Below are 121,760 nucleotides of genomic sequence, written 5' to 3'. Positions count from 1 at the left end.
GCTGTCTGATCTAAAAATCAACCGTGTGGTCAATTTTCCACAACACTACCCACCCCCCTGCAGGTAGGGCAGTGCTGTTATCCCCAGTGTACAGATGGGGAATTGAGGCTAAGTGACTTGACCAAGGTCACCCAGTCTGTGGTGGAGCAGGCATTTGAACCCAGCTCTCCCAAGTGCTAGGGAACAGCCCTAACTGCTGGCCATCCTTCCTCAATGCTATGGATTAGCAAAACGATTAAATACAGGCTTCTTTGACTAATACGGACAATGAGAGATTTTTCCAAAGGCCCACGGCACGTAGCACAGTTGGTATAACATAAAAATCCCCGTCTCCCCCAGGAAGCAGTGTCAGCTCCCTACTTGCAACACCTGCATTCAGGCAGCCTCCCCAATCTCGTTTCTTTAAGCAGCACATGACCTCTCTCCTGGTTTTCCTGCAGGTCTGCGGCAGGGACACTCTGGACAGAAATGAGCCTGCTGATTATTCTGGCAAGTGTGACTGTTTGGGGGAAGGGAGGAGGTTTTCTAGCACTTGGAAGTCAGGAAGGATTTCCACTCTAATGCAAAGTCCTGCCACCTTCCAGCCACAAGGGAACTAGATTTTTCTGTAAAAAAGTTGCATCAAGACCACAGCTCAGGAGAAGAGTCAGCTCATAGGCACTGGCTGTTCGCAACCAGGTAGCAACCTTCAGTTACCCTAATTAGTGCACAATGGAGATCTAGAAAGGAGACTTTTTAAATCACAACTGGTTTGTGTTTCTAGCCTAGCTATTTTTGAGAATCAGCTTTCTCACCTCTCCCCCAGACTATGGATCGCTATCATCTGGCCCCCATCCTCCTGTTTGATTTTTGAAAGGATTCCCACGCCCTCTGCTTGCTTATGAGCCTTTCAAACTGGCTGGCGCACTGGTCCCCAATGTGGTGCCCGCCGTGGCATGTATCTGCGCCCGCGTACTGGCCAGTGGACAAGCATCTGCCAAAATGTCGCTGAAAAGCAGCGTCAAGAGGCATCACTGCCGAAAAGCCGCTGATTTTCGGCAGCATTTCAGTGGTGACGCCTCTTGACATTGCCGCTTCTCAGTGACATTTCGGCAGATGCTTGTCCGCCGGCCACGGTCCTCAGTGGCTCATCGTCTGGCACCTGCCGGATGAAAAAGGTTGGGGACCACTGTGCTGGTGTATGAAATATAGAGCCTTTGAAGAGGCATGAGTTTGGACCTCACAGCATCTCCTCCCCACCAGAGGCAGAGCGGAAGCAGAGTTATTATTGTAGCCCCTAGGAGCCTCAGTCACAGTGAGCCAGGACCCCCATCGCGGTAGGAGCTGTGCAGACTGAACAAATTAGCCCTTGCCCCAAAGAGGTCACAATCTAATTCTGGCTGCCACAGACTCTCTGTGGTCTTGGGCAAGTCATTTTGCCTTGGGCCTCAGTTTGATCTGTAAAATGGGATTACACCTTTCTCCCTTTCACGAGTTTGCACTGTGAATTCTTCGGGACAGGGACTCCCACACCCCATCTATGCAGCGCCTGGCACAACGGAACCCTGATTATTGCAATCTGGACCTCAAGGTGCTTGTGTGATGTAGGCAGCCTCGTAACTCAAAAAGGTATTTTCAACCAGGAATTGTCCAGACTCTTTGGTGGCAAGACTAATCAGCTGGCATCAATGGGCAACACTAAAGCCTAAAGAAAACGTATTTTGGAAGAGATTCAGCTAGCGAGGTGCCATTGAAAGCAAATCAGCAGATTGCTTATTTAAAACTGCTAGCAAGATGTGCAGTGACACAGGTAGAGAGACGCATTTGGTCTGATTTCAGCACCCGTAGCACATGCAGTTAAGTGGCTGCTCTCAGAAACAGCGGGATTATTGAAGAAGAGATTTAATTAGAGCTATAATAAACCTTTTCAGATATGTCCCTTTACCATCTTCATCCAGCACCAAGCCAGCACTCATGGCACGAGTCAGTTTTCAGAACCCATACGAAGACACAGGGAGCACAATAAGTTATTTATATTAAAGGCTGCAGAGAAGCCATTTGCTCTAAGTTTATCAAGCTTGCAAGGGAGCCTAAGAATTGGTATTTCATCACCCACTGCAGAGAGCTGATAAAAAGGGACTCGATTCTGTGAAGTGCCCAGCACTCTGCTCCATCGAGCCCAGGGTGACCTTTGAATTCTCCATGTGCAAAATCAGTTGGGGGGAGAAAGAGAGGGAGGGAGATAGACAAACAAAAACCAACACACACACACAGATCATTTCCCCCTCACTCTCTACCTCAAGGGGGAAAGACCCTGCATTGTAAGTGGAGGATTCTGGCTACTCTCAGCTGAGGATTTAAAGATTTAGCAGAGCCTGCCAGGTGGTCGCTTATCCAGCTTTCCCTACAAGAGTGCAAGCCCCTGGAAGGGTTGTGAGCCTGCTACAGATTCCTACACAGAGCCTTCATGCTAGCAGGTCACAGTACCACCACAGAGCGAGCACTACTAGCGAGGCACTGGCAGACTTTCCCCAGACACAGATCCCAGGAACAGAAGTTTGGGTGATACAGAGCACTGCACAAATCCATCCAGAAATATGATGGGGGGTGGGGGGGAAAAGAGAGAGAGACACAGACTTTACTCTAGTGTCCACGGAGACTGGAAGCAACAGCACCAGTCTGATGGGAAGCCTTCAGGACAAGCAAGGAGGAAAAATTGGGCATAGCCCTATTGGAAGGAGGAAGAGAACAGGATGATTTCTGTTATACACTAACCAGCCTGTTGATCACCCCTGCTCCAAATAGGCACAAAAGGTAAAAGCCTAAAACCTATCGCAAAACCTTATTCCTGAGCAACTGCTTGTGTTATTAATCCACCTCTGCCAGATTCTAAAAGGTCTCATTTTTAGTGCAATGAGGTCATGGCAATTAAGTATTTGAGCAGATTCTGGAAGAGGAGACCAGTGGTTTCCGCTACATCCCAGTAGCCGTCACTCAGGTGAGAGAGCGAGAAAGACATGAGACTAGGACCAGGAGCAAGAGTGGATATGCTACTCCCCAACCCCAGCTCGGCCCCGGAACTTCTGGGTGACCTTGGGCAAGTCACGGCCCCGTTCTGTGCCTCAGTTTCTCCACCATCTGTAAAATGGTGGTACGGATACTGACCTCCACTGTAAAGCGCTTGAAAGCTAGGGATGAAGAGAGCTGGGGATTATTAAAGTTATGAGAAAAGCAAAATGCTGAACACTCCCCCTTTTAATCTAGCGCTGTTCATGTCATTTGTGTTCAGTATCATCCAGGTCACACCAGGGCCTACTGTGCTGGTCCAGAAGCTTTATGAAGATGGGCACTATTCCTTGTACCTCTTGTCACTTATTGTTTAAGTGGAGAAGCCAACACAGAGGGCCAGATTCTTCCCTGAGGTGTGAGCAGTTCCCAGTGAAGTCGCCTGTAGCTGTGCACATACACCGAAGAGGTAAAATTTGCTTCACATAAGGTGACACAGCAAGTTAGGGACAGAACCCAGGAGTCCCTGCTCTAACCATGACACCATCGTTCCCAGTCCAGATCTGGACTGGAAGTGGAGGGTAGTATCCTTTAAATAGTTTGAGAGCCCTCCAGTGGTGCTGTGTGCTATACTTCAGAAGCTATAGAGGCCAGTCAGAGCAGGAGCATGCGAGCAGCTAGGTCGGGCATATTTGGGTATATTCAGTAAGCACAGTTATTTGGGGCCTGTCATACCCATGTGTGTTCTGCAGCTTCTAACATAGAACACAATGGGCACCAGTAGTAGGCTCATGGCTATTTTAAAAGGATAATCACTACAGGAGCCCGGCAGTCCCAATTCATAGTCTCCACTATCTAACATTAGGACTGTATGGGTGGTGGGTAAAGACTTGCGGAAATCTTTCTGCCAGTCACAGTACCAGTCTCAGTGTTTGGTTCATCCTCTGAGTGGAAATTCAGAATTAAGGTTTACAATCCACCCTTAGAATCATAGAATATCAGGGACGTCAGGAAGTCATCTAGTCCAACCCCCTGCTCAAAGCAGGACCTAAATCATCCCAGCCAGGGCTTTGTCAAGCCTGACCTTAAACACCTCTAAGGAAAGAGATTCCACCACCTCCCTAGGTAACCCATTCCAGTGCTTCACCACCCTCCTAGGGAAAAAGTTTTTCCTAATATCCAACCTACACCTACCCCACTGCACTGGTGACCATTACTCCTTGTTCTGTCATCTGCCACCACTGAGAACAGCCTAGATCCATCACAGCAACTGCTGCAACACTAGGTCCCAATTATTGGAGAATTCGTTGATGAATTTTCGTATCATGGCCCCCAAAGTTCCATTGAACCTTTCCACCAGGCCATTGGTTTGATGGTGGTACGGGGTGGCAACCAAGTGATTCACCCCATGAGTTTCCCACAGTTTTTCCATGGTCCCTGCCAGGAAATTAGACCCTGAATCTGTAAGGATGTCAGAGGGCCAACCTACCCTGGCAAAGATGTCTGTTAGGGCCAGGCACACAGTGTTAGCCCTGGTGTTGCCTAGAGCGACTGCTTCTGGCCATCGGGTAGCAAAGTCCACTAAAGTCAGTACGTACTGCTTTCCTCTGGGCGTCTTTTTTGGGAAAGGGCCCAGAATATCCACAGCTACTCGCTGAAATGGGACCTCAATTATGGGGAGTGGCTGGAGAGGGGCCTTGACCTGGTCTTGAGGCTTTCCCACTCTTTGGCATACCTCACAAGACTGGACATACTTGGCAACATCCTTGCCCATCCCCTCCCAGGGGAAGGACTTCCCCAACCGGTCCTTGGTTCTGTTCACCCCAGCATAGCCACTGGGATGATCATGGGCTAAGCTTAAGAGCTTCCCTCGGTACTTAGTTGGAACCACCAACTGTTTTTGCGGCTGCCATTCTTCCCGGTGTCCACCAGAAAGAATTTCCTTGTATAAAAGTCCTTGGTCTATAACAAACCGGGATCGATTAGAAGAGCTGAGAGGCGGTGGGGTGCTCCGTGCCGCCGCCCACGCTTTCTGAAGGCTGTCATCTGCTTCCTGCTCAGTCTGGAACTGTTCCCTTGAGGCTGGGGTCACCAGTTCTTCCTCAGACTGTGGACTTGGGCTTGGTTCCTCTGGAAGCGATGTAGGTGATGGGGTTGTTTCCGTTGCTGGTGAACCGCTCTCCGCTGGTGCACCTGAGGGTATTTCAGGCTCTGGCTGAGCCTTTTGGGTATGGCTGTCTGTTGCTTCTGCCAGTTGTGGCTCGCTGGCGCCCTCTGGCGTTGAGTTTGAAGATGGGGTTGCAATCGCTGGTGCTGGTTGCTGTTCCAGTTCCAGGCCTGGGACTGGAGGTGCTGTGGCTGTTTCAGTGGTTGGCATGGAATCTGGGTCAACTACCTCTGTCTGGGTCTCTGGTAACCCAGACGGGGCGTCTGTGGACGGTTCAGGAACAGGAATGGGTCTGGAAGCTTGCCTGGTTTGGCTACGTGTAACCATTCCCACTCTCTTGGCCCGCCTCACCTGGTTGGCCAAGTCTTCCCCCAGTAGCATGGGGATAGGATAATTGTCATAGACTGCAAAAGTCCACATTCCTGACCAGCCTTTGTACTGGACAGGCAGTTGAGCTGTAGGCAAGTCTACAGCTTGTGACATGAAGGGGTAAATTGTAACTTTGGCCTTTGGTTTGATGAATTTGGGGTCAACGAAGGATTGGTGGATAGCTGACACTTGTGCCCCCGTGTCTCTCCATGCAGTAACCTTCTTTCCGCCCACTCTCAAATTTTCCCTTCGCTCCAAGGGTATTTGAGAGGCATCCGGGCCTGGGGATCTTTGGTGTGATGGTGGTGTAATGAATTGCACTCGCATGGTGTTCTTTGGACAGTTGGCCTTGATATGTCCCAGTTCATTACACTTAAAGCATCTTCCATCTGATGGGTCAGTGGTCCGAGATGAGTTACTAGAGACTGGTGAGGTGGAAGAGTAGGGCGTCTGTGGCTTTACTTGGGTGGTATGTGGGGTCTTTGGCTGTCCTCGGTTGTAGGGTTTATGGTCTGTGTGCCCCCTGGGGTAATCGTTCCCCTTGACAGTAGCTTTCTTGCTTTCTGCCAGTTCCATCCATTTGGCTCCAATCTCCCCCGCCTCAGTGAGATCTTTGGGTTTTCCATCTTGTATGTACCGTGTGATGTCTTCAGGAACACCATCCAAGAACTGCTCCATTTGTATGAGGAGGTGCAGTTCTTCCAAGGTTTGAACGTTGTTTCCTGTTATCCAGGCCTCATAGTTTTTTGCAATGTAGTAGGCGTGTTTGGGAAATGACACCTCTGGTTTCCACTTTTGGGTTCTGAAGCGCCGACGGGCATGATCTGGGGTTATCCCCATTCTGTATCTGGCCTTGGTTTGAAAAAGTTTATAGTCATTCATTTGCTGCTTAGGCATTTCAGCTGCCACCTCTGCTAAAGGTCCACTGAGCTGTGACCTTAATTCTACCATGTACTGGTCTTCGGGGATGCTGTACCCAAGACAGGCTCTTTCAAAATTTTCCAAGAAGGCCTCGGTGTCATCCCCTGCCTTGTAGGTGGGAAATTTCCTGTGCTGTGGAGCAATAATTGGCGCCGGGTTGTTAGGGTTGGCTGGCACATGCAGCCCAGCTTTTGCCAACTCCAGTTCATGTTTTCTCTGTTTTTCCTTCTCTTCATTCTCTTTTTGTTGTTTTTTCCATTTCTTTTTGTTGTTTTTCCATTTCTCGGCGGTGGGCCGCCTCTTCTTCTTCTTGCTTCCTTCTGTGGGCCAACTCTTCTTCTTCTAGTTTTCTTTTGTGTGCTGCCTCTTTGGCTGCCTGTTCTCTTTGGTAGGCTGCCAGTTTGATTTGTTCTTCTCTTTCTTTCATCTCCATCTCTTTTTGTTTTATTTCCAGTTGTCGCCTGTGTTCAGCTTCTTTGAATTGCTCTTCGGCCTCAATTTTTGCCTTAGAAGTCATGATTCCTGTTTTCTTGTGTTGGGGTGCCCTCCGGTGTTTATCTTCTGAACTGCAGGTTCTCTGTTGCCTCCTGAAGTCTGCCTAGCAACAGTGCCTTTAGCTAATCTTCAATGTTAAGTAAACCTGAAAAACCACTTTATTTGCATGTATATAGTGCTGGTATGACTCTCAATGGGAGTGCTATTGTGTGACAAAAGACTCTTAATAGCACCTTAATGGTTTCCTGCTTAAGATGCAAGCTACAAACTGCCAGAGAGAGCAGAAAAAAAAAATTTCTCTCTGGTTCCCTTTTAAAACCAACTGTTTCTCTCTGCTAAAAAGCCCTTAGCAGAGAAAAGAAAAATATAATATTCCTACTGGCTTCTGGATTCTGTCTATATCCCAACCGCTGCTACTCATATCATAACCTTAGTCCCAGATTTGGACCTTAGCGTCCAAAATATGGGGGTTAGCATGAAAACCTCCAAGCTTAGTTACCAGCTTGGACCTGGTACTTGCTGCCACCACCCAAAAAATTAGAGTGTTTTGGGGCACTCTGGCCCCCCTGAAAAACCTTCCCTGGGGACCCCAAGACCCAAATCCCTTGAGTCTCACAACAAAGGGAAATAATCCTCTTTCCCTTCCCCCCTCCAGGTGCTCCTGGAGAGATACACAGACACAAGCTCTGTGAATCCAAACAGAGTGACTCCCCCTCTCCGTTCCCAGTCCTGGAAACAAAAAGCACTTTCCTCTTCACCCAGAGGGAATGCAAAATCAGGCTAGCAAATTCAACACACACAGATTTCCCCCTGATTTCTTCCTCCCACCAATTCCCTGGTGAGTACAGACTCAATTTCCCTGAAATTTCCCAGAAAAGAAAACTCCAACAGGTCTTAAAAGAGCTTTATATAAAAAAGAAAGAAAAAACACATACAAATGGTCTCTCTGTATTAAGGTGACAAAATACAGAGTCAATTGCTTAAAAGAATATTGAATAAACAGCCTTATTCAAAAAGAATACAAATCAAAGCACTCCAGCACTTATATTCATGCAAATACCAAAGAAAAGAAGCCATATAACTTACTATCTGATCTCTTTGTCCTTACACTTAGAAACAGAAGACTAGAAAGCAGAAACTACTTCTCCAAAGCTCAGAGAAAGCAGGCAGACAGAAAACAAAGACCTTAGACACAAAATTCCCTCCACCCAAAGTTGAAAAAATCCGGTTTCCTGATTGGTCCTCTGATCAGGTGCTTCAGGTGAAAGAGACATTAACCCTTAGCTATCTGTTTATGACACCAACCTACACCTCCCCCACTGCACTGGTGACCATTACTCCTTGTTCTGTCATCTGCCACCACTGAGAACAGCCTAGATCCATCCTCTTTGGAACCCCCTTTTCAACTATCTGAAAGCAGCTATCAAATCCCCCCTCATTCTTCTCTTCTGCAGACTAAACAATCCCAGTTCCCTCAGCCTCTCCTCATAAATCATGTGCTCCAGCCCCCTAATCATTTTTGTTGCCCTCCGCTGGACTCTTTCCAAGTTTTCCACATCCTTCTTGTGGTGTGGGGCCCAAAACTGGACACTGTACTCCAGATGAGGCCTCACCAATGTTGAATAGAGGGGAATTATCATGGCCCTTGATCTGCTGGCAATGCCCCTACTTATACAGCCCAAAATGCTGTTAGCCTTCTTGGCAACAAGGGCACACTGTCAGCTCATATCCAGCTTCTCATCCACTGTAACCCCTAGGTCCTTTTCTGCAGAACTGCTGCCTAGCCACTCGGTCCCCAGCCTGTAGCAGTGCATGGGATTCTTCCGTCCTAAATGCAGGACCCTGCACTTATCCTTGTTGAACCTCATCAGATTTCTTTTAGTCCAATCCTCCAATTTGTCCGTATCTAATTTGTCCTTAAATAGGTCCGTATCGTGCCGGGGGTGAGGTGGGGGAGGGAGCGGGGAAACACGGTCTAGTTAAAATATATGCCTGGGGCAGGGAGAGAGGGGACAGGAAATAATCCCCAGTCTATACTCTCATAATCTAACCTGAGGTCTTCAGCATGACATGTACCAGACATTGACCATCACCAGACAACTAGCCCTCTGCAACGTACAGAGAGTGTCAAGATACTGGATCTCTCTACACTCTATGTCCTGAGCTTGTTATCCACACAGTCTGTAGAGCATTGAGATAATGAGATTGATTTTATCCAGGGGAGTTTATCCCTAGCATCTGTAAATATACCCAGATCACAAGCAGATAGCAAACACGCTTAAATCAATCCTATTACTTTCATATTTCCAGGCTAGACGATGCAGAGCATCAACAAGATGCAGAAGTATCTTACCAGTTGGTCCTAGATCATCTTCTCTGAATGCATGGGAGGAAAGACCTTGTAAAGCAGAGGGATACTAAACACCTAGTGAGAGACACCTCTGTGATGGGATGGTGCAGGAGGAAAGACAGTATCAAGGATTCGGAACAGCTGTTTCAAGACTCTCTGACCATCTAGTGACTAGAAGAAGGAACAAAATCTGGCAAAAGCAACTGATATATCAGAAGCAGCAAAGAATCCTGTGGCACCTTATAGACTATAGACAGATCCAGACTAACACGGCTACCCTTCTGATACTTGATCTAAGAGGGAAGCAACAGGAGCCTGGCTGGTCACAGCAAGTAAGAAGTGGTGGGTGGATTTTGTAACAGGAAAAGAACAGATGCTGCAGCACATCAAGGGGGAATGGAGACAGTGAAGTCAGGTCGGAGATAGCCTTGCTCGTAGGTGCCAACCCTAGCCTCAAGATTCAGTCAGACGGAGCATGCATGATGTGCCGATGCATGAAGGAAACAGCAGTTGGTACGGGAGAGGGAGAAGTTGAGATGCATCAGCTGTGCTTACCTATGGGCTGGTCTACACTAGGGGAGGGGATTGATCTAAGATACGCAACTTCAGGTACGTGAATAATGTAGCTGAAGTCGAAGTATCTTAGATCGAGTTACCTACTGTCCTCATGGCGCGGGATCAACATCTGTGGATCCCCCTGTTGACTCCACTACCGCCGTTCGCATTGGTGGAGTTCCGGAGTCGACAGGAGCGCGTTCGGGGATCGATATATCGCGTCTAGATGAGACGCGATATATCGATCCCCGAGAAATCGATTGCTACCCGCCAATATGGCCGGTAGTGAAGACGTACCCTATAACAGCCACTATAAAAAGTACATGCGGTAAGTCCCAGGAAGCAGAAAGGCAATAAAAGTTGGAGCATACCAGATTCCAGGAACTAGTGCCGGGGGAAGCAGAGGTAACATCGCTATTACAGTGTGCAAAAAAACTCTTCAAGCAAAACACACAGCTAGAATGTTAATACTGCCTCCAGCTCGCAACCCCAGAACTCCCTAGCTTGCACCTTGCAACTCCCGTATGTTTGCTGCATACAACCATGTTTAGACAGAGGCAGGGACTAGAGACTTACATAGGTTGTAAGCTTTGGGGAGCAGGGCTTTCTTTGTACAGCACCTAGCACAGTGGGGTCCTGATCCGTGACTGGGGCACCTTAGTGCCCCCTGAATAGAGTTAGTATAGGAGTATGCTGCATCTGAATCACACCATGTCCTAGGTGGACGTGAGAGGAGGTAGGCGAGTCATGGCAAATGTTTAATCTCTCAGGAATTCTTACAGTCCAGCTCAGCTGATAAAGGGGCTTGAGAAACAGCATATCTGGACTCTGCTCCCACACGATAAAGGGGAAGAGCAGTCCTGAGAGAAACCCAGCCCGAACGCTGTCCTGAAGGAGGGATTTGAGTGTGTACAAGATAGTATGCATCAAAATAGAGGGGGGAGGAGAAGAGCGTTGTACCCAGTTACATTAAACTGAGCACTTTGCTCACCCAGCCATGGCCAAGCTCGAGCTTTATGACACAATTTCATCTTAACTCTGCCCTGAAATAGCCTCTCCAGTGTTTGCTGGGTTAGCACAAGCGTTGAGTAATTCTGCAAGGAGGCTAGAACTCGGGACTCCAATCTCTCAGGGTACATCCATGCAGCAGCTCGGAGGGGCCATTCCCAGCTCGGGCAGACATACACACACGCTCTACAGGACCTAGCACACTGAAAATAGCAGCGTGGCGGCAGCTGCCCAGGTGGTGGCTCGGGCTACCTGCCAGACTGCTATCCCGCCCAGCCCCTTGAGTATGTATTCAGGTGGCTAGCCCAAGCCAGTGGCCACACAGCTATATCTAGTGAGAAGAGCTAACACATGTAAGCCCACCTGAGCTGGGAACCACACCTGTCCACTGCTGTATAGACATACCTCCAGCTCCAAGCCCTTGAAGGACCAAAGCCTGTGCCGGATTTCATGCAAGCCATTTCAGTGGTATATCGCAGGGATTAATTTGGCCCACAGAGTTAAGATAAGGACATAGGGACAACACAGGAAAGGCAACTGTAGGCTGCTAATGGGTATACACACACACACACCCCTCACAACCTGGGGCTGTTGAATCGCTGTTTTACTGCTAGAAAGAGGCCAACTTCTGCTCATGGGGTTAGCAACATAATAGTACCACAACCTTTGGTAACAGGTTAACCCAAAAGGGCATTTTGCATCTGGCAGAAAGAGAATGGAAAACTAGTGGACAGCTGCAATATAAAGCCTCTTAATTCAAAAAGGAAATCTAGAGTCTGAACATCTGCAAGACGTGGGAAAATGCACCTAGATGCACAGCTCAATGTTTGTAATTTAGACCTTATGGCTACTGAAGAAACAGCTGTAGTAGGGCCCTAACAAATTCACAACCGTGAAAAACGCATCACAGACCGTGAAATCTGGCCTCCTCCATGAAAGCTGGCTATTGTAGAGAGGTCGTGGTATTGCTGCCCTTACTTCTGCGCTGCCTTCAGAGCTGGGCGGCCGGAGAGTGGTGGCTGCTGGCCAGGCACCCAGCCCAAGAGGCAGTGTCGCTGCCAGCAGTAGCACAGAAGGAAGGATGGCATGGTATGATATTGCCACCCTTACTCCTCCGTGGCTGCTGGCAGCAACACTGCCTTCAGAGCTGGGTTCCTAGCCAGCAGTTGTCACTCTTGAGCTACCCAGTTCTGAAGGCAGCGCAGCAGTAATGGTAGCTATACCATTAAACCACCCCACCCCCCACTACAACTACACCCTGTGACCCTCTTTTGGGTCAGGATCCCCCATGGTTACAACACCGTGAAAGTCAAGATTTTTCAAATGCTATGACTGTGAAATTTACCAAAATGGACCATGAGTTTGGCAGGGCCCTACATATGGGAAATGTTGTTTAAGACAAATCTCAAGTCTTGAAATAGTCTAAGGAATTGGCCAGATAGACCACACCCAGAGTGACATCACTGAGATATGCCCTCCTGTTTTAACTAGCACAATGGAAAAAAAATTACTATTTCCTCCTGTTATCTTCCACAAAGCTTTAATCCATTTCCAGTGTGGGCCCACAAGAATTGCAATCCATTTGAAATTTGCTGTCACATGTTTAGATACTGTCGTCCACATGCATCACGGGAGGCCTGGCCCTATTCCACGCAGCCTTTTGCCAGCGTATCTACCTGCACAGATTGAGCGTGGTGTCAGAAAAGTAGCCACCCTTCATTCCAAAGGTCTGAGTGATCTTAGGGCCACACAAAAGAAACAACCTGCATCACATACCACATTAAAATGTGCAAGGTAGAACACACTGTAGAATCAGGACCCACGGTGACTAGATCTTGTGGCCATTTCTTGACGTTTGCACTGGCCAGGCAGTCAGAACCATGAGACAGTTTTAAAAAAAATAAGTACTCTAAATGAGTCCGCACCCTGCAGCATTCCATTTCCGTCACACAGGATTTGCCTGCAGGTGCTGCACATGGGATGGAATCTCAGGTATACAACCCACTTCACAGCCATTGCACAACTTTTGGCAGTGAAAGGTAAATGATTAAAATGCAAGACACGTATTCCACAGGAATACAAATATGTCCGTTTTCCTTATTGGCAATAGAGAATGTTTTCTCATTGACCAATGCTTATTAAATGTAGAATTATAATAAAAAATGTATGGAGATATACCTATCTCATAGAACTGGAAGGGACCCCAAAAGATCATTGAGTCCAGCCCCCTGCCTTCACTAGCAGGACCACGTACTGATTTTGCCCCAGATCCTTAAGTGGCCCCCTCAAAGTCTGAACTCACAATCCTGGGTTTAGCAGGCCAATGCTCAAACTACTGAGCTATCCCTCCCCACTCCCAAGAGTTTTAAAGGCACTCTCTTGTCTCTTTGTTGAGAAAGAAAAACTATAGCCTCTTTTGGAAGAGTGCCTTGTATTTCACATTCAATGGGTATAGAGGGGACTAGAGAAATTCTACATAGCAGTTTCCTCCTGCTGCACCCATTAATTGTCACAGATTAGAAGACAGATTGCATCCACAGGCCTGGGAGTCAGGATTGATGGCGCTAGAACCCAAGAATTTGCAGGGTGGCCTTGGGCAAGTCATAGAATATCAGGGTTGGAAGGGACCTCAGGAGGTCATCTAGTCCAACCCCCCGCTCAAAGCAGGACCAATTCCCAGCTAAATCATCCCAGCCAGGGCTTTGTCAAGCCTGACCTTAAAAACCTCTAAGTCTCTTTCTCTCTGCATCTCAGGGTAGGTTATTCCGCAATAAAACACCTGTGCCTGGCCCATATCAGCTGACTTGGGCTCAGGCTGTAGGGCTATAAAATTGTAGACCTTGGGGCTTGGACTGAAGCCCAAGTGTCTACACTGCCATTGTACAGCCCAGGCCAGAGTCAGCTGATAGGGGCCACACACAGGTGTTTCACTGCAGTGTAAACATACCCTCAGTGCACCCTCACCCCCAATCTGAGAAAGAGGATACCGCAAACATTAGAACAATGCATTTGAGATCCGCAGGTGAGACTAGATGCAAAAGGAATCTCAAGATGTGCCTACGCATCTAACAACGCAACTCTTTCATCCCACAAGCAAGGAAGAAAAAAAAAGTCCATAGTTAATGATTAACCATCAAGATAATGGAAAACAGTTTCCCCATACCTCTAGTTTCACTCCATATTCCCTACGCGCTGTCCCACAAGCCAGCATAATGCATTTTAATACTTTTACTGTCACTTAATAAATCAGAAGCATCGTTAATGCCACATTAGGCAGGACCAATTCCTACCATTCCAGCAAATGCAGGAGCAGATATAGAAGCAGTTATACAACAGTTTTCACAGTCCAGAAAACATTCTTCTACAGTTGCATTCCCTCTCCTATACAGAAGCCAAGCTAATAAGATGTTTTTGCTACAAACGGTTTTATTTATGCCTATGCATAAGTTATTAAGCAGGTGGGAAAAAGCCTCTGTTATTATGTTAAAGAGGGAAAAAGAAAAGGTTAAGAAGCTTATTGAAATGCTAACCCTTACGAGAGGGGGCAGGGACATAAAACCTCTACCAAAGGAAGCCATAATAGGTACACTCTTTACATTGAAAAAAAAGTTTCCAATGAAGCATGGGCCATAGTTACACTAGTATTTTAGAGTGACATTTGAAAAGGATGACGTGACTTTGAGAAGTCACTGGGACGTGTGTTGTTTCACTTAGAGCTCGTCTACACAGGAACGTTTCATCAGTAGAATCCACCATGTGAACACACTTATTCCAGAAGAGTGGCTTTCCCACCACCAGTTTAGGTTCGAATCCCTTCCCAAATAAACTGACAGGAGACCCTCTTATGCCAGAGTAAGAGTTATGCCAGTATCATTTATTAAGCAATCCCTAATAGGAATTGGAAAAGTCCCTCCCCCACAAAGGAACATAGTGACTAAGACGCTGATAAATTAGGTATCAGTTATAAAAGAGAGGTGCTAAGAAGCTATCACCATTTTAGATTATGGGTTAAATTTTCAAAAGGACCTAGGTGATTTAGGAGCCTAAGGTTATGTCTACATTATGGCTGTTACAGTGGCGGCTATACCACCATAGCGTAGACACTCCCTACACCACTGGAAGGTGTTTTTCCTGTCAGTGCAGTTAATGCTTCTCTCTAAAAGGCGGAAGCTAGGTCAGCAAAAGAATTCTTCTGTTGACCGTGACGCAGCTACACCAGGAGTTAAATTGATCTAACTACAGTGCTCAAGTCACAAAATTTTTCACAGCCCTGAGTGACGTAATTAGGTTGATCTAACTTTTAAGCATAGATCAGGCCTAAGCCCCACCAACTTTCAGTGACACTTCAGAGTCCCAAGACCTACCTACCATTTTGAGAGGGGTGGATTTACTACAGAACTAAGTGACAGTGCTTCTGCAGTATAGACATATCCTAAGTCACTTTTTAAAAATGGGACTCCGGTGCTTTTGAAAATTTTACCCTATGACAGGGTGGGTTGGGAGATTTTTTTATTTTTTATTTTTAAAAATAAAACTGTTTAAAATGAAATCTGAATTTAATACAAAACATATTAAGGCCTAAACTTGTTACAATCTCTTAAAATATGTAAATTAAAAAGATAAAGATGCTGTTTTGTCTCTTTAAATTACAGATACCATCCTTGTGCAGCTTGACCCAAATCATGAGAAAAAGTTAATTTAGTAAATATCATTCACTATTTTCTAACACGTACAAGAATCTGAAAATATTAAGCTATATTATTGCTTATATAAATGTATCTATTTATAGCATATTCTCCTAAACATCAAAAAGTTGTACCAAATCTGGTGTAAAGATACTATTCAGTAGTAAATCAACATATTTTAATGGTTATATCAACCAATATTCTTTAGAAAATAACTGAAGTACAAACAGAAAAGCTGATTAAAGTTTGAGTTAAATCAAACACTTTCCAATTTGAAGTCAATCCACACTGCCTTATACTAGCTGGATTTTAAGAAACCCAATTCAGTAGTCCCCATTTGTTCTTTTTACCTATTTTCTGCATTTCATTCAACCTGGGTAGTGAAGATTGATCCCAAAATATGGAAATAGATTGGTCACTTGCCTGGTGCTGGAGTATCTGAATTGCAAGACAGAGAAAATGCCGAGGGTTTTAAAACCCCATCACGCTTTCCCTATTGATTTAGAGCCTGATCCTGCAGAGACTGTGCATAAAGATAACCACATACATGAGAACAGACCTGGTTTGAGCCCCTGTTCAGCAAAAGCTTTGAAGTTGGTAGGAATCCAATGTCTTTAAGGGCTTTGCTGAAACAGGGCCTGGAGCCATAAGTAGTTAATACTCTAAATAGTCTCTCTTCAGATACTTCCTGCCTAGGTATGCGCAGTTAGAAAGATTAATTCCAACTACCTAGATACATGTGAGATGCCAAATTTTAGAAATAAATATTTAACTTAATAGTAAAATAAAACAAACTGTTACATGAATTGCATCATGTCAAAATTCCCCCCAGATTTCTGTTCGTGTTAACCTTCCATTTGTCAGTTTCAAAACAAATCGTGCTTTTGAAAACAGGTTATTCAGATTCACACAGATCCACCAGTAAATATTTAATGGCGGACATAAATACTGGAGTAAGAAACTGCTCCTCGGAGCATGTAATGAATCTGCACCTGGCTGTTTTTTCCAGTACAGTGCCAAGGTATTTTAGAATACTAGTGTGCATGTCATTAGTTTGGTGTTTGGGGATTTGGCCTTCCTGAAACTTAAACCCTTAGTTTGAGAACAAATGCAGAAGAGTGAGGGAAAGTAGGCAGACCTAGAATCATCTTTAAAATTACATCAGGTAGTTCAATCCCCTCCCCCTCCCTACAAAAAAAGCTTTTCCATAATGCACTTTTTATCATTTCAAGCACTTTTGTTTGGAGTTAGAACGTCGCCCGAAGAGCCGGCAACCCAAAACGAACACGACAGCGTTTGTGCTAAGGCAGTGGTTTTCAACCTGTCATCCACAGACTACATCTCCATTTGAAATTTTTTAGGAGTCCACAAATGAAAAAAAGGTTGAAAACCAGTGTGCTAGTGCATGAGTATGAGAGACTGAAGCTAACACCTGTCCTGTACCATCATTATTCAGACTAAAACATGGGGGAAAGCAAAACCAGATCAACTGTTTTTCTAACACCTTATTAAATTCTTCCAGTCAGTAGTCTAAGGACTTTAAGAATCACATATGGTACCTGCGGGGGATTTTTGCATTTTTTTATAAAACCTGTAGGAATAGCTAAGGAAGACAGATAGATCATGGGTACTATTTACAGAAGTGCTTAAGTGATTTAGAAGCTCAGAGCCCCATTGACTTTCAACAACGTGTTAGGGGCCCAAGTCGCTTAAGCAGTTCTGAGAATTTCAACCTATACCAGTAACATGACACATACCTTGACAGCATCTTGAATGTTTTACTTGTATATTGTTTACCTGCTTGCATATTGAGGGTCATGGTGAGCAGCACTGTAATCCATGAAAAACCCTACGGATGTCAATGGGCTACTCAACACATGAGACTGGCCATACTGGGTCAGACCAATGGTCCATCTAGCCCAGCATCCTCTCTTCCAACAGTGGCCAATGCCACATGCTTCAGAGGAAATGAACAGAACAGAGCAATTATAAAGACTTAGGGATCCATCCCTTGTCGTCCCAATCCCTGCATCAGAGACTTCAGGATACCCAGAGCATGGGGTTGCATTCTTGACCATCTTGGCTAATAGCCATCGATGGACCCATCCTCAATGAATTTAGCTAATGCTCCCAGTTATACTTTTGGCCTTCACAACATCCCCTGGCAATGAGTTCCACAGGTTGACCATGCGTTGGGTGAAAGAGTACTTCCTTTTCTTTGTTATGCAGCCTATTAATTTCATTGCGTGACCCCCGGTTCTTGAGTTACGTAAAGTGGTAACTAACACTTCCTTACTCACTTTCTCCACACTATTCATGATTTGAATAGACTTGTATCATATCTTTCCCTAATTCTAATATATATATTTTGAGATGGGGTGACCAGAACCACACACTGTATTCAAGGTCTGGGCATACCATGGCATGATGATATTTTCGGTTTTATTATCCATCCCTTTCCTAATAGTTCCCAACGTTCTGCTAGTCTTTTCAACTGCTGATGCACGTTGAACAGATGTTTTCAGAAAACTATCCACAATGACTCCAAGTTCTTTTTCTTGAGTGGCAAACAGCTGAGATTATGTTTTCCAGTGTGCATTACCTTGCAATTATCAAGCAAAGGTTTCAGCACCAGGTCGTCAGATTATAAACCCTTTGGCACAATGACTCTCAACCCTATTCTCCAATGCCCTGCACTTTTTAGTCATTCACACCACAGCAAAATACACACATAAATACTACACTTTACAGCCTTTTGATATTCACTTGGCAATATGCAGGGCAGTAGAGAATGCATCTCTCCCTCTTACGGTACACAGCTCCTAGCACCCAAAATGTGCTACCACAATAGGAAGCAACTACATTGCAGTATATTACGATTAAGGGTAAAGTGACCGATACACAGACCAGTTAGTTTTTTCCAAAAAACTAAAAAGACTTGAGGCCCAAGAGAGATCCTGCAAGTAACTCTTTGCCCCCTAATTATCATGTGTTCTCCCAAATGAGATAAGGAATTGTCAACAGGAATAGCCACACAAACAGTCCTTTAATCTTACTAGAACTCTTTAAACAGAAACAGAGCCTATTCAAAACCAGACCAACTGGTTGGGGGAGGAAATGAAGGAAAAGAAATCCCCACAACCAACTTGTTAATGTATTCTAAAACAAAGATTGTTACAGTAGACTAAAGATAAAAAGTTATTCTTGAAGACAGATGCTGAGGGCCAATTATGTAAAAAGGGAAGAAGGGAAGGGAGATGCCAGCTTTGAAATAGCTGCCCAAGTACGAAGCACATCCCAACCAACTTTCAGTACTGCACTTCTGATCAGTCAGTTTGAGGTCTGACTTCAGTAGCGAAACAAGAATGACAACAAGAAGCAGCGCATTTGCTTTCCTCGGAGCTGGAGGGATATGTGAACTGTTGAAACAAACCCAGCAAGTGACTAGGGAATGCAGGACACAGCAGGATTTCATCCCTGGGGGAGTGGGGGGAAGAAACCCAAGTGCGCTGTCCACAGAGAGACTGGACTGAGTTAAAATAGAAAATAAAAATAAACCACCATTGGCTTGGGTAAGAGTTAAAGGTACTTAGCATCTTGAAGGACTGGGTCCCAATCCTCTCTCTGCCTCTTTCTGGCTCTCTGCCTCCCTGGCCAGGATATAATATTGTGGTATTGGATTATGACAACTCCTAGCTCTTATATAGCTCTTGTTGTTAGTAGATCTCAAAAGCGCTTTACAAAGGAGATCAGCAACATTATCCCCACTTTACAGAAGGGAATATGGAGGCACAGGGACAAGAAGTGACTTGCCCAAGGTCACCCAGCAAACCAGTGGCAGAGCCAGGAATCAAACCCATGTCTCCTGCGTGCCAGTACAATGAACTACCCACTAAGCCACACTACCTCCCACGATGCACTACATAATCCCACCCTCAGCCTCTAGATACCAGCAAATGTGATAGGAGACTAGGGAGTATTTTTTTTCTTTTAAAGAGAAACACATTTTAAATATGTTAGTATTATTGTTTTATGATGGTAAAACTTCAAAGTCCCAACAGAGATCAGAACCACAGTGTGCTAGGTGCAGTGCAGCTCTATAGTTAGAGACACTCCGCTCCCCCAAGGAGTTCACTATCAAGACAGAGGAAGCCTTATTATCCCTAGGAGGCTCCTATGCACAAGATTAAGCAACTTGCCCAGCATCACATAGGAAGTCAGTGGCAGAGCATGAACTAAACCCAAAATGTCTTGAGTTCTACCCACTACCTTCATCACTAAGCCATCCATCCCCTCTGCACTTAGAGGTGAAAGATTCCCCAACAACTCATGCCATCAGCCTGGGTTTGTGGCAGTAACAAAACCCTTGACAGGAGTGCTGCTTTATTACACAAACAAATACCATGCTGAAGGGTGCAGTCTAATTAGACAGAACAGGAGTGGCATGATGGAATATTTCATCCTTCAGCACAGTTTCCATCCTTGAGGACAGTTTCTTAACTGAAGGCCCATGACAGAAATGGAACACAAATGAAAAGAGTATAGATTGCTCAGGCTTAAAATCTTGTAGACCATCCACTTGGGAGCGGATAGCAATTCCACAGAAACACTCATTCTGCACCAAAGACACCTATCTGTTTTGTGAATGGATTGTATTTTTAAAGTGCCCTGTCAGGACACCTTTTTACACAGCTACAAAATAAATGTCACAAGATGTGGTATCAGAACAACACCGGCACGGCAACGATTGCTGAACCTAATGTATTAACACAATGGGAAGGAACTGTCTTCAAAAAAGCCTCAAGCCTATAAAGATTACAATGTGAAGACTGTGCTGTGATTCTTTTAATCAGCTGCTGGGTGTAAAAAATCATGACTTGACTATCCTACCTTGACTATCATGTCAAGGTAGGATTATCCCAGCACTTAGTACAGTCAAGGGTTTGGGTTTGATTTTTGGAGGGCGGGGGGGGGAGAAGAAAAGATGAAACGGAAAGATGAAACCAGACAACTCCAGCCTATTCACTTGTCATGGCAGTTACACACAGCTTCTATGTCTAGGTCAGAGGCACTTGGCTCTTAGAGGGAAACTCACTTTGTGAGAACTGAGCGACTAAACACTTAAACATTTACAATACAATAACTGGTGCAAAAAGTTCATTGTCATTAATTACAGAGTTGGCAATCACCCTCCATTAGAGCAGCTAAAACAGCCGTTCTCATTTGCTTTACATGAGAACTGCCATAAATACAGAATTCTTCTGTCCAGTGAGGTATATCAGGCTGAGACACTAAGGGTTTGTTTACACAACAGTTTTCACAAAGCCTAATCTCGTTCCTTCATCTTTAGTGAAAACGGTTAGTTTGGATGTGAAGTATTTCCATCACACACACCACAAGAGACTGGTGAGGGGTGCTCAGAAACAGCAGCATTGTTCTGAATGCATGGGAACCAGAGAGTGAAACTGAGTAGCCAGTTTCAATGTTTACTCTAGTTTCGATCAGCTTGGGGTGGGGAGGACAGGGAGGAAGCATGAACACTAGCAACCTGCATGTGCAATTTTAAGAACCCTTTGGATTTTAATCATTGCAGGTGTTGTCAGCACCACAGGGAAAGGATTCTTGTGCATTCTTAAGGTGTCCCTTTAGAAAGAGTGACCGCAATAGTGTCCAGGTCAGCAACACAAGAGATCAGATTCAATTTAGCAGGAGAAAGAGACACACAAGTCCACAGACCATTTGCTGGTCACCGCTTGGAGAACTCTGGTACCCACAATTAAGCTGAGATTTAACATAGCTACTAGTAACTGGTTAGATTACGTTTTTCTACTGGGCACAAGGCTTTTTGTTCGTTTTAGGTCATGGTGATTTAATGCTGCTCATATCTTTCACCATTACAAACCTGGAGTCCAAAGTCCCCATTTAGCCACTGATCAGAGGCAGGCTGTGTGGAAGTAGCCGGGGCTTCGGCCAGAATCCCTGCCAATGGACCTCCCCAGCAGACAGACCCTCAAGTTCTCAGGCAGCCTCTCTGCTAAGGCTGCTGACACAGAGGCCTGTTATGGCCATCCAGGATGGCAACTTTGCTAAGCGCCTGGCCACTGGGAACTGGATGGAAAGCCAGTCACACAAGGGCTACTGAATGGCCATGGCTTTTAGTCACTTCCAGCCTGGGCTGGATTTGAGCAGGGGGTCTGGAGGTGAAGGGCTCCAGATACTTCCCACTCCCCCAAGCCAGCTAATTCTCACACACCCAATCCCCAGCTGCTGTCACAAGCCTTGTAACACATCAGTGGTGTTTGTTACACACACACATTCTCCAGCAGGACTTTATCTGGGTGGGAAAACCTCAGTGGGAATAATGGGGAGAAATTGGGGCTTGGGACCAGTGAGCAGGGTGTCTCCTCATAGGAACAGTCACTAGAACAGGGACACACCAAGAGGGGTCCTACAGGAGCAGGAGCCCGATATGAGGAGGGAGGACACCGAGTGGGGGGGGGGTCTTAGGGGGCAGGGGAAGGTGCGTGTGTTGAGGGAGGGAGATAATTCTCCTTGATGTGCATGTGCTTAAGGGTTTCCCACAGATGGAACCACCCAGGGAAGAGGGGCTGTTATAGGGGCAGATGCTATAGGAGAGAGATCCCTATAGGAGAAGTCACTATAAGGGGAGTATAGGTCCCCATGGGAAGAGTCCTTATACAGGCAGCGACTACAGAGGGAAGGGGCTCCCTATAGGGGCAGTCATTATGAGGGCAGGCACTATTTGGGGAGAGTACATCCCCAAAAGAGAATCCCTATATAGGGAAGCCCTATAGGACACTGTGTCACTATAGGGAGCCAGCAGGCCCCCAGGGGACAGGGAGACCCTCTAAATTGGTAAGCCCCTATAGGAGCAACAGCTATAGGAGAAGGCAGCGCCCTATAGGGGCAGGGGGGCGAGCCCCAGGCAGCAGAGCCCCCATAGGGGCCATAGCTGGGGGGAGGGAGCCCCCTATAGGGGCAGGGCGAACCCCAGGCAGCAGAGCGCCCATAGGGGCCATAGCTGCGGGGAGGGAGCCCCCTATAGGGGCAGGGCGAGCCCCAGGCAGCAGAGCGCCCATAGGGGCCATAGCTGTGGGCAGGGAGCCCCCTATAGAGGCAGGGCGAGCCCCAGGCAGCAGAGCGCCCATAGGGGCCATAGCTGGGGGGAGGGAGCCCCCTATAGGGGCAGGGCGAGCCCCAGGCAGCAGAGCCCCCATAGGGGCCACAGCTGGGGGGAGGGAGCCCCCTATGGGGCAGGGCGAGACCCAGGCAGCAGAGCCCCCATAGGGGCCATAGCTGCGGGGAGGGAGCCCCCCATAGGGGCAGGGCGAGCCACAGGCAGCAGAGCCCCCATAGGGGCCATAGCTGGGGGGAGGGAGCCCCCCATAGGGGCAGGGCGAGCCCCAGGCAGCAGAGCCCCCATAGGGGCCATAGCTGGGGGGAGGGAGCCCCCTATGGGGCAGGGCGAGCCCCAGGCAGCAGAGCCCCCATAGGGGCCATAGCTGGGGGGAGGGAGCCCCCTATGGGGCAGGGCGAGCCCCAGGCAGCAGAGCCCCCATAGGGGCCATAGCTGGGGGGAGGGAGCCCCCTATGGGGCAGGGCGAGCCCCAGGCAGCAGAGCCCCCATAGGGGCCATAGCTGGGGGGAGGGAGCCCCCTATGGGGCAGGGCGAGCCCCAGGCAGCAGAGCCCCCATAGGGGCCATAGCTGGGGGGAGGGAGCCCCCTATGGGGCAGGGCGAGCCCCAGGCAGCAGAGCCCCCATAGGGGCCATAGCTGGGGGGAGGGAGCCCCCTATGGGGCAGGGCGAGCCCCAGGCAGCAGAGCCCCCATAGGGGCCATAGCTGGGGGGAGGGAGCCCCCTATGGGGCAGGGCGAGCCCCAGGCAGCAGAGCCCCCATAGGGGCCATAGCTGGGGGGAGGGAGCCCCCCATAGGGGCAGGGCGAGCCACAGGCAGCAGAGCCCCCATAGGGGCCATAGCTGCGGAGGAGGAAGCCCCCTATAGAGGCAGGGCAAGCCCCAGGCAGCAGAGCCCCCATAGGGGCCATAGCTGGGGGGAGGGAGCCCCCTATGGGGCAGGGCGAGCCCCAGGCAGCAGAGCCCCCATAGGGGCCATAGCTGGGGGGAGGGAGCCCCCTATGGGGCAGGGCGAGCCCCAGGCAGCAGAGCCCCCATAGGGGCCATAGCTGGGGGGAGGGAGCCCCCTATGGGGCAGGGCGAGCCCCAGGCAGCAGAGCCCCCATAGGGGCCATAGCTGCGGGGAGGGAGCCCCCCATAGGGGCAGGGCGAGCCCCAGGCAGCAGAGCCCCCATAGGGGCCATAGCTGCGGGGAGGGAGCCCCCCATAGGGGCAGGGCGAGCCCCAGGCAGCAGAGCCCCCATAGGGGCCATAGCTGCGGAGGAGGAAGCCCCCTATAGAGGCAGGGCGAGCCCCAGGCAGCAGAGCCCCCATAGGGGCCATAGCTGGGGGGAGGGAGCCCCCTATGGGGCAGGGCGAGCCCCAGGCAGCAGAGCCCCCATAGGGGCCATAGCTGGGGGGAGGGAGCCCCCTATGGGGCAGGGCGAGCCCCAGGCAGCAGAGCCCCCATAGGGGCCATAGCTGGGGGGAGGGAGCCCCCTATAGGAGCAGGGGGGCGAGCCCCAGGCAGCAGAGCCCCCATAGGGGTCATAGCTGGGGGGAGGGAGCCCCCTATGGGGCAGGGCGAGCCCCAGGCAGCAGAGCCCCCATAGGGGCCATAGCTGCGGGCAGGGAGCCCCCTATAGGGGCAGGGCGAGCCCCAGGCAGCAGAGCCCCCATAGGGGCCATAGCTGCGGAGGAGGGAGCCCCCTATAGGGGCAGGGCGAGCCCCAGGCAGCAGAGCGCCCATAGGGGCCATAGCTGGGGGGAGGGAGCCCCCTATAGGGGCAGGGCGAGCCCCAGGCATGGGGCAGGGCGAGCCCCAGGCAGCAGAGCCCCCATAGGGGCCATAGCTGGGGGGAGGGAGCCCCCTATGGGGCAGGGCGAGCCCCAGGCAGCAGAGCCCCCATAGGGGCCATAGCTGGGGGGAGGGAGCCCCCTATGGGGCAGGGCGAGCCCCAGGCAGCAGAGCCCCCATAGGGGCCATAGCTGGGGGGAGGGAGCCCCCTATGGGGCAGGGCGAGCCCCAGGCAGCAGAGCCCCCATAGGGGCCATAGCTGGGGGGAGGGAGCCCCCTATGGGGGCAGGGCGAGCCCCAGGCAGCAGAGCCCCCATAGGGGCCATAGCTGGGGGGAGGGAGCCCCCTATAGGGGCAGGGCGAGCCCCAGGCAGCAGAGCCCCCATAGGGGCCATAGCTGGGGGGAGGGAGCCCCCTATGGGGCAGGGCGAGCCCCAGGCAGCAGAGCCCCCATAGGGGCCATAGCTGGGGGGAGGGAGCCCCCTATAGGGGCAGGGCGAGCCCCAGGCAGCAGAGCGCCCATAGGGGCCATAGCTGGGGGGAGGGAGCCCCCTATGTGGCAGGGCGAGCCCCAGGCAGCAGAGCCCCCATAGGGGCCATAGCTGGGGGGAGGGAGCCCCCTATAGGGGCAGGGCGAGCCCCAGGCAGCAGAGCCCCCATAGGGGCCATAGCTGGGGGGAGGGAGCCCCCTATAGGGGCAGGGCGAGCCCCAGGCAGCAGAGCCCCCATAGGGGCCATAGCTGGGGGGGGAGGGAGCCCCCTATAGGGGCAGGGCGAGCCCCAGGCAGCAGAGCCCCCATAGGGGCCATAGCTGGGGGGAGGGAGCCCCCTATAGGGGCAGGGCGAGCCCCAGGCAGCAGAGCCCCCATAGGGGCCATAGCTGGGGGGGAGGGAGCCCCCTATAGGGGCAGGGCGAGCCCCAGGCAGCACAGCCCCCATAGGGGCCATAGCTGGGGGGAGGGAGCCCCCTATAGGGGCAGGGCGAGCCCCAGGCAGCAGAGCCCCCATAGGGGCCATAGCTGGGGGGAGGGAGCCCCCTATAGGGGCAGGGCGAGCCCCAGGCAGCAGAGCCCCCATAGGGGCCATAGCTGCGCAGGAAGGCAGCGCCCCAGAGGAGCAGGGGGCCCCGCACTCACCGTGCCCAGGCCGCTCCCCGCCGCCAACGCGCCTCACCTCCCCCCCCCACCGCAACCTGTTACCTTCGCCCAGGCCCCGCCCCCGGCCCCGGCCATTGGCCCGGGCTCTGGCCAGACCCCCCCCCCCCCCCGCGGTGAGAAAGCCACGCCCCCGCCGCGCGCCACCCCGCCCCCGTTGGCCCGAGGCCCGCCCAGTGGGCGGGGGCGGGCAGGAGAGGTCATGTGATTCCCCGAGAAGGGAGGGGGCGCGCCGCCATCTTGGCGAGGGTGGGGTTCGAAGGAGACGTTAACAACAAGCCCCGCCCAGCGCAGCCTCCCACCCACCCCGTCTCGCGGGCTCCTCCCGAGCTCGTGCCCCAAGGGCGTGAGCAGCCCCCCCACCCCCCTGTGCTCCTCCCAGTGCCCCCCACCTGGGCAGCCCCCCCTCCCTCAGTGTCCTCCCCCACCCCCCTGTGCTCCTCCCAGTGCCCCCCCGGGCAGCCCCCCCACGCCCTCAGTGCCCCCCCGCCTAGGGAGCTTCCTCACCCCCCTTTGCCCCCCCACCTGGGTAGCACCCCCATTCCCTCAGTGCCCCCCACCTGGGCAACCCCCCACTCCCTCAGTGTCCCCCCCACAGTCCAATCAGCTTCCCCACTCCCCTGTGCTCCTCCCAGTGCCCCCCCCGGGCAGCCCCCCCTCCCTCAGTGCCCCCCCGCCTGGGCAACCCCCTGCTCCCTCAGTGCCCCCCCCACCCGATCAGCCCCCCACCCCCCTGTGCTCCTCCCAGTGCCCCCCACCCTCAGTGTCCCCCCCCAGCCCGATCAGCCTCCCCACCCCCCTGTGCTCCTCCCAGTGCCCCCCCCGGGCAGTGCCTCCTGCCCTCAGTGCCCCCCCGCCTGGGCAACCCCCTGCTCCCTCAGTGTCCCCCCCCAGCCCGATCAGCCTCCCCACTTCCCTGTGCTCCTCCCAGTGCCCCCCCCGGGGAGCCCCCCCACGCCCTCAGTGTCCCCCCCCACCTGGGGAGCTTCCTCACCCCCCTTTGCCCCCCCACCTGGGTAGCACCCCCATTCCCTCTGCCCCCCCCCCGCCTGGGCAACCCCCTGCTCCCTCAGTGTCCCCTCCCCAGCCCGATCAGCCTCCCCACCCTCTGCACTTCCCTCAGTGACCCACTCAGGCCTGGGCAGCTTCCCCCACCTCCCAGTGCCCCCCCAGCCTGGGCAGTCCCCCCACCCCTCTGCTCCCCCACAGTGCATCCTTCAGTTTGAGTGTCTTTCCCATCCCCCTTCTTCTCCCTCCCCAGTGCCCCCCGGCCTGGGTAGCCCCCTCTCACCTGCCTCCCAGGCCTAGGCCTGGATCCACCCCCTAGTGCTCCCCACCCCGTATGCCTAGACAGGGCAGCTCCTCATCCTGCCCCATGTCTTTCTCCACTTCCGATCTGTGTCTAGGCCAGGGGTGGGCAAACTTTTTGGTCTGAGGGCCACATCAGGGTTCCAAAACTGTATGGAGGGCCAGGTAGGGAAGGCTGTGCCTCCCCAAACGGCCTGGCCTCTGCCTCCTATCTGACCCCTCCCACTTCCTTCCCCCTGACTGCCCCCCTCAGAATTCCCCAACCCATCCAGCCTCCCCCTGCTCCTTGTCCCCTGACTGCCCCCTCCTGGGACCCCCCAACCCTAACCAGTCCCCCAGGACCCCACCCCCTATCTAACCTCCCTATCCCCTGACTGTCCTGACCCCTGTCCACCCCCTGACCCCACGGGACTCCCCTGCCTATCCAACCCCTCCGTTCTGCATTCCCTGACCCCGCCGTGTCCCCGAACCTCTGCCCCATCCAACCACCCTCTGTCCCCTGACCTCCCCCTTGGGACCCTCTGCCCCTTATCCAACCCCCCAGCTCCCTTCCCATGCTGCTCAGAGCAGCATGTCTGGCAGCTGCGCCGCCCAGCTGGAGCCTGGGCAATTTCCCCCTGTATCTCTTCTGTCCTTAGGGATGGGAAGCTTCCTCCCACCTCCCTGAAACAATCTCCCCAGTGCCCTCCAGACAGGCCTGGGGAAAAGCAGCTATCCCAGTGCCCCCTCCTCAGTGTCCTTCCCACCTACTCCACCCCCAAGTTTCTTAACACAGGCCCTGGGGCATCCCGGCATCTCTTCTCCCTTTCTGTCTCTCTTTCTTCTGCTGCCCATCTCCCTCCACAGTTCGATGTGAGCAATTTGTGGGCTTCTTCATCTCCAAGGTGCCCAAGGCACTGTTGGTGCTGTGCAAAATATACTGATCCTTTCCCCCCTTCTTTCTCATTGTGACTTAAGGCAGCTGGACTAAATAAATCTGTCTCCTGACTTCTTAGCTTGCTGTACTGCCTTTCAGCTCCCCGAGCTTTATGGCTTTAGCTGCACAGCGCCCCTGAAATGCAGATCCCCCCAGGAGGTGGGCACAATGCCCCACATAACAATGATGCAAGGGGACGTTTTGGCCATGGGTCATTTCTGGACTCTTAAATCACTTCTTTCCTTCATTCCCTCCCACTAGTTTCTCTTTTGTCTCTGCCAAAACTCATGTGTGAGGTAAGAATGTCAGATCTAAGTACTGAAGATCAGGGATAACTGGGTGAAATCTCTTGGCCTGTGTTATACAGGAGGTCAAGATGAGTTTGAATGGGCCTTTCCGGCCTTAGAATCTATGGGGGTCTCTGCTACAAATTTACATCAGTGCCACTGCAGCACATCTGGTGAAGATTCTTTAAACTGACAGGAGAGGCTGCTCCCTGCTGGCTAAATAACCCCACCTCCACCAGAGGTGGTAGCTTTGCCTCCCCCCACCAGAAGCTGGCCTGCCAACATAGAATATCAGGGTTGGAAGGGACCTCAGGAGGTTATCTAGTCCAACCTGCAGCTCAAAGCAGGACCAATCTGCAGACAGATTTTTGTCCTAGGTGGCCTTCCCAAGGATTGAACTCACAACCCTAGGTTTAAGCAGGCCAATGCTCAAACCACTGAGCTATCCCTCCCCCAACATAGCACTGTCTACACTAGGGGTTAAGGTCAGTATAACTATATCATTTAGGGGTGTGGGGTTTTAATACCCCTGTGCAACATAGTGATATGGAAGAAGTAAGTATGTAGTGTAGACCAAGCCTAATGAATCTAAGGCCACGTCTACAGGAGCACTCGTCGCGTTATGCGGATGGGAGAGAGCTCTCCTGTCAACATCACAAAACCAGCTCAATGAGCTGTGCACCCGAGTGCTTGTGCTGGCAAAACATCTGTTGCTCAGGGGGGAGGGTTTTTTTTCACACCCCTGAGCGACAAAAGTTTTGCCAACATAAGTGCTAGTGTAGACATGGCCTAAGATAGATCCAACACCTTTTCACCACCAACGTGGTGACCAGAAGGGTTGCTTTTTAGCTTGGGTTTGTACCTACATGCAGTATTTCAAACTGTGATTTTTATCACAAGTTGCACCATATTTGGAGTGTTTCTTAAAGCCGCAGGTCCTGGCAACATGCAATTAGGTGAGACTCTTCACTTTAATTGAAAAAAAAATCCCCACCAAAGACTAATGTCTAACCCTCAAGACTGCACATAAAAAAGCTTATAAACATGACCTGAGCATGACCCTAAATGCTCAAAAAAATAGAAGGCAACTTGTAAAAAAAAAAAAGTATATATTTTTAAAAGGTGTCCTTATTTTAAAGCTCATGTGATTTTTGTTTTGCTCTGATAACCTGATTCGTGATTTTTAAGCATTTGCCCATGCTGCATGTGTCTAAGCAGCATCCAGGACACTGGTGCAGTGTTCATTGCCCACAGTGCTGGCCATACTCCCACTACAGGGCTGAGGCTCCTGTCCGGCCCTATTTAAGATAAGAAATAATGTTATGGCTCTCAAAGTGCTTTGCACACACTCATTTATAGTATTGCTAATACAGTACTGATAATCCCTAGCTTTTCTATAGCGCTTTCTGACCATAGATCTCAAAGCGCTTTAGGTAGCACTTATACAAATGTTGAGTCATTTACCCTCACACTAAATTAGAAGAAGGAAACAAGTGCAGAGAGATAAAATGACTTGCCCCAAGTCTTGCAGTGAGTCCATGGATAGATTCCAGGTTTCCTGATTCCAACTTTTCTAATCTGACTTTTAAACCACATACCTACTTTGAAGACTGGTAAATAATGTGCCTTTGCCACTTAAAACACCAACTCTTTGTAAGCTGTCAGTCAAAAAATAATGTCAAGTAATAGTGCATAGTTCCTGTGTGATCTCTAAGATTCCTAATTATGCAAAAGGTGGGTCTGTATGAAAAGAGGATAAAGTCGAATATCATATAAATAGGGGTTAGTCATTTTGCTGGAGGTGCTGCTGCCATGATGTGCATGTTGGAAGAACCATATAGAATAGATCCGTTCCTAACGTAAAGGGTTAGGAACGGGGTAGGCACCCTATGGCACGTGTGCTGAAGGCAGCACGCGAGCTGATTTTCAGTGGCACTCACACTGCTCAGGTCCTGGCCACCAGTCCGGAGGGCTCTGCATTTTAATTTAATGTTAAATGAAGCTTCTTAAACATTTTAAAAACCTTATTTACTGAATGAAGACTCGGCACACTACTTCTGAAAGGTTGCCGACCCCTGGGTTAAGAGTAACTCTGTGGCATTCCTCAGGAGGAAAAATTACGCCTGACAATTCACAGTGATTGCAAAACTTCAGCCTAATGCAAACTGAACTGAACCCTGAGGGTAGGGCTAGGAGTGCCCTCAGTTCCCAGATAAGATGGGTGCTAAGGGTACTCAGCATCAGGCCTATGAGTACTTTGCCTTTCTCCCAAGGATTTCTAGGCATCTTGTGAATTCCTTCTAAGTGAGGTTTCTTGAGTGTTACTGAAAGGGGGAGTGAGGCTCAGAGAAGTGAAGTGACTTGCTTAATGCTCCCCATCCCCTCTTCTAACTAACCAAACTCCTTCTCTGCATTGGAGATAAAAGCAGGAGTTTTCTGCTTAACTTCTAGACCACATAATGGATGTGGCACAAAGCTTACAAATCATAAAATGAGATTGTTATATAATGGACTTCTTTTATCCTTTTCTCAGAGTGTGGGCACCGAGTCCACTATTGCATCAACAGATCCTGCTAGACAGTTTGATTAAAAAAAAACAAAACCCAACCTAAATTCCGTTTACTAAGGCTGGGTATGTCTACACTTAAAACACTAAAGTGGCACTGCTGCAGCCGTGCTTGTGTATCGCTTCAGTGTAGACCCTCAATACCCCCATCCCTGTAGTTAATCCACCTCCCGGAGAGGCGGTAGCTAAATCAACAGAAGAATTCTTCTGTCAACCTAGCGCTGTCTACACCAGGGGCTGTGTTCTACAAAAGCGTATAGCAATCAATTCACTCTGGAAACAGGCTCCTAAAGCATTGTGTTGCTTGGATCTTGGGCCCCAGAATTGGACATGGATGCAACAGGGAAGCAACTCCAAAGCGGACACATCTTACTGCCCCTCATTGTCAAAGTGGTTCCTCAAAGCCTCTCTGATGTTCATAGCAGCCCTCTGGGCTCCTCGGACAGCCCTAGCATCTGGCTGTGCAAACTGTGCAGCCAAGCGCTCTGCCTCAGTGCTCCACACGTGAGCAAAACATTGGAATGTGTGTGCCATCAATTGCCCCACCACAGTTAGGGAAACCTAGCTCTGCAAAGCCATCCACTATTTCATGCACATGTCCCAGAGTCACGGTCCTACGCAGCAAGATGCGATGTATTGCCCTGCACACTTGGAGTAATACAGCCCCAACAGTGGACTTTCCTACCCCAAATTGATTTGCAACTGACTGGTAGCAGTTTGAATTCACCAGCTTCTACGTGGCGATGGCAACACGTTTCTCTACCAGAAGGGCAGCTCTCAGTCTGGTGTCCTCGTGCCACAGGTCAGCACATAGATCCGTGAAAGTTGCTTTACGCATCCTAAAGTTCTGTACTCACTGGTCATCATCCCACACCTGCATGACAATCTGTTTGCATTTGGAAAGACTTTACAAAAACTAGACAAGCCATTTACAACACAAACTTTGCTTCTCTACAAAGAAAAAAAGACACTAAACTATCTCAACTTCTATATGCCACAAGGCACCACAACAGTAGTTCCCTTAAACAACCCAACAATATTGCTAATCTTTCCAGCTATACTCTTAGCCCTGGATGACAATGCAATCCACCAATCAGTGCTTGTTGTTTCCGTAGCCCAAAAGCAATGGCCTACCCGACCGTATGCAGCTGCTCTGTGAATGCACAAAGCACTGATAAATTGCTGCCATCCATATCACACTCGAGTCCCTGTGATTCATCCTCTGCTAACTTTGCAAGTAACTCTGCGAGTAACTGTGCTGCCATGCACAATGTCCTCACGACAGCTAACAGTGCATAGAAGAGAAGTGCAGGATCCATCCTCTCTCACTACAGATGCTGGCGTGCACTACAACAAACTGACAGCTGGAAAATGTCACAAAAGGAAGTCAGAGACCTTTGAAGGAGTGGGACACAAAGTGGTGCATGACGGCACATTTTGCACATCCCAGGATGCTCCATGCTCCGTTTCCACATTCCCACAACACCTAGTGACGGATGGTGTCACCAGGCGCTGTGGGATACATACCCACAGTCCATTGCTCTCGCTGTCGACAAAGGTGCCCCAAATGTGAACACGATCTGTCGACAGAGGGAGCAAATGTAGACACGCTTTGGCGACTTTGCTTTTGCCAATTTTCCATTGGCAACATTAGTTTCATTGAAAAAACTTGCAAGTGTAGACAAGACCCGAGAGAGAGAGAGAGAGATCTGGAAGCAGAAGGGTGAGTTTTTAATTGAATGCTTGGCTACAGTATCCCATATAATCTGCAGACAAAAGGTGGATAAACAAATGCAAATAGCTACTGAAGGTGTGTCAGATAAAAAGCATCTGTCACTTTAGGTGACTGGTGGGCCACACCTCCCCAAAAAGCACAGGTTCTGGCTCCAAAGGTTGTGTCTCTCACCAACACAAGTTGGTCCAATAAAAGATATTAGCTCACACACACTGTCTCTCTAATATCCTGGGACTAACACGGCTACAACTATGCTGCGTACAGGTTCATTCAGGCAGACAGCAGGTAATACTGTGTTGTTATCACCATGCACATCCTGTACAATTAAATTAACTCTTTGCTGCAGATTTTCTTTGTCAAGATTTTTTTTAAACGACGGTGTTTAAAAAAGATCAAAAGCAATATTAGAAATCCCACCTTGGGTGTGTGCGGTGGGGAGGGGGGAATCTATCATGGTAACAAAGTGATCAGTGCCTACAAAAGGGTTATTGCTCTATGGGAATACCAGTTAGGCCTGGGCAACACTAGCAAATTAAATCGGCTTACCTACAGCGCTCGGGGGTGTTAAAAATCCTCATCCCTGAGCAGCACAGTTAAGCTGACGTAAACCCCATTGTAGACAGCATTCCATTGACCCGCCTACCGTTCGTCAGAGAGGTGGATGTCAGAGACGTGGATTACCTCTGCCGACGAACAACTCCTCTAGGTGTGCAGGTATTGTCTACGCTGAAGTGCTACTGCCACTGTAGCAGTTCAAGAGTAGATAAGCGGCAAGCCCTTAGCGAAAGTACCTGTTTCAGTGACTTTCACTCCCCACGGGATTTTTGGACTTTCATCTGGACCTTTGTCATGGCTCCAAGACCGTTGGTGATAAACTGAGTCAATATTTTGCTGTTATCACCACGTGGTCTATGAACCTTTTGAAATATTTCCTTAATAATACAGTGGTCAATTTCTTTTATGTGCCCAAGTAAATGTGTGCAGGGATTTTTACATTGATTTGAATTGATGAAAAAAATTTACTGTTCCACTCATGTAAAATGTAGGGCCTTTAATATCATTGTAACATGGCAATATTGTACAGAAGTACCATATTTAAACCTATATCAGTTCACCCCAAAAAAATTGATCATCTCCAAAAGAGCTTTTATTTTGCTACTCAATCAATTACAAAAAAGAGTTTTACAAGTTTTTTTTTACTATTTGGGAAGAAAAATCATTATTGTAAATAATCCCTAGGTTTTGCAACTACCATCATGTGGCAAATACAGACCTCAGATCTACTGCTCCTGAAACTCAGCCCTCTGCCACTTGAGATAGAATAATCATATCAAGCTCTTATAATCAGTAGATCTCAAACTGCTTTCCAAACAAGTAGCAGTATCCTCATTTTGCATATGGAAAAACTGAGGCACAGGGAGGGGAAGTGCCGCTCCAGTTTGCCATAGGTCACCCAGCAGGCCAGTGACAGAGCCGGGTATTAGAACCCAGTCCCCTGAATCCCCGTCCACTGCTCTATCCACTATTCCTGGCATGCAGTATAGGAGTTATGACACACAGCTGAGCAGTTCTGATCCCTTCCAGGAGAGGGCACATTAGGTGACTCATTAAAATAAATTGACTAACAGATATGTCACTTTTCATCCCTCTGGGATTTCTCACAGATACTTTATTGTATTCTGCCAATTTACAGTAGAAATTCTGAAAGATTCTTAACTATGGAAGGTGCTAGGGGATTTCTACTGCCATCAACACAGTCTATATTTAAACTGTTACAGTGGTACAGCTGCAGCTCTTCCGTGTAGACACGACAGTGACAGGAGGGATTCTCCTGTGGATGCAGGTAATCCACCTCCCCGAGAGGCGGTCAAGCTAATGTTGTGTGCACCAGGGGTTAGGCTGGCATAGGTTTATCTCTCCACATCTCTGAGAGCTGTAGCTATGATCACAGCTGCTGCCTTTCCAAGGTGCTGTGGAGTGCTTGACCCTCCAGCTCTGCTCAGGCCCCACGCCGACTCTGTCCCTTCCCCAAGGCCCCAATCCTTCTCCACCTCTTCCCGCACCCACTCCTTCTCCCAAGTCCTTGCCCCCACCTCACCTCCTCCTGCCTCCGCCCACCCCTGCCCCACCTCTTTCTGCCCCATTCCGCCCCCTCCCCCAAGTGTGCATTGCTGTCGCTCCTTCCCCTTCCCCCCGAGCCTCCAGCACACCATGGAACAGCTGATCCCGGTGAGCAGGAAGTGCGAGGAGAGAGGGAGAAGCGCTGATCGGCAGGGACTGCCAGTAGGCGGTGGTGCTGGGGGGAAGAGGGGAGCTGATAGGAGGGTTGCTGGTGGGTGCTCAGCACCCACTTTTCTGCCATAGATGCTCCAGCCTTGGAGCACCCACAGAGTCTGCGCCTATGGCTATGATGTTGTAAGTTCCCAGAGTAGACCAGCCGTAAGTAATGCAATGGGTGCCTGAAATAGGTTTGTTCGGAATCCCCAATAATATAGGTTCTACCAAAGGAGAAGAAAGAGAATCACTTCTTTTCTAATGCACCCTGGCAGCACTGCCAGAGACAAAATGGACACACATTTCCATCCGACTCTCCTGAAGAGAAAAGGGCTCAGAAGGCCAAGGGATGGAAGGTGGGAGCATAAAGGGCTGGAAGATTAAAGGCTTTGGACGAATTTCACTCTGGGTTCGTGCTGCTCAGCCATACAAAATAATATTAGTAACCTTTGATAAACCTATTCCTGCGCTTACCAATAACACACAATGAAAGTCATTTAATGATAACTTTGAATCTTCCATCTGAGGATCTCACTTTACAAATATTAATTAATTTTGTTTCACAGCCCCCAGCCTGGAAGGTAGCTGAGAATTATCTACATGTTACAAATGAGGAAACCGAGACAAAGGGAGATCTATTGGCCTAGCACTGCATATCCTCAACCTGCATTGACCTGGTAACACTCAGGCCATGTCTACATTACCATTTATGTCAGCAAAACTTATGTTGCTCAGAGGTGTAAAAAAACACACCCCTGAGTGGCATAAATTTTGCCAGCATAAGTTGTAATGTGCACAGCACTATGTTGGTGGGAAACCTTCTCCTGCCGACATAGCTACCTCCGCTCGTGGAAGTGGTTTTATTATGCTGGCGGGAGAGCTCTCTCCTGTTGGCATAGAGCGCCTACATGAGCCATTTTCCTGTGGCAGTGCTGCATCGGGCCAGCTGTGCCACTGTAAGCTCTCTAAGTGTAGACAAGGCCTAAGACTAGTCGATAGGGATGTTGACCCAGGTATTTAGGCATCTTAAGGCTCTGAGGGGGCCTACAACTCCCATTCTTTAACCTTCAGCACTGATTCCTGCTAAAGTAAGTGGAAGTGGGATTGGACCCAGAGTGGTTATGTCTGTGGCAGAACCCAGATCTCAAGATGTCTAGGCTTGATTAGGGTGACCAGAGGGCAAGTGTGAAAAATCGGGACAGGGTGGGGGGTAATAGGAGCCTATATAAGAAAAAGACCCCAGAATTGGGACTGTCCCTATAAAATCGGGACATCTGGTCACCCTAGTCTTGATCCACAAATCTGGGCTTCCTCCTGACAGCTCATTTCTAGAACACCCATCACAATGGGTAGTTTGCCATGCATTTCTTTCCTCCACCATTGTGTTTGCTGTGGGAGCTCACCACGAACAGAAATGATGTGTAACTTGGCTCTAAAATGTCATTCAAAGAAACTGGCTCTTATTATCAGCCCGGGGAAATTATTTTCACTGAGTGATTCAGAGAGACATGTAGTTCATGAAACACAGTCTCCGAAATTGTTTTCTCACTGGGTAATCAGCAGCTCATTAGCTTTAATCATATCACTCTGCTTGTCACTTCCTTTTCTGTGTGTGTAGATGGCAGAACAAAGCATCACTGTGAGGAGTGAATGGGGCACAAGGGAAGGGGAATGTCATTCTACATTGCTAGTTTTTTGTAAATTGCACTGACTAACTCTTAATTGGATGCTGAGTAGTTTAAACAAGAGATCTCAAAAGGGGAGGCAGAAAGAGGCTGGGTTGGACTTGCATTGTCAAAAGTCAAGAGGAGGGGGTGGTGCAGTGTTCTGGGGCTCAGATTAATTAGGACTAAGGCCTTGAATGCATATGGGATTTCAGTCATCATGGCCATAGACCATTCAACAGTGTAACTTTCCCAGTGCAAATTTCTAGTATACATAAATGCAAAACCAATACAGGGGCCCCAGTGCAGCTTATTCATGCTAAAAAACTGGGTAAATTGCATCAGTGCAAATAGCAGCTATACCTGTCTACATTACATTTAGACTGATGTAACTGTAACAGTGGCTGTAACTGGGACAAACCCCAACATACAGGAGGGCTAAGTGTTGGGGAATTGCATTCATACCAAGGGTTGGATTTAGCTCTCAACTCATTTGTCTGGTCTAAATTTTTTAATAGCATTAGATTGACCAGGGTATTGCACTGAGGTGTTGTGACATGATGGATGGCATTGGGTTTTCACTCCATGGTGTTACACCAGCATGCATTGTCAATTTGCAGGAAACCTCATGATATTCTGACTGGTAGAGGCACGTCTTGCGAAGCGCCATGTTGGGATTCTGCTGGGAATATTTTGTTCTGCAACACACAAGAAGAGCAACCCTGAATGTGAGGTGAGTTGGCATCCTTAGGTCAGTCATAACTACAATGGCCAATTATCCAAATAACACAGTTACATTATTATTATATTTACGTATGGATCATATTCAAATACAGGGGATAGCTTTGGGCAGGGAAGCTCTGGTATCCTAACTACCCTCAAGCCCCAGGGCCAGTTCAGGGTAGTGAAACGTTCCTGCTGAAATGACGAGCAATGGACTAGTTAATAGCATTTTCCATGCAAAGCGCCATCAGTAGGGTTCAGAGTTAACGGACCATAGCGCTGAATGAGGGCAGGTCACAGCTCCAAGAGTCACTCTTTCTGGGCGGCTTTATTGCTACCAGGGCCTCGCTGAAGGTGGCTGCACGCACAGGCCCTCCCAGGAGGAGCTGGGAGCCACTCCCCACCCACGCCGCACCCAAGATGGCGCCCTATGGGACTCGCCTGTTTTCTGTGGGGGCCACGCTCAAGATGGCGGCGCCGGCCTACGGCGCGCGGGAGGGGACAGCGGCTGCTGCGCCTGCGCGTTGCACAGACTCCGTCCGCGTCAGTCCGCGCCAGAGTGACTAAGATGGACGCCGGGGGGATGCGGCTGCCGCTGCCGTTCTGGGCCGGGGGCCCGGCCCCGGGGGAGCTGTACAGCCTGCCCTGCCCCAGCGCGGCCGGGCCGGGCCTGGAGTCCCAGGCCGCGGGCGGGGGCCCCCTCACGCGGACCCAGTGAGTGACCGGGAGCCGCTTTCGGTTCGGGCCGCGGCCTCGTGGGGGCGGGGCTGGGGGACTTGGAGATTTCCCGGGGGGAGGGGGACAGCGGCTGGGCGAACCCCCAGGGTCACGTGGGTGGGGGGGGTGGCTGGGAACACGGAGGACGCAGGTGAATTGCTTCCTTGTGGGAAGGCGGGGACAGCGCTGGGGTCTTCTGGGAAAGGGGTGAGCAGGGTTGGCTCCCCTACGGTCCCTGGAGGCCGGTGCTTCCGCAGCCCGTATGGTACATGGCTGTGCTGCCCTGGCCTCTGGCCCATTGATCCCCATGGAATGAGCAGCCCCTGGCCCAACCCCCGCTGGGTTAATCTGGAGCAGAATTACAGTCTGTATCTGTGAGTCAGGCCCAGGAGAAGAGTAAGGGCCGCTGAATTACAGTAATGCTGCTGCTGGCTGTCCGGCTCAGGGAGCACTGATGGTTTTGCTGGTTTCCCCAGGAATCCTATGGTGACGGGCACCTCGGTGCTGGGAGTGAAGTTTGATGGCGGTGTGGTCATTGCTGCAGACATGCTGGGCTCCTACGGCTCTCTGGCCCGGTTTCGTAACATTTCCAGGATCATGAAAGTGAATGATAACACGGTGCTGGGTGCGTCTGGAGACTACGCTGATTTCCAGTACCTCAAGCAGGTCATTGACCAGATGATGTAAGTATTTCTCCTCTGCTGACCCATGGTAGCAGACCTTCCCTCTCTCTGTTAGAGGGAGCCCCATTTCCCAGGCAGGGCAACCCTTGTGCCTATGCTGTGGATACCTAGACGTTGCTCTGCTAGACTTTGCTGTAGTAAAGAACAGAATTATCAGACACATAGATGAACACGCTATGTTGGGGAATAATCAACATAGCTTTTGTAAAGGGAAATCATGTCTCTCCAATCTATAAGCATTCTTTCAGGGGGTCAACAAACGTGGACAAAGGTGATCCAGTGGATGCAGTGTACTTGGACTTTCAGAAAGCCTTTGACACACTCCCTCACCAAAGGCTCTTAAGCAAAGTAAGCAGTCATGAGAAAAGAGAGAAGGGTCTGTACTGGATCAGTAACAGGTTTGAAATATAGTAAAGGGTAGGAGTAAATGGTCAGTTTTCACAGTGGAGAAAGGTAAATAGCAGGGTGCACCAAGGATCTGTATTGGGACCAGTCTGTTTAACATATTCATAAATGATCAGGAAAAAGGGGCAAACAGTGACTTGACAAAATTTGCAGATGATACAAGGTTACTCAAGCTAATTAGATCCAAAGTTGACTGCGAAGAGTTACAAAGGGATCTCACAAAAATAGATGACAATGCAACAGAAAGGCAGCTAAAATTCAATATTGATAAATGCAAAGTAGTGCATATTGTAAAACATAATTCCAAGTATACATACAAAATGATGGGGATTAAATTAGCTGTTACCATCAAGAAAGAGATCTTGGAGTCATTGTGGATAGTTCTCTGAAAACATTTCCCCAGTGTGCAGCAGCAGTCAAGCTAACAATGTTGGGAACCATTAGGAATGGGATAGATAGTAAGACAGAAAATATCATACTGCCAGTATAAATCCCAGGTACGCCCACACCTTGAATACTGTGTGCAGTTCTGGTCGTCCCATTTCAAAAAAGATGTATGAGAATTGGAAAAAGTACAGGGAAGGGCAACAAAAATGATTAGGAGTATGGAACAGCTTCCATAGGAGGAGAGATTAAAAAGACTGGGGCTGTTCACCATGGGAAAGAGATGACCAAGGGGGAATATGGTAGAGGTCTATAAAATCATAAATAGTTTGAAGAAAATGAATAGGGGAGTGTTATTTAGCCCTTCACATAAAGCAAGAAGCAGGGGTCTTCTGATTAAATTAGGAGGCCGTAGGTTTAAAAACAAACAAAAGTACTTGGTTGCACAGTTAACTTGTGGATCTCGTCAGGGATTGTTGTGAAGACTAAAGTACAACTAGATTCAAAACAGAATCAGATACATTCCAGGAGGATGGGTCTATCGATGGCTGTTAACCAAGGTGGTCAGGGATGCAACCCCATGCTCTGGGTGTACCTAAAACTCTGACTGCCAGAAGCTGGCACGGTCAGTGGGGGATGGATCACTCGGTAACTGCCCTGTTCTGTTCATTCCCTCTGAAGCATCTGGCATGGGCCACGGTTGCAAGACAGGATACTGGGCTAGATGGAACATTTGTCTGATCCAATATGGCCATTCTTATGCTCTCTAGGGTTTGGCAGTCTAGCAGCTTTCATTAACACTAAATAAACAAATTATAACACAAATACACCAAACTAGTGTTTACAAAATGAATTAAACCAGATTTTAGCATCTCTGGAGTGGTCATTTTAAGTGGGAGCTCTTTGTCCATCTGTCACTGAGAGTGCAAACTTGTCTCCATCCTTTAAGGTCCCACCACTACCACTCCTGCTTATCTGACTTTGAGCATGCAGATTAGCCGGAGATTAACACAGGGGTATTGACTCTTGATCTGCAGTCTACTTCACCGCAAGAAGGAAATCACAATTTCTGCACTACAAATCTCTCCTCACAGGCCCAGTGTCTCTCCAACAAAGGGTCTATCAACAGGTCTCTCCAGTTACCCTTCATTTACTTTAGATCTGTGGCTGATGACCTGTAAGAATGCAGAGCAGATGTGGTTTTGCTTTAATGGCTTGTGAGGATTTAATATGTAGGGCATATTGTCTTATTGCTAGCCTGGCTGGCAGGGGTGGGGGTCGTGGTTAAATCTAAATAATGTTAGATGATAGACAACTTACAAGAACTTACCGAAAACTCTTCTCTATATTAGAATTGATGAAGAGTTGTTGGGAGATGGTCACAGTTACAGTCCAAAGGCCATTCACTCCTGGCTGACCCGAGCCATGTACAGCCGGAGATCCAAGATGAATCCACTCTGGAATACTGTTGTTATTGGAGGCTTTTACAATGGGGAGAGGTAAGTCCTGCACAAGCTATGTGGGATGTGTAGCATAACTTCTCTGCTACATTTCCATTTTAGGGACTCGAGCCACTCGCCACTCAATAGAAATAGGTGTTATTTATAGTCATTTATAGTCCCTGGTAGAATAAAGATCAGGGCTTGATTTAAGGAAGGACAAACAGTAAATTTGAAAGATCTAAAAATGTTTCTAAAGCACAGGAAAGGGCTTTCAATACGGTCTTATCAAACTTTTGTTATTTAACTAATCTGAGGTCTTGGGGCATCAATTTGCTGCCTCTTTCAGGTCAGACTATATCTTGTCTTGAATCATGGTGCATAGATATTTTTCCCTTCCATTGCATGTGCCAGATTTTCAGTACTGGGGCACATGACTGCCTGTCTGTATAATTTGCATATGCAGTTGTTGTAACTGAATGTGTAATTTTCGATGAGGCCTGCCTTTTGTATACATAGTTGCATGAGCCTGCCATTATGGCCCTTAGTGTCCCATAGATCAAATGCACTTCTCCCCCTTGCCCAATTTACAGCCGTCTCCTTGCTTCTCCTCAGGGATAGCCTGTCTAGGAGACAGAGCCCCCATTCCCCTCTGACTGAACCACTTCATAGGGGAGCAGACCCTCGCTCTTATCTAGCAGCACACATCCTGCTCGACTGCAGTCTGCTACAAATGAAAATACTAGAGGGTATTTTAAAAAGGAGTTCTTGAAGGCCAGAAAATACCCTGACCCCAACCAGTTCTTTCAGGTACAGGTAGTAGTCTGGAAGTTTGTTTGATGCCTGGCCTTGAAAGAACTATCTGTTAAAACAGGAGCCACTGAACATTCCTTCCTTTAGTGGCCTGTGTGCCCAGAGTATCAGCTGGACTTCCACCTTCTTTTTGGTTAGCCTGAAGGATGTTTGCTTTGTCAACTTATGCTGGAGTTGCGTTTGTAAGCTGGCTACAACACCAGGAGTTGTCCCAGATGCTGATGTTTCTTCTGTGCAACCAGGAATGAAAATCTCCATCATTCTGTGTTCAGTTTTCTAGGGTACGTTGACATGTTGGGTGTTGCCTATGAAGACCCTACACTCGCTACTGGCTATGGAGCTTATCTAGCTCAGGTAAGTGCTTGTAGGACATAGACTGGGAACTGTAGAGAGAAGCAGCATAGTTTAGTGGCAAGAGCAGGGAAGTGTGAGTCAGAGGCTTGAGTTCTTTGCTGTGACTAGTGCATGCCGCTCTGTTGCTTTAACTGCAACTTAAGCCTCGTGGAATTGAGTTATTGAAGTTGTTTTTATTTGTATTGATTTATTTATTTAAATGCAGCCATTAATGAGAGAAGTCTTGGAGAAGAAACCCATCCTGACGCAGGATGAGGCCCGGGACCTGATTGAGCGCTGCATGAAAATCCTGTATTACAGAGATGCCCGATCATTTAACAGAGTAAGTATCCTGCCTTGGTGTTCCCTAGTCATGCTGCAGGAACTGCAGTGCCTGTTGTGCTGGCTGAACTGACATGCAGAGTCCAGCCTCTGTTTGTGTGATTCATCTTCAGTCATGATACTCAGTTGTCTTATAGCAACTTCCTTCCCCTGACTTCAGAGTGGTTTAGAGCTGCTAAGCCTCACAGCACCTCTGTGAGATAGTGAACTGGGGAGTATATTTGGTTGAGATAGGACTTGCCCAGGATGTTACAGGTTGTTTGCAAAGCTGGGAAGAGAGCTCAGTCCTTGTTCCCTGCTCTAATCTTGGAAATCCAGCTTTTCAAGATTTGCAGTGGCTCCTTCATCCCTAGCAACAGCAAAACGCAGTTTGCCAACTACCAGACTGAACTGGCAAGGACACTATCTTAGTCTCAAGTTTTCATAAGGATCTTTAGGCAAAATGCACCAAATTAGCTGATAATGTTTCTCTCTACATTTGGGATGTGGGAATTGACATTGGCACTTATTAGAGTGAGTCGCTCTAGCCAGCTGACTTCAGATAAATGTCAGGGCTCAGACTAGTCCTTCAGTTAGCTGTGTATGACCCCTTCTTTTGTTGGGCAAAAGGTAAAGTACTAGATGAAGATAATTGAATGCGAAGCTAACTGAGTCGTTATGTTAAAGGAAATTAAGTTAACCCTAACCACATTTTTTTCAGTGAAAATTGAACTTCAGATATTATTTGGTCACAAACTATTATTTACCCCATGTCAAAGCATTCGCAATCTCAGATTTCATTTGCATGAGTCGGGCTTTACTGGAAATTCTAATTGTTGATCTTCTCCTTAGTACGAACTTGCCATAGTGACCGAGAAAGGAGTTGAAGTGGAAGGACCTCTGTCCGTAGAAACCAACTGGGACATAGCGCATCTTATCCGGTAACTTGCCAAAAGTCATACATTTCACTAAACACTCAAACTGACAAAACGCCTTGTAACTTAAGGCCATCTTCTGCCCTCGAGTTTCTAAGTGCCCTAGGAGCTGAGCTTCCCTCTGGCCCTCATGGGGTTGGGGTTTGCAGATAACTTAAAAAAAGCCAAAAACATTTAGCTGTGTTGCTCTGCTGTTGGAATAATATTCCTACTTGGTTCAATAGCTTGGAGGAACTTGGGGGCATGAATGTATAGTTCTGGCTAGGAGGGGGGAAGCATTTCTTGTCTCTTCTGCACCAAGGGAGAGCTGCTGCGTTTGGCTAAATCTTGGACTGGTTGCTTTGTTTCTATGGCCAGGGTTTGAAACATTACTAGACAAAGGTCCCTAGGGAAGAGAGGCTGCTGACTTACCTGTTCACCAGTTTTCTGCATGTCTTGGGCAACTGCTGTTTATCAAGCACTGTGTATAACACCTAAAATACCCAAATCTGTTTTTCCGATTTCTTGATGTTGACTCTGGTTTATGTATTCTGCTTGTGTAACTGACTTGTCTTCAAACAACTTGACCTTTTTAATAATCTCTCTACAGGGGCTTTGAATGAAATCTGAAGAATTGCTTGAGCCTGGCGTGTCCATATCACCTTTCATATGCACAGTGTAAATCAGTTATACCTACCAGAGCATAGAGCTGAGTGACCCTGAGTTAAAGTTTTGTAAATGAAATAAATATGTTGAAACAAGTTTGCATGTTTATGGTGTTAAGCTTGAAAATGTACTCTGCATGGGACATCTAAAACTGGTCGTGTACCAAAAGTCTCATTTTTTAGCTTTACTGAACAAGTAACTAAAATCAGAAACAAAGGGTCAGAGCATTTCAGGGTCACAAGGAGTCAGATGTTCCCCTGTTCAGAAATTAATTACTTTTAATGGTTGGTGGTAAGTGCAGATCTATATGAGCCTCTTCTAGAAGAGGCCAGGATTTAATGGAGCATCCATTTTTTGCTGGCAAGCTTACCTTTCACAGTTGTCAGGGGCCTCGCCATGACTTCACCTTCATTGATAGAAGGCTGTACCTGTTCCGTCCTATAAGCATAACACATGTATTATAAGACATTCTCTTAGTCGTAGCTGCAGCATGGGTGCTATATAGATCCTCTAATGCAGAAACAGATGAGGGATGGACAACAGCGGGGTGTCCGACTCTACACCTCCCTTGCTGGCCTTTAAGTCTAACAGTTGGACATCTTGTCTCACACTGGTCCTGCTTCTGTCAGTAAATACCACGCACTACTGCCTCTATGCTTAGAAAATGCTTTTATCTCGTGATCTCGCTGTATGTACAGATTGACTTAAAATAGACCATGGAATGTACCCAGCTCACAGGAGACTGTTCAGGGATGTTACCTAAAACATCTTAAGTTGTGGGCATGTTTACCATACTCACGGCAGCGAATACTGTAAGCAGGCAACTATATTTTGCATCCATTTAAGTTCCTTGTAGAGGGCATTGCACTAATCCAAGAACAGAAGTCTCCTTCCAAGCCATCACAACATTTGGAATATCCAGAGCAGTGGAAGACTGGAGTTGCAAACTTGAATTGAGGTAGGCAGACCTGCTGCTGTCCTTTCAGTGACTGGCAGCAAGGTTCATGGAGGGCGACTAAAGTTTGCTCTATAGATTCCTTTACTGGCTGAGCAGGACATTTAAATTGTAGAGGGTCTGTGCTTAAATGTAGATAGACATGCTGAAGACAAAGGCTTCATGTTATTGTAATGTATGTGAAAATAATACTTACCTGCCAAGTTCATCTGCGTTTGCAACAGGAACCCTCTTCATTTCAGATTGTTTATAACTGTGTTAATTCATCTATGTTACCTCATCTGTTTTGCTCTGGAGCTGCTGACCTCCAGCGTTTCCTGCTTATTTACTATGGAACTAGGTTTGATATCCTATTCCAGTATCTGGCAATTCAATAACATGATTTAACACCATGAGGTGATACAGGGCAAAACGTCACTGTTACATCACTTATTCCCAAGGCTGGTCATTCTGACCCAAAAGGGCAGTGTTCTCCCCTTCCTGCCCACCATACTCCACAAGAGTTTAGCAGCTGTAAAGAGATCTTATTACTAGGCCAGCATTGCATTTATACAGCCTGTTACATGCTAATAGCTGAAGAATTAATAAAAACTGACACTTAGGAAAATAACTGTTTTGAGATGCAGTCTGCTTCCCATGTGCTCAGTTTCACAACTTAAGTAAGCACTCTGCAAAGCTTTAGTGTAGCATCAAGCAGTTTGGGATGATGTGGAATGACTAAGTCTCACAAAACTAAGAGCTATCTGGTTGTAGGCCTCAACAATCTCTCAATTTACCTTGAAGCTGAACAGAAATGCATTTCAGAAAAACCATCATTTAGTAGAGGTGCATACTCAGGAGGTGTGACAACCACTCAAACAACATGGGCAGCCCCTACAGCCTGGAATACCAACAACTGTTGGAGAAACAGGATCGTGAATTTGTATCATGATGGATTAAAAGGTGAGCTAAAGGTTTTTACCTAATACCAGGTGCAATGAAAACACAATTTTTATTAACACCATATGGAGCAAGTGCTAAACTACACCAGCTAAATAACACAGAGCTCCAAACCTTTCCTCACAAGTAATTCTGGAGGGGGGGAAAAAAAATCAATATGACCGTGTTGACTAGTGTGCCTCTTGTCCCCATATTTAAGCACTACGCAGGAAAATTAGACTTGCAAAGACTACTCACAAATGAGTGTTTTATGAGCAGGCTTGTACTTAAAACATTAAGTAGTCCAATGTCCTGTGAGGAATATCTTCTCCATGGTGCAGATTGGAAAAACTTGACACCAAGAGGTTAAGGATATAAAGTTTTCAAACTTAGGTGCCTAAAGTTGAGCAGGGATTTGGATGCCTAACTCCAGACTCCAGTGACTTGGCCAGGGCTACATAATATCAGCGCAGAGCCAGGATTAGAACTTGAATTGCTAATTCTCAGCCTGTGCTCTGGTATCAGGCCTAATGCTTTACTGACCTTCGTAAATAGTAAAAACAAACAACTTTTGCTCTTTAGCTTATAGGTGTCTTAAGAAACAAAGATATGACCTCTAAAGAATTAAAATACCAGTTCATTCAGTTAAATAGATGGTCTGACACATTTATACTTTCACAAATGATTGTTTTACAGCTCTTACCATTCACTGGTCTAACAAGAGGTCCTGCTAACATCAAATTCTAAAAAGATATGGATGAAGCCCTTGAAAGAGAACCTCACCTCAACACTGAATGAACTAAAACCATTTGAAATTAGGAATTTTAAGAGTTCTGTAATCAAAGGGCCTCATCATAATAGTAGGAGAGACAGTAGGATACAACTTGGTATGAACATCATACAAAAAACTGCCCATAGCACACATGGCCTTAAGACACGTACAAGCGCTTAGATGAGATGCCTCCACTTTTTTGGGATCGCAGGTCGTGTGTCTATCCAATTAATACATTAGGAGGATAGTAAAGAATGCAGCTACATGTAGCTAAAATACTGAATAGTTTGCTTAAACTGGGCCATCTCTTTGCAACTGATTTACCCTTGTAATTATAATTCATGACTGCTGCTTAAGTTTTATTTAAATAGGGTCCATTTACCAGCATCTATGAGGTAAACAACTTAAAAACTTTAAGCTGTTTAAGAATGTAGAGATTGCCAAATAAAGATGAAATACAATGAATGTTTTTACAATAGACTATAAATATGTATGATTTATGCTTTTCAGACTTTTCTTTAAAAAAACCCTCAGGACAACAGGCTGTCATACTTAACCTACTTTAGTTAATATAAGGCAATTAGGAGCCAAAACACTAAAGTTGCATTGATTTTGTGGAGGGTTGCAAGGTACAACTGAGGGCAGAATCAGGCTCTAAGCCTGTAAATGTAAACCCATTTCATTACTATCCCATCTCTGGCTTTTTTCCAGACACAGTAAGCTACTGAGTCCCTTCCCAAGCAGGGGATTTATGTACAAATTGAATCAAATCAGGAATTGGTCATGTAAAACAAAAACTTCATCAGCGTCACATTTTTTGCAGAGTTCAGAGGAGCAAGAGAATTAATTTAGGATAATATGTACTTTTCTATCAAATTTACAAGAGTTAAATACTTCTCCATAATAAAAACACATGTTTATAAATCCATTTCCCTGGTTTTATTAAATGTTCCACTTATGTACACTTTAAAGATGAACCATTTACAGGTCTGCACATGCTGCCTCCTGCTTTCCTTGGGTAATAGGGAAGGTTCTCAAAAACCTCTATGGAAACAGAAAGGTGCAGGTGCTTCTGATTTTTGTATGTCAAAATGCTTTCAGTTTATACCATAATACATACAATTAAAAAACCCTCAAACATGCAAATTGTAGAAAAATTTAAGCTGGCAGTGAAAAATAAAAACAAACATCTTCCTTTTGTGCACATCACAGTTTGTTTCATGAAATCAGATTTTCTAATTCTAAGGAACGTAGTGTCTGATGCCACTGGTTAAAGCAGGTTTATCAACTACTAGTAGTTCAAAAAGGTTGTTTAATGGTCCATATAGTTTTAGCTCCCATCTATTGTACAGGAAGATCAAGACAGGCTTGGCTTGTCTCTTCCATCATGTACCCTCTGTCAGTAATTCTTTGGAGCAAGGTGGGTGGGTGTCAGATGGTTTCTTGGGTGGAGGAATGAAACCATCACACACAGTGTCCTCCAGTTGTCATGAAGTCTACTCAAAAATGAGAGGCTGGCTTTAACACTGCACCTAACTCCCTAAATATAGATCTCAGTTCAACCCCAGTTCAAATACTAATGGCTCCTAAGAACCGTTGCTGGCATTGAACAGGCAAAATTCTATCGCTTGTGTTTTACCCCCTGTCAAGATTCACAAGCAAAGTCATTGCTCTTCTTTTTTCCTTTTTTAAAAAAGAAACAAAAACCCAAATCTCAATGGCCAATAATAGAAGGTTTCACACATTAAAGCAATAATTCATATCTAAAGTTACTACAGAAACCTAAATCTCTGGGTCAAGTGTTTAAAAAAAAAAAAAAAAAATCTGTGTTAAGACAACCAAAAGATTTATATACTGGTTCATTAGCTACATATTTTTTTCCTTTCTTTATAAATGGTCACATTGACGATGTAGTATAATTCAAAACATTTTTGCACAATAAAACAGAAAACTATGATACAGTGAGGTAAAGAAAACGCAAAAAATATTCACCCACAATATAGCGTCAGAAAATACCAACACAGTGATTTCTTTTTAAAAAAAAAAAAAAAAAAAAGCACAAAAACTTATAAATGAACAGCATAAATGGCTATTAATCTGAGTGATCACCTACAAATTTCCTAATCCCACAAATCCACAGGGAAGTGTAATGGTCTCATCCAACATTTATTTAAAAAATAACCCTTTCTGGATCATGATTCTCAGATTAGTGCTCAGATTTCCATCAGATCCAAATCAGCATCTTCAAAGCCATAGAAGGATTCAGTCTCGCTTTCCCCTTCAAAAAGCTGGTGGAGGATTTCTGGGTCTGTAGATTCTTCGGCACGGGTTCTATCCTGGAATCCAACTTCTTCATCCTGCAGCTCATCGCTCAGCTTCAGCTGCTCCTCCAGAGAGGCGATCAGCTCCTCCTGCATGTCAGCATTGCGTGTGGGAGAGTTGGCCGTGCCATCGGGGCCAGGCAGCACACTAGCCACCAGGAAGGACTGCTGCACGAGTTCAGGACAGTCGCCAATGACTTCCAGAACCTCCGCCAGCCAGCATAAAACCAGCTGGAGGAGAATGTCCGAGTCACATGTGGAGTCCGCCATTTCCTTGGCTTGCTCTTTCCACTTTTTATGCAAGAAGTTTTTCACAGTCCTTTTTATGCACACATCCAGAGGTTGGATTTTGGAGCTGCAGCCAGCAGGGACTACGGCTGGCAGAGTACTGGATGCATTCAGTAAGGAAAGTACCTCTTCAGACAGATGTGTTCGGTGGCAATCCAGCACCAGCATGCCCTTGCTGTTCTGGCACTCCGTGTGCTTCTGCCACACTCTAGAAGACCACAACTCCATGATTTCGTCATCGCTGTACCCATTCTCCTTTGCTTCCAATATAATAGACTCCGGCACGTTGGCAGGCTGCTCTACGTGACCCCTGTAGAACACTAGCGTTGGCAGAATGCTGCCATCAGCTAAGATAGCGAGGACAACATCACACCAGGGCTCCCCGGTCCCCACTGTCTGCAACGCATTCTCTTTCCTGTCGTCGCTGCTCAATACCTCCACATCAAGGAAAAGAGAGATCTCATCAATGGCTGCGATCATAGAGAGCGGCAGGTCCTGGGTGTGGATCTGCCGCTGCACAAACTCAATGAAGCAGCTGGCATTTTCGTCTACGTCTTTGGGGAGAGGGTGAGCCACCGCTCTGCGAGTGTGCATGCTGAGGTTGTGCCTGAGCATGAACCTCACTGCCCATTCGTAGGAGATCTTGAAGCCCCCCTCAAGGGACCGGCCAATCTTGGTTGCCTTCTGAAAGAGAGTTTCCTCATTCACCGGCAGCTGTTGCTCTCTTTGTGTGAGGACCCACTCTGCTAGCTTCTCTTCAGCCTCTAAGCTGAGGTACTTGCCCTCTGACAAAGATGCTAAGTTGTCTTCTTGGAAAGCTTGAAACCTCCGCAGCCAGCGCCTGATACGCCTCTGAGGATTCCTGAAGTGCTCTGCTGCCTGTTCAGTGTTGCAGCACAAAGCAAACAATACGACACGAAGCTTTTTCACGGACAGTTGTTCCTTTTTGCTTACAGGTTCGGGCTCTTTTGCTGGCTGTTCTTCTTCTTGATCATCAATATTTAAGCACTCTTCCTCTTGACTAACTATAGGTCTCTTATATGCCTCTGGCACGGCTTCAGGCTCCAACTCATCCTTCTCAGGTAACGAAGGCTTTGATTTCACAGTAGCAGCTTTACTTGGGGGATAGGTGGAGTATATATTCTTCATGCTTCCGTCATGGGGCTGGCTGTGCCTTGAAGGGAGAGAACACAAAGAACCAGCTTAAAACAAGAAAAACAAAAACAGGGAACAAAAACTAGAAGAGTATTTGGCAGATCAGAGATGTCAGACGGTTTACCTTGAATGTGAAATCCAAGTGGGCCCTGAAAAACGAAATATTTGGAGGTTAGTTTGCAAACATCAAAGACAAACAACAAAAAACATTTTTCTAGGATGATGATCTTGTACCTCTACAGCGCCAGTCATCCTGAAGGATCTCAACACAATTTGCAAACACTTTATATGCATAATTTCATACCCATAGAGTAATCACTGTATCCAACACTGAAACGCAGCCACCTCTGGGTTGATGCACAGCAGCTAACAATGCACAATGACACTAAAACCAGCAGAGAAATACTGCATTCATTTGAAGTCACAGGATAAATATAGTTAGGCCGGATATAGGCCAGTAAATTGGAATTTGCCCAGGCCATTGGAGGTAACACCTTCCTTTAGCAAAATGTAATAGGGATATTTAATGATAAACGTCTAGGATACAAGTTTTAAGCCCCATCCAAAATTGTAACTTCAGCAGCAGTACAATGAGTCTTAGCCTCTCACTGGTTCAACAGTCTCTCAGAGGAAGAATAACTTACTAACATTCATGCAGCCCCTGGATGAGTCCCACAGCAATACAGCTGTGACTATATGCAAAAAAGGAAAGGAGATATTAAACCAACCCCCCAAACCTCCAGAACAGACAAACTCTCTCATTCTGTTATGAAGGGTCCACAACACTAAACATCTACCTACATGTCCCATGGCCTGGGTTATACAGCAGGTCAAAGTAGCTGATCACAATGGTTCCTTCTGACCTAATCTATGAATCTACTCTATGTTTTACATATAAATAGCATGGAAAGCTAGAGAAACACTAGGCCAAACTAATCCCAAATAGATATACCAGGAAAGCATCTGGCTCATGGTCTATAAATAATTGTATTATGCCCACCATTACTATTACACTACAGTATAATGTGACATTTCTGCTTCATCTCAAACTCTTACCTCGGAAAATGATGTTACTGAACTCATGTGATGGGTTGAAGACCAGATGCTTGGCCATTGCATCACCTTCAGATGTTGCAAAAAGACAGGAGGCACAAGCCAACTTTACCCCACTAGGAGGGGGAAGAGAAAAGGAGTGTTTAAGAACACCAACATCACAACAAATATATGCATTTCATATAAAGCAGCAACCATTAATAAAGAGATAAGGAAAGTTCTCATGGAGACTAAAGAGGCTATAAAACCAGAAATCTTAGTTGAAATCCCCCATTAATATTACCTCCTTATTGACTGGGTACATGTCACCTCGGGATGGGATGAAGAGATAAAATTTCCAGACACCATTACTGACTGCTTCTTGGAGCAGCTAGTCCTGGAACCCACAAGGGGAGAGGCAATTCTTGATTTAGTTTTAAGTGGAGCACAAGATCTGTTCCAAGAGGTCAATACAATTGAACCACTTGGTAATAGCGACCACAGTGTAATTAAATGTAGTATCCTTATAGGGGAGAAAATACCTAAGAAACTCACTACAGTAGCACTTAACTTCAAAAAGGGGAACAACATAAAATTGAGGAGGTTAGTTAAACGGAAATTAAAAGAAACAGTCACAAAAGTGAAATGTGTGCAAGCTGCATGGAATTTAAAAAAACCAAACAACAAAACACCATAATAGAGGCTCAAACTAAATGTATCCTCGCTCCCAAAAAAAAGTGAGAGGACAAGAAAAAAGCTACCATGGCTAAACGACAGAGTAAAAGAGGCAATTAAAGACAAAAAGACATCTTTTAAAAACTAAAGGTCAAATCCTAGTGAAGAAAAAAGGAACATACATTCTGGGCAAGCATAATTAGGCAGGTCAAAAAAGAATTTGAAGAGCAACAGTAAAAGACAAGAACTAAAAGTTAAAAAAAAAAAAAAAAAGTACATCACAAGCAGGAAGCTGGCCAAACAATCAGCAGGGCCACTGGACAACTGAGGTGCTAAAGGAGCACTCAAGGAAGACGAGGTCATTGAGGAGAAGCTAAACAAATTCTTTGCATCGGTCTTCACTGGAGAGGATGTAAGGAAAATACCCACACTTGAGTCATTTTTTTTTTAAGATGACAAATCTGAGGAACTGTCTCAGATTGAGGTGTCAGTAGAGGAAGTTTTGGAACAAACTGATACTTTATACAGCAATAAGTCACCAGGACCAGATTTCTGAGAGAACTCAAACATGAAATTGCAGAACTACTAACTGGGATATGTAACCTATCATTTAAATCAGCCTCTGTGCCAGATGAGTGGCAGAGAGCTAATGTGATGCCAATTTTTGAAAAAGGCTCCAGAGGCAATCCTGGCAATTACAGTCTGGTAAGCCTAACTTCAGTACCAGCAAAGTGGTCGAAACTACAGTAAAGAACAGAATTATTAGACACACAGATGAACACGATACGTTGGGTAAGACCCAACACAGCTTTTGTAAAGGGAAATCATGTCTCACTAATCTATTAGAATTCTTTGAGGAGGTCAACAAACATATGGACCAGGGTGACCTAGTGCACATAGCATACGTCAACTTTCAGAAAGTTTTGACAAGGTCCCTCATCAAAGGCTCTTAAGCAAAGTAAGTAGTCATGGGAAAAAAAGAGGCAAGTTCCTCTCCTGGATCAGTGACTGGTTAAAAGATAGAAAACAAAGAGTAGGACTAAATTATCAGTTTTCACAGTGGAGAAAGGTAAACAGCAGGGCACCCCAAAGATCTAGACTGGAACTAGTGCTTTTTAACAGTCATAAATGATTAGGAAAAGAAGGTAATAACAGTGAGTTGGCAAAGTTTTCAGATGATACAAAATTACTCCAGACAGTTTAGTCCAAAGCAGACGGCAAAGAGTTATAAAGGGATCTCATAAAACTGGGTGACTAGGCAACAAAATGGCAGATGATATTCAATGTTGATAAATGCAAAGTAATGCACACTGGAAGACATAATTCCAAGTACACATACAAAATGATGGTGTCTAAATTAGCTGTTACCACACAAGAAAGCAATCTTGGAGTTATCGTGGATAATTCTCTGAAAACATCTGTTCAATGTGCACCAGTCAAAAAACAGAATGTTGGGAACCATCAGGAAAAAGACAGATAATAAGACAAAAAATATCATAATACTACCATATATAAAAACATGGTATGCCCATACTTTGAATATTGCGTGCAGTTATCATCCCATCTCAAAAAAGACAGATTAGAATTGGAAAAAGTACACAGAAGGGCAACAAAAATTATTAGGGGGATGGAACAGCTTCCATATGAGGAGAAATTAAAAAGACGGGACTGTTCAGCTTGGAAAAGAGACAACTGAGGGGAGATATGATAGAGGTTTAGAAAATCATGAATGGTGTGGAGAAAGCAAATAAGGACGTGTTATTCACCTCATCAGACAAGAACCAGGGGTCAGTAATAGGCAGCAGGTTTAAAACAAGCATAAGGAAGTACTTCTTCACACACCACACAGTCAACCTGGGGAAGTCATTGCCAGGGGATTTTGTAAAGGCCAAAAGTATAACTGGATTAAAAAAAGAATTAGATAAAGTTCCTGGAGGATAGATCCATCGATGGCTATTAACTAAGAGGGTCAAGGATGCAATCTCATGCTCTGGCTGTCCTAAAAGAAGTTGGGACTGGATGACAGGGTGTGGATCACTCAGTGCCTTGTTCTGTTCTCTCCTTCTGAAGCTTCTGGCACTGGCCACTATTGGAAGACAGGATACTGGTCCGGGATAGATCATTGATCTGACCTAGTAGGCCATTCTTACGTTCCTATGACCAAATTCTGCCTTCAACTGCATAAGTGCATTTCCCATTATGTGCCACATGAAGTTAGCTCACACTAAGGGTATGTCTATACTACCACGGTAAGTCAATCTATGCTAATCAACTTCAGCTATGTGAATAACATAGCTGGAGTTGACATACCTTAGGTCGAATTACTGTGGGATCTACACTGTGGGGGGTTGGATGGGAGAAACTCTCTCATTGACTTACGTACTCTTCTCGTCAGGGGCAGAGTACAGGGGTCAACTGGAGAGCGATCTGCTGTCGAGTCTAGTGACTCGCTAAATCGACTGCTGGTGGATCGATCTCAGAGCATTGATCCGGGCTGCAGTGTAGACCTGCCCTAAGAAGTCCTTAGGAGTTGTAGGTTATTGAGGGTAAAATATGACCCAGGATCTTGTGCTCTGTTTAAACACTTTTTTGCTATTACAGAAAAAAAAAATATTGGATCTTCTTGAGAAAGCGGATAATTACAGAAGATGACAGAGTCAGAAGATCAGAAAATAAATCACTTTAGATGGTTAGGAAATTAAAATAAGATGTAATCAAGTTTGGCATTACCAGGCAGTATAGTTTTTAAACAAGGCCAAGTATTTTGGACTCTTCCGAGGAACGTGGTTGCTGCAAGATAAAAAACAAGGATATTTATTAGAGGCTCAGGATTACTCTGCATATTTAAGCTAGACAAAAAATCAGGCACACTTATTCAGAGAAATCTGAACCTATTTTAGAATCACTCTGTTGCAAGTGTCCCTATCTTTCAATTAAGGTTTCAGGGGAATGGGATTCCTATCCCTGATTAAACTGCTTGACCCTGGTTCTGGGGGCAACTGTGCTGCATCTGTCGTTTTCTAGGATCTGTAGGCTTGTGTAAATGTAGCATGAACTCATTTTTGATCACAAGATAACAGATTAACTACATCTTTCAATTAACTATATACTGGAACCTGTTTTAGGAGCAAGACAGCAACATCTCTGCTCTGAAACCCACACCTCTCAGCGATTTGCACATGAGGGCAGTTAATGACAGTTCTCACATAGTAATGTGTTATTTGCCACAGGTCACTGATGCTTAAGAACTTGGAGAGGTATTTAGGGCCAATGGTCTAGAGCAGGATCACCAAATCCTGATTCTGAATGGGGAGGGCAGCTGCAAAAGTTAGATGGGATATTTTGAGGTGGCTGGCAAATTAAAAGGTGTTGGGGTGCATGTGTGTGTGTGTACGTCCCTTATGTGAGCTGAAATCCACTGAGATTAATCCTTATCCAGCATTTGCCCTCAACTGTTCTCTCATCTCATTTAGACAGGTGTATAAAGAAACCCATTATTACCCTCTGCGTTGATACAAACCACATGGACACTGCTCTATAACCCACTTCTAGTGAACTGGAACTTACTGATACCCCAGTAAAAGAGAATGACAATCAAAAGGGGTGGGGTGAGGTTCCAGTGTATTAGAAAGGTTTGCTTTTCTAGAGAGTCCTTTTACACCTACTTGATCATATGGTTGGCATATGCTCTGGAGCAGCAAGTGCTATAACGACACAGCGAACAGTGGACGTAGGTAGGAAAGTGGTTTGGGAAATCTGGGATTTCGAAGCTGCACTCCAAGCACGTCTGCCTCCCCAGGACACTCCTGCAGATGAAAGGGGACATTCTCATCAGTAGCTGTACAGATACCTCGTGGAGTTACAATTCCTGTTACTACAAACCCTCTCAGACACAAAAGATAAAGCTAATCAGCAAACCATGAAGACTGTCATTGGCAGAGGCAAACTTCCAGAAAAAAAATGCAGTCAAAATAATCTCCTCTGACCTATACTTTCAGCCCTAGCTATATAAATCGTCTTAGTGTTAGGCTTTAGTTTCCCCATTTGTGACACCTCATTAAGGAATCACTTTTATGCCATGTACTCAAATGCAGTGGACTGCCCTAACCAGAAAAATTAAGGCTGCAGTGTGGAACCTCTAAGGAAGACAGGATTAGAGGGGGAAGAGAAAGAGAGAGGCTCCTCTGGGCTCTCTACAGGGAAAAGCCCACAAAAGAGAAAATTAAAAAAAAACAAAACTATTTTAATAATTTGACTTAATCCTGGTCTTGTGGAAAGCTGGCTTCTCCTGGCATGATAGTTCTTCCTGGCAGTGAACAAGCCGAAACTGCACAGTGCCGAGGAGCAGTCTGCCATCAATGGTGGCATAACATAGCTGACTGCATTTTCTTTAACAACCTTTTAATTTGAAACTTAGCAAGAAGTTCTGACATTTTCCTGACTGCTCTCTTCTGGATGTTCCTCTGGACGGGTGGGTACAGGAAGATGGGCTGGGGGTCCGAGGAAGTCGTCAGTGGAGTGGCTTCCTGCAAGGTGCCCTGTGGCGCATCATTCGAAGATACTGGCACCGTCCGCGGCTGTCCTCTAGATGCTCTAATTGTAACCTGCAGCAAATGACAGATACAGGCTACACCTCAGCTTTGCATATCTTAAGACACGTGCTGCTCCACTTCTGATCTCTGCTCCTCAGCTTTGCAATGGTCTGCTCAATTTAACATGGAATGGCAGGTGGAATCAGTCTGTTCCAACAGGTGTAGATTTGAAGTGACCTGCATTCTGCAAACACCTGTTTTATGGCATCTAGTAAAAACTGGTAGAAAAATGCTGTTGGAATTTTTAGGAGGTACATATTGAGGGTGTTGATATACTTCTGAGAAAATGGAGGAGGAGGAGTGAGGGCTGCTGTCTAGCTTGGATCCCTTACCTTGGTTCCAGGTTTCAGTCCTTCTAACTGTTTGGGCTTTCGGAAAGTTTTGTGGTGCTGCAGCTTGTGTTCAATTTTATCCTTGGCAAATAGGAATTGCAGACGACACTTGTTACAGTGATAAACACTCTTCTTCTAAAGCAAAATAAAAATGAAATATATTTAATTTTGGAGAGTGGAAGCAAAAAGAGAAAGTTCTTGGGTGGTTTATTTTATTTATTTAAAGAAACCAAAACAATGGCTTCTCTTCTTTTTATTCCCTTGATCTCAAGTCCAGCCAAGTTTAGGTGACATTTGAAAATGCTGTATTAGAAGTAGTTACTTTGTTCAATTTCCAGTGGGTAAAGTGTCCACATCATAAAATCACCTTCACCCTGGCAATTATTAGCAGGTAAATATGACCAATGGTCTGTGATGGGATGTTAGATGGGTTGGGATCTGAGTTACTACAGAGAATTCTTTCCTGGGTGCTGGCTGGTGAGTCTTGCCCACATGCCCAGGGTTTAACTGATCGCCATATTTGGGGTTGGGAAGGAATTTTCCTCCAGGGAAGATTGGCAGAGGCCCTGGAAGTTTTTCGCCTTCCTCTGCAGCATGGGGCATGGGTCACTTGCTGGAGGATTCTCTGCACCTTGAGGTCTTTAAACCACGATTTGAGGACTTCAATAACTCAGACATAGGTTAAGGGTTTGTTACAGGAGTGGGTGGGTGAGATTCTGCGGCCTGCGCTGTGTAGGGGGTCTGGCTGGAAGGCCATAGTGGTCCCTTCTGGCCTTGGGTCAATGAATTGGTCTCTTTATCAGCAGAGGCACCAACAACTGCAGGATCAAGAAAAATGAACTCTTCTCTTTCTCCTAGAGGGGGTTTTCTCCAAGTCACGGCTGAGGCACACTGGCAGAGCAGCACGTGGAAGCTGCTTGCCTTTCCACTGCCTACATCCTATACCTGTTCTGTGGGTAAACTAAGGGCTTGGTTTGTCAATCTGCCACTTGCCAAAAGCACTAACTTTACATAATTTAGAACTTAGAACTACTCACACTTAAAAGAGGTCACCATTCTAGGCAACAGATATGGAAATAGAGCTTCCCAACAGCTATAAAAAACGTGGCCTGTCGGATGGAATTTATTTTCTGGAATGTGAACTTTTCACCCAGAAGGATAAAAGGCTGATATCACCCCCCAACAATCTTTGTTAATTACAACTTGGAAACAAATACCAACAGGGAAAACACATGATTTCTCACATTAAATAGTTATTTGTGCTAATTATAGCTGGGGTAAGAGGCAATCCCTATTTAGTCCAATATCTGTCCAGTTATCATGTTTGTGTGTGTGTATGTGTGTGTGTCTGTCTGATGAAGGGAGCGCAAACACCAGTTTCAGGCCCTGATTCAGCTTTAAGCATGTGCTCCACTCCCAGTGAAGTCTCTGTGAAAAATGAACCATTTTAACCAAAACTTTGCAAAGATTGTAAATCTAAGTCCGTACTTGGGTTACCTGATGCCTCATGAAATGCTGCTGGAAGGCATTGCCATTCTTAAAGACTTTCAGGCAATAAGGACAGAGCAGGTGCCGTGTGTCCTCGTGGATCATTCGGAAATGGCTATCCACTTCAGAGTAAAGTGACGAACGATATTGACAGACCTGGGGATGGACAAATACAAACAATTAACATGGAAGTAATCTAGGAATTTATATCACATCTATCACTATAGTATATAGTTACTTTCACTGAAGTATCTAAGCAGCTGCTAATCTACACCCCCTTTAAGTTACTGAATGAACCAGGGCTTATCTGAAGTAAGCAGAAAGGGAGATTTAACAGGAAGTGAGACCTAATAGTAAATGATCTCTCTCAGTTAAAAATGAGGTTAGTCAATCTAAGTAGATTCTTATATGGCAACCATAACCATGGTTCCTGAGCACCTCAGGAGTAATGAGCTCTGGAAGGAAGTAAAACTTATGCAGTCTTCACCACTCGGAATACAGGGCTACAAGAAGAGAGAGATATCTTGAGGCGTCGGGGGGAACATCAGGGTTTACTGGGGGATACACACAAAGAATACAAAAAAAGCCACTTAGATTTTTTAAAGAGATTACATACTCTTAAAATTAATAGTTATGAGAACAGATCTCTCCTGAGAATTCTGTTCTTTCAGATGGTTATAAAATTAGCGGTTAATGACACTATCCATCCAATCTAAAAAGAAGAGAGGGAATACCTGCGCAATCAGGAATAATATAGTTACTGAAAAGCAAGTCACAGTATGTCAGATAGAACAATTCACTCAGGCCCTATGTCACACTGAAAGAGGTTACATTTTATAAGTTTCTTATTCTTCTCTTTCTCCCATTGGACAGGCAGTAGTGGGGCCAATTTATGGAGGGTAGCATCTTGAGAGTGGATGCAAGCACTGATCTCAGGCTTAGACAGCAACTAGGGATGTAATGAGTTAATGACAGAGCCTTATCTTCTCCTCTAGAGTGACAGCTTTTATTTCCTGACAAGGAACCCATCTCCAGTCCCTCAACGCAAACTACTAGTGTCTGCTCCCTCAGCACCAGCTCCAATGGAACTAATCACCTACTTAAGTGATTTGTTGGAAAGTTCCAGATCTCCTCCTGGACTTCATAGAAACAGCCTAAAACACAGAGTTTAAAATGTATGTAATACCTGACAAACGTAGGGCATTTCTCCAGGCTTGTGGGTATCCTTCATATGCTGCAAGAACATTGGCTCACTCTCAAATGCCCATTCACAAATCTTGCACTTCGCTGTAACAGGGAAGAAAAGCAAAGTAACAGTTAAAACCCCCACTATACAAAGGTTGCAGTGAATGACTTCGAAAACAGATAATATCATCCCTTTAAATGAAGCAAAATATTACTGGTTCTCTCCTCTTGGATCTGGGGCATGTGATTTAAATCAATCAATCTATCTATTCTATCTATTCTCAGCATCTTCCGGAAGGCATCACCAATACCAACTGAACAGGGAGTATAAGAGAAGGTTACTCACCTTGCAGTAACTGAGGTTCTTTGAGATGTGTGTATCTGTGGATGCTCCACTCCAGGTGATGGTGGGTCCCGGCGCCGTTGATCAGAGATCTTTCGTAGCAGTGCCTGGTCAGGACGTGCTCAGCTGCTGTCTTGCGGTCTCGTTAGAGTCTGCCCGAGTGTGCACGTCCCGCACCCCCCTCAGTTCCTTCTCTACCGTGGAGAAGTCAGAATAGTACTCCAAAGTAGAGAGGAGGGGGGCAGGGAGTGGAGCATTCACAAGGACACCTCAGTTACTGCAAGATGAGTAACCTTCTCTTCTTCTTCGAGTACTGTCCCTATGGGTGCTCCACTCCAGGTGAATGTGAAGCAGTACCCACCATGGCTGGTGGGACATGGAGTTGCAGCAGTGATAACTGCAGACAGTACTGTGTGGCCTACTACGGTGTCTGCCGTGGTATCCTGCGTGATAGCATAATGTTTGGTAAATGTGTGTTCAGATGTCCATGTGGCCACCTTACAGGTATCAGGAATAGGTACACTATGGAGGAAGGCAATGTATGTTGACATAGCTCGAGTAGAGTGAGTTCTGATGCTTTCGGGTGGTTGGGAATTCTGAATATGGTAACAGGTTCTGATGCAGTCAGAGATCCACTTGGAAAGGCGTTGCTTAGAGATAGCCGCGTCCTTCAATCTCTTGGTAGTGGAGACAAATAGCCGCAGGGACTTACAAAATGGTTCAGTCCTGTCTAGATAAAAGGCGATTGCTCGTCTGATGGTGAGGATATGTAGAGTCGCTTTGTGCGGAGTCTTATGAGGTTTGGGATAGAATGCAGGTAAGTATATCGGTCGGTAAAGGTGGAAGGTGGACACTACCTTAAGGAGAAATTAAGGGTGGAATCACAGAGTAACTATCTTTAGAGAAGGTTGTGTAGGGAGGGTAGGCCATCAGGGCGCATATTTCCCCTACTCTCCTTGCTGATGTTATAGCAACCAAGAAAGCTACCTTCATAGACATATGGAGAAGAGATGAGGTAGCTAAGGACTCGAAGGGAGGTTTCATAAGACCACAAAGAACTAGGTTGAGATTCCAGGCAGCTGCCGATGGATAAATCTCAGGGTAGAGATTTTGCAGTTCCGTGAGAAAGCATTTTATTGTGGGTTGGGAAAAGAGTGAATATCCGTAGAGCAAATCATGGAAGGTGATGAGGGCTCTGATGGAGCTGAGCGAGAGCCTGTCCTGTTTTAGTTTTGAAAGGTAGTCTAGGATGTTAAGGAGGGTCCCGGTATGGGATGTCAAGTGTTTATGGGAGCACCAGAAGCGTTTCCACTTTTGCAGGTAAGTCTTACAAGTGGAGTCTTTTCTACTATGCAGCAGGACATATCGGACTTGCTCAGACCAGGCTAGGTCGTGGATCTGGAATCATGCCGTCAGGTGGAGTTTCTGGAGCTGCGGGTGAAGAAGCTGGCCTTTCTCCTGAGAAAGCAGATCTGGTCTGTTGGGGAGAGTCTGTGGAGGACAGATGGACATGTGGAGCATGCCTGTCTCGGCCAAGCCAGGGCAATAAGTATGACCCGGGTCTTATTTCTGATCTTGTGTAGAACCCTGCATATCAGAGGGATCGGTAGAAAGGAGTACATGAGAGAGTTGTTCCACAGGATGAGGAAAGCGTCTCCTAGGGATGCAGTCCCAAATCCCACTCTGGAGCAAAATAGGTGGCATTTGCCATTCTGGATTGTGCCAAAGAGGTCTATTGATGAGTTGCCCTAGTGGGAGAAGAGCTGTTGTAGTATCGTAGCTTACAAGTAGGGCGGAATAGTTTGCAATTCTGAATTGTAGAGTGGAGGAGGTATAGACCTTGTGGCCCAAGAGGTCAAGGCGTTTGAGGTCCTTGTCTTGCGAGGTGGGCCGGTAGTGCGTCTGTTTCGTCCTGTGTGTCGCTGCGTTCACTACAACAGAATTCGGTTGTGGACAGGAAAATAAGAAGTCTATGTCCTTAGCAGGAACATAATATTTATGTTCAGCCTTTTTGCAAGTTGGTGGGATAGAGGTTGGAGTCTGTCAGAGGGTATCAGCTGGTTCTAGGAGTGCTTCATTTATGGGGAGCGCGATCTTTGAGGGCGCAGAGGGTTGGAGGATTTTGAGGAGTCTGTGTTGTGTCTCCTGGACCTCCTCTAAAGGGACCTTCTCTAAAGGGATGTCCTGGCTGAAAAGTTCTTGGAATTGTTTAAAGTCGTCCACATTCTGCGGAGGTGGAGGCATGAGGGCTCCATCTGGAGCTGATGGAGAGTTAGGGGTCAGTGAATCAGGGTATGGTCCATAGCCCACCTCTTCAGGGAGTGTGTGTGTGGTGGGGGGGTGGTTTCAGGCGCTCTAGAAGTAAACGAAGCTGGAGATAGAGGCACAGAAGAAGCTTGTGGTCTGGTGGAAGCAGCATGAAGACGAGTGGCAGCAGGAGCTGGCCAGGGTACCACTGAGGCCAAGGCATGGGATAAGAGAAGTTAGGTGCCGCACACAGGCCTGGGGAGGCAGCGAAGTAGGGAAACTGAGGCTGGTGAGCTGTGACCTAAGACGCAAAAGGTTCCGGTGGAGGACAAGATGCAGGTGAGGTGAACTCTGCCTGCTGCTGCATATCAGACTCACTGTCAGTGAAGGTAGCCAGGTGACTAGTCAAAGAGTGAGCGCTGTGTGTCAAGGAACGGAGAGTCAGGCTGAGGGGCCACTGAGATGTCATCTTGACTTAAGAATTGCTGCTGCTGCTCCCTGGGCTGTGATTCTGCTGAGCGTGATCTGTGTTCAGAAGCATGCACTGACTTCTGTTTTGTTTTCCCTGGTGCTACAGGCCATTTGTAGGCGCCCTGCGGGAGGGTCCCTGCCTCTGCTCTCCATGGCTGAGATGCTGGGATGGTCAGAGGTGCCTGCCTTCGGCGCTGTCAGCACTGAGGGTAAGAATCTCGCAAGAGACCCTTTACCCTTTTGAAAGTCTCTGGACGGAGACAGTTGGGCTTCCTGCCTCTTTGCATGAGAGGGTGAAGCCACACTCCCAACTGGTTCGGACCTGGCTAGGGAGCATGAGGGAGAGGGTGTGCTATTGCTCGTCTCCATAGGTGGCTGTAGGGAATTCTCCATCAGGACCATTTTCAGCCGCAGGTCCCTGTCATGACAAGCCCTTGTTTTGAGGCTGGTACAATGGACATACTTGGCAGGGACGTTTGTCTCGCCGAGGCACTTCACACAGTCCGTCAGATTGTGGTATAGAGTCTTTACAGGAATCACATTTCTTAAATCCTGAAGACCTTGGCATTATTGCACTAGGAATGCCAGGGACAATGTCTCAACGGGAGACAAACTTGAGGAAAACTTTTTTGTTTTTTTTTTAAACTAGGTAACTATTCTAAAGGAAGGGAAATAACTGGGATGTTACCAACTATTTCTATGTCTTTGCACTTGTTTCCTTCAGAGACCAGGGAAGAGGATCAGCACTGCCCTGAGTCCCGTCTTCAGTCGAGGACGGTTGAGAAGGAACTGAGGAGGGTGTGGGACCTATACTCTGGCAGACTCTAATGAGACCGCGAGACAGCAGCTGAGCATGTGTCCCCTGACCAGGCACTGCTACCAAACATCTCCGATCAAGGGCACTGGGACGCATCATCACCTGGAGTGGAGCACCCACAGGGAAAGCACTTGAAGAAGAACTGAGTCGTCAAAGAACATGGAAAAGATCCATTTCCTTTGGCCCAGGCTAACGCTGCACTGTTTCCAAAAATACATTTTTGATCAGATTAGTTTAAGCATCATCTGAAGTCTATTTGGTAACCCCTATGTGAAATGAATTTGGAAGGTCACAACTAAGCTTAGAATAACAGAGACTTGGTGGGGTAACTGACATGACTGGCGGACTGTCATGGATGGGTAAAAACTGTTCAGGAAGGACAGGCAAGGGAGAAAAGGTGGAGCAGTTGCACTATATGTAAGGGAGCAGTATGATTGTTCAGAGCTCCAATATCAAACTGAAGAAAAGTCTGTTGAGAGTCTTTGGGTTAAGTTTAGAAGTGACAGCAACAAGGGTGATGTCATGGTGGGCGTCTGCTATAGACCACCAGACCAGGAGAATGAGTTAGACAAGACTTTCTTCAGACAACTAACAGAAGTTTCCAGATCACAGGCCCTGGTTCTCATGAAGGACTTCAATTTCCCTAACGTCTGCTGGGACAGCAATAGAGCAGTGCACGGACAATTCAGAAAGCTTTTGGAGCATGTTGGGGACAACTTCCTGGTGCAAATGCTGGAGGAACCAACTACAGGCCGTGCTCCTCTTGACCTGCTGCTCACAAACAGAGAAGAATTGGTAGGGGAAGTAGAAGTGGGTGGCAATCTGGGCAGCAGTGCCCATGAGATGGTCGAGTTCAGGATCCTGACAAAAGGAAGAAAGGAGAGCAGCAGAATACAGGCCCTGGACTTCAGAAAAGCAGACTTTGACTCCCTCAGGGAACTGATGGGCAGGACTCCCTGGAAGACTACTCTGAGGGGGAAAGGAGTGCAGGAGAGCTGGCTGTATTTTAACGAAGCCTTATTGAGGGCGCAGGAACAAACCATCTCGATGTGCAGAAAGAATAGCAAATACGGCAGGCAACCAGCTTGACTTAACAGAGAAGTCTCCAGTGAGTTTAAACACAAATAGGGAGCTTACGATAAGTGTTAACTTGGACAGATGACTAGGGAAGAGTATAAAGATATTGCTAAGCATGCAATTGGAGTTGCAGCTAGCAAGGGATGTCAAAAGGTAACAACATGGGTTTCTATAGGTATGTTAGCAACAAGAAGGGCTCGGCGAAGTGTGGGACCCTTACTGAATGCGGGAGGCAACCTAGTGACAGATGATGTGGAAAAGGCTGAAGTTCTCAATGCTTTTTTTGCCTCAGTCTTCACAGACAAGGTCAGCTCCCAGATTGTTGCACTGGGCAGCACAGTATGAGGAGGAGGTGAGCAGCCCTCAGTGGTGAAAGAACAGGTTAAGGACTATTTAGAAAAATTGGACATACACAAGTCCATGGGGCCGGCTGCAATACATCCAAGGGTGCAGAGGGAGTTTGCTGATGTGATTGCAGAGCCATTGGCCATTATCTTTAAAACTCATGGCGATTGGGGGAGGTCCCAGACAATTGGAAAAAGGCAAATAAATATAGTGCCCATCTTTAAAAAAAGAGAAGGAGAATCCGGGGAAACTAGAGATCAGTCAGCCTCACCTCAGTTTCTGGAAAAATCATGGAACAGGTCTTCAAGGAATCCATACTGAAGCACGTGGAGGAGAGGAAGGTGATCAGGAACAGTCAACATAGATTCACCAAGGGCAAGTCATGCCTGACCAACCTGACTGCCTTCTGTGATGAGATAACTGGCTCTGTGGCTATGAGGAAAGCGGTGGACGTGACATATCTTGACTTTAGCAAAGCTTTTGATACGGTCTCCCACAGTATTCTTGCCAGCAAGTATGGATTGGATGAATGGACTATAAGGTGGATAGAAAGCTGGCTAGATCATCGGGCTCAACGGGTAGTGATCAATGGCTCCATGTCTAGTTGGCAGCCGGTATCAAGCGGAATGCCCCAAGGGTCAGTCCTGGGGCCAGTTTTGTTCAATATCTTCATTAATGATCTGGAGGATGGCATGGATTGCACCCTCAGAAGTTTGTAGATGACACTACTGGGAGGAGTGGTAGATAAAATGGAGGGTAGAGATAGCATACAGAGGGACCTACACAAATTAGAGGATTGGGCCAAAAGAAATCTGATGAGGTTCAACAAGGACAAGTGCAGAGTCCTGCACTTAGGACGGAAGAATCCCATGCACTGCTACAGACTAGGGACCAAGTGGCTAGGCAGCAGTTCTGCAGAAGAGGACCTGGGGATTACAGTGGATGAGAAGCTGGATATGAGTCTACTGTGTACTCTTGTTGCCAAGAATGCTAGCAGCATACTGGGCTGCATTAGTAGGAGCATTGTCAGCGGACTGAGGGAAGTGATTATTCCCCTCTATTTGGCATGGATGAGGCCACATCTGAAGAACTGTGCCCAGTTTTGGGCCCCCCACTAGAGAAAGGATGCGAACAAATGGGAGAGAGTCCAGCAGAGAGCAACAAAAATTATTAGGGGGCTGGAGCACATGACTTATGAGAAGAGCCCGAGGAAATTGGGCTTATTTAGTCCGCAGAAGAGAAGAGTGAGGGGGGATTTGATAGCAGCCTTCAACTACTTGAAGGGGGTTCCAAAGAGGAAGGTGCTAGGCTGTTCTAAGTGGTGGTAGATGACAGAACAAGGAGCAATGGTCTCAAGTTGCAGTGGGGGAGGTCTAGGTTGGATATTAGAAAAAACTATTTCACTAGGAGGGTTGTGAAGCACTGGAATGGGTTACCTAGGGAGGTTGTAGAATCTCCTTCGTTAGAGGTTTTTAAGGGCTGGCTTGACAAAGCCGTGCTGGGATGATTTAGTTGGGGTTGGTCTTGCTTTGAGCAGGGGGTTGGACTAGATACCTCCTGAGGCCTCTTCCAACCCTAATCCTCTGTGATTCTAAGCTTCTAATGGACAAGTGTCCTGTTGTCATTTAGAATAGACCAAAGAAAGAACCTAAGACTTGTGTGGAAACAACAGTCCCATCATGCTTTGCAGATAAAATAAAGCTAACTTTAAGGAGTGGAATTTTACTAAGCATAACATTCGGCGTGTTTTGAAATCTTTGTGACAGATATTTTAGCAATACACTAACCACAAAATGCATGCAAGATGTGTAACGACTACCATTGTCCAAAGAAAGGTATAAACAATGACTAGTCATCAGGTTTTAAGACAACTGAAAAGTTACAAGAGACTGAGTAAGGCATAGTACCTGAACTTTCTCATCTCACAAGGTGGCACTGGTGGGCATGGTGTGGGGAAACACATCTTATGTGTATAAACTGAGGTCTTCAGTCTGCTTTCACCTGCACTAGATTTGTTTTATTGTTCAAAAGACTATATAATGAGCCCCCAATAAAAGCTCCGTGGATCTACCTCAGCTCAGAATTTCACTCCTTTAGGAGGTTCATATCAGAACCTAAACATTACCTGATTATCATTGTTTTGGTCTTGACAATGAAATCGCTTTGGACTAATACTACAAGTTAGTCTGAACTTTTGCAGGCATGAAAAATAATTTAATTCCACGTAACCCCACATCACAAACTGCATCATGATGGCATGGTCCCAGAATGGACAGACCTCTTCCTCCAGAGACTTGTACTGAAATCCTGAAATAAACAAACAAACCACCCGCTACCACCACTTACTGGTTGATTCATAGGGACTATGAACGTTCTCTAAGTGGCACTGCAGCTGGAAGGGGGTGGAGAACTGCCTGTAACAGTGCTGGCAAATAGTATGGACATCTACTTCCCCATTCTGCTGATCTAGTTCAACATGGTGTTTCATATGATTCATAAACCTGAAGGAGAGCAGAGAGTATGTGAACATAAATGCAAAAACATTCACATTCATATCAACCCTGGAAATGGTGTGAGCCAGACACTTTTACATTGGTTATTTTTGGCATTGCTTTCACTAGTAACAAAAACATTTATTTTCAAATAGCTAACTAAAATAACTGCATTTTTGGCATAGTACTAAAATACTCTCTTCTCACTAACCCTACCAAAACCAGGCCTGACATGATGGCAACGCTCCCTCCAACAAAGAGAGATGGACATGACGTTCTTCACTCTGTGGCCCAGAGATGTTTCAACAGCAGTTTATTCAGCCCCTGGACAGTAGGATACATCTGACTCTGCTCTCTAACTGCCCACTGAAGAAGCAGCATCAAGAGGATAACAACTACAATTCTCCATCTGCCATAACAAAGCATAATCAGCCCAAAGTCAAATTTTAATACTATTGTAACAGTAAGACACTAAATGTGCATTGTACAATCTGTTCCACCTCTTCTCTTCTCTTCAGCTCTCATGTTCAAACTCAACTGGACAAAGCAGTGGAGAACACTCTATACTGGTTTCCTAGGAACTGGACTAGTGGTGAGTTAATAGAACTTTTAACATCTGTAATTTCTGATTAGGACTCAGGATTATATTATTCTAGCCCAGAGGTTCCCAAACTGTGGGCTGTGGGCCACCAGACAGTTCCGGGTGGTCTACCGGCACAGCCATTGGTGAAGTTTGGAGAGGACACTGGAGTTTGCGAAGCAGATAGTGACAGAGGGGCAGCCGATGATGGCCCCTGCTCCGTGCTAGAGGAGCCCAGCACCCCCAGCAGGTAGCAGTAGGCGATGTGGAGCCGCGGTGCGGTGAGCAAGAAGGGGCTGGCCCTGAGAGGTGGCAGCTCCCAGGGTGGCTGGAGGGTTTATGGTTGTTCCCGCTCCAAGCCACCACACCCACAATCCATGGCTGTCAGGCCTCCTGGAGTATCAGCTCCACAGCTCCCCCAGTAACCAGTGCACAGCAATGCTGCTCTGTTTCCTCCTGGACAATGACCATCACAGATAATGGCTGGGTCCGACCCAAGCACCTGCCTCTGTCCAGCACTGACACCCCCTCCCGAGCCTCTTTCCTGTTCCCAGGCAGGGGATGCCTGTGAAGCACACAAAGGTGCTGGGTGGGTGACGAGGCAAGGCTGCCAGATGACAAGCTCAAGGCACTCAGTGGGCTGCAGAGGCGGAGGGTGTCAGTGGAGGCTGGCTGTGGCACCTGCCTGGCCCCTTCACCATTTTGCTGGCCCTGCTCCCTGCTGAGGCAAGGGGCCGTGCACGCTCTATGGTGCCCTCTCCCTGGCAGATGCATGGCAGCCACACTGCATGCTAGACAGCCCCTTGCCTGATTTCCCATTTGATCACTCTGAGGGCACGATGGCTCACCTGACTGGTGGGTGAGGTGGGAGGGAGCACTATCAAACTGTATATGCTGATGGTGGGGAGGGCATAATTGAAAGGTTCAGCCGCCCCCTGAACAGCTCAAGTTATACCCCCTGCACCTCCTGGAAAGCAGCAAGAGGTGCTAATAGTGGGCCGCAGTGCCTACTGCAGCTGCAGGAGGGCCTCAAGGAAAAATGTTTGGGAACCCTGTTCTAGCCAAAAGAGTTCTGGGTTCCGTTCCCAGCTCTCTGCCACTGACTCATCATGTGATCATGGGCAAATCATTTCACCTCCCGTGCCTCTGTTTCTGACTTACCTACCCTATAAGGGGAGCTTTGGAACTTAACTGATTGACACAGTAACTCACTATAGGAGCATGTGGCATTCCTCTTACCGTATGTTGTTCTTTAGCCTCTTGGTGCAGTGTGGACACCGGAAGGATGTTGGAACCTTGGGGAAGTTCAAAAGCTGAGTCACTTTGCCACCATCCCTGCCATAGTAGAAATCATCTACCAACATGATGAGTTTGCTCTGGGATGAGTCACCTGCATTTTCACTTTGCTCTGGAGTTTTAGTGGGTGGAGACAATGCAGGGATAGGTGTGGAGGAGGGTGGTGAAGCAACAGCTGCAGTTTTTTCTGGAGATGGAGGCTTTGTAGGCTGAATATTTGGTTCAGGTTCCAGGGATTTTCCTTTCTTGAGAAATTCAACCATTTCAGGGCAGCAGTACTTCAGGAAAAAGAAAAGCCACACTAATGATTAGATTGTACATGACAGTTCCTATATCACTACACATTCAACACGGGCTGTGACCTCATTGGTTTGCACAAGCCAAGTAGGCTGGTCCTCATGAGAGCTGGGATGGGAGTCCATCAAGCAACCTTCAGGAAGTCGTAAGGTGAATGCTCTTCCCTCCAAGTCAGTACGGCTGGGTGAGACTAGTGCTAGGAGGGGCAGTGCTAGTGGAAGGACAGTCCTTTCTAACAAGATATAAAATGAGGTCCTGCCTACCTGGAGTTATTAAAGATCCTGTGGCAGATTTTCCATTCCCCCATCAGATTGTCCTACCCAAGCCCCTTCTGTGAGGGAGAACACTGTTCTTCAGTATTGCCTATACAATCAACAGTAGTGACTAATGAATTCTTCGTCTCAGAATGGTTACTTACACACATATGTCCTCTTAAAGCCTCAGTCACTCGAAATTGGGCATTGCATCTTGGGCAGACTTTCCGGCCACCATCTTGTAAATCAAATGTGGGGACAGGAGAAGAGCTGACTGTAATAACAATAACAATAATAACAACAAATAATAAAAAACTGGATAAGCTAGAACTGGAATCTGATACTACCCCTACATTTCAATAAAAACTTGGACCTAGCTTTTGGCCCTATTGAAAATGATTCATTTCAAGAGTAGTAACGTTAACTGCTAACAGGACTTGAGAGGAGAGGTATGAAAATGTGCAGATTTATGACAGCTCATAGGAGATACACTGCACACTCAGCATTCCCCAGAACACAGTCACTGGTGTCCTAAGAACTTCCTGATAAACATCTTGCAGCTAAAATCATTTTCTCCCACTACTCCAATCACACTCCACTCTCCCGGTATCCTTTCATTGACTTCCTGCCCCCATCCACATCAAGCTCAAACTCCTTGTCCTCACCTCCAAACCTGGGCAGACGTTCAGAATCTGGATGGTACAAAAGGTGGCTTACAGCCAACTTCTGCCTCGGCCCCACTGAAATGTGCCTTCTGTGCAGAAGTAGCAGCACAGAAACTGCCCCTCTGCATGTCTGTAAAGAGCTCTGTATGCCCATGGCGATATGTAAATAATAATTCTAACAATGGTAGCATGTGCATCACTAACACCACATACACAGCAATAAATACAAAGAGTAATCAGGAACTCACTTGATAAATAGAGAACACTCACTAGGAAAAACTTTAGGGCAATGAAGACATGAAATTCAACTGTACAGCTGTTTAACATGTCTGTTTCCCCTTTAATATGCAATCTAGATAACATGCTTAGTTACTTGTTTTCTGCATCAGAAACTGAGTGTTAGGAACATCTTTAAAAGTCTGTGCTTACAGCAGAATCTAGAAGGCTGCCACAGACCATACCTTTCAGCGATGAGGATGATGACTCTGAAACACTGGATCTCTGGGAACCATGTGCAGGGCTGCTATTAGAAACCACAAGGGGACCAGGGCTCTGGCCTAAGGAAGGAATGGTATTCAGTGTGTTCACCAGCTTAGCAACCTCGTTGCTGTTCTCTCCAGTTACTCCAGGTCTCTTCACAGTCACAAAGCTTGCAATGCTCACTGCCAACAGAAGGGACAAAAAAAAAAAAAATTTAGGAACACAGGATCTGATACACCAGGCAAGACGCCTCATCTATCATGTCCTACATCCTGATAGATCAGATTAGACCATGGATCCAACATGTTCCCCATCATCTACTGTACCACATAAAACCATTAGTCCATCAGTTCTGGTATCCTGACTGACCGTGATCAATACCTGATTCATCAGAGATGTACAAGGAGGGCTGGGGGAGGACAACACCCTTCTGATCCCCTCCAGCGATCAGCTTACACCATGAAATATGAGATTTGTCCTATGAATAACTATATATATGTTATTGATTGTCATAAAAATTATCCACACCCCTTTTCTGAATCTCACTGCAGTATTTGATTCTGACCTCCTAAATTTAATTACATTGTCCGGACCTCTTGCTGAAAGAAGCAGTATTATTATTTTTTCTAAAAGTTGTTTGCCACTACTTTTGAACAATCCATCATTCTTGTATTATTGGACATGATAAAAAAAGAATGACTAATTTCCGTTGTATCCTTCTTAATCTTAAAAACAGCTTCATATATAATCTTTCAAAACATACAAATAAGCAACACTCTGCGTTTCTTAGGGTCTTTCATCTGAGTATCTCAAAACATTTTATAAACACAAATTAGTTAATTCTCATACCCATCTGGGATACATGGAAGGATTATCCCCATTTTACAGATGGGTAAACTGAGGCACAGAGCAGTTAAGTGACTTGCTCGCAGTCACACAGTGCATCAGTGACAGAGTCAGGAACAGAACCCACGACTCCCACTCCCATACTCTAGCCACTACGCCACATATTTGAAAATCAAATTATAAACACTTGAGTTCCCACTGCTTTCCCATGGGAGATCTTACCTAATTTGGGGTTAGTAGCTTGACTGGATTGCCCTGGCTGCGGCACAGTTAACTGTCCAAGTGTTGTTGGCTGCGTTGAAGTAGGAGTTGTGGAGGTGCTGGGAGTGGACTTACTTTGCTGTTGTGCCTGGGACTGTGGTACAGTGCTCCTGATGGTAAGCGTGGCCGGAATGACCGTAGTGAAAGTGTTGGTAGTGGGTCGGACCGGCATGGTTGTACCTGGTCTCACCTGGGCCATTTGAGAAAAAACCTGAGGAACTCCAACGGTTGGTTTAACAAACTGGGTACCTGGAGCTTCAAAAAGAACAGAAAACCTGGTTAGATCCTATGCTCCCACTTGATGTGTCAGATATCTAACTGCTTGTTTCCCAGCAGCATTGAGCTCCCACAACTCCCACTAACGTCAGTGGAGATTATGAATGCTCAGCACCTTTTAAAATAGTTTCACTTTCCAAGATGAGTGAAATGCAAAAGGAAACATCAGACAGTGAAAATTATATTTTCATATTCTTCCCTTTTTAATAATTTTGGGTGGGATTTTCCAAAGTAGCAGTTTTCAATGAGACTCATACTCTTACTCACACAGACCCTGATCTTGAAAACTCTTACACGTGTGCTTAGCTTTACTGCTGTGAGTGAGACTACTCACAGTAGGAAAGTGTTCGCAGGACCAGGGGCTTAGGTACTTAAGAAAAATCCCACTCTTCCAGAGCTACTGGAAACACAGATAAGGAAACAAATTTCAAGATATAATATTTTTAGTTTATGTTCCTTTAGTTGGATAAACGCTAAAAGATAGATTTCTACCACATGCCCATTTAGTCTGTTTCAGTGGATACACTGCTTACCTGGGACTAGGGTAATGGGTCTAACCGTTTGGCCTTGCTGTACGTTCAGAACAATTCCAACCTGATTCATTGTGTTTTGTACAGGCCGGACATTCCTTACTGGAAATCCCTGCATTTAAGAGGCAAAATTATCTTTAACATATTTATTTCAACAAACCAAAAACAGAGATAATCAGTGCAATGTTTACCTATCACAATGTGGCGTTAGTTTCTGAATGGTCTTCCCAAATTACTTCTTTGAGGTTTCCTAGGTATGTTTAGGAGTGGAAGAGATAAATTCAGCAACCACAGCAGAACCAGTATTTGGTCAGTATGGAGTCTTTGCATCAATTTCAGCTGGCATTAGATCAGACCCTATATTTGCAAAGTCATAAATCCAATTTCTCTTCCAGTAGAAATCTGCTCAAAAACATCCTCTAACCACAGTTCCCCTCCCACCCACCCTAAAAAGGTAAAGGTGAATGAAGAATTTTCACATTGACAGCACTAGTCAGAGTAAGTCATATGAAGTTATCAGAGTGACAAACTGATATAAAGTATTAGCCAAGGCTGGCTATTCTTCCAAGCATTTTTATTCTCTGTTTTCCACAGGGTGTTTGTGTGTTTGTTATTAAAATAAAACTAACAAACAGAACTGACTGATCTAAGAGCCCAGGCTCCTCTGTGCCAGTCAATGGACCACCACCATCCCCTTGTTTTGCCATAAGTATTGATAAAAAAGGACTTAAATATAAGTGACAAGTATATCATTACAGAAGTACTTAGGAGTACAAATATATAGTAGAAATAATACTTCTGCATTTATAGGTAAAAATACAAGTGCCAAGTACTTTCAATGCCTGTATTCTCTGGCCAATATATGAACAACTACCTAAATAATATAAGCACATAGTTGGAGAAAGAAAAAGAACAACGATCAAACTTTATTTATATACAGAAAAGAGAATGGAACAATGAAAAAAATCACTTAAAACGTAAATAAATTTCCTTTCCATTATATCATTTTTTTATATATATATTATGTACAAACAGCAGCTCATTCGATGAAATGGTCATTTTCTTCAACAATAGTAGACTCTTGAACGTATCATCCTGAAGACAGTTCCTTCTTGGCAAAAAGATTTGTCTAGCACTACTGAATAATCTTCCCACTGGAGCATGACTGGCAGGGTAGTATTACATTTAATAAAAAGTTTAATAACTACTGGATATTTTTTCAGTTGATCAAATTCATGAGATGGATCACTGAGGAGATGCATACCAACAATTCTTAAGTGGGAGTCAGATGCCCCCGATCATCAAAGCATTAGAAATTAGTGGCATCTTTGGATGTTATCGCTTGATCTGTAGGCTTTGGTAGGCTGTCACAACAAACCATATCATGTAAAAAGAACTTCCTCTGAAATTTTTCTCTCCATCTGATTCAGCAGCCAACGCAACTTTAAAAAAATCGGTGTAGCACAGAAACAACAACAAATGACTTTGCACTTTTGTTACTCACAGCTGCATCAAATGTCAAAATACATCCAAACCTTTTCTATAGCCTTTCTTCACATTATCTACCAAGCAAGAATTGTATTTTGGAAAAAATGAGTCAAGTCTAGATTTTAGCACAAGTGTGGTAGGCAGAATCACACCATAGAAAGACTAATGTTCTCCTCCCCTTAAGTCTGTCAAGTCCAGTGGCAACTGCAGACATCACCTCCAACAAGTCACCTAGAAATTCCAGCTGTGTTAGAGTGTCTCCCACTGCCAAAATTCTCCATCAGGCATATTGTAAATATGGTGAAAGCTATTGAACTCTGAATTCTATTGTGTAGAGGTAAGTTTGCGGATTGTTTTTCCAAGTGTGTCATTCACAATCTCAGAATTCTTTGAACTCTAGTATGCAGTGTTGCTTAAGATAGAGCACTTACCCACTACATTTCTGAAGAGATGCTTGTGATGAGAGTTCTTGACAAGAGCCCTAGAAGCATCAGTAGTTGCTACCAAGTTCAGAGTGTATCAAAAACAGTCATACGTAGTGGCAAAATATGTGGTGGTAAAAAATACGTGAACAGTCAGCAGTATCGCTTGTCAAAACTTCATCCATACTCACATGGCTACTTCTATCACAACGCAGGGTGTCCACTTGTTCACTAGCATCCTCCTCCACTTTCTTATCAGCATCATCCTCCAACACTCCAGGCCCTGAAAACAGCTTGAAGGCTTTAACAAAACTGCTAACACTGTCTTTGCCAAGTGTTATTTTTACTGAGTCCAGATCAAACGGTGAGCGGATCTGAGTCAAAAGAGAAGTGATCTTATTGTTATCAATGTATTCCAATAAAGTGTTGGAAGCTTAAAACGGCAGACTCTTGTTGGATTAGTAATCAATCCAGTGACAGGTAATACCCATGTAGCTTCTCGCCTGAAGGGTCCACACATCTCCAGTTGTGCAAACATAATGTAGAGATGCCAATTTGTTTTTTATGCTTTCAAGAACCAAGTTGTATTATCCCAGTAGTTTAATCTTTATTTTTTCAGTTCACATGACAGCAGCTTTGGGAATAATTCCAGTAAATAAAGTGTGAAAGCCACACCCCTCAACAGTTGACAGAGTCAGCATATCACTAATAAAACTGAGAATTATCTTGTCTATTTTTTCTTTGGACACTGCTCCATCAGACAGGGGGCCTTTCACTTTGGGGTTTCCTCAGATGCTGTGAGCAAGTCATCAATAGTTTGCTTGCATCCAAAGTCCTTTTCTTCATGACTTCTCTAAAAAACAAATAAAAAGTATTTTATTTTATTCAGAGCAACTATGTATATATTAATTTGTAATTATTATTCTGCTCAAATACAAAAGGAAAAACAAATGCTAAGTTGTGTATAAAACATACCATAAATACTGCTTGGAGTCTGTGTTTTATAAAAAACTGAATTAGAGTAAATATGGTATTTATGGCCTTTTCTAGCCTAGCAAATCACAATTTCAGGAAACATCAAAACAGCAGTTCAAGAAATAATAAGTATGTCCAATTGAGGGGAAAATATAGTGAGCAAAAAATGGAATGAACCATATTTAATTAATAATAATTATTTACCTGCATGTTTGGTGAAATCTGAGAATGCCTTCTGTTGTCTGTGAATTGTCTTTCTTTTCGGTTTGTACAAACTACAAACTGCTTCAATAAAGTTCCCATCATCTTCAACAACATCTGAGAAGTAAGTTCTCACTACAATCGGCAACACTTTATTTTCAGACGCCATTAGTGACTGAAGAGATATTTCCAGATTAAAGAAGACTAAGAATATTTACAATTCAACAGGAAATGAATCAGGAAGTATAATCAATGATACAATGACTGGCAGTGGTGGCGCCAGGTGGAAGTTGACAAAACAATTCCTTAGGCCCCAATTTTCCAATAGCCCCTTCAGCACTGGAGCATGCCCAGTGCCTGGTAGGCATTTCTTATCCTATCCTGCAGGGTATGCAGCTACTGGGCTTGTCTTCTCAATGCAGGACACTGAGAGGTATGTGCCTGCCTGCTCTGCCCCCTTCCCTGTACTGACGCATCTCTCCAATAGGCTGGACCTGTCGTGACCCATCAGAAATGAAGAGGGCAGAGCCACCACCCTCCCTGGCTGCTGGAACAGCAGGAACAACAGAAAAAAGCCCATGGCAGCTGGAACTGAGGGCCTAAAGTGCCCAACCCAGTGGTTTCTGGGGACGAACCAGAATCCAGGAGAGCTTGAAAAAGTACTTGCAGAATTTTTTTTTTTTAAAGTTACTTATGATTTAGGTACCTTCAACAGTACTTAAATACAAGCACTAAAGTACAGAATACATAAAAGTACTTACGTACAGTTACGTAAAGTGCTTCAAAATATTTAAGAATACTTAAGTACTTGGTAACAGAAAACTCACCTGTGTTGTAATGAAGATAGGTTGGCTGCTCACTGGTGAATTAGTAACATGGTTGGCATTCTGCATCACCTGAACAGGTCGTAACACTGGCTGTGTTACCATTGTGCCTAGTCCCGAGGTTGGGTTCTGGGTAAGGATTAGTGGCTGTCCACCCTGCTGAACAAGAGGGTTGCCAGCTGGAAGAAGAAAAACAGAAGTAGCTGTCAAATAAGATCTGCTTATTTTACACACCTTAAATTTTTCACACAGATTCCTCAGTGACTAGTTTTAGCCTCCACAATTTGAATTAGTTACACTGAACACATTTTAAAATATATTATTCAAAAGATCCACCTCTCCCATGCATCAACATTTTACTAGTCTGCACATCTGAGATTTTCAAAGCTGTCCAGGGAACCGGACATCAAAATCCCACAGGTAGTTCTAAAAAATTTCAAAGATGGATCTCTCCTGCCCCCCAGCATAGCTGTTGAACATTGATCCAGCAGCGTAATGAGACTAGAAAAGTCTCCGAGCTAACAAGAAGAGAATTCCCTTGGCACACAGGTACTACTTCAGGATCAGGTAAATTGTCACAGGACCTCTCACAAGCCCAGTGTAAGGGGTGTGCCAGGAGAAGAACCACAGTGCACAGGATCATAGAAATTCTGGGCAGCACTGCCAACCATAGGCAGTCAGAGATGGCAACCATAATCACGCTGAGGGCTGCACTGCCCCCTAGAACAACCCAGTACTGGGAGAGCACAAAAGTGACCCTAAAGCCACCTTAGCCCCTCTTCCTGCTCCTGGACAGTGCTTGTATGTGCTCCACATCCAAGAGACACAGTACACAATCTCACTTTCAGCCTTAATATACAGAAAAATTATTGAGCACGTTTGGATCACACTAGAGCAAGGGTCAGCAACCGTTCAGAAGTGGTGTGCCGAGTCTTCATTTAGTCACTCAATTTAAGGTTTCGCATGCCAATAACAAATTTTAACGTTTTTAGAAGGTCTCTTTCTATGTCTATAATATATAACACACAACAATAGTTTAGTTAAGTAAATAAGGTTTTTAAAATGTTTAAGAAGCTTGATTTAAAATTAAATTAAAATGCAAAGCCCCAATGGACCGGTGGCCTGGACCCAGGCAGTGTGAGCGTGTGCGTGCCATAGGTTGCCTACCCCTCGAGTCCTGAGAATATCCTAAAATACTGTAAGGCCTTTGCCCCTTTAGTTCAGAAACTTTTTTTTAAAAAAATTAAAGAATGCTAACTCTTTTTTGCCTAGCCTACATGCTGGACTTAAGTCTGTGAAAAAGACAGTATCTTGTGTCCTTTGAATTCAATATCGTAATATTACATGGTATGTGAAATATTCCATCACAATCCCTTTGGTCTCAAAGAGTTATTATGCACCTACCGGGTCTCCTTGAAGGAATACCATTGCCTGTTACTATTACATGCAGTGCTGGTTTTGCTACTATCGTTATAGTTGCCTAACACTTTCCCTTATAAAATGACATTTTCATTTGCAGTTAATTTTGCAAGATTTTGACTATCCAGGCTAAATTTTTCCATGACAGGTGTTTGCCTCAGGCTGAATTTTTTAGGAAACTTTCAGCATAAAATGATTCACCATTTCAGAGAGTGAGATTAAAAGAAAATATATTGTTCTATTCATGTTGGAAAAATTCTTACAGTGTTTTGTTGAGAAGTTCTAGCACCTCTTGGTTATGTAACAAGAACTTTATATTTGCCAGAGGGATGCTCTGGTGTTGAGGATGTGTCTTTTGCCATTCCCATGAAAAAACAAGCGAATTTGGCTATCAGCATCTGAAAATATTTATTTGCACATGCTCAACAGAAGTTTGTTAGGCACTGACTCCACTATTCTCCAAAGATTCTGTCTGCACCATCCCCGTACAGCTCCTTTATGTCAACCACAGTGACCATGCACCATGCCCAGAGTGCAACTAAGCATGCTCAGTCTTAGGGCTGCAGGGAACGGAGGGACTTAGCAAGTCTGTCCCTGCAACTGCCTCGCCTGGTACCCAGAGGGCTGCTGTGGCACCAGAACTGAGAACAGGGAGATGGTTTCTCCTGTGTGCTCAATGCTTCTTCAGTTGGCACCCAGGCAGCACAAAGGATGGAGAAGGAAAAGGAGGAAACAACCTGACTGCACAAAAGAAAGGGGGTGAGGAGAGGGACATACTAGGAAAGGGGAGAATAGGGCAAAAAGGTCTCTAACCATTGAAAAATACTCCACTACAGACTCTGCAATAGAATTCAGGAGTCTTGAGTCCTATCATACCTCTCTTCCTACTAAATAGCAGTGAAACTCACTGCCAAAACGTGCATCTCATTATCCTCTATGTGGGCTAGTCACCTGGGGGAAATAAGTCTTGTTAACTGAAGTCTATGCTGTGGACATAAAGGTGCCAGTCTTGCTGATGACTCATGTGGGGGTCAACAGAACTCTAGGTGATGAAATTTCTGTTTTTGCAGTTTACTTGTTTTGGTTTAAGATTAGGAAGTTAAATAAATTTTAAAAAAAGTTATGTCAAAAGAACATTGTGGTTGCAAAGTCCAGCATGTAAAAGTTAGATAATGCCCAATTAAGGTTGCACAGGCAACTTTAATTCACTCCCCTTGTGCATATACATTATGATACAGATTTTAATTACATGATCACATAATATATTTTCCACAGAATATCTGCCTCATTCAGTGCACAGACTATAAGGTGCTCTGGGAATGAATCAAGGTTGTGTAACAAATGAGGCCATGTCATCTGTATGAACCAGCCTCATTTGTTGCAGAAGTTGGAAAGTGCGTAGTGAATGAAACAAAGGACAGAAAGAGGAGAAAAGGGGTTTTGTGCTTATGGCAGTTGAATGTAATCCTAGAGAACGGGAGTCTATCCAGCCTCTCCCACTTAGTTCCTGTCTGATACTGGGTAAGTCACTTAATCCAAAAACTTCTCACAAGTGCCCACTGGATCTTCATTTTCTGGGTTCCCACTTTAGAACACTTAAGACCTGATCTGAAGAAGTGTTAAGAGCTCACAACTGCAACTGAAGTCAATGGATCTGTGCTTTGAACATATACAGTGCTATAAAAACACTAAGTACTCTGAATAAAAATCAAGCCTGTGGCATCTCAGGTTGGGCTTCCAAAATGAGTAGGGCATTCGACGATTTTGGCTTCAATCGGTCTCACACCCACATATGTAAAATGGGGGATAATACCATCTTACCTGACAGGGATATTGCAAAGATTAAATTCATTCACTAATGTTTATGAACTACTTAGATACCACAGTGACACATTTCAAAGAAAAGCCCATCAGGAAATGTTTAATACTGTATTCAGGATTTAAATTGGTGTGCAGTAAAAAAAGCATAGGGTCAGACATTAAATGATGATGATAAAAAGAAGTATTGCATAGCTACCCATTCGGTCAGCAGCATTGTTCCTGTGCACTGATTGAGGCAGGGGTCCTGCAGAAAAAACAGTGTGATCATATAATTAGAGACAAAATAAGACTGTATAGGTAAGAAGTTGCCAACTCAAAACAAAGGAATTTTGCTGGGATCTCTTTTTAATGAGTATTTCACATAGTACCGTTGGCAATTCAGTAAGAAGTGTTATTCTTCAAATCAGTACTGAACTAATATTAGCAGGTCTGTGCTCAAGGATATGTTTATCTTTCAGAAGCGTTATAAAACCAAGGTCCTGAACAATCATGGTCATTAAAGATCCCATGGCAACATTTGTACAACAAGAAGAGTTAACAGAAGTATCTTGGCCAAAATCCAACTAAAATAGAATGTTACATAGCCTGCAGTAACTGTGGTTCTTCGAGAAGCTTTGTCCACAAAGATTTTGCTTTAAGTGGGCACATCCATCCATGCAAGATAGGATTATTTTGGTCATCAGTGTTAGCTGGGGCTATGCCTGTGCTCCAGTTGCCCTTGCACCTCCCACACTCCCAAGCCCATAAAGGGCAGAGTGAACCCAATCACACCTCAGTTTTTTCACCAACAGAGAATCCCATAGAAGTAGGAATTTGTAGAAGTGGGCAAGGAGGGTAGGTTGTGTAATCTGTGTGGACAACACATCCCGAAGAACCCAGTTAATATAGAGGAAATAATCGTTCTTTCTTCAAGTGATTGCCCTGACAGATTTTATTCTGACTAAAAAGCAGTGTAGTTGTCCCATTGCTTGGAAGTGCATGCTAGGAGTGCTACTTAAATAAATGACTGCAGATCAGCCCTACTAAATCAGCATCTGATCTGGAAGCTTCTACTAAGGAACAGTGTCTTGTAAGTGTGTGGATTGAATACCATGTAGCTGCCCTACAAATTTCAAATATTGAGACATTCCTCAAACAGGCAGCAGAGGTTGCCTGAGCTCCAATGGAATGAGCTCTCACCTTGCTAACTCTCAACATATCCTTAGGCAATTGCAAACATACCTAGGTAACCTCTGAGAGGATACAAGTTGTCCTTTATTTCTATCAGCAAAGGCCACATATAGTTTTGGGTGTGAGCTGAATGATTTAGTTCTAAGTAAAAAGACAGTGCCCATACTACATCAAGTGTGTGAAGTTTAACTTCCCCTTGGGCTGAATGAGGTTTGGGAAAGAAAACTGGGAGGCGAATGGATTGGTTTTCATGGAACTGAGAAACAACCTTGGGCAGAAACTTGGGTGAGGTCTAAGAGTGGAAATGTCCTTATGAAACACCACACAAGGAGGACCAGTCATGAAGACCTGAGTTGCCTCTACCCTTTGAGCTGATGTAATGGCTATCAAAAATACAGTCTTCACTGACAAGCGGTACAGTCGCTACGAGCTCAAAATGGGGATCATCAACCCTGCTAATACTATACAGTACGTCCTCACTACAATGCCCTTCATAATAATGAATCTTCGGCTATAAAGAACCTGGTCCCTGAATCCCACTTCGAGCTCCACAGCTGCAGTGGAAGCTGACAGCTCCTCCAGCCCTGCCACAGCCACAAGGCTGGAGGAGCTGTCAGCGGCCTCCTCTCCTCTCATTTCCCCGCTGGGGCAGCAGGGCTCTTTCACTATAATGAACCACTGGCTACAACAAACAAATGGCTTGGATCCTGATGGGTTCGTTATAGCGAGGGTGTATTGTATTGAAGTCCCAGGAGCGTGGGGCGCCCAAACTGGAGGAAAAGCCATGAATAAGGCCCTTCAGAAATCTTGCCACTGAGGGTGGGAAAATAACCTGTGACCCCTAGATAGGAAGGTGATGTTCAGATATTACTACAAGATGGAGCCTTATGGAGCTGATGGAAAGCCCAGATTGTTTCAGGGTTACAAAGAGTCCAGTATTGGTGATTTTAAGGGAGAAAGCTGGTGGTGACACTCAAACAGAAAACCTCTTCCATTTAGCTGTGCAATTAAATCTAGCTAAATATTTCCTGCTTTGTAGAAGAATGTTCTGAACCGCAGCTAAACAGCTTCTTTTGGTGGATGTCATCTAGCCAGCATCCAGGCTGACAGACGTAAGGAAACTGTGTCCAGGTAGGGGATTTGAATGGTGATGTCCCAGACCATCTCAGGCGGAGCGTAGGGGAAGTCTAGTATGGTGTACAATGTAAGTACATGAGGCTGTGTGTTCTGGAAGTCTGAGACATGTTCTCACTCGTGTGAGTTTCACCTAAATTTTGTCTGGAATCTCACTTGACGGTAATCTCTTGCTGATCTGGAGCTGAACAGTGCTCCTATAAATTCTATGCTCCAAATCAGTGTGGATTTTTGTCTGTTGTCTGCCACTTGGATATAGTTTTGTAGGTATGATCATTTCTCATGCTCTTGCTGAAGTCTAATGCCTTGCTCGCCTAGCACCAGAGGTTAACCAGAATCCAGCCGTGTTTCTCTGCCCAGCTAGCAGTGTGCCTGTTGAAGTCAGGCTAGACTATGATTCCCAGTCTCCTCACATAAGCTGTCACAACCTTGGTGAATGCCCTTGAACATAAAAAGAACATCAGGCTATACGATCCGTTCTCAGCAACGGGCATCAAAACCTGCTGCCTTGCGGAAACCCCAGTCTATGGGGCAGCAGAAGACCATTTGCGATAATATTTGTCTTCTCTTCAGTAGCTCCAAGGTATTCCGTGGCCAACTGTAATATTGGATAGAGGAATGCTGTATGAAGGATGGCTCTTGAAGTGACTGCTTCCTCTTTGGGGTCGAGATATAGATGCCTGAAGAGTGTAGTCACCCTTGAACTCTTCAAGTAGTAGAGGGCCTCATCCATTCCCGTGTTGAAAAGGTTGTTACCCTCAAAAGGGAGATCCTCAATTGTTGCTTGGACCTCCCTGGGAATCCCCAAAGACTGATACTATTACCTCCTCATGGCTACTGCAGCAGCCACTATGAATGCTGTAGTGTTAAACATGTACAGCTCAAACTGTAGGGAAGTGTGGACAGTCAGCTGTCCCTCTGCCGTGACAGACTTCATGTTCTCCTGGGGCTCCTTGAGAAACTTGTTTATAAAGTAAGAAAACTTATCCCAGTTTAAAAAAAACAAAACAAAACACACAGATCTGTCGCATCTTACACACATTTAACATGCGCGATTTCAGCTTTATGCGGCTGGCAAAAACAAAAACAAAAAAAAGAGAGAAAAATAACAATTTTAATACTGTACCTGTAGTGAGGGCGATTCCGCCCACCACTCAACTCAATGTAATTTTGACTATACGCAGTTTTCGCTTTACGTGCTAACCGCGGAACGGAACCCCCTGCGTAAGATGAGACTTGTCTGTATTTCGAGATGAGGGCTGAGGGCCTGATAGTCACCCTCATTTGGAGGCTAGCTGACAAATATACCATGCAGTTGAAGAAGGCTCCATTTCTTATCCTTCTTTCTCAGTGTGGACCTAGGAAGTCCCTGCTGTTTTGCTCTCTCCTGAACTGCTGCCCCTACAAGGGAACCCAAAGCTGGATGAAAATAAAAACACTTGAATCCCTGATCAGGAACGTGGTAGTCCCGGTTAGCTCTTCTGAATGTAGCCAGGTTGGATATTTTTTGCAGGCTCCAGTAGCCCTTTATTAATGGGCATCGAAGCCTGACTAGTAGAGAGATGCAGAATATCCATGAGTTTGTTCTTCTTCTCTCATATCACTTCAAGGGCTACATCTAAGGTTTCTGCCATATATTTAATTAGGTCCTAGAATATCTTAGATTCATCAACTGAGGCCACCGTGGGTGAACTCACTGCCTCATCCAAGGCATAGCAGGCATCAAGAATGCCCATCATAAATAGGCATCAAAGCATCACACAAGGAACAGGTCTTAAATCCTGGTGACTTAGATTCTGCAATAATGCTAGTACCCCACCACAAGGGGAGAGATGTAGGCTAACGTATCTAATTATATAGAAATAAAACCAATGGGTGCAAAAAAGAGAAAACTACACCAATCAGATAGCATACACAAGGCTAAGAAAAAAATGACAGTGTGCAGAGCGAGCAGAAACTGCAGGTTCCAACTCGTTGCCATGGGCAGGAATAAGGAAGTGAGGGACAGCTGGGCCTGTTTTTCCCTTTATGCAGTCAGATGGGGAGGTGAAGAAACCAAGGGTGACCACTGACCAAAAGAATCAGTCTTCTGCACGTGTATGTGTGAGAAGCACAGCAAGAGTCCAACGTGTGTGGACAATCACTCGAATGAAATTATAATCTGCCTGCCAAAATTCCCCTTGTAGTTTTAACTGGGCATAGTATTCTCTCTCACTTCTTGTCCTAAACTGTTGTATAGTATTGCTGTATCCTGTCAGGCTGTTGTCGAGTATTAGAGATGGGAAAAATATTCCCTTACATTGTTTCAATATTTTAAGTGTGTAAAACACTTTGCTTCTTGGGGTGAAACGTGCTATAGGAATGTAAATTATATTTTTATTTGACAGGGAAATTACTGAATCAAAACTGTCACACTAATGTGGAAGATGGAGACCTACCACATTTTCATAACAGCACTGCTTTAAAAAAACAAATAAGTAAGGGAACACTGTCAAAGCTGGCAGACAAACATTGGACTTTTTAGCTACATATGTAAATACCAAGAATTATTTAGGGTGGGGCACAGAGGTAGAAGTAGGAATAATTGAAGGAAATAACAACAGGGAACATGTAGACTGAATGCCAATTTAAAACTTGCTGGAAGTGAGATGTATTTATGAAAACCTCCCCAAGGAAAGTGGAGGAAGCCTAATCACTTCAGATATTTAAAACTGAAGAGTAAGGAACAATCCTGCTCCAGCAGAGAAATGGACTAGAGAAACCAAGACATATCGTCCATCCTCTAACTTCTGCAATTCTGTTATTTGATTCATGGACACACAAAGGTACCGCCGTCCACTCCACTATGTCCTTCTACTCCTCTTCTTCTGAAGTAGAGTTAGGCCATGTCTACACTAGTGAGCTTATGCTGTAAGATCGCTCGAGCAGCTGCTCTATGCTGATGGGAGAGAGCTCGCTTGCTGACAAAGCACTGTGCACACTATCACTTATGCCTGCAAAACTTATGTTGCTCAGGGTTCCCCCACCACACACACAACTGAGCGACATGAGATTTGCCGACAAAAGTGGTAGTGTATACATGGCCTTAGAGTCTTGTACATTTTAATACTGAAAAGGACAACATGCCCATAAGGGAATTCCTGCACAGGGTTTGTTACTGTAGGGTCACAGGTCCAGAAGCTGATTTTTTAATCAGCATGGTGGATCTTGTTTAAGAGAAGTTAAATTTTAGGTCTGCTAGCCTGCATGCAGCATTGATTAAGAAACAATAATGTAGTAGCTAGGAGAAGATGGATGAGATTTAATGGACTTTTGCAACTCTAACTTGGAATTATTTTTAATGAGTGTAAAGCAAAATGCAACAAGACAACCTAGGAATGTAAAAACATTAACTGCTGAAAGCTGGGATGGCTCCAGACATGGCTTGTTTCTTGAGCCTTCAATGTAGTCTGCAGTTTAAAACAGGGCTTGACCCTCACAGTTACTGGGCCAGTAGATATTGCAGGGATTGTAGAGGTGACAGATGCCCCTCTGGCACTTTGCCACTTCAGTCCCTGCTGGCAGCAAGCTTAAAGAGATTCCCCTGCAAGCCAAAGTCACATAGTAAGAGATGGCATCAGCTCAAATAACACCACTGCTCCAGAAAGAAAAGTCCACATTCACAGCCAAAGAATTTTATTCATATTGATCTTAAAAGTTAATTGCCTGAGTTTTTCTCTGTTGTACCAGTAATCCAACTGATATTAATGGAGAAGTATGACAGCAACCAAAAGAAGAATGTAGCCTAATGTATGTAAACTAATGGGCTCTAGAGAGATATAGAAAATAGTCATGTTTCTACAGCTCCATTCATCTGAAGGGATTGCAAAGCATTTCACAAACTTAAACTGATATTAGCAACAATTTAAAAAAAAAAAAAAAAACAACCACCACCACCACCGACAAGACGGTTACTCACCTTTGTAACTGTTGTTCTTCGAGATGTGTTGCTCATATCCATTCCAGTTAGGTGTGTGCACGCTGCGTGCACGTTCGTCAGAGAAACTTTTACCCTAGCAACACTCGGCGGGTCGGCTGGGTGCCCCCTGGAGTGGCGCCGCTATGGCGCCGGATATATACCCCAGCCGACCCGGCCACCCTTCAGTTCCTTCTTGCCGGCTACTCCGACAGTGGGGAAAGAGGGTGGGTTTGGAATGGATATGAGCAATACATCTCGAAGAACAACAGTTACAAAGGTGAGTAACCGTCTTTTCTTTTTCGAGTGATTGCTCATATGCATTCCAGTAAGGTGATTCCCAAGCCTTACCTAGGCGGAGGGATCGGAGTGAGATGTGGCAGTATGCAGAACCGCTGCACCAAAGGCCGCATCATCTCTAGATTGCTGGACCAGCGCGTAGTGCCAGGTGAAGGTGTGGACCGATGACCAGGTTGCTGCACGGTGTATCTCCTGGATAGGCACGTGCGCCAGGAAGGCGGCTGATGACGCTTGAGCTCTGGTAGAGTGCGCTGTGAGGTGGCCCGAAGGGACATGAGCTAGGTCATAGCACGTGCGGATGCATGCAGTCACCCAGGAGGAGATTCTCTGGGAGGAGACTGGCAGACCTTTCATCCGTTCCGCAATGGCCACGAACAGCTGGGGAGACTTCCGGAACGGCTTCGTCCACTCAATATAGAAAGCGAGCACTCTGCGTACATCTAAGGAGTGTAGCTGCTGCTCCCGCAGAGAAGAGTAGGGCTTCGGAAAGAAGACCGGGAGGAAGATGTCCTGGTTGGTATGGAAGGCAGACACAACCTTAGGGAGGAACGCCAGATGAGGTAGCAGTTGTACCTTGTCTTTATGAAAAACAGTGTAGGGCAGGTCCACCGTGAGCGCTCTCAGCTCAGAGACCCGCCTGGCCGATGTAATGGCCACCAGGAAGACTGTTTTCCACGATAGGTACAGGAGCGAGCAAGTCGCTAGTGGCTCAAAGGGTGGGTGCATTAGTCTGTTTAGGACCGAACTGAGATCCCAGGTAGGGGCAGGGCGACGTACAGGGGGGTAGAGGTGCTCTAGGCCCTTAATGAACCGAAAGACCAAGGGGTGGGAGAACACGGAGTGACAACCCTTGCCTGGCCAGAAAGTGGATAGAGCCGCTAAGTGCACCTTCAGAGAGGATGTCGCCAGGCCTTGTTGCTTAAGGTACCAGAGGCAGTTTAGGACGGCGGGAATCGAGGCCTCCGAAGGAGTAACGCCCTGAGTTGCGCACCAGCAAGAGAAGCGTTTCCACTTCGCCAAATACGTGGAGTGGGTGGAAGGCTTCCTGCTGCTGAGGAGAATATGCTGAACCGGAGCGGAACAGCGCAACTCCGCTGAGTTTAGCCATGCAGGAGCCAAGCCGTGAGGTGGAGGGCTTGCAGGTCTGGGTGATGAAGCCTGCCGTGGTCTTGCGTGATCAGGTCTGGGAGGAGAGGGAGGGGAACTGGGGTGTCCATGGACAGATCTAGCAGGGTGGTGTACCAGTGCTGTCTGGGCCACGCAGGCGCCATCAGGATCAGATGCGCTTTGTCTCTGCGGAGCTTTAACAGGACCTTGTGCACCAGGGGAAATGGAGGGAAGGCATACAGCAGGTGGTGCCTCCACGACAGGAGGAATGCGTCTGTGATCGACCCCGGAGAGAGACCCTGAAAGGAGCAGAACTCCTGGCACTTCCTGTTCGAGCGGGAGGCGAACAGGTCTATGAGGGGAAATCCCCACCTCCAGAAGATCGAATGGATGACGTCCGGTCTTATTGACCATTCATGACATAGGAAGGACCGGCTGAGCCGATCCGCCAGAGCGTTCCGGACCCCCGGAAGAAGGACGCCACTAGGTCTATCGAGTGGGCTATACAGAAGTCCCAGAGTCGAATGGCCTCTTGACACAGGGGAGACGAGCGGGTCCTCCCCGTTTGTTGATGTAGTACATGGCCGTTGTGTTGTCCGTGAATACCGAAACACAACGGCCGTGAAGATGTTGCTGGAACGCCTGGCACGCAGGGCGGACTGCTCTCAACTCCTGGATGTTTATGTGGAGTGTCAGCTCCTGGGATGACCAAAGGCTCTGGGTACGCAGGTGACCTAGATGGGCCCCCCAACCAAGGGATGACGCATCTGTCGTTAAGGTCATCGACGGCGGCTGTGGATGGAACGGCATCCCTGCACATACCAGGGATGGAGTTAGCCACCAATTGAGGGAGCGGAGGGGGCTGGGGGGGACTGTCACCAGGATGTCTATAGGGTCCCTGCCCGGGCGGAAGACTGAATGGAGCCACGTTTGAAAGGGTCGCATGCGGAGTCTGGCATACTTGGTCACATAAGTACATGCGGCCATATGCCCCAGGAGGCCGAGGCAGGTGCGAGCTGAGGTGACTGGGGAGGCCTGTAAACCTCGTGTGATCAATATGATCGCTTGGAAGCGGGGCTGAGGCAAGTAGGCCCTGGCTTGAGTGGAGTCCAGAGTTGCCCCTATGAAGTCCAGCCTTTGTGTGGGGACCAGGGTGGATTTCTCGGTGTTGAGGAGTAGGCCCAACCGGGAGAATAGGTCCGTGATTACGCCGACATACTGCAGGACCTGAGTTCGAGAGGTCCCCTTGATGAGCCAGTTGTCCAGATATGGGAACACATGTATCTGTTGCCGGCAGAGGTGGGTGGCAACGACGGCCATGCACTTCGTGAACACCCTTGGGGCCGTGGAGAGGCCGAAGGGGAGGACTGTGAATTGGAAGTGCTGGTGGTTGGCCATAAAGCGAAAGTAATTCCTGTGTGGTGGAAAGATGGCAATGTGGAAGTACGCATCCTTCATGTCGAGGGCGGCATACCAGTCGCCAGGATCCAGGGACGGGATAATCGTTCACAGGGAGACCATGCGGAACTTCAACTTGAGCATCCATTTGTTGAGTTCGCGCAGGTCTAGGATAGGTCTGAGGCCTCCCTTGGACTTGGGAATCAGAAAATAGCGGGAGTAAAACCCCTTCCCCCTCTCGTCTAAAGATACCTCCTCTATAGCTCCAGAAGCGAGGAGAGACTGGACCTCTTGTAGGAGGACTTGCTCGTGAGAGGGGTCCCTGAAGAGGGACCGGGATGGGGGGTTGGAGGGCGGGGATGAAGCAAATTGGAGGTGGTATCCTTGCTTCACTGTGCGTAGAACCCAAAGATCTGAAGTCAATTGGGACCACGCCGGAAGGAAGTAGGAGAAACGGTTGGAGAAGGGAGGCAAAGGATCCTGTCTTGAGACTGGTACGCCGTCCCCGGACGCACCTTCAAAAGTTGGACTTAGGGCCCGGTGGTGCCTTAGAGGGCCTGTGGTTTTGGCCCCCCTGGGGACCGGACTGGCGTCTGCGGCCACCCCACCCGCGCCTTCTACTGAGGTCCTGCCTCTGCCAAGGCGTAAAGTACGGGCGGTGTGTTTGGGGTCTGAAGGGTCTTCTCTGGGTTACGGGGGTATACATTCCCAACGAGCGCATGATGAGCCTATTATCCTTCAGGCTCTGCAGCCTGGGATCAGTCTTCTCCGAGAATAAACCCTTGCCATTAAAGGGTAGGTCCTGGATGGTGTACTGCAGCTCAGGAGGCAGGTCAGAGACCTGGAGCCAGGAGATACGCCTCATGGTGATGCCCGAGGCCAAAGTTCTGGCCGCTGAGTCAGCTGCATCCAGGGAGGCCTGGAGAGAGGTCCAGGCCACTTTCTTTCCTTCCTCCAGGAACGCGTTAAATTCCTGGCGTGAGTCCGGGGGCAGCAGCTCAGTGAACCTACCCACTTCTGCCCATGTGTTATAACTGTAATGGCTCAGTAGAGCCTGTTGGTTGGCCACTCGGAGCTGTAGGGCACCCGCTGAGTACAACTTACGACCCAGGAGATCCATCCGCCTGGCCTCTTTGGACTTTGCGGCAGGCGCCTGCTGGCCATGTCGTTCCCTTTCGTTGACCGACTGGACAACTAAGGAGGAGGGAGGAGGATGAACGTACAAGTACTCATACCCCCGAGAGGGTACCACGTACTTTCTCTCAACTCCCTTTGCCGTTGGTGGAATGGAGGCTGGAGATTGCCAGAGGGTGTCGGCAGTGGCCTGGATAGTTTTAATGAATGGTAGTGTGACCTGGGTGGGAGCCTCAACAGTGAGGATGCTCACCATGGGGTCTTCGACTTCCGGGACTTCCTCCACTGGGAGGCTGATATTGAGGGCCACCCTGCGAAGGAGGTCCTGATGGGCCCTGAGGTCTATCGGCGGGGGCCCTGATGATGAGGCCCCTGCCCCAGCCTCATCCGGTGAGGAGAAGGAGGATACCCCGGGAATGAGAGGGTCCTGGATGGCCTCCTGCCCCTGGGACGGTTCCTGCTCCAGCTGCCCCGGGGAGTCCGGAGGATGTGTCGCGTGCTCCTCCGACTCAGCCACGGGGGGGGGGGGAATGGTGGCCTCTGGTGCCCGATGTTCTGAGGCAGCAGAGCGGGTCTGGACTAGGGGAGCACCCTGGGCTTGGTGGTACGCCCAGGGTGTCCAGAAGGACCACTGCTGAGGTCTTATGTCCTGCGGCCGAGAGTCCTGGAAAACTCCCATAGGTACCTCCGTATCCCGGTCCCGGTCATAATAACTGTCCGCCTGGGAGGATACGGATGTGTGTCTGGACGGCCATGGTGGAGCAGAAAAGCCTGGAGCCGAAGTTCCGACGGATCTCACACCTCTCGATCGTGGGGACCAGTGCTGGTACACAGGGCGGTACCGAGAGCGAGACCGGGACCTGCGACCGGGCCGGTGCCGGGAGGTCGACCGGGATCTCGAGTCTCTATGCCTTGACCTGCTCCGTGAGGTACGGTGCCTCGGGTGGTGCCGGGAACTGAAGCAGTACCACGAGTAGCGGGTTGGTGAGCGAGAGACTGACCGGTGCCGAGAGTCCAACCGGTGCCGTGGTGAGGGACGGTGCTGGGACTGAGAGCAACGTCAAGAGTGGGAGCGACGTCTCGACCCAGAGCGCCTGTGGGATCGTGATCTTGAGCGGTGCCGGTCCGCTACGTTGACAGACGGCGGTCTGGTCAAGGTCGGCTTGCCCATGGACTATAATACCCACAACGGCGGTGCCAGGGGTAGGGGCCGTGCCGCCTCGGTGATGGCGATCAAGTCTCTCGCCGAGGAGAAAGTCTCCGGGGTAGACAGCAAAGTGAGCTCTACCATGGCAGGTGCCGAGGAGCTGTCAGGTGCCGGACTCAACGGCCCTCGTGGGGCTGGAGTCGACGGTACCGGTTTCGGCTGCGCCGCGGCAGGTACTGGTGCTGGGTGGTCAGACCTCAGCGCAGTCTCTGGCTGCAATGCGGGTGTTGCCGTCTGACTTTTCGCCGTCTTCGACCTCGGGGAGAGGGAGCGGCGCGGAGTCGATTTCGGTGCCGCCGGCGGCCGGTGCCAGGAGCCCTTAGGCATACCGGCAACAACCGGTGCCGTAGAGGTGCCTCTGCTCACCGACTGGCTCGTGCTCGGTGCCAAGGGCGACGGTGTCAGGGCCGCTTCCATGAGGAGCTGCTTTAACCTGATGTCCCGCTCCTTTTTAGTTCTTGGCTTAAAAGCCTTGCAAATTGGGCACTTAGCCGATAAGTGCGATTCCCCTAGGCACTTCAAACAGGAGTCGTGGGGATCTCCTGTTGGCATCGGCCTATGACAGGCCGAGCACTGCTTGAAACCCGGTGAGCCAGGCATGAGCTCCGGCACCAGGTGCAGGGAAGGGGCTACCCCCCGAACCCCACAACACTTACTAACAACTGTAACTATGAACTATAACTAAATCTAACGAACTATATATATACAATAACAGTTAACTACACTATGAATATAACAACTAGAAGAGACTACGAGTAGCTAGGGAAGGTGGAGGTCAGCTAAGCCGCACTCCACTGTTCCAACGACCGACACGGGCGGTAAGAAGGAACTGAAGGGTGGCCGGGTCGGCTGGGGTATATATCCGGCGCCATAGCGGCGCCACTCCAGGGGGCGCCTAGCTGACCCGCCGAGTGTTGCTAGGGTAAAAGTTTCTCCGACGAACGTGCATGCGGCGTGCATACACCTAACTGGAATGCATATGAGCAATCGCTCGAAGAAGAACTAAGTTTACTAGCAGTTAAGGTTGATGACACATTCCATCCACCTAAAATCTTAAAAGAATGGAAATAAGAAGTTAAGACTTGTGCATTCCTTTCCACTTTCATATTGCCTACAGAACTCGATAATTCACTCCAACACTCCACAAGACTTTCACTTCCATCTCCAACAGATACCAAAAAGCAATATATATCCCAACTTCATCAAACTCGCACTCCAGCACAATAATCTATAGATAGTGGTCTCATATACTATTATATCAGTACACCTGACAGTCATACATTCCATGCATTTGGTATGTTATTCTGCGTCAGTACCATGTGGTCATTGTTAGGCTTCCCCCTCTGCTTCTCCAGAGTATTTTCCTCTCACATACACCTCTTTAGTTAAAAGACTTTGCATCAGAATTCTATAGTGACCATAGTGTTACTTTTTAGGCCAAATGTTGACCAAGAAATTGAATGAGCCCTCAGACTCACTGCTCTTTAGAGCATCCTGTGGCAACCATAAGTCTCAACATACAGTATTCCACCATGATCTGAGAAGTAGGCAAAGTATTTAGATGCAGCTCCTACGCTTCTGTGCCATTGCCATCCAGAACTGAACAGCGTTTTGGCAACATGTGCAATGCTGCACACTATAATTCTTCATTCACTTCTATGTCAGGTAGCCTATGACTGAAAGACAGTCTACAACATACACACACACAAGAAAAATAGCTGTGAAGAATGATCAGACCCTCAGTTGACTTGGCTCCTATGTGACTGAAGTTTTCAATCTCTTCCTTAAAGACTAAAAGTAACAGAAGGCAGTGACATTTGCAGTGCCAATTGTTAATGCATTTCTGTAAGGCAGACCAAAAAAAAAAAAAAAAGGTCTTTATTAATTGAGACCACATCTCTTCCTTTTAATATAACTGTTGGAGAGACAGATATGTAGAAATGTAATACCAGCTGTTCATGGCCTGGGCATGAACAGTACTACAAGCATCTAATTCATTAGGAAGACAATTTTATATATTTCTGTGATTTACAGAACACATACTGAAATTTTCTAACTAGCCTCCAGCATTATGTTAGTAATCTTTCTAAGCCTCCAATGTTCTAGATGCCTAAAGGGTTTGCTTGACACATTCAGACTCTACGCAGCAAGGACTGAGAAAGGAAGAAAGAACAGTCTGGTTTCGTTTTCAGATGAGACGGTGGAGCTTTGAATTAGAGTATCATGGCAGCAGTTTCCAAGACTCTTAAACAGCCACCAAAAAAAAAATAAAAAATAAGAAAAGGTGGACCAAATAAGAGGGTGTGTCAGAGTTTGGCAGGACTATCGTAGAATTATAATAATTTCCAATGTGACAAAAAACTATTCTAATTCAATTTCTGTGAATCACTTGGATAGTGATCACCCCCTAAGTTAAAAGTCAAGTTTTAGATACTCATCTAGCAAACTCAGATTTACTGATTAATGCATATTTCTAACAGACTTTTAAAATATTGAATATTATCAATCAGTAACCCTTAAGCTTTAGTTTATTAGTGTTAATCTAATTAGCATGCCAATGCCACAAGGATTTGTATTAATTTTTTGTGATTGATTTAAGGCATCTCCCTAATCAACCTTTATCATTAAAACTATTAAATATTTATCACAGATATGCTATGTAGTGGTTCTTAAATATATATGGGACTTGTTCAATAAACAAATTACTACTTCAAATAAGGTATAGCACCTGTCCTATTACCTGCACATATGATCAATTTTTCTATTAAAAAAATTGGTACCTGATTATTAAGTAGATTTATTGGACACTGAATAATCATCATCTTACATTCATACAGCCCCTTTAATCCCAAAGGATCCTAACACTCTTTATTAATGTAATACATTGAAATACCAACTAGAGAGAGAAATCGCTTTAGCCACCTCTGAAATTAAACACAGCAGCTGCTTAACAGCACACTGAATGACAATTTTGCGATAGGAAGTGAAGAATACCATTATCCAATTCAGACAGCAGGAAAAGTTCAAGGAAATAATATTATTTAAATTTAAAGTTGGCCAATGCACCCAAGGCCAGTGCAACCATTTAGGCGACAGGTGCTGGGATTTGGGGGGTGCCATTTTCTTCGGCAGCGACCATGGCGGCCAGATCTTCGGCCGCCCCGGTTGCCATCGGCATTTAGGTGGAGGGAGCTGGGTCAGGGGAGCGCGGGGAGGGCCGCCTGCAGCAAGTAAGGAGGGGGCGGCACGCAGAGGAACTCCCTGCCCCAGCTCACCCCTGCCCTGCGTCCTTCACTATTTCCACTTCCCAGGCTTGCGGCGCCTAAGCTGATTGGTGCCGCAAACCTGGGAGGTGGGAGAAGTGAAGCAGCCACAGTGTGCTCGGGGAGGAGGTGGGAGAAGTGAAGCAGCGATGGCATGGTTGGGGTGCTTGTGTGCAGAGCAGAGGTGAGCTGGGGTGGGGGGTGCCTCAAGGCAGAGAGTGGGGAGCTGCCGCAGGGGGGCACCTCAGGGCGGGGGCGCGGGGGGGGAGCAAGGTGGAAGTTTCGCCTAGGGTGCAAAACATCCTTACACCGGCCCTGAATGCACCAGTTTAATATCTCTACTCTTCCAAAATGAAACACTGGTTCTTTAGTGACCACAAGTGGTCAAGACCTTTGTTTTATACCACATCTGAAAGACTATACAACTGGCAACAGCAGTTTCCCCTAACATGCTGGGGCACTGGATTCAGCATTGATTAGAGAAAAGAGAAGCATCTACTCCACTTCCAGCAGAAGAGGTTACTCACCTTGCACAGTAACTGAGGTTCTCCGAGATGTGTCCCCCTGTGGGTGCTCCACTTCAGGTGCTGGTACCACTGATCAGAGATTTTCGGTAGCAGTGCCCAGTTGTGACTCACGTGCGCACTACTTGTCCCACAGTACCATTGGCGCTTCATCTAGCGCTCGCACGGCCCAACCCCCTCAGTTCCTTCTCTCCCACAGAGTCCTTTCTGTGAACTCTAAAGTAGAGGGGAGGAAGGCGGATAGTGGAGCACCCACAGGGACATACATCTCAAAGAACCTCAGTTACTGCACAAGGCGAGTAACTTTTCCTTCTTCTTCAAGTGCTGTCCCTGTGGGTGCTCCACTTCAGGTGACTGTAGAGCAGTATCCCACTATGGAAGGAGTAGGCTGTACAGTTGAGGCTAGTACCATAAGACCAAGTATTGTATTGGCCTCTGAACTCCGAGTTATTATGTAGTGGTTTGTGAATGCATGTACGGAAGGCTCAAGAGGTAGTTTGGCATATTTCTCTGACTAGAACATTATGTAAGAATGAGGTCCAGGCAGAAAATTGATCTAGTTGAATGGGCTCTAATCCCTGTCAGGGGTTCTATATTTTGTTGTTGGTAACATAAATGGATGCAATTCAAAATCCATTTTGATAGTCTGTTTCAAAATGGCTGTGCCCTTTGATTGTTCTTGGTGACTTATGGAAAGGTTTCATTCTATCTAGGTAAAATACTAGTGCTCTTCAAACATCTACAGTGTGGAGAATAGATTCCTGCATAGACCTATCTGGCTTACAGCAAAACACAAGTAGATGGACAGGTTGATTGAGATTGAATGATGAAGGTGCCTTTGGTATGAATTTAGGGTGTGGTCCCATAGTCACTGTGTCTTTAAATAATATGGTATAAGGAGGATGGGCCATGAGGGCCCCAATTTCACCCACTCTACGTGCTGAGGTGATCGCGACCAGGAACACCACCTTCATTGATAAATGTAGTAAAGAACAGGTAGCAAGTGGTTTGAAATGGGCTCTGGTAAGGCCTTGGAGGACTAGATTTAGGTCCCATGCTGATGTAGGGTTGCGGACTTCAGGGTACATGTTCTAAATGCCTGCAAGAAAGCGTTTCATAATGAGGTGCACGAAGGCTGAAAAAACATCTACCTTGTGGCAGAAAGCAGCTCTGGCTGCAAGTATGTCCTAAGTGAACTAATAGATAACCCCAAGTGTTTCAAATGCAACATGCACTCCAAAATCAAATGTTGTAAGTGCTGTAAGTGCTGATACGTGGCTGTCGTGACACCATGAGGAGAATCTTTTCCATTTATGGAGGTAAGTGGCAGGCATGGTAAGTTTCCTGCTGTTTAGCAACAAACTTTTTAACCTCTTCCGAACAGGTTAGTTTGTCATGATGGAACCACAGAGGAGCCATGCTTTCAGATGGAATTTTCCTACATTCGGGTGAAGAACCTGACCCTCATCCTGAGAAAGAAGATCCCGACAGAGAAGAAGGGTGCACAGGGTGCAAACTGTGGTTCAAGTATGGAAACCATGTCTGTCTGGGCTATGTCAGAGCAACCAGTACAATCCTGGCTCTGTTGGTCCATATTTTGTGTATCACTCTGGATTATAACGGTACTAGTGGGAATGCGTACAGGAGGGGGTGTTCCAACGGATGACAAAGGCATCTCTTAGGATTGTGGTCCTAGTCCTGCTCATGAGCAAAACCGTGGACATTTGCAGTTTCATGATGTTGTGAACAGACTGATGTGCGATGACCCCCACATGCAGAATATGTGTTGTGCGATGTCATTGTTCAGTTCCCATTCGTGTTCCTGGGAAAACTGTCTGCTCAATGTGTCTGTCATTGTGTTCTGTTGGCCCAGAAAGTTATGACGCAGTAACGGTAATATTGTGGATAATGCACCAGATCCATAATTTTATGGCTTCTGTGCACAGGGAATGAGATCCAGTTCCTCCCTGCTTGTTTTGTAGAACATACAGGCTATGTTGTCTGTCATTATTCCTAGTGATTTGTTTCTTATCATTGGTAGGAAATGTTGGCATGCGTTTCAAACTGCTTGTAGTTCAAGTAGATTGATGTGTAATAACTCCATGGGAGACCATTTCCCCTGGATTGTGTGTTGATTCAAGTGTACACCGCATCTGATCTGTGAGCCATCTGGATGGATGCTGGGTCCTGGTGAAACAGGATACCTGAGCACACATTGCATGGGTTTATGCACCATTGTAGTGACTGTATGAATTTTGGTGGTAGTGACAGGAGTCTGTTTAGATTGTGCTCAGTCATCCCTAGAGATCGTGCATGTGTAGTTGTTTGTGCTTGATCACAAAGACAGAGCCGCTATGTGTCCTAACAGTTCTAGGCAGGTGCGTGCAGAGACCCTTGGACTGTTTGTGACTACGGATATGAGAGTGGTCATTGTGAAGAATCTGGTCAATGGTAATGAAGCTTGGCTTCTATCAAGTATAGGTAAGCTCTGATGAATTCTAGTTGCTGAACCAGAACTAAAGTAGATTTCTTATCATTTATTTGTAACTGTAGGGTATGGAAAAGTGTCTTACTCTTCTATGTGAAGTGTATTGCTTCTGTTCGAATGTGACCCTTCAATAGACAATCGTCCAAGTATGGGAATATCACAATTCCCTGTTTACATAGGTGTGCTGTTACTATGGCGAGGGTATTGGTAAAGACTCTTGGAGCTGCTGAGAGTCTGAATGTTTAACACCCTGTATTGAAAGTTGTCTCTCCCAACTGTAAACTGTCGGAATTGTGTGTGTGTGTGTGTGGGGTAAAGTGATATGAAAATACGCATATTGTAGGTCAAGGGCTGAAAACCAGTCTCTTTCTCCCAGTGCCAGAATTATTGACTTCAGCATAACCATTCTGAATTTGTGGGTATGTATAAATTTGTTGAGTCTTCTGAGCTCTAAAATGGGTTTCCATCCTTCACTTTTCTTTCGAGTTAAAAAGCAGTTGAAGTAGAACCCCTTCCCTCTGTGTTGTACTGGAACATGTTCCATGGCACCTAGTTGTACAAGATGGTTTACTTCTTCTTAGATGATGGTCGTGAGAAGAGTCCCTGAAGACGGATGGGTAGGTGGAATGGAGATGAAGGGGATGGTATAACCAGATCATACTATCTCCAATATCCAGTAATATGTGGTGATGGATGCCCATGCTCGCTAAAATGGCCTTAGTCAGTGGACAAACATCTGGACAGGTTGTGTAATATGTGCTGGTTGTCAGGGGAGACTGATCAGATCCAAATTGCATCTTGGCTGGTGGTGCCTGTGACCCAGGTTCACCGCATCTACCACCAAAGAGTTTGGTTGAGGGGGTAAGAATAGGAAATCCATGCCTTTATTGGGCACAAAATATTTCCTATCTGCCCTTTTGCCCGTGGGAGGTATGATAGCTGGAGTTTACCATACTGATTCTTCCAGTTCCAGCAGGGCACTATTAATTGGTAGTGCTAGCTTTGTTGAGGACACTGGGTGTAGTATTTTTAAGAGCTGATGTTGATTTTCAGTCACCTCTTCCAGAGGGACGTTCTGACTTTGTGCAGCAGCCTTGAGTATTGGAATCCTCCAAATCCTCATGGACCTCTGAGGGCTCAGTGGCTATCACTATAGAAAGGCAAATCTGTTGCCTCTGAAGGGTGTGAGGTCTTTGGGTCTGAGATCTGAAGACCTCCCATGGGTCCCAGTATGCCCAGTGCATTGAGAATGGCATAGGAGGACACATCCATGGGTTAGCCAGCCATAGAATCACAGAATATCAGGGTTGGAAGGGACCTCAGGAGGTCATCTAGTCCAACCCTCTGCTCAAAGCAGGACCAGTCCCCAACTAAATCATCCCAGCCAGGGCTTTGTCAAGCCTGACCTTAAAAACCTCTAAGGAAGGAAATTCTATCACCTCCCTAGGTAACCCATTCCAGTGCTTCACCACCCTCCTAGTGAAAAAGTTTTTCCTAATGTCCAACCTAAACCTCCCCCACTGCAACTTGAGACCATTACTCCTTGTTCTGTCATATGCTACCACTGAGAACGATCTAGATCCATTCTCTCTGGAGCCCCCTTTCAGGCAGTTGAAAGCAGCTATCAAATCCCCCTTCATTCTTCTCTTCTGCAGACTAAATAATCCCAGTTCCCTCAGCATCTCCTCATAAATTATGTGCTCCAGCCCCCTAATCATTTTTGTTACCCTCCGTTGGACTCTTTCCAATTTTTCCACATCCTTCTTGTAGAGTGGAGCCCAAAACTGGATTCAGTACTCCAGATGAGGCCTCACCAATGTCAAATAGAGGGGAATGATCATGTCCCTCGATCTGCTGGCAATGCTCCTAATGATACCGCCCACAATGCCATAAGCCTTCTTGGCAACAAGGGAACACTGTTGATTCATATCCAGCTTCTCGTCCACTGTAACCCCTAGGTACTCTTCTGCAGAACTGCTGCCCAGCCACTCGGTCCCCAGTTTGTAGCAGTGCATGGAATTCTTCTGTCCTAAGTGCAGGACTCTGCACTTGTCCTTGTTGAACCGTATCAGATTTCTTTTGGCCCAATCCTCTAATTTGTGTAGGTCCCTCTGCATGCTATCCCCACCTTCCATTTTATCTACCACTCCTCCCAGTAGTGTCATCTACAAACTTGCTGAGGGTGCAATCCATGCCATCCTCCAGATCATTAAAGAAGATATTGAACAAAACTGACCCCAGGACTGACCCTTGGGGCATTCCGCTTGATACCAGCTGTCAACTAGACGTGGAGTCATTGATCACTACTCGTTGAGCCCAATGATCTAGCCAGCTTTCTATCCACCTTATGGTCCATTCTTCCAGTCCATAATTCTCTAACTTGCTGGCAAGAATACTGTGGGAGACCGTATCAAAGGCATAAGGACATGTCCGTGTGTAACCAGTCCCTGGTACTTCTGTGCAATGGCAGTGGCTCAGTGCCTGATGGACAGGAGTGCCCTGAATGGAAGACTGCCTCTCCTAGGTCATCTTCCTCATCACTTGAAAATTGCTGGGCATTAGGTGACTCCATCTGTACCAGTGCAATCGGCACTGGAGAACCGTCAGCGCCGAGTAGAGGTGACCCAGGCTTGGATGCTCTCTCAGTGTCAGCTGAATGAGTGAGGAAGTATGGTGCAATGGGCATCGGTGCCATACTTTAATGTGTAGATGCCTGTGAGGTCGGTCCTGTTGGTACCGTCCGCTTGTGTGTGGCCTTGGTTGGTGCTGACTTAGTGCATTCAAGCATTGGCTCCTCAGCATGTGGCACTGGCAGAGGTGGCATGGTAATTGGAGGTGCTATCGGCACCATGTCCTTCCTTTGGGTATTCAATGCCATGGAGAAGGAGGATGATTTGTGCCTACTACTTGACTCCTTATCTCTGCCAAAGAGGTCCCAGTACGGATGGTGTCGGAGGTGCCTTGAGCATCAAACGTGCTCATCCCACTGGCCATCGGCACCGAGGGTAGTGATCATGCTACAGATAGTTTCCTCTTCAGTGGTTCTCCATAGGTCAGAGATTTCTCTCTCTTCCTCGATTTTCTGGAGGAAAGGGAACTCGCTCTGTCCAGTGAGGAGGCACCTGGAGAATCCCCGATGGGGTTTTTCCAAGGTAGACCATGGCGTTAAGGATTTCTCCATAAGGATCCTTTTAAGTCTGAGATCGCTATCCCTCCTTGCTCCGGCTGTAAAGTTGCTCCAATGGTTGCAATTCTGAGGGATGTGCATCTCTCTCTGGCAACGGATGCACTGTGAGTGTCCATCAGAGACAGGCATAGCTTCCTTACACAAAGTGCAGCATTTAAAACCAGGGAAGCCTGGCATTTTCATTGTCCAATTTTGTCATAGTACAAGGAGATAGAAATGAAGAGGAAGGCTTTCCGAGATTTTTTTTTTTTTTTTAAATGGGGAAAGTCTAAGTCATTAAATGTAAACCTAAGACTAACTATGAACTAACTACTGGGAATTAAACTTAACAGTAAGATTAGAAATAGTTTTCTAGGTAAATTTTTGACACTGCTGTTGGAGCTCTCTCTGCAGACAAGGACAGTTGAGAAGGAACTGAGGGTGTTGGGCTGCGCGAGTGCTAGATGAAGTTCCAACAGTACCGCGAGACAGCTACTGCACACGCGCATCCCAGCCAGGCACTGCTACCAAAAATCTGCGATCAGCGGTGCCGGGGTGCACCAATATCTGAAGTGGAGCACTCACAGGGACAGCACTCAAAGAACCTACAGTTTTTAAAAGAGGTCTCCCATCCAAGTACTAACCTGATCCATTCCTACTCAGCTTGTGAAATCTCACAGGAGCATAAGCACAAGAGTGTATAGCTACCATTATGGCCCAACATTCCCCCCGAACACCCACACCCATAATATATTGAAAGCATTTCTGCTTACCATTGTTGTTTGCAAACAGCGTCACTACTGTCTTCTTAGCACTGTCACTGTTTTGAGCCCCACTGCTACTGACCGATGTAGCTGTAGAGAGATTACCTCCTATGGATGCATGGGCAACAATCGGCAGAGGGGCAGAAACGGGCTGCAGACTCACTGAAACTGCCAGGAAGGAATTTCAGTCACATTTAGAAAAATAACACAAAGACACTACAATGTTTGCAGAGATGCCATAAGAGCATGCTGTTTGGGCATATTGCTATTGTATTACACTAAGTAAAACCTGTAGTTTCAGGTATCCTGTTTTCTAAGCCCAGTATTTCCTACCAAGCAACACAAGCAAAAAAGGCATTTGGCCAGTTCAAGACCATTGTTACTTATTTGCTAAAACAGATTATTTCCCATCCCCTACTGAATCATTTTCTCCTTGCTGATGCCACTCTGCCACAGAAACCTCCCTCTAGTTCTGCTCCAGCTGGAAAAACATGAAGAAGCAGATAGCACCAAAAAGCAGCAGAACTATACCCTCCCTGTTGGAGACACTGTCTTATCCTACTCACCTACCAATATACCCAGCATCTACTAGCTTGTGGTTTCTTGTAAAAGCCCTGGTGTTGAATCCTTCCTCCAATATCCCATGTTAACAACAAGATGCAAACAGCAGCTAGTCAAAAGAAGTTAAAAAATTAGCTGCCAAGAACACCCCCAGAGCAATGCATAACAGGATTAGAACCTAGGTTCATAGTAGTTAAAGATGCAATAGGCCAACTACCCTTGAACTAGAGCACAAGATAGTCCCTAAAAGTACCAGATATTTAACTGATGCTATTCTTGATGTTAGCCAAAAGGCCAAGAAAAAGCAATTCATATGGCCAAATAAAAGACTAATTTATTAAATATGCCAGCCTGTTCCACCCACATGCACAGCTAGGAAAGGACTTAAAAAAAAACCAACAACCCACAACACACACCAGGCTCAATAAAGTGGGATGAACCAGAAGGATAGTGAGTAAATATTTTTTTATTTTATTCATGTTACATCTACTCTTGAATTTTAAATCAATTATCATCTAGTGATAATTACCCAATTTCAATATTTATTACTTTATCCCAGCCCAGTTCAACATGTTCATAACAGCTCAAGTCAATATTTCTGATGCATCATTCTTATACAAATACCTAGATTGGGTAATTATAACTGGAACTATTAAATCAAAACTGAAAAATGAGAAGTGTTGTATCTACCTATTAAGTCCCTTTAAATTAGTCTTAACATTTCTCTTAAAGAAAAACAACAATATAATAAAAAGATATTCTAATCACCAAATTTAATTATAAACAGTAAGGACTTGAGATCCTTCAAGCATGCAGCTTTGAAGTCAATAGAACTACTTAGGTGTTTAAAGTTATGCATACATGCACTTGCACGATCAAGACCAAAATCAGTTAAAATAGTGAAATAAAGTGATTTAAAAAAGTAATTAATCAAACAGGTTGCCATCTTGACAGCCTGACAATATAGGCTAGGATATAGGAAGTGCAGTCTGCTGTTGAAATTAGTGGGAGAGTCAGCTTTTCAAAGCTGTTGGAATGAGCATACTACTTAACAGGAACATTTGCAAAAGTACTTTGTAAAATGTAAAGCACTATATATACACACATACCCACAGTGTTATTTAATATCTTATTCTTATACAAGTTATAAATTGGGTACTTTTTAAAACAATCATGTTGGTTGATTTAACAATAGATGAACAACTGTTAACCAAAGTTTCCTCCCCCAAAAAACAAATCATACCTTCAAATAACTTTGAAAATCTCTAATTCCACATTAATTCCATTGTTAAACTGCATTTCCTGCCTCTAAATAAGCAGAAGGTCCAGTCTGCAGAAGTATCACCAGAAGGTCAGCTCCTGCAGAGCCATGTGAAAGCTCTGTTCACAGTTACACATCAGGAATTTCTAACTGTTCAGAAAATTTATGTTTTAATATATCTATTATCTGATAGCTAAATATTTACTGAATAGCACATAAAGAGAAACTTCAGTGATTAGTTAAATATAAATACTGTGTTATACAACATCCCTATCTTGCATAACTCTATACTAAAATAGCTTTTTACCCGTAGCAGTTTTATCAACCGAATTATAATCTTCAACAACAGAATCTTCTATCACGTCACTGATTTTCTGCCATGGCTCCAGCTCCTCCTCCTCACATTCCATAAAAAGGTCGGTGTCTGCCATCCTGTAAAGGGAAGAGAGGAAAGACCCTTTATTGGGTGTTGAGAAAACTAGATTTCTTCAGATAGCAGAAGTCTCATAAAGCAAAGAATCCTAATTCCAGATCCCCTAGTAACGTCCATTATTTCTTCACTGGGGTGGGGGAAAATGTGAAACTTGGAACTGCAAATTACATTTTTCTTTCTTGTGTTTTAGAATTTAATCCACATGCTACTTGAAATGGATTTGTTTGTTCCCATTTCAAAAATAAAATTGTTTTTACCTTAAAACATCAGGATTTCAAATCTTTACATTTCTGTTTCAGTACTGCCAACCATAGGCACCGACTTCCTCAGTTCCCAGAGGGTGCCCTCCCCAACTCAGCCCCAGGCTGCGCCCTCACCCCTTCCTCCAAGCCTCCACTCCTGCCCGCCTCTTCCCGCACGATCCCACCTCTTCCTGCCCCTGCTCCTATCCCCAGTGCCTATGCTGCCAACCTTAATGGTTCAAAAATCATGACCCAGAAACCCCAAATTCATCAAATTTCTTTTCTAAAAATCAGATTTAAAAAATAATAATGATTTTTGGTCTATCTTCTGGTTTCTGAGCACTCCCTGACTACCCTCAGTATATGTGTGACAACTGCAGGCTGAAAACTTCAATCTTAAATGCATACAAGATGTGTGCACACAAAAATGCAGGCCTCTGCTCCACAACACTGCCCAGAATCCTCCTCAGCTTCCCACTAGCAGCCTTTCACAGCCACTAATTGCCCAGCAGGCTCCCATAGCCATCTCTGTCAACATTATGCTTCCTTGTTGCAAAGAGTTCCACATGTCGATTATAAGCTAGTTTTAAAAAAAGTGAATTTCCTGTTATCAGTCTTATAATCATTTCCTTTCCAATTCACTGAATGATTTTATATTATGAGAACTGTAAATAGAAATGCCTAATTCACTTTCTCTACACCACTCATTTTCTATACCTCTATTATGTCCCCTCTTATCTATATGTTTGTCTAAAGTAAACAATTCCAAACATGTTAATCTCTCTTCATGTGGAACTCTCTCCTTCCTGATAATCATTTTTGTCACTCTTCTCTGAGCTCCAATTTCTTCTACATCTTTTTGAGATACGGCGACCAGAACTGAATACAGCTGAAGGTGTACTATGGATTTATACAGTGGTAATATATTTTTCACTGTTATTCACTCCATTCGTTACACATCCTAATATTTTGTTTGCTTTTTGGACCACCATTGCACATCAGAGAGAAATTCTCACTGAGCTGTCTACAACAGTGGCCACGTCTTTTTCCTGTGTGGTTATACTTAATTTAGACCTCAGTGAGACACATGTAGGAGTGCAATACTAACACTTATAGATTGTACATCTTTAAGTTGTTAACTAAACATTCAGATTACTAAGCCAGTATTAAAAGAAGATGGAAACTGCCTTGCAGTTTTTGATATTAGCCTCTAGCATCACAAGGAATGTCTCTTCTCACATGGTAAGACAAGCACCAGTATCATGCCTCCAAAAAGCTGGTTTTCATTATTACTGTTCAGTTCTTTACACCTTGATAACTCCTGGGCCAAGCAAAATGGAAGCATCATTCTTGTAGAACTAGGTCTCCATTGTTTCATTTAGCAGGAACTAGTCTCTAAACTCCATCTCGACATGTGGTTCACCAAAAAATTCAATTCAATTTAATGGCACATTTATGGCCATGTCTACTCTAGAAAGCTTACAGAGGCACAGCTGTATTGATACTGATCGCTTGTGGAGCTGCTCTATGCTGACGGGAGAGAGCTCCCCTGTCGACACAATAAAACCCCACCTCAATGAGCGGCGGTAGCTATGTCAATGTGAGAAGCTCTCCCACTGACACAGCGCTGTGCATATCACCACTTAAGCTGGCAAAACTTATGTCGCTTGGGGGTGGGGGGGTTCACACAGGGATAGTGTAGACATGGCCGTAGAAATCTTTAACCCAGACCAGTAATTTCAAAACCTGTATTGCATTTTTTAAAAAAGAAATGAGGTTTTAATAGGTTACCATGAAAACTTATTTCCTAATTTTCAAGATTGCTTTTATTGATGTAACCTATTGTCCTTTCCAACTACTATAGATCCACCTTTAGGGGCTGAAAGGAGAACAAGTGGCAGTTCTGTAGCATAGCTAAAGGAGGCTTCACACTTGCAGAAAGGATTTTTCTCCTCTTGATTATGTTTTGGTGGAAGAGGAGACTGTTGTGATTGCATTTTGTAATCTCTACCACCATTTGACAGCCATTAAATCTGATAAGAAACATTCTGAGACAGATTGGTCAAAGTAAACAGCTGACAATAGAAAACAAGCAAAAAAGTAATCCAGATCATTTACAGACAATCTGTGTTATCAATAGCCAAAGAAGCAGAGCTGACCAGAATGTTTAAATACAGACCAAGGTTTTCATTAGCTTGCTGTTGTAAGGCAATTTTAATTTTATACAGTATACCATAAATTAAAGTAATCATACTGGGACTAAACTGTAAATGTAAATCAGATCATTGAGCTACAGTCATTTTACTCCTAATACAAAGTTCTAGCCAAACAAAAGTTGTATCTCTCACAAACTTCAGGACATAACTCACTCAAAAGCAATTGTCTAAAGGAGAATGTTTTTTAACGCATCCAAATACTCAGTCATGATTGCTTATGAGTATCTGTTTGCTGAGTGGTGTTAATGGATCACAGACCTGGGTGGGGTCAACGGGCACAGTACACACCTCCCATTCAGGCTAAAGGAGGGAACCATTAAATGATCCATTGTTTACTGATAACTGAAACAATGGAAACCATCACTTGTGAACTGAAGCAGCATGGCAAGCCTGGACAGTGACTGGACCATGCTGGCTAAGGGGTCTTCCTGAAGGCTGATAGCAAATTCAGGGATTGAGCATCCTGGTAGGTACTGAGAGGGGATGCAAGTGTCTGAGGCCTTGGCTGCACTTGCGCATTATAGCGCAATAAAGTCGCCAAGAGTGCTCTACCTCACTCCCCGTCCACGCTGGCAAGGCACGTAGAGCACTCTGAGGGCTCGTCCAGACTAGGGGGGGAAATCGATCTTAGACATGCAACTTCAGCTACGTGAATAACGTAGCTGAAGTCGAATATCTAAGATCGAATTACTCACCCATCCAGACGGCGCGGGATCGATGTCCGCGGCTCTCCGTGTCGATTCCGGAACTCCGTTGGGGTTGATGGAGTTCCGGAATCGATATAAGCGCGCTCGGGGATCGATATATCGCGTCTAGATTAGACGCAATATATCGATCTCCGATCAATCGATTTTAACCCGCCGATACGGCGGGGTAGTCTGGATGTACCCTGACTCTGCAGCTAGAGTGCTTCTGGTACTCCACTTCCCTGAGAGGAATAATGTTTGTTGTGATTTCACTGGAGCGCTGTGGCGCCGGTGTGGACATCTAATGAGCTCTGATTGGCCTTCGGAAGTGTTCCACAATGCCTGTTCTAGCCACTCTGGTCATCACTTTTAAACTCTGCTGTCCTTTCCTCAGGTGATCAAGCATCAGACCCGCCCTTTAAATTCCCTGGGAATTTTGAAAATCCCCTTCCTGTTTGCTCAGCCAGGCGTGGAGTGCTCTCAGAGCATCTTTCCAGGTGGCCATGCCTCCATGCACAAGTGATCCCCAGTATGGAGCAATGGCAAGGTGTCGGACCTCATCAGCGTTTGGGGGGAGGAAGCTGTGCAGTCCCAGCTGCACTCCAGCCATAGGAATTACGATACCTTCAGGCACATATCAGGGGTCATGACCGGGATGTGGTGCAGTATCAGGTTAAAGTAAAGGAGCTGCAGGATGCCTATCGCAAAGCCCACGACACAAACAGCTGCTCCGGTGCTGCCCCCACGACCTGCAAATTCTACAAAGAGCTGGACACGATACTTGGGGGCGATCCCACCTCCGCTGCAATGACCACCATGGACACTTCCGAGCCCAGCACAGCAAGGGGCAGGTGGGAGGAGGAGGAGGAAAGCGCGAGCGATGGTGCTGAGGCAGGGGGAGACACCCCGGAATACCTAGATGCATGCAGCCAGGAGCTGTTCTCGAGCCAGGAGGAAGGCAGCCAGTCGCGGCGTCCAGTGCTTGGGGAAGGACAAACAACAAAGGAGGTTCCTTTCGGGAAGGAAGTTTTTAGGTATGGGCTCTTTGGGCAAGAATGGGGGACCATTGCTGCACACAGACAAGCTGCGTATGGGCCAGAGCAGAAGCCGCATTGTAGGAGAAGACCCTCCCTTGCATCCCTTGTCACTCTCAGCAGCGAGATATCTTCCAGGACAAACTCCTGTGGAGAATGTTGGGACAGTGTTCAGTGTAGGTGCTGCCTGCAGCTGTTGGCTCTCTCAAAGGCACAGAAACCCAGAGGACGGTACAGCCATGAAACAATCAGCCCCATGGACCCTGTGCTTACTCACCATTTCTGGGGCTCCTGTGGGTTACGTGCACTCGCTTTGGGACAGGCAAAGTATATTTCTTGTGACTGCCGTCCTTAAGAGCAGGGGAATCAGTGCTCTGTCTGGTGCGTACAATGCTGCCTCTGTTAAGTGTTGCATTTTGCCTGCAGAGGTGCAACCTTGAGATCTCAGCTGTTATTCTTATCACCAGCCGACAGACTCCGGAAGAGGCCGTGTAAAAGCAAAGTAAACAAAAAGTGAAAGGCAGAAGGAGAGCGAATGGAGGATCTGCCAGGAGAACACGACGCACCGGTGGCAAAACACAGAACGGCTGATTAGCATAATAAGGCGCAAAGCAGACTCTATCCAGACGCTCGTCGCCATGCAGGCAGAACACTACCATGCTCACCCCGCCCCGCCTGCAGCCCTTGTCTCAAAAAACTCTTCTCCTTGTGCCCCCATGTCCCCTCAATCCACTTTCCCCAACATCTGGGTTCTTATCGCCCCCAGGTGCCTCCTACACCTGTAGCTTTGCCACCCACCCACGAAAACTACAACTCTTATTCACTGCACTCAACCCTTCTCAACATGCCTTATAGCCATCCCGAAGTGCAGCACTCAGTGCGCAGCATTCCAGACAGGATTCAAGAGTATGAGATCAGGACATACTCAAGCCTATGAATAAACCTGTCCCCATCCCATCCTCTTGCCCTTTTGGTATTTCTGTGTTACATTGGGTTTTTTTTTTCAATAAATGAATTTTCTTTTCAATAAATAGAGTTTTTTTTACTTTGAAAACATATTTTATTAGTGCATAAAGGAAAATATACCTTAGCCCAGGAAAGCAACAAGCACTGCAAGTCAGTGTACCAAACACAGCCACTGTACTTAACTCCCGTGCAGAGCACCAGACATTATTGGTGGCTTTCAGCCTCAAATTGCTCCCTCAAGGCATCCCTAATCCTTGCAGCCCCACGCTGGGCCCCTCTAATAGCCCTGCTCTCTGGCTGTGCAAATTCAGCCTCCAGGCGTTGAACCTCCGAGGGCCATGACCGAGTGAAGCTTTCACCCTTCCCTTCCCAAATATTATGGAGGGTACAGCATATGGATATAACCGCGGGATGCTGTCTTCAGCCAAGTCCAGCTTCCCATAGAGCACCAGCAGCCCTTCAAACAGCCAAAAGCACACTCCCTAGTCATTCAGCACCAGCTCAGCCTGTAGTTGAACCATTCCTGATTGCTGTCCAGGCTGTGTAGGGTTTCATGAGCCACAGCATTAAAGAGTAAGTGGGGTCTCCAAAGATGACAATAGGCATTTGGACTTCCCCTACGGTGATCCTCTGGTCTGGGAAAAAAGTCCCGGCTTGTAGCTTCTTGAACAGGCTAGTGTTCCGAAAGATGCGTGTGCATCATGCACCCTTCCGGGCTAGTCTGCGTTAATGTCAATGAAATGACCACAGTGATCTACAAGCACCTGGAGAACCATGGAGAAATATCCCTTTCGGTTAACGTACTTGGAGGCTAGGTGAGCTGATGCCAGAATAGGAATATGCGTCCTATCTATCACCCCATCACAGTTAGGCAAACCCATTTGTTCAAAGCCAGCCATAATGTCATGCACATAACTCGGAGTCATGGTTCTTCTGAGCAGGATGCAATTAATGGCCCTGCAAAGTTGCATCAACACAATTCCAACCATCGACTTTCCCACTCCAAACTGGTTAGCAATCGATCAGTAGCTGTCTGGAGTTGCCAGCTTCCAGATTGCAATAGCCACCCGCTTCTTCACCAGTAGGGCAGCTCTCAATCGCAGCACACAGTCCCATGAAAGTGGCTTTTCTCAAACGAAAGTTCTGCAGCCACTGCTCATCATCTCAGACTTGCAGGACGATGTGATCCCATCACTCAGTGCTTGGTTCCTGAGCCCAAAAGTGGCGTTCCACGGTGGAGAGCATGTCCATGAATGAGACAAGCAATTTCATGTTGAATGCGTTACACGACTCGATATCATCGTTGGACTTCTCACTGTCACTTTGGATCTTAAGCAGTAACTCGACTGCCAAACGAGACGTGCTGGCAAGTCTCGTCAGCATGTTCCGTGGCAGTTCGGGCTCTATTCACACAGACCAAAAGGGAAGACAAAGCGCGCTCTGCACCGAAATCGTTGAAAGATCGCGCCAAATGTGAACAGAAACACAGGGATTGCTGGGATGCAAAGTGATGAATCACGGGACGTTGGGACAGGATCCAGAATGCCCCGCACCCCATACCCCCTTCCCACAAGCCACAGCACCAGAATGGAAAGAGGTGTTTTGTGGGATAGCTGCACATAATGCACCGCTCCAAATGCCGCTTCTGGTGCTGCGTATGTGGCCACGCCAGTGCTCTTGCAGCTGTCAGCGTGGACAGACTGGAGCGCTTTCCCTGGTGCGCTCTCCAAAGGCTAGTTTAACCCAAAGCGCTATACATCTGCAAGTGCAGCCATGGCCTGAGAGAGATACACAGAAGCACCAGAGCAAACAGTCTCTCTGAAGTGGTGAAGGATACTTCCAGAACCAGGATGGCCCTGAAAGAAGCCTAGGAAGAGAGCTTTTGGGCTAAGTGCTGCTGAGTGGAAAGGGGCTTAGAACTGTGAAGAAAAAAAAATTTCCCGTCGTTTGGTTCCTCCTGGGTTCAGGGAAGCAGAATGTTGTACATTCTTTGTAAATAAACAGGATTGCACCAAAGATACCCGACTCTATCAGCAATTTCTCCTCCTAAAAGAAACAACCCTCTGAACCCTGAAATTTGGCTACCACTTCAGTCAAAAAGGGGTAACAATACTGATTTGAATGGGACTTCTTTAATTAAAAAAAAAAAAAAAAAAAGCTTGGGTAGTAAGCACATGAACCAACTCCACAGAGTAAAGTTATACACAATTGTTTGCAGGACTGAAACCTAAATAAGACTATACACAAGGAAACAATGAGTTATGAGATATAATTACAGAGTATTTGTTGTATTAAAAAACAGAGGAACTCAAGAGGGTTAGGTTGTTAGGGCAACACAGTGGTGGTATGTGGTTAAGCATGAAAATCAACTTGGGGAGAGTACTGAACCATTTTATCTGTTAACATTAGTTCATAGACTTGATTAGAACCTTAACTAGGTCACATACAGTTTTATTCAGAGTAATAGCAGTAGCCCTCGCTTTTCGTCACTTTCATATCTGTAGAATAGCAGAGTACTGAGGTTAAAAAAAACAAACTCTTGCACATGACTAGAGATATGGGCTTCCTCTAAATACTTTTTTTTAAATCATTCTTAAAACATATGTTTACATGTATTTAAAAATATAACCCGGAGTGACAACTCTTTGCAAAATTAATAGATTGTTATATAATAGGCATTAAACCTGAAACAAATATCTATTAGTAGGGAAACAGATTGTCATTTCATATCATGAGATGTTTACACGGCATATATCTGTGAGATCCTTTTATTTTATTTTTTTTAAAGTATAAAATGAGGCACTTGGTGTAAAATGTAGTGTTCATATTCCACTGGGGAAGAGGAAGCTTAAAGAACTGGATAAACTGTTTCAAAATCGTAATTTTTCATTAGCAAGCACTCAGCAGCCAAGTTTTGTGCTGTTCCATGTGTGACATTTTATTTTAATTATTTAAGTATGTAAATTCGCATGTCAGTACAAATCACTTTCAAAAACATTGTGGATTTAGTGCTCTTGAAAAGTGCTGGACTGAGACTAGATTTCATTTACAAGGTCTCCCAAGGAGAGAAGCAGGTGTGGGGAGCCATGTGGCTCCTGGGCAGGAGGGGAGGTGTGGCGGTTGCTATAACCATCCATGTCTGAGCAAGGATCATTCACATGAGTAAGGGTTTTCAGAACTGGGCCTTTCCTCATCACATCTATTTATAACATTTTGAGTTTTTTTGTTCTTCACTTCTTTCTCTTTTAATCAAAGAACGCTTACAGGATACCTGGAACTCTAGACAAGTAAGTTAAGTTACATGACAAAGATAGGTCATAACTGCACTGGGAGGTACGTAAAAGAAAAAGAACAGAATGAGGATTTGAATTTGTATACATTCATCAACAAAATGGCTACTACTGCTTTTCCTGCATATCTAGCAAATAATAAGCAAGTGCATTTACGTAGCTGTTGCTATGAGAAGCCACTGAGAAAAATGATCAATTCACCCTAATAATTTACTCTTTTTTCTCCTGACAAGATAATATACAAAACGTTCATAAATTTAACATACTATTTCAGCAAGGTTATTCCAGTTTAGAACAACCAATCTCCTTTACATCTGTTTAAGCACGTGTCCATTCAGTAACCCCGTTGCTCCATATGTCCACTGAACTCATACAAATATTTGCTTAAAAGAAGCTTGTTCAGTGAACAAAAAACCTGGTAACCAATGGGAAAATAAAACAAATGAACAGCTGACTGGTAAAAATAATAAGAATCTTAATTGCCAAATAAAATATTAGAAAAAAATCCATAACTCATCATCATGCACTTGACTAATTGTACATTAGAGTTAGTATGTTAGGCTTCTGTGTTCCTTTAAAATGAATTAAACAAGTGTTTTTCATAAAAACTTAAACGAAGATCTCTCACAATATGGAACCTGCTCCAGCAATAGATTACCTTGGGCAGTTGTGGAATCTCCAACTCTGGAGATATTTAACAGTAGGTTAGATAAATGTCTATTCGGGATGGTCTAGACAGTATTTGGTCCTGCCACGAGGGCAGGGGACTGGACTCGATGACCTCTTGAGGTCCCTTCCAGTCTAGAATCTATGAATCACTTTCAAGGGAAAACTATTTTTCTTAAGTAAATTATTATGTTGAATTATATCACCTCTGCTATTTCTATTATTTAAGTATCACTACAGAGCACTCATCAACATAGTATCTGAGCATTTCAGAAACATTACTAATGTATTCTATTTATCTTAATAACCCCAGGAGATAGGGAAATATTCTCCTCATTTTATAGATGCTAAGACTCAAAGTGACTTGCCCAATATTCCACAGGAAGTCTTTGTACAGTCAGAAACAGAATCCAGGTTTCTAACGTCCTAGTCCAGTGTGTTAACCACAAGATCAAACTCCCCCTCGTTCAAAATAAGAATAAATTTCTGGATGACAAAAGATAAGGAAACACCCCCTGACAAATAAAACAAAAGAAGGGTCTGCAGTATCAATCTACCTTTAAGCACTGCATAGCAGGGAAAAATCAGACTCCGTATGTCCTGAATATCATTTTTTTCTCTCCTTTGGTACAAATTTATAATAATTACATTTGAACTTATTTTAAAAAAATCCAAAACCATGAGATAGATCTATGCATGTTTCTAGTAGGTCATTGTCTCAATTAACAAATGCCTGCATATTTGTGATTTTAAATATTCGTTCTCTTAGAAACATCTAGAAAAGAATTCCATGCAATAAAGCTTCGTTGAGATAATAAAAGAATGGTGACACTTAAAACAGTAAACATTTGTCTGGAGTCATATTACTCCCTACTAAATGAGTAATAGTGCCTAGACATAATATTGATAGGCACTTTATAAATATTTAAGACACATAGTCAGATCTGTAAAGTAAAGCATGCATGTGTACGTCTATCCAGTAAGGTAAAAGCTATGAAGTTTAAAATTACATTAAGGAAATCTCTTTCCACACATTATTAAGAATACATAATTCAACACCTCATAATTATTAAAAAGAAACTATGATAAAACGTTAAAGAGACCGTAGCTACAAGCCTTCTTTGACACTAACTTGCATTAAGTGCCTGGTATTTCATCTGTTCATATCAGCTCAACTAAGAAAATGTCTTCTCTCTTCTACAATGTAGCAGCTTTGTTTTTCGCAGCTTTGATCTTGAATATTTTTGTAAGTAATAAGCCCCTGCTCAATAAAATGAATAATTCCAGTGATAAATACTCTACATTTAGCTTTTTAGCTCATAACTGGCAGATTGCTTGCTTGCAAATATGGATGCCAAAAAACCCCCAACAATCACTAAATGTGCTAAATATACTACGAGAAATAAAACATTTTAGATGCATTTGCCCCTGCTATCAGCTGAAATGTGGGAAAAGACCTTTACAGTGTTGAAAGCCAGTGTGTATTAATTATACATAATTAATTGGCACAATTACAAAATATGGCCCCTTTGGCTCATGTGGACCAACATGGCTCATATTCATCTTTACCACAAGGAAAAAAATAATTAAGCCAATGGTCATTATGTTCTTGTATTAAAAAGGTTAGCATTTGATTATACATTCTGCTAAAACAGCTACCTTCACTGGTGGAGAGCCAGAAATAAACATTTGAATTTGCATCCAAGTAGACAGATTACCCTAAATTTGAGAAAGGTCTTTTTTCCTTCTCGCCTAGCAGCAAAAAGCTGCTTGTCTAATTTCAACTGAAATTTGGCATCCGATCTAGGCTCCAACTGTATTTATTAAAATTAATAAACTGCCATCCTATACAATTAGATAGATATAAAATGTAACAATTATGAACTGCTATTTTTCTCCAGAAAGCTTGATGAAACAGCTAGGAAGAAGGAGAGTTTTTCTTTTTTGTTTTAAAAATTTAGTGCTATTTTTAAACCTTCAAAAAGCATCTCATCAAACCAAATTCAGCTAATTCAAATCCTACCACCAAAAAAAACACAAATTAAGGACCTGATTCTCAACTAATTAAGATTTACCCTAATGTAGCTCCATTAACTTCAATTTAGTTAGTAGTAATTTATACAGATGTAAGTAAGTGAAGAGAATCGGGTCCCAAATGTGTTTATCAGAAGCACCTGTGGGTACTGGAGTCTACAAGACAGCTGTAGAATAAGGCAGCTGTGGCTCACTGAAGTGATATCTAGGTCATGAAATTATATATTTACTATTTCTCTCTCAAGTCTATATTACTTGACACAAAATGAGTTACATCCCCAGGACCCCCCCATACAAAAACTTTTTAAGGACTGCAAATTCAAGATTCTCTCTCCAGTATTCTTGAAAGCTTGCATGACAGGACATGCTTTTAGTGTATACATTTTATTTAACGTTTTGAATCTAAAAAAATAAATCTATATAAATCAACCCTTGTTAGGCTACTGCTGTTGGCCCACTTTTTGCTAAATAGTGACCTCCTCTCCAATACAGGCAGTCTTGGGGATAGAATATCGGATCACAAGTGAATATCCATCCTACTATATGGGTGGTTAAAAAACAACTTTATTTTAAGATTAAATAATATTTTCTATTTCTATAGTGTCGTTTATTCTAGAAATTCAAAGCTTTTTACAAACATTAATTAATTCTCGCAACATCCACATGAAGTAGGGAAATATTTTTATAAACATTTATAGATGGGGAAACTGAGGCAAGGAGCTGTGAATTGACTTGCCCAGGATCAAATATAGCAGGGGTCCCCAACGCGGAGCCCGTGGGCGCCATGGCACCTGCCGGGGCATCTCCGTGCGCCCGCCTACTGGCTGCTGGACATGCAGCCGCCAAGAAGCGGCAATGACAAGAAGTGTTGCCGCTGAAATGCCACTGATTTTTGGTGTCATTTTGGTGGCAACGCCTCTTGACAATGCTGTATTTTGGCTGCATTTCGGTGGTGACCCTTCCTGACGTCGCCACTTCTCAGCGGCATTCCGGCGCCTGCCACATGGAAAAGGTTGGGGACCACTGAAATATAGCAATTTATATAAGAGCATTAAAGAGAATCAAGGAGCTTTGACTTCTGGTCCCCTGCTGAAACCACTAGTTAATACTGTCTCACTCAACATAAAGCCCTCCTCATTATTAAAACCAGAATCAAAGCAAAATGGAAATAGATTTCCAGTCTCTGACCTTTCAGCTCCCCCAAATTAATTAATTGCAAATTATGTCATTTTAAACAACATTCACCACTACCAATGCTCACAAATGTGGATTTTAATTTAAAAAAACTTTATTCACAAATACAACAAACATGGTGAGGACTACTTGACTTCATGTGAATTTACAGGGTATAAAATGAAGACAGTTATCTTTTAAAACAAGGGAACCTGCAGGGATGATCAGTCTAAGTATTGGACCATATTGTTAATTTTTTACCCAAAACTCTGCATTGATTCCAACGGGGATCTTACAGTCATGGCCCACTGATTGCAATGTAAGATTGAATGCTCATCATGGAAATAACACTAAAACAGGAATGTAATTTAATCTGAACACAACACAGCAAACCTATAAACTCTGATTTAAAAGTCTGGATTTATTTCTCCCCAAAGAATATAGCAGGATAATTTTAGTTTGGACACAAAGGGATTGAATCCTGCAAGTCTTAGGTAAAATATCGATTGAAGGCAATGGGCCCTGATTCATCATTGCCCTGCAACCTCTCTTATGCCAACTAAGGTAAACTGGTGCAAAGGAGGTGAAAGCCTCTCCAGGAGATCTTTGCAACTGCTCTCAGGCTCTCAATCAGGGGGCATTCTGGGATGGGGCCAGGAGAGGAGGTGTGTCAGGGGCAGGAGGCATGCCCAGTACACACCTGTGCCCTGATGATTCTGTGTCTGCAATAATGCCCCCAGAGGCCACCGAAGCAGATGCATGATTTGGGCTGTCCTAGCTGAGAATAGTGTTGAATTAGTAGATGCACAAACTGCCTTCTCTCTGTCCCTTCACTAGTGCAGAATCTAATCCAATGAGTTTTGACTAAGAATTGCAGGATTTGAGCCAAGATTATTATCTGTATCCCAGAAGATTAATTTTAAACACTAAATTATATAAGCTGTGTGCACATTCCTTGCCAAACAAGTTCATCACCATTTTTTACACCAGTCTGGATTTGCTACCAAAGATTTTATTCAAGAGCACTTATAATATATCCCAGCTAATATTTCAGTCCTCTCTCACAACTGTTGCTTTTCTCTCAGTGTGAAAAAATATCATCTGCATTAATATGTAATTGCCACTTACATTTTCTTTCCCATTTACTAAAAAACATGACCAGGATAGGCCTGAAAACAAAATAAAGTTTAAAAAAAATAAATAAAAGGAACCTCCTCACTTGAAAAACAAAGCTAACTAATGATGCTTCATTTGGTTCTTTATCAAGGACGTTAGACATAAATGGAATGTATAAATGCATCAAGTCAACCACTCTTCCTCCTCTAAGCCCATCTCTTCTCTCCATCCCACCTCCCTTCTTGCCTCCACACACTCCCCTCACCTAAACTTTCATCTTATTTCTTGTCTTCTATATGTAATCCCCCTATTTTGATTGTAAGCATTCAGGGGCAGGGAACATGTTTTATCTTTACAAGAGCTATGATAATTGATGGAACTGGAATGTTTCTTAATAACATATAATAAATTAATACCATGATTAGGGTAGGATATATTCCTCTGCTATTGAAGCAAATCCTGCAATCCTTACTCTGACAAAACGTCCACTGACTTCAAGGAGTATTTTGCCAAGACAGCATATTGGATATAAAACTGAAACCAGACTGGATATTAGTTGAAAAGCAAAGAATCTATACTAGGTTTCATATGATGTTTTAATTGTTGTTGATATGACTATTTTGACCCTTTTTATAGCACCTCAGGTGAAGTTCATGGGGGCGAGAGAGTTGTTTGATAGGTCAGAGGCATTACCTCCTCTAGGGCAAGGCAAATTTATTTTTCATTGGCTGACGTGGTTCATTTAGTTCACTACCAGGATTACTTTAAAGGGCATATTAAAATGTATACAAACATTATCACTTTGGTTTGTTACACATTTTATTAAACGCTTTCAAGTGTGGGATAGCTATTAATTAAAATGTATTATTATTGTATATCTGTTCTTACATTTTGAACTGCAAAAGAAAAAAATATATTTAACTTGCTTTCTGATATACTTGTGCATCTAGACTAGCCTTATCATTGTGGGGTCTCATATACGAGATCCAGGCTATGGGAGAGACTTGCTGGGAGCCTGGGCCTGCCCATGAACAGCAGGTCTGTTCAATCTAGTTCTTATAACATGCTCATCACCTTTGGCACTGATCTTGCAAACGGCTCTGCGCAGGAGGACCCACAAAGAACCCCACAGACTTCGATAGGGCTCTTTGTGGATTCAGGGTCTGGATATATGAACCCAGTTGAAAGATAAGGGGAGTAATTAGTGTCTGAGCATTTGTGCTGTGATGCTCATAATTACTAACAATGTATCCACACGTACACGTGGGGGGGGAAAAGAGGGGAAACCAGAATATTTGCAGAACCCCAACCCAGGCTGGAGCTCCAAGCAGATAGCGGCCAGAGGCCGTTTGGAATGATGGGGTGGGTGGATGAACCAGGTAGTGTCTTCTTTAATTCACACTGATGTGTAATTTAGAAATGTGTATTGAGATACAACTAGTGAGGCAGACTGTTAATTTCTGTGACAAACTGCTGGACAGTGGGATGTGGATCAGGGCCATTAGTCTCAAATGGCTGCAGGATGTCCCCTAAAAGGAGCAGCAGCCCTGCAAGAATAAGTCACTTGTGTCCTGTTTGATGTGTCTTGGTGATAGCAACTGCTGCCAAGTTCACAAAGGAGAGAGCTTCTTGTTAGTGCATGTGGGATGTTGATGTCTGTACCCATCCCCATATATTCTTCCCGCCACAACCAGAGGGCAAGTTAAAAGATGCCCTAATGTCAGGTGTCTGAGGTTTCTCAGACACCCATCCATATCAGACACTCTGAAGGGGGAAAAGCAGCGGGGAAGCTAAATGGTTCCACCTCACGCTGGGAGGAGCGAAACACATGCTATGGGGACCTCCAGGTTCATTGAGGCAGCCAGGCTGAGGGGAGCCACACTCGCTCCCCGGAGGGAAGTGGCTTGCAGGCTAAGGAGACCCAATCCCCTTCACTTTGGGGGCAAGTATGGCCGGAGCAAGCCCTCGTTGAGGCACTCAGGCCAAGGGGTACCCTCTGAGAGTGACAGCCAGGCTAAGGGATCCGCCTCCTTTCTCTGAGGAGAGCGGCGGGCTGGCTGAGGGGACCCTCTCGCTGAAGTGGGTAGGCAAAGGGGGGGCTTGCGCTGAGGGTCGGGGGAACAGCAGGAAGGCCAACCTCCCCCCCACTCTCAGAAGGACAACTAGGTGGACTCCCCCAGTTCATTTTCATTGAAAAGGATGGGGGTGGCACCTTCCCCACAGGAATAAAAACAGACTGGCTTCCATTTACTGCGGCTGCTTGGGAAGAAAAGGTAGAGAAAATAATCCCTGTGCCCAACATGGCCGCCCACCCAGAAGCAGCAGCCCTAGGAAGGGGGTGGGAGGCAAGGAGACAAGGGAATCTGCAATCCTTCTCCCCGCAGGGACGGGAACCAGCGTGAGGGCAGCGTGGGAGGCACTTTTGGACGGCGCATGGGTTGCTCAGTGCAATGTTTAACCCGTTATGTTCGTCTCCAGCCAGCCGGGGAAGGGGGGGGGGGGCTGACGCGGAGGGAGCAGCCAGACCGCATCACTCCCCTCCCCTCGGAGGGGTGTGCGGATCACTCCGCCTCCCCAGTCAGCGAAGGCGAGAGAGCGAGCAAGGCGATGTTCCGCCGCCCAGCGGGAGCAGCTCCTCCCCCCTCCCCTCAGGAACCCCGATCCCTTCCTCCCTCCCCGCTAAGCGCGTCTGGCGGCCGCTTTGTGTACGGCGCGCGCTGCCCACCCCCCACCCGCTCACAGACCCGGGCGGTTCGAACCGGTTCCAACGGTCCCCGCCACCCGCATTCTTGTCGTGCGCGCGCGCCGCCAACCTCTCCCCCCTCGCGACCCCCCCCCCGAGTCTGATTGATTCTGCAGCGTCCGCCCCCACACACACATAACGGACTCGTGCCAACTCACCTTTCGCTCCGTCTCCCGCCGCCGCCGCCGCCGCCTCAGCCGAGCTTGGCTCGCTCGCACACGCTCTTAAAGTGACACGCACCCCACACAACCTCTTACAGGGCGAAGTGGCCGGGAGGGGAGGGCAGGTTGCATGAGCTCCCCACAAATATTTTTGCCCCCCCTTCCGAAAAAAAAGAAGCTGCGGGTTGATACACACAGAAAGGACCAACAGACACACACACACACACACAAAAAGGGGACCGGGCCGGCGGAGGGATACGGTGACGTCATTTCCTCCTCGGCTCCAACGCCGTCCTCTGATTGGCTGACAGAGGTGACATCACTGGGAGCTAGGCGCATCCTAACCTGTCATGAGGAAGTTTGTCTGAGGCACAAATTTTTGGGGGATTGTTTGGGAGGGAGGTTGGTGATAGAAAGGGACTTTTTTTTTAGGTTGATCCCAGTGACACATGTCCAGAAATGACTGGGAAGATGGAGATTAGTGGGGAGGGAACCAAGAAGTGGCTAGTGCTACCTTTTAAGGGCCTTGTGGCGAGTAGTTCTGCCTTGATTGTGCTGCCTGATGAAGGCCAAATAGTTAATGGTCCAAACTGGTATCCAATGTGTCTTAACTTTTCCTACAGGTGACAAAGGGAGTTTGGAGGCAGGACTCGAACCCACCACGTGCAGTGGGTATTCCCTTTGGCATGGCTAGTGACATGGCTGCGTCTCAAACCCATCGCCTGCACCAGTTATTGGCTTTGACATGATTAATGATGCGGCTGAGTCTCAAGCCCACCATCTGCAGCAGGTATTGGCTTTGACATGGTTAACGGTATGATTAGGACTTGAACTCACCACCTGCAGCAGATATTGATTTTGGCCTTGTTAGTAAAATGGCTAGGTGCCAAGTACAGCACCTGCAGAGGATATAGGCTTTTGGATGGTTGGCAACATGGCTAAATCTGGAATCGAGCCCAACACCTGCCGTAGTTAATGGCTTTTGGGTGGTTTGCAACATGGCTGGCACTAGAACTCCCCACCTGCAATATATAATGTTATTTGTTGGTGTAGTAACATGGTTGGAATTCAAACTTGTCACTGGCAGTCTTCCTCCCGCTCCCACCCTTCTTGGTGTAGCCACAGGATTCAAACCCATCACCCAAAACAAGTAAAATTTCTTTGATGGCTAGTGATGTGGGTCGGATTAGAATCTGCAGCCTGGAGCGTGTAGGAGTTTTTTTTTGTGGTTAGCAATGTGTCTGCAACTTCAAGCTACACTTGTAGCAGGTAACTACTTTTGGTGATTAGTGACACGTCCAGAATCTGAATCATATTTAGTCAGTCAGGACCAAAAGTCATTACCATCAGACATTTTTGGGACTCTGTGATAGGAGTTGGAGTTAAAAAAATGTTTCATGTCCTCTCCACAAAACCCATAATTCCATCAGTATTTGGCACTAATTTCTTCCCACGCTGGCAGCTTGAGCAGAGAGACCAAGGAATAAATGGATCATGGAAATTTAACATTCTGCTGTCCTCCAGGGGGATTGTTGCAGGACAGGACTCAGGCACACTGACATGGAGATGAGAGAATGTATAGTAAATCTGTTGGTACTGCCCAAGTGGCTAGACAAGCCTTGTTCAGTAGGATGCTTAAGCACACGCCTAACTTTAA

At 45.9% G+C, this 121,760-nt stretch overlaps 2 protein-coding genes and 1 long non-coding RNA gene across 8 annotated transcripts; 1 reads left to right on the top strand and 2 right to left on the bottom strand.

The window, feature by feature from the left end:
• The first annotated feature begins 37,635 nt into the window (after positions 1–37,635).
• PSMB4 (proteasome 20S subunit beta 4) lies at positions 37,636–43,867 on the top strand. The gene is made up of 7 exons (XM_050929930.1): positions 37,636–37,810; positions 38,290–38,496; positions 40,638–40,784; positions 41,810–41,891; positions 42,097–42,213; positions 43,044–43,132; positions 43,716–43,867. Exons 1-7 carry the CDS (start codon positions 37,665–37,667, stop codon positions 43,726–43,728), a joined length of 801 nt encoding a protein of 266 aa, XP_050785887.1. The 5' UTR covers positions 37,636–37,664; the 3' UTR covers positions 43,729–43,867.
• Positions 43,868–47,332: 3,465 nt separating this feature from the next.
• POGZ (pogo transposable element derived with ZNF domain) lies at positions 47,333–120,373 on the bottom strand. Of its 6 annotated transcripts, none has more exons than XM_050929790.1 (20): positions 120,101–120,373; positions 103,651–103,775; positions 101,531–101,689; positions 80,108–80,155; positions 76,675–76,850; positions 72,765–72,873; positions 71,917–72,210; positions 70,830–71,030; positions 69,868–69,977; positions 69,096–69,430; positions 67,131–67,285; positions 59,486–59,586; positions 58,300–58,455; positions 56,812–56,946; positions 56,319–56,491; positions 55,553–55,693; positions 54,618–54,677; positions 51,237–51,349; positions 50,305–50,329; positions 47,333–50,199 (listed from the first exon to the last, which is right to left on the bottom strand). In XM_050929790.1, the coding sequence occupies exons 2-20, from the start codon at positions 103,772–103,774 to the stop codon at positions 48,630–48,632; spliced, it is 4,185 nt and encodes a 1,394-aa protein (XP_050785747.1). In that variant the 5' UTR covers position 103,775; positions 120,101–120,373; the 3' UTR covers positions 47,333–48,629. The 6 variants fall into 6 exon arrangements, with proteins under 6 accessions (XP_050785747.1, XP_050785748.1, XP_050785749.1 ...); XM_050929791.1 differs by having other exon boundaries at positions 58,309–58,455; XM_050929792.1 differs by having other exon boundaries at positions 69,868–69,941.
• LOC127037868 (uncharacterized) lies at positions 73,657–76,667 on the bottom strand. Its single transcript, XR_007770490.1, has 2 exons — positions 75,851–76,667; positions 73,657–75,524 (listed from the first exon to the last, which is right to left on the bottom strand). It is a non-coding gene; the product is annotated as an uncharacterized LOC127037868 (long non-coding RNA).
• Positions 120,374–121,760: the final 1,387 nt, after the last annotated feature.

This window comes from Gopherus flavomarginatus, chromosome 20, assembly GCF_025201925.1.
Source record: "Gopherus flavomarginatus isolate rGopFla2 chromosome 20, rGopFla2.mat.asm, whole genome shotgun sequence".
Lineage (NCBI taxonomy): Eukaryota > Metazoa > Chordata > Testudines > Testudinidae > Gopherus > Gopherus flavomarginatus.
The sequence above is the reverse complement of the archived record's forward strand: the minus strand, read 5'-3'. Positions and strand labels throughout refer to the sequence as shown.

Bases quoted from the DNA above. Each gene is read 5' to 3' on its own strand.
- PSMB4 (XM_050929930.1), top strand. From the start codon at position 37,665: ATGGACGCCGGGGGGATGCGGCTGCCGCTGCCGTTCTGGGCCGGGGGC. The intron at 37,811-38,289 runs GTGAGTGACCGG...TGGTTTCCCCAG, and splicing joins GGCCCCCTCACGCGGACCCA to GAATCCTATGGTGACGGGCA. The intron at 41,892-42,096 runs GTAAGTGCTTGT...ATTTAAATGCAG, and splicing joins ATGGAGCTTATCTAGCTCAG to CCATTAATGAGAGAAGTCTT.
- POGZ (XM_050929790.1), bottom strand. From the start codon at position 103,774: ATGGCAGACACCGACCTTTTTATGGAATGTGAGGAGGAGGAGCTGGAG. The intron at 72,211-72,764 runs GTAAGCAGTGTA...TTCTTTTTGAAG, and splicing joins ACCCATTACCCTAGTCCCAG to CTCCAGGTACCCAGTTTGTT. The intron at 58,456-59,485 runs GTATTACATACA...GTCCATCCCCAG, and splicing joins AAATGCCCTACGTTTGTCAG to GTCTGTCAATATCGTTCGTC.